The 121,369-nt window shown below is 39.8% G+C and overlaps 10 protein-coding genes across 12 annotated transcripts; 7 read left to right on the top strand and 3 right to left on the bottom strand.

Moving 5' to 3' along the window:
• Positions 1 to 1,960: 1,960 nt before the first annotated feature.
• LOC143854523 (NAC domain-containing protein 54-like) lies at positions 1,961 to 9,614 on the bottom strand. Its single transcript, XM_077364535.1, has 7 exons — positions 9,500 to 9,614; positions 8,470 to 8,765; positions 6,343 to 6,620; positions 5,283 to 5,621; positions 3,685 to 4,125; positions 3,045 to 3,123; positions 1,961 to 2,935 (listed from the first exon to the last, which is right to left on the bottom strand). The coding sequence occupies exons 2-7, from the start codon at positions 8,624 to 8,626 to the stop codon at positions 2,163 to 2,165; spliced, it is 2,067 nt and encodes a 688-aa protein (XP_077220650.1). The 5' UTR covers positions 8,627 to 8,765; positions 9,500 to 9,614; the 3' UTR covers positions 1,961 to 2,162.
• Positions 9,615 to 16,989: 7,375 nt separating this feature from the next.
• Positions 16,990 to 20,910, top strand: EXPA13 (expansin A13). The gene is made up of 2 exons (XM_077365169.1): positions 16,990 to 17,590; positions 20,402 to 20,910. The coding sequence occupies exons 1-2, from the start codon at positions 17,091 to 17,093 to the stop codon at positions 20,703 to 20,705; spliced, it is 804 nt and encodes a 267-aa protein (XP_077221284.1). The 5' UTR covers positions 16,990 to 17,090; the 3' UTR covers positions 20,706 to 20,910.
• Positions 20,911 to 28,321: 7,411 nt separating this feature from the next.
• LOC143853776 (uncharacterized) lies at positions 28,322 to 35,729 on the top strand. Its single transcript, XM_077363506.1, has 4 exons — positions 28,322 to 28,778; positions 28,902 to 29,215; positions 35,496 to 35,540; positions 35,697 to 35,729. The coding sequence occupies exons 1-4, from the start codon at positions 28,322 to 28,324 to the stop codon at positions 35,727 to 35,729; spliced, it is 849 nt and encodes a 282-aa protein (XP_077219621.1).
• Positions 35,730 to 38,019: 2,290 nt separating this feature from the next.
• APG5 (autophagy protein Apg5 family) lies at positions 38,020 to 51,748 on the top strand. The gene is made up of 8 exons (XM_077364437.1): positions 38,020 to 38,213; positions 39,354 to 39,478; positions 40,070 to 40,136; positions 43,641 to 43,730; positions 44,310 to 44,397; positions 47,415 to 47,558; positions 49,789 to 49,920; positions 51,176 to 51,748. The coding sequence occupies exons 1-8, from the start codon at positions 38,103 to 38,105 to the stop codon at positions 51,610 to 51,612; spliced, it is 1,194 nt and encodes a 397-aa protein (XP_077220552.1). The 5' UTR covers positions 38,020 to 38,102; the 3' UTR covers positions 51,613 to 51,748.
• A 505-nt stretch (positions 51,749 to 52,253) lies between these two features.
• LOC143854944 (putative glutathione S-transferase parC) lies at positions 52,254 to 54,620 on the top strand. Its single transcript, XM_077365085.1, has 2 exons — positions 52,254 to 52,783; positions 54,134 to 54,620. Exons 1-2 carry the CDS (start codon positions 52,466 to 52,468, stop codon positions 54,476 to 54,478), a joined length of 663 nt encoding a protein of 220 aa, XP_077221200.1. The 5' UTR covers positions 52,254 to 52,465; the 3' UTR covers positions 54,479 to 54,620.
• A 1,483-nt stretch (positions 54,621 to 56,103) lies between these two features.
• On the top strand, positions 56,104 to 63,456 carry LOC143854990 (RNA-binding (RRM/RBD/RNP motifs) family protein). The gene is made up of 4 exons (XM_077365142.1): positions 56,104 to 56,403; positions 58,402 to 58,470; positions 58,725 to 58,831; positions 63,154 to 63,456. Exons 1-4 carry the CDS (start codon positions 56,151 to 56,153, stop codon positions 63,232 to 63,234), a joined length of 510 nt encoding a protein of 169 aa, XP_077221257.1. The 5' UTR covers positions 56,104 to 56,150; the 3' UTR covers positions 63,235 to 63,456.
• Positions 63,457 to 65,073: 1,617 nt separating this feature from the next.
• LOC143854430 (protein REVEILLE 1-like) lies at positions 65,074 to 68,813 on the bottom strand. 2 transcript variants are annotated; one of them, XM_077364409.1, is made up of 6 exons: positions 67,938 to 68,813; positions 67,257 to 67,391; positions 67,038 to 67,149; positions 66,882 to 66,943; positions 66,303 to 66,710; positions 65,074 to 66,192 (listed from the first exon to the last, which is right to left on the bottom strand). In XM_077364409.1, exons 1-6 carry the CDS (start codon positions 67,947 to 67,949, stop codon positions 65,428 to 65,430), a joined length of 1,494 nt encoding a protein of 497 aa, XP_077220524.1. In that variant the 5' UTR covers positions 67,950 to 68,813; the 3' UTR covers positions 65,074 to 65,427. The 2 variants fall into 2 exon arrangements, with proteins under 2 accessions (XP_077220524.1, XP_077220525.1); XM_077364410.1 differs by lacking the exons at positions 67,257 to 67,391; positions 67,938 to 68,813 and having other exon boundaries at positions 66,863 to 66,943.
• Positions 68,814 to 74,751: 5,938 nt separating this feature from the next.
• SETH2 (UDP-Glycosyltransferase superfamily protein) lies at positions 74,752 to 94,422 on the bottom strand. 2 transcript variants are annotated; one of them, XM_077365093.1, is made up of 10 exons: positions 94,013 to 94,422; positions 92,547 to 92,688; positions 91,734 to 92,306; positions 89,224 to 89,378; positions 85,957 to 86,047; positions 85,654 to 85,770; positions 85,330 to 85,433; positions 84,318 to 84,408; positions 84,088 to 84,202; positions 74,752 to 75,226 (listed from the first exon to the last, which is right to left on the bottom strand). In XM_077365093.1, the coding sequence occupies exons 2-9, from the start codon at positions 92,673 to 92,675 to the stop codon at positions 84,104 to 84,106; spliced, it is 1,359 nt and encodes a 452-aa protein (XP_077221208.1). In that variant the 5' UTR covers positions 92,676 to 92,688; positions 94,013 to 94,422; the 3' UTR covers positions 74,752 to 75,226; positions 84,088 to 84,103. The 2 variants fall into 2 exon arrangements, with proteins under 2 accessions (XP_077221208.1, XP_077221210.1); XM_077365095.1 differs by having other exon boundaries at positions 92,547 to 92,700.
• LOC143853777 (uncharacterized) lies at positions 79,516 to 82,098 on the top strand. The gene is made up of 4 exons (XM_077363508.1): positions 79,516 to 80,497; positions 80,807 to 80,951; positions 81,099 to 81,356; positions 82,005 to 82,098. Exons 1-4 carry the CDS (start codon positions 79,516 to 79,518, stop codon positions 82,096 to 82,098), a joined length of 1,479 nt encoding a protein of 492 aa, XP_077219623.1.
• A 6,983-nt stretch (positions 94,423 to 101,405) lies between the features above and the next one.
• LOC143853711 (UTP--glucose-1-phosphate uridylyltransferase) lies at positions 101,406 to 118,478 on the top strand. Its single transcript, XM_077363432.1, has 21 exons — positions 101,406 to 101,571; positions 102,315 to 102,362; positions 102,536 to 102,627; positions 102,785 to 102,875; positions 105,409 to 105,469; positions 105,559 to 105,636; positions 105,742 to 105,792; positions 105,894 to 105,967; positions 113,361 to 113,433; positions 113,544 to 113,601; positions 113,822 to 113,868; positions 113,943 to 114,008; positions 114,254 to 114,286; positions 114,483 to 114,535; positions 114,613 to 114,688; positions 114,776 to 114,832; positions 114,928 to 115,011; positions 115,102 to 115,200; positions 115,278 to 115,382; positions 118,091 to 118,162; positions 118,262 to 118,478. The coding sequence occupies exons 1-21, from the start codon at positions 101,489 to 101,491 to the stop codon at positions 118,286 to 118,288; spliced, it is 1,428 nt and encodes a 475-aa protein (XP_077219547.1). The 5' UTR covers positions 101,406 to 101,488; the 3' UTR covers positions 118,289 to 118,478.
• The last annotated feature ends 2,891 nt before the right edge of the window (positions 118,479 to 121,369 follow it).

Raw genomic sequence — 121,369 nt, forward strand, 5'->3', positions numbered from 1 at the left:
ATGCACACTTGAGGGAGTTATCTTACCCAACGGTTGAAATGCCAAAGGTCTGTCCTCTGGGTTCTCTGGAGTAAGTCTTCTTCTTCGATTGGGGGGGGGGGGGGGGGGGGGGGGGGGGGGTTGTTTCTCTTATGTAGACTGGAGTTCCGGTATCCTAGGCACGATGTGGCGGTGACGTGGAGTGCGTATATCGCTGGAGATTGCGACGCGCCAATGCATGAGCATACGATCCTGGAAGATGATTGAACATAGGAGATCCGTTGGTGAGACTGGTTGGCGGCTGACTGAAATAGGTCCTTGTACGACGGAGATGGGATTTGGAATAGATACGATTCTGACAGTGTCAGCTTATGATGATGATGGGACATCCAAGAGCTTTTTTGTGGAAGACTGACGTAGCCTACAATCAGCGGAAGCGATTTCTGAAGTTCGAATCAAACCAGATATGTATTTTTTTTTTTTTTTGAAAAGATAGGGATCTTGATCTTACCTCGAGCATGGGGACGCTTTGGACCGGATCAAGCACGGAATCATCGACAATGGCCCTTGCATGTAACAAGGGATGAAAAGATGGAAAAATTAAAAAAAAAAAGCTACAATCAATAGCTTGCAATTCCAATTTCTTTAGAACAACAAAGTAGATACAAGAGATAATTCCTCTTCAAATTTCAAATCATCAAAAGGTGCCTAAACTAAGAAAAACGGGGATTTATATTACAATATGATGACCACTAAAGACATATGAAAATAAGAAAAATACAAACATGACACCACATGACTAATGCTAGTGAAACCAAAATAAAACCTACACTAGGAAGACATGGAGGCTGATGTAAAATGCCCAGGGGATGCTCCTACATCAAAGACGCCAAGGAGCTAGGCAGGCTGTTTGGGAGAGGAGGCCGGGATGATGCCACTCAGAGTCGGGCCCGACAACGTGTACAACTGAGTAGTTTCGCCGCGGGGGTGGCGCCACGTGTAAGCATACGAGGAGTTGTTCGATTTTTACCCCATCACTCCTCGTGGACCCAAAGCCTCTCCTGCTTCTTGTTCTAGCAGTTGTAAATGTCGCATATGAAGATCAAGAGACCTCTCGATCCAGTGACAAATCGAACTCGGAATGATTTTGCGGATACGATTCCTCAATTTGCACACAGCCCCCTCTCATAGTTCAATCGAACGAATGAAGAAGAAAAGGACATAACTGCCAGTTTACAAAAAAAAGTTTTTTATGGGACAGGGATGCGCTGGTCATTTTAAAATTATTTTATTTTACCATTTTTCTAATTTTTAATCGGTATCTTTTCTCTTCCTTTCTTTTTTGCCAAATCATTTTCTCAGGTCTCTTAGGTTTCTGACCCGATGAAAGCAACTGAATAGACCCTTAGGGAAGTGGTGTTGGGTATGGAAAAGTGGAGACTTCATGGTCTGAGAAAGTGATAATTGGTTTAGAGTTTCAATGAAGGGATTGAATTTGAAAAGGGAGGGAAGTAGGAAGATAGAGAAAAAGATTGAGCAAACAAGTTTGACTCACACATGTGCAGGAAAGGGAAAATGACCAAAATACTCTTGGGCACAAAATAACATTTTTGTCTTCATTGCATCTCTCAAAATAAAATAAAATAAAAACTAAACAAAATATGCTTCCAAAAAATACACTTTAAAATTTAACACTCCCCCTTAAAGTGATTTTTTGGAAACAAGTCTAAGCTTACCACTAAGCAGCTCAAATGATCCTTTGGAAAGTGATTTTGTAAAGATATCAGCAATGTTCTATTTGCTCCTCACTTTTGCCACACTGATTATACCATCTGGTACTTTTTCCCGAATGAAATGATGCTCGATTTGCCTAGCATCTAGTACCATCTAGTTGCTTTTCTTGAAACTACCTAGCAAATCTAATATATCTCTAAATGTGTTTAATCCCCTGTTAATTAATAAAAAATAACAAGCATTTAACTTTGGAAGCTCAACACTTCTTAATTTAAATATACTACTATTACAAATTTATAACTTGAGAAGCTTTAACTCTTCTCTATTCAAATATACCACTATTACAAATTTATCAAAACACATATGGTTCACAATGTAAGTCTAATAAATTTCTTTCCTATATTCTAACATAAATGGAATCATAAAACTAATTGCTCCCATCAGGATTTCTAGGGAAAGAAACAATGGTGAACCCCAAAGGCACAAAGAGCCAATGCAGCAGTGAAGAAAGGTAACTTCCTGTTCAGGAACAATTTGGAAATGCTTCTTCTTCTAATATCAGGGAGGCAAGCATCATTCCTCTTATCACCCCATTTAGTTGTCCCCTGTTTCTTCATCTTCTTTACCTCATTTGAGCAACCCTCTTGTCTTCTTCCTATCATGCCTTCACCACTGGAAGAAAGATCACTTGTTATACCACCTTTCTCTGAAGCTTCTCCGAGATAAATGCAAGATGTCAACAGAAGTGAAACTATATTAATAATCCCATTCATTGTCTCATTAACTAGGCAAGATTCTCTCCATGGCTTCATGGGCTTCTTGACTCCCATGATTTTATCTTTAGCAAATGCCTTAAACTTGCCAAAAAAGGAGCCTATATCTCTGACTTTTGCTGCCATCTTCGATTTTCGAACAACAAAATCTTGTGTAAGAAATGGATTCAGATGGACGCTGACCGTCTTCGAGGGCTCAACATGATGAAAGAATGTTTCAGCTACATTACAATTTGATACAAACAATCCATGGTTAACTTCAACCTTCTCGTAAACTTCGAAGGTCGGAGTACTAGGGAAATCATTCATGTCTTCATCTTCTTGGAAGATGGCATGTGGGTCTTCATTGATGAATCCAAGAGAGAAATCATCTGATTGATATTCCAAACAGCTGTGTTTATTGTCAATGCCAAGGAAGTTCTCGAAATTTTTTTGTTCATAGGTTCCTCCTGCAGTCTAACTCTTAGTCAGTGGTAAGATCTAAAGAGATGATTTAGAAAATAAAATAAGGAGGAAAGCATGATCTAGAAGAAGAAGAAAAGAGATGGCTAGACATACCTTCAAAACAGTCTGGTTTCTCCCTTTGAAAATTTGAAATGCTTTCTATTAAAATAGTCTTGTGCTCTTCCAATGTATTCTGTCAACCAATTGGCTCACGTTAGCAAACTCCCCCAGTATAATGAGTATATTTTTGGAGCAAGCAGTTACTGCGCTCGAGCACAGAAACAGGGTGGGGCCACATTTTGGGGTGGGATCCAAAGCATTCATTTGATGGGCCCTTTCATGGGTAAGGTGTCCACCAAAAATCAGCTCCATTGGATCACCTTAGGGTGTCCATTTGTGGGGCCAAAAATGGACAGATTTGTGGACAAACAGTATCTGTCCATTTTTGGCCCCACAAATGGACACCATAAGGTGATCCAATGGAGCTGATTTTTGGTAGGCCCCCCATCCTTGATGGGGCCTTCCAAATGAATGGTTAGGATCACCCCCCCCCCCCCCTCTCCCCCCAAAATGGCCCCACCCCCCGGTTTCTGTGCTCGAGCGCAGCTAAGCCTAGCTTCTCTCGAGCGTAGCAACCATTTTCTCATATTTTTGTCATTACGAATAGAAAATCTGGAATTATTTCCAATTAGTAGTAGTGATGCTAGTAGTAGCAGCAACACTAGTAGAAGAAAATACATGCTTTTTAGCTTACCTTCCCTTGATCTTTGTCTGACATTTTTACCCCTCTTAGGTTCTCTACCGTCTTTTCTTCCTTGAAATCCTCTTCCAAATCACTTATCTGTATAAATCTTGTCTGTTCTCCTAATCCATGTGTCTTGGAGATAGAACTTGAAGAACCCACATTGGTAAGTTGAGTTTCTTCCATTTTGAACTCAGATAGAGGTGCAAATTCATCCAAATGAGGATAATTTCCTGCCCACATGTCCTGATAATTGGACTGGTTTATTAGTTCCTGAGATGCAAAAGCAACTGAAAGAATTTCTTGCAAAATATCTGCTTCTTTCGGATCTTCTCGATGGATCGGTTGTGGAAATTTTGGGTCCATGAGATCGAATTCAGGGAAATCATCCATCTCCAATGGAGGCAACGAAAGTCTTTTCTGCAATCTTCCGCATTCTAATGCTACATCCATCTGTAAAGACATTGAGATTCTGAGAGATTCAGAGAATATGGAATTGCATTTTAGTCTCTCAAAGAAAACAAGATTAATTTGGACATTTTGTGATAGCTAACAGATGAAGTAATCACTCTAATAACGAATAATATATAATGTTTTATAAAATTTTAAGAAACCTACTAAGTTGCATAATGTTACAAACCCAAACCAGTTTGCAATGTGATTGATCTTCTTAGAGGGTCGATCAACCTCTCTACTAACTTTGATGGAAGGGTCAAATCCTAATCTGTGCGCAAAGACACAAGTATCGGGATAAGTTTCTTCATTAATTTGAAAAAGGCTACTTACATGTTATTTATACCAAATGAAAAAACTCACTTGGCAACCATTTGACCACTTCCTCTGAAACTCCTACCCAAGCCAATCTAATTTCTAGATACCATAACCCTTCTATCTCTAAGAGGCCTACCCATACCTAGCAACTAGCCGTAGAGCAAACTCCACATGTAACAAAAATCTAAATTAATTTATTCTGCCCTGAGTGGGACCCATTTGAGCACATAACACATAATTAATAACTAATAATCTCTAATACCATCTAGTTAATAATATTTTTAATATCTTATTATAATATTTGTGTCGTTTTCCTATACTTTATGTAATATGTCAGATAGCATGCATATATATGTATATTGTCTATGAGCTTACAAAGAGAAAACATAGGATACAATTCTAGTAAGCTTTTCTCAAAATTCCTATCTATCTGCACCAATCTATCTGCACCCACTTACCTTGTCTAGTAAATGTTTTTTTTTTTTTTTTTGAAAAGTGACATTTATATTCATACCATGAAATATACATGGGGACCAGTAGTCCCACGATAGATTACATAGTATGATAGACCAGGAGGATGCTCCAGGAACCCGAAAGAGGAAACATACAATATTGTCTAGTGAATGTATTGATAATTGCATGTTTTTTTATTACAGAAAAAATGTCATGCCTTGCATGTTTTAATTGTGAATACATTACATTTGAAGAAAAAACTAATCGAACCAATAGAACATTTAGCTGTAGGAGTTTAGAACGTCAATTGCGCAACTACAATGTTAAAATCATCCATTTGATCAGAGATTGTTCAGTAATAACTATGCAATAACATGAAATGTTACCTTAGATGGGACATACTTAAAGCTTCCAGTGTTTGAAAATGGTGGGTCTGTGGAGCTAAATGCCTCTTCTGCCAAAAACTGCATCCACTTCCCATCTGTTTGAGCATTGATGATGTCCCATGAGGTTCCTTGAACAATACCCGATGAGGATGTCTCTGATGGGAAAGGATAACCACTGCTCTCCAAATCCTCTCCTCTTCCCTCGGAGGAGATTTCGATGGTGGATGAATGATCATTAGGTGCCCATTGAGAATGATCATCAAATGGCGCAGCATATTGTTCTCCGATCTTGGGGCCGGGTTCGCTCTTCTTAAAAACTCGGCATAACGCATAAGCATCCTATAAATAACATTCAATTGGTTAGCATGTGATATTTTGCTTGAAGGTAATTAAAGTGCCTAATTAAAAGGATATTTGGTAAGAATATTACTATTCAATTTGACCCATTTGCATCATCTTATGTGTTGACAATGTTAGTTCAACATTCAATTAAGCTATTCTATTTTCATGTTTACATGTTATATTTTAGCATTTGCCTGTTAACAAGTTCCCCATAACACCCACTTGTAGAGAAGTCTTCCATGGTCTTGTAGCTGTATTGGATTTAAAATCCAGTTATAATATATATAGTAGGTCCTGAAACTACTTACTGATCTATACACCTAGTAACATCAAGATTTTGGGAGACGTTGCTGCATTATATGCCGCAGCATAGCTCCAAAATATCAAGTTTTTCATGCTTTCACTTTGTCATAAATATGGCATCTTTTACCCCTTATTTTGGTTATTGACGTTCTCTATTCCAATCCATTTTAAATATGAACATTGGTTTCAAGCCTTTGAATTTTATTCCGATCCTGTCAATTGGTTTGTTAATAAGATGACTTTAAAGAAAATAAATGCAATGACACTATGCCTCTCAAACTCAAAAGAAACAAAGATGGTAGGGATGAGAATTGTGCAAAATAATAGATACAATAGCAGAAAGGTTGATGGGAAGAAATCCTCAATTGTTGTAATTTAAAGTAAAATGGAATGGTAGAGGGAGATGAGATTGCACCTGCAAGCCTGTGGGAATTTCACATTCTTTTTCATCGAGGCGGTATTCGTGCATGACCCAGCCGGTTCGAGCGCCGTGAGGGGCCCGGCCTCTGTAGTAAACTAGGGTCTTCTTCATGCCCACAGCACGCATTTGGGAGCTCACCTTCCGATCCTTTCCTGTAGCTTTCCAATAGCCGGCCTGAGTTGCACGGTTAGTCCTAGAGCCGTTCGGGTACTTTCGATCTCTGGGGCTGAAGAAATACCACTCAAGATCTTTGCTAGGTAAGAATGATTTCTCTGTTACAGACCCAATTCAGAAAATTCATTACAATGCTGTTTACGATCACATTGATGTTTGTGATGGTGGTGACAATTATAGTAGTGATAATGGAGTAGATAAGCCAAAAAAAAGGGAGAAGAAACTAATTAATGAAAGAGACTCCTAGTAGTCAAGGGTCTAGATTAATTGAGAAACTATATGATTAATTCGGTTACAACAGACACTCTCTTTGCAGACCAGTTTGTAGAAAAAATGTCGCAGAGTCTATAGACAGTGCAGTAAATAAATACCAAAGGTTACATTGATAATAATTTCAGAAAGTTTACTCATACACCATATTTGCAACTTTTGGTAAACATTAAAATAAGTTTTGTGGGTTCTTCTAGCTATTTCTTCAAAGTTCAGACCTACAAGTCTATGATCTTTAGTCTGAGAAATAACTAAAATAAACAAATCTTCAAAGCCTAGATATACTTTAGAATAGTAAAGGACCATGTTTTGTGGAGCTCCCAGGCCTCTTAGATACCATGGAAGTTGCCTTTCCTGACTTTTTTCTTCTTGGTTCTCTCTTTATATTTCCTTATTTCTACCCCACTTAGAAGATATTATAAGATAAAAAAAGGTGCTCGCTCAGTTTTCAAACAAGAGAACAAGTAGAATTCCTTTCAATGAAAACTGCATATTAGGGTACGTGGGTTGCTTTACATAGTTGTCGCTTTTCTTTCCTATTTAAACAAAGGAACTTCAAAGATATCAAGTACTATTTGGGATAAAGAAAAAACAAAAGGAAGATATGTAGGGGAGCTTTTTATCTTCTTGTAACATGTCTAACACTCGAAAACCCATTTAGATTAAAAAAATCAAAATGAACGATGTTAAAACCCTAAAAATGAGACCATCTTATCACCTGTCCTTAATATGATTTGGCTACCTTTTCATTCATAGCGAATTTCTCTTTTTTGTTGAAGTTTAATTATGTCATATTTGCCATTTTTCTGAAGGAGAGAGTATCTCTCTCTCTCTCTCTCTCTCTCTCTCTCTCTCTCTCTCTCTCTCTCTCTCTCTTGAAATGCATGAAATTGTTATTTCTCATTTGGGTCTGATATGTCTGCAATTTTAGTCTCTTTCTAGTCACACGTATTACTTGAATATATACATTGCTAGTTTGCTACCATATAGTACTGGGAATGACTAACCCAAAATGTAAGGGAGCAAGAGCCTCTTTGGGTAGCTCCAAAAATCATAATAGTTAAGTAGTTCTAGCAATGATATTGTTAGAGGCTTTGAAATAGGCCATAATGATTAAATTGAAGTAACATTATTTATAATTGTTAGAATATATCAGATTTGTGAGATTAGATTTGATGAGATTTGGTCATTGGATCATTAGTGTTATAGATTAGGCAACTGAGCTAAATGGGGTAGTTGGATTTGATTAAGATTTCTATCCTTTATCACCTTCTATGATTAAGCTAATCTCATTCTATGATTTCTACAAATCTCATTCAAGATTAGTGGAAATCTTTTAATCTTATCATATAGAAGCCTAATCTATCCTTAATCACCTTTAATGATTTTCCATAATCTAGAACCTAATGATCAAATCTCATCAAATCTAATTAATCTCACAAATCTAACAGCAATAAGGACCAATTTCGGCGGCATCCAAAGCAGCCCTAAATCATCACCATAATTATTGTTATTCATGATGTTGTTAAATTTGAGAAAATGGGATAAATATAGGTAACCTATATGTTAAAATCTTTATTACTACTATGGCTATTCAATTACAGCTCTAAGACAATGAAGAATATGATAATTAGGTTGTTGCAATGAATATAATGAAGAAGAGATATGAATATAAACCTGGTAAATCCCACGGCTCACATTTGTAGAGATCAACTTCAGGGATGATCTCCAACTCAATCTTACGACCGTTGATCTTTCTCTTGAGGTAGTACGCAACAAGTTCTTCATCAGTTGGGTGAAATCGGAAACCAGGAGGCAAAGTTACTGGTGCCATTTCCTGCTGACCTTCTTCTAAATTAATCCTTCAAAGTTAGAAAAACAAAAAAAAGATGACTAGCCTTCGATTCAAAAAACACACGAAGACTGGTCTCAAAGATCACCAACTGTACACTCTCCAATTAATGTACAAAAGCCTGCAACATTACACCATAAAAAAAAACATTTAGAAAATAATGGGAAACAAAACAGCAATAATGCTTATGAATTTTGATAAAATAAATTGCCAATGAGCGAAGAAGAAGAAGAATGCCAAGAAGAAAAAGGTGTATTAGTGCTAACGAGAGCACCAAATGGTGGCAATGGGGTTGTGAATTAGTGTAACAAGAAGAATACCAAGAAGGAAAAAAAGACCCATTAATGCTAATCAGATTCTTGATTAGAAAATGCCAATCCCATAGATAGGAAAACAAGATGAACTCCTAGAGAGAGAGAGAGAGAGAGAGAGAGAGAGAGAGAGAATTTCAAGAATTTAAAAAGAAAACCCATTAATGCTACAATGAGTCCTGATAAAAATGGAAATGAAAGAGAAATTTAGGAAAACAAGAATCCCAATGAGAAAAAGGGACCCATTAGTTTTAATAGGAGATCTTGGTAGAAGAAGGTCCAAATGAGAGAGAGAGAGAGAGAGAGAGAGAGAGAGAGAGAGAGAGAGAGAGAGAGAGAGTTAAGAATGTCAAGAATTGAAAAAAAAAACAACCCATGAATGCTACAATGAGTCCTGATAAAAAAATGGAAATGAAAGAGACATAGAATTAGGAAAACAAGAAGAATTACAAGGAAGAGAAGAAACCCATTAGTGTTTAGAAGAGCAAGGTAGAAGAAGGTGCCAATGAGAGAGAGAGAGAGAGAGAGAGAGAGAGAGATGAACCTTGGTAGAAGAAGGATTTGATTGAAGAATAGGAAAGAGAGGGCTTGATTGGGTGTAATCTCCCGTTTTAAAGAGAGAGCCAAAGACACAAAAAGAGAAGAGAGGCTTCCAACCCTTGCCTTTATCTTTTCAATCTTTTTCAACTTCCTTCTGATTCTTGGTGTCGTTCATATCAAGCTCTGCCCCTTCTTTCCCCCCTCTAATTAACTCCCTCAAATATTCCAAGCCTCTCTTGTTGTCATTTTATTTTGACACGTGGCATCCATCTATTGGTCTCTTTAATCACTACCTATAATCGCCGCGTGGCAAAAAGCTCGGGCCTGCAATTTCGGCGGCTTTCCATTTTCTTACCCAACGCAAAAAACTGTCCCTTTCACACTGGAATTCGTTCTCAAAATATCGCCGATTACTACGCCTTCGTAGTTACGGGAACCTTTGATTCTCAGAGGGTTTTATTAATGTATCATTTGCCCCTTCTCTTAATAATAGCTATTAAATAGGGAGATGTTATCACCACTACTGTATTTTGATGAGGGCACTCCTCACTTTATTAAAAGTACCGTATGGCCCGCACCATAAGACGATCCAAACCGTCCATTAGATGGGCCACAGTTATGCCCCAAAAATCATTTCCATAGGTTGATCCTAACCCTCCGATCTATAGACGGTTAGGAAATACCTATGGAAATGATTTTTGAGGCACAACCTATTTATTTTGTAGCCCATCTAATGGACGGTTTGGATCATCCTATGGTGAGGGCCATCCAATACTTTTAATAAAGTGAGGAGTGCCCTCATCAAAATACAATAGTGGTGCTGATAACATTTCCCATTTAATATCTTATACATGTTAATATCTTATGGTGTCCACACTTGTGAAGGGATTTGCTAGCTTCTATACTAGAAGGCATTTCGCCGATGGTCTTGCATGTGACACCAGCCACACAGGCTCACTTTTCAGCAGATTTTGTCTTCATTCACGAGGTTTTTGCTATCACATGCAACCATACCATCTGCGAAATGCCTTTTGCGACGGACGCTAGCAAATCCTTTACATTTATAAGATATTATGGGGCTGTTTGGATATGTGGATTTTAGAATCCTGAATTTCCTCAAAATCCTGATGGAAAATGAGAGGAGAAGGAGGCCGTATGCCGCTTTCTGATCTCTCGCTGTTCTTTCGGTCGAGCCAGAGAGTAGGAGATCGTCCCATGTTTTAGAAATCTCAGGATTGGGAAGAGAATTCTAAAACCTGGATTTCTCACTTAAAATCCAAGAAACACTTTCGGGACAACATACATTAGCTTGACCATGAACTCTCTTACACTGTTTTCAAACCAAAGCCTGGATTCTAAAATCCGGGTATATGTGCTGGCCCACAAGGGTTCCATTGTAATCCCCATTACATGGTCAAAATCCTTCATAATCTCTCCCAAACAGATCTAGAAACTCGCCGAGGAAATAGGTACAGATGGGGCCTACTTTTGCTACGTGCTATAAAGCTGACACGTGGTAGGACAGGATCACTTGTGCTGGCCCCATATCCTTTTTGGATGTGCAATATTCCCTCTCACTTTTCCTTTTTTGTCAATCCATCTTTAGGTGCTTTTTCTCCTTGCGAGTTTATTCTTCTCAGAAACAAATTAAAATGGTTTATTTATGGCCCTTGGATGAGCATTGCGTGCATCCCTAGGTTATGTATGCCGCGTACAAGTGGGCCCTCCCTTTTTATTTCGTGAATAAAATAAGGATACAGATGTTAATAATACATTTTTCAACTATTTTTTTGGATTTGGGATCAATCCTTGAGTGTCAATATGAAATTCTGGCTAGCTTCATAAAGTGGCAACCAAAGTTCTTTCATATTCCAAATGGTAAAAACAATAAATAATAAAATTCAGGGGACTACCTAGTTTGGTACTCTCTCTCTCTCTCTCTAAAAAAAAAAATGCCGGTTAAAACTCGTTTTAATGGTTTGCCGTTTAAAACTTTTACAGGAAAACGTTTTCAAAACATTTAAAATGCATTTTAAACGTGTTAAACCCGTTTTTTTTTTTTTTTTTTTGCCAACTTTCCACCTTTACCCGGACTATATTTTGTAAATTACAAAATTTTAAGGGAAGTGATATTTACGCCCCTTTTGATCACCGGGGACACCCAGCGTCAGTGTATCAATGGCAAAAGCGGGGCTAATTAATGTACTTTATGTCAGAAAAATCCGGTTGATCGCAAAGTACACTGGAAAATGGGTGTCACTAGTGATAAAAGGGGCGTAAATATCATTTCCCAATTTTAAATGCATTTTTATGTGTTGCATTTTTTTTACTATGTTTTTTCAAACCAAAAACCGCATAAAACTCGAATTTTTCCAGTCCCGTTTTATTGCCTAATCATGTTTTGCTAACTATAAGCGTGATATTACAAAAAATCAGGATGGGACAATTTTGTGTTTAATACAGTATTGGTTCTGAAAAATGTTGTAAAAAACGGTAAAATAAACAAAAACAAGAAACAGTATGTTTAGGGAGATGATTTTTTCGCCCCTTTTAGGATTATGCACTCCCTTTTAACGTGAATTGTGGACAGACTTTAACGATTTTTGACGTGAAATCACACTAAAAGGGGGGGCGCATAATCCGAGGGGGCAAAAAATCATCGCCCTATGTTTACTGCGTTTATTTTATTTTTTTAAATTTTGTAGGCAATGTGTTTAAAATTTTATCACTTACAAAACTAGAGCGATGGTAGAATTGGAGAGTTGGCCAAAAAAACATGTTTAATGTGTTTTAGACATTTTCCTTAAAAGTGTTTAAAAAGAAGTTTTGCTAACTATGGCCCCACCATAAATGGGTGGACTACCGTACCAATCTAATTCGTGAGAGAATTGGTTTCTTTTTTTCTTTGAAATAAATTAGGTCTTGTATTTATATAGTGTAAATGGAAAGGCTTTGCAGGTTATTTTTTATTTAATGAACCAAAGAATCTGGGACCGAAAGGTCCCCGGCCCATTACCTTACTTTTGCATTATGCAAGGTTTGAAAATGACAAAACCAGGTTCAAATTTTGGTATAATTTTGTCACACATGAATCTAAAGCCCCCCCCCCCCCCCCCCCCCCACAAAGGGCAAAAAGAGAAATTAGCTCCAATCCAATTCAAATTTTGGTTGCGGCTTTCCGCGAAATTGCCTAGCAATTCCCTAATTTTTATATATTTTTGATATTGGGTTTTCCCACTTAAGATAATTTGGTATTGAACAGTGAAGCTAAGGCTTTTTAGGTGGGGACTTTTGGTATTTGCAAGACTAATGATATTATCACTTGCAGACTATACAATCTTTTGTAGTCCCCTTTAGAATTTAGAATGTCTCTATCTTCCATCATCATCCTTAAGGACATTCACTCTCAGTTCATATTAGTGTCACTTGGATTAGGGCTCAAGATAGAAGTCTCACTTGCTCTTCCTAACACAACAATTGCCGTATAAATAGTTTGTGGGTCAAGTAAATCGGTAAAATATCATCAATATTGATGGATTTTTTCCAGTTAGTGGGTCGAGTAAATCATCAATATTTGGGACGTACAGCCCTGTCTAGTGTATTTATGACTACTCTTTACACTACAAGGGGCTGTCCGAAGTTAGAAAAAGGGATCTAGACGAGGCTGTCTCAAGTTAGAAAAAGGGGTGAATATATCATTTCCCTTAAAAAAAATATGCATTCATCCAATAAGAACTTTTGATTTTTACAGCGGAGCGAGTGACTACTCTTTTACACTAGAAGGGGCTGTCTCAATTAGAAAAAGGGTGAATATATCATTTCATTTCCCTTGAAAAATATGCACATTCATCGTATATGAACTTTCCCATTTTACAGGGTGGAGAGTGACTGAATCCATTGATCATGACGTAGAGTAGGAAAGTATTAATCTCTTTATGAAGGTAAAGATAGAATGATGGAAGCGTCTAGCGTGCCCTGGTAACAACGAATTGCATCGCTTTAGGACCACTGAAGTAGGGCCAAGCTAGCCACAAGGTGATGTGTCATGTGATAAAAGAGGTTGAGAGTAGATTAAAAGTTGTAATTATATCAATTTTCAAAGTTAAAGTGATCTCAAAGTAAGGCCTAAAGAGAAAAAAAGAGACTCGCAAGCTCTTTTTCCTTCTTTTTCCTTTCTTGGTGAAATTTGTATGAGATCAAAATCCACCCCATTAGATGATTCTAACCCTCTGCTTTATAGTCATTGAATGGAAGGTGAGAAATCAAAGAAATAATAGTTTAAAAAACCTAACCTTTACCGGCAGATCTCTTATCCGGCTATGTAAACCCAAAAGAGGAGCCGAGGGACGCTGCATCATTTGAGCCGCTAACCTTCTCCATCTCTTGACAAAAGTTATGAATGACTCTTTTGAGTCCTGATTGGTTCTCTCAAGATCCTTCCTAGTGATCCCACTTACAATACCCTGTCTTGTATTTAAGTCGTCTGCAAAGGATTCTGCCCGCCGTTCGATAGGAATTACGCTTCAAGGCGGCCCACCACGGCTCATCCGCCGCGGAGGCTTCACCAACGACACAGGCCCTAGGATTACACAGAAACCCTAAGCAATCGATCTCCAAATCAGTTGAAACGTTTCCAGTAACAAGATATGGATGATTGTGGCTTACTGAAAAATTTTCATGAATTTTCATTAAGATTTGATATTAAATTCATGAATTTTTATCAAGTTGGGAGGTAGGTCAAGTTTGTATGAAACCTTGCCTACCTTGCTCACAACTGGAAAACGTCCTTCATACCTTCGTATCAATCCTTTGTGAACTTTCCTGAAGGCCTTGAACTGTTGAGGCGAGCAGTGGTCCTAAGTAGTTTAGTTCAATCAGACCCGCAAGGGATGAAGCGGGCGGTAAACAAACTTAAGCAAGAGTGAAGTAAATACCACATAGAGTTATCCTACCTACAATTCACACATAAATGTGTTCACAAGATTTAAATATATTGTTGGCTCCAAGGTTGTTGTCCACGAAAATCCTGAGTATATGCCAGGCAACAATTGCACTATCTACCACTTTTTCGAAGAATCTTTCGGTTCTAGAACTTCGACGAGGATTGAAATGCACGTTTAGTGCGAGGCCACTTAGGTTTCGGTTCGGATGTATTTATTTTCTTCCGGATGATGAATTCAAATACGGGTAATTGATGCAATTCTTGATTCAGAGATGGTAGTGCAATGATATGCTATCGAATAATACAAGGTCTTGGTTCTACTTCTCCGACACTATCTATATATTTTAAATTTCCTAAGATTTGAGAGAGAGAGAGAGAGAGAGAGAGAGAGTAACACATTGGACAGATTTGTGTAACTTGTATAACATGTTTCTATGTGGACGATTCAAAAAAACATGTTTCTATATGGCTATAGCACTCTCAAAGGGTTGGGTTTTTTTTTTTTTTTTTCTCGTGGGCCACCATCAATCAATATGGGGATGGCCGGTTACACTCCAAACAAATGATACTAACCCTCCATCCATAAAGGGGCTTCTTTGAGGAGTTTTACCAAAACAAATAAATAAATAATTGGATGTTGATTTTATATGGCCTTAATTGAGTAGATGGAATCTTCATCCAAAATAAAGGGCCAAGATCACCAGATCACTATACTTTGTGCTATTTCTATTGTGGGCCAGCATATAAAATAAAAGGCATCAATTGAACAAGAAGAATTGGGCTTAGCTTTCGTCATAAATACAAACATGGACCTGTTGACAATTGCATGGATCTGTGTCTTCCTTTGTTAGTCTGTCACGCCCTGACCCATTGTGTAAATATTGTCCGGTTCTAGTTTTTCTATCCTCTCCGGTTTTGTTTTCCTGCAGCACTACCATGTCAGACCCATCCAGCAAGGACCCTCCCCTTGGGGATGCTGAAAACACGTGTACATAGTAGAAAGAGAAGCACATATATAGCCCTCAAAATTTCTCTCCCTTTCCGACATGAGATCTCCCAATCTTCCCCCCATGGGCCCAGCATCCTCACTGGCACACCGTACAGAGAGAGGCCCGGCTCTAGTACCATTATGTCACGCTCCAACCACAGTGTGTAAATATTGTCCAGTTCTAGGTTTTGTTTTCTGGTACCACAACTGTGTCCTACCAATCCCTCAAGGATCCACCCCTTGGGGATGCTGAAAACGCATCTACATGGTAGAAAGAGAGAGAACCACAAATGAATGTACTTGATGATCAAAAGAGAGAGAACCACAAATGACAATCAGGAGGGCTAATGTACTTGATGTCAGAAAAATCCAGTGGGTTTGATTGCCCCGTACACTGGAGCTAGGTGTACCTGGTGATCAAAAGGGACGTAAATATCACTTCCCTTTTTAGGAGATTTTATTCTTGTACTTCTTTCTTTTTCTTTCTTCTTGCCCTTTTTTCTTTAAAAAAAAAAATTCTATTCTTCTTCTCCTCATGCGATTATTAAGATTTTTTTTTAATTCTCTTTTCCTCCTTTCTATTTGTTCTAAAAAGACTAAAAAGAATGCAAAAATCATAATAAGAAATCATAAGGGTGTTTTGGTATTTTCAATAGGGAGGAGACGAGCATTGGATTTACTCGGAACTTACATGGGAGAATAGTGTGTGTGGTTGTCAACGTCGGAGAATAGGAGGAGACTGACAATATCACAAAGTAGCTTAAGAAATCCCATTCTCCACCTTGGCGGTTTGATCCTCTCTTTGATGAAATGTATGATTGGGTAGCTCAGTTTTCATGGTCCCTTTCTCATGTTCGTCGCTCTACTAACCAAGTGGCCAATCTTGGCGAGAGAGGGAGTCTCAAAGGATGTGCTAGCTTTTTTTTTATTATCTCCCCTCTTAACCCTATTTTTACATTTATGTATTCTCTCTCTCTATGTTCCTTCTTGTATCATGACCACCTCGGTCATTTATCAATATAATTAGCGATCATTTTCAAAAAAAAATGTTGGAAAATAGTGGCAGGGGCTGCTGTCATTACAAATATAATGAAAGAGATAGAGAGAGAGAGAGAGTGAGAAAGAGAACTATTATGAGGAAATTCAAGTAAGAGTCTATCCTTCATTTGGATTTTTGCTTGAATTTCATAAGGAGGGAACAAGAGTGACATGTCAGTAGACATGCAATGATTAAATAGGTGACGTCGATGTCAATGCTCTATTGGAAAGTGAACAAGAACACGTCACCCAAATGCAAAGCAAAATCCCTAGGCTCCTGGCTTTTGTGCAACCAGACACACCCTTAGGTTTTGCCATCCTCGTCACTTGGCAAGTTCATATTTTTATCCTTTTTCTGAAGGAAATCATAAATTAGCCCCATTCACTTCCCTAAAGCCATCCCCTTCCAGTGTATTTATGACTACCATTTACACAAAAGGGAGTGACCCAAGTAAGCAAAGGGGGAAAATATATCATTCCCCTTTTTAAATTACAGAGTCCTGCCATTCAAACGTCCAAAAAGTAAACCCAAACAGGAAAAAAGCAGTGAGTTCTTTAGCAGAACCTTCCCGTATTCCTCTTTACTCTGTTCACACCTCAACATCACCACCCACAACCGGAAAAAAAATGCCCAAAAACAAACCCTCTCCCCCCCTCTCAAAACAAAAAATGGCCTTCTATCAGACCCTTCAATTTCTGCTTCTACTAATAGCAGCAACCCCCTATTTTACCCAATCCGCCCCCGAACTGACCGAATGGAGATCTGCCCGAGCAACCTACTACGCAGCAACAGACCCAATCGATTCAGTAGGTGGGGCCTGTGGGTACGGGGATCTACTAAAGAGCGGATATGGGATGGCAACCGTCGGATTAAGCAGCGCTCTCTTCGATCGGGGACAGATCTGCGGTGCCTGTTTTGAGATACGTTGTGTTGAGGATCTTAAATGGTGTATTCCGGGCACCTCCAAAATTGTTACTGCCACCAACTTCTGCCCGCCTAATTACGGGCTGCCCGCTGATGGGGGTGGCCACTGTAACCCTCCTAATAAGCATTTTGTGATGCCTATTGCTGCTTACGAGAAGATAGCTGTTTGGAAGGCCGGTAATATGCCCGTTCAATACCGCAGGTCAGTTTTCACACCCCCCCCCCCCTGCGTAACTTAGTTTCCTTCTGTTTTATATTGCTAACTTGCGCCGGAAGTGTTGGGTTTAACTTTTATTTATCGCCGACCACAGCTATTGTTTCTATACTTTCCACCCATCTCTTTCAAATTAATAGTTTGAATTCTAGCAAATTTATATCAACACCCTTCGTTTCAGTAATGGCACTCCCCCGTCCTTGGTACTCACACTAATCAGCTTGTAGACGCTGATGCAGAATCCAAGAATCAAGATGCTCTCAATATCAAAGGAGAAGAATGCTTAATAAAGTATAGAGTGCCATTATTAAAAAAGAGGAGTGTGGATATTAGTTTCTTATGTACGCGCTAGTGGTACGATGTCACTCTTCCACTACATAGTGGCCCCACACCAACCTGTATGAATTAGTTCCGTTCGGTTTTACACTGCCAACTTGCGCCGGCACATGGTGCCATTACCGACTTTGTTTTTATACTTCCACCCATCTCTTTTAAATTAAGTTGGGTTACATGTAGGGATTAGGGAATCAATATCTGCTCTCAATTTTGGTAATGGCACTCCAACCCTTTGTACCGTTGGAATCAGCTTTTTCAGGCTGTTATGTTGTCTGACGACAAAGATAAATAATGGTTATCTAAGTATGGAGTGTCATTATCAAACAAGGAAACCTTGTATCTGCTAAGTGATACAACAATGTGGATCCCACACCCACATGCACACATTAGTTCTTTTTTGTTTTACACTGCTAACGTGCGCCGGCATGTGTCTTCTCAGTATCCCTATTAAGTGATTCACTTCGGGCCAAGCTTTCATGAGTTTTTAGACTATGTGAATTAACATCAGAGGCCCATTGATTTTATAATGGCACTCCTTTATTTTATATTTTCCTAATTAGTTGTTGAAGACTGTTATAATTCAAGAAAAAAGTTATCAACGGTATTTAATAAAATGAGGTGTGTCATTACAAAAGAAAGTACACGTCATTGGATGTGTTTTTTATTTAAGAATATTTTCTAGAAAAATCAGATAGGTGGAAAGTACCAAAACAAGTAGGAGGTAAATTGCAACTTTTTTCTTTTTTTCCCACTTTCTCTGTGGATTTGTTCATGTTGCTTGTTGTAACAGGTAAGTAATTTGGGGAGTGAAGTGACTAAAATAACCTTATTTTGGTATCATTCACCCCCTCCTTTATTGTAGTCTTCTCACTGGCTTGTGCGGCTCATTACCAATTATAAAACTAATGAAATTCTAAGACAGACAGAATTGATGTCGGCCATTAATTATAATCAAATAAGGTTTGAACTCACACAGAGGGCATTATGGTCATTTCGTTGGTATTGTCTGATTGGAAAAATAATTGTAGTGTCGGTAATGTACCAAATGACCATAAAATTCCCTTTGTTACTTAGTGTTGAAATCACAAAAGTGTTTGTTACTGTGTTGTTATTGAGGTTAGTTTGGCATAGTTCCCACTTTTTTTTTTACTTAAAACGCGCCAACATTAGGCCGTTTGGATACGCGGATTTTAGAATCGTAAGTTTTTTAGTTTGAAAACAGTGTAAAAGAGGGTTTATGATCTGGTTATTGTATGCTGTGTCCTGGCAGCGTTTCTTGGATTTTAGATAAGAAAACTAGGTTTTAGAAATCTCATGATGGGAGAGGTTTCTAGAACCTGATTTTCTTACTTAAAATCCAAGAAACACTGCCCGGAGAGCATGCGGCACTAGCTTGATCGTATGAACCATCTTTTACACTGTTCTCAAACTAGAAACCTGGATTCAAAAATCCGCGTATCGGAAAGGCCATAAATAAACTGTTTCTCAATTTGGTTTAGAAATGAGAATGGACCAAAATGTCATCAAGCTTTGTTAAAATATGCAAAGCATTGCGTGATTTTTTTCCCCACTTTTGATACCCCCAACTGATTAGATTGCTATTTGCTGAGAAAATCCGCCTGGCAAATCCAATCCGATCGTGCACAAATTAAACGGAAAGGTAAAACAATAAAACAAGACGAACACCAAGATTTACATGGTTCGGCCGGGCGTACTTCCACGGGCAAGAAACACGATCTTCCACTGTGAGAAAACAATATACAAGGATTACAATAGATTTAACCCAAAACCTGCAACCCTTTCCTTGCTTCTTAATGCAAGACCGTATTGTAACTCGAAAGAAAACCCAAGAGAAAACCCCAAGAAGAAAAAAGAACCCAAGCAGAATCTCTCTCTCTCTCTCTCTCCACTCTTGCCGCACACTACAAGAGAATACACACGTTATCTTTTTATAGCCTTAGGTTTTCTAAAAACCTAAAGCTGTTTCTATATTGCCTCCCCATCAAAATTGGGAAGTTGGCTGGAACTAAGGCAACTTTCCAACACTATTTTATTACCAGAATCGGGTTTCATTTTGCATAAATGGTTAGGTTGTATCCCAGCATCGCATGACTCCGACGAGAACTCGATCATGGTTAGGTTCACTAGGGCAAGTCAATGATTGACCTGGCCAATTTTTCATTAACTTGGGCAAAAACCAGACAAGGATGAAGATTCGGCCAAGTTAGAAGGGAGTTGACTCGGGCGAGTCCACGATTGAAGTGGGGAGTTTTTAAACAGCAAGAAAAACCTTGTTTTGATATCTCACCCCCACATCTGGCTTCTCATAATATCAAGCGCCTTATTTGCTTTTTTTTTGGTTAAATGTACTGATTTGCCTAAGCTGAGTTTATTAATTCCATGTGGTAATCCGTCTTTTTAACAGATTTTACCCTTCTAATCATGGTGATTTGGTAACAACAGGATCAAATGTAGAAGGGAAGGCGGCATACGTTTTACAATTGACGGGAGCGGATACTTCTATTCGGTGCTGATCAGCAATGTCGCAGGTGCCGGAGATGTTGCCGCTGTGAAGATTAAAGGTTCAAGAACAGGGTGGCTACCAATGGCTAGAATTTGGGGCCAAAATTGGCACATAAGTGCTGATCTCAAGAATCAACCCCTCTCATTTGAGGTCACTGCTAGTGATGGGATCACACTCACATCTTATAATGTAGCACCCAATGTTTGGAATTTTGGCCAGACCTTTGTAGGCAAGCAATTCTAATCATAAAGATACAAGGAGGGAAAGAAAAAGCACGGAAAATATTTATCCATTTCTTCTTCTTTTTTCCCCCTTTTTTGTGATAGTAGGAGGGGGAGGGGAGGTTGTGGGGGTTGAAAATATCACTATATAGAAGAAAATTTATATGGGTCTTCATGTAAAGTGCATGTTTTTACACTAAGCACGGAAAAGTTACTTATTTTTCACAGCATGTGGAAATAGTGGTTTTGGTGTTGTTAGAGCTGGGAGGTTTGAGTTTGAGGAGATTGACTGACTGCATTTTTCAAGACTATCCCAACCTCTTTCTGCATTAAGAATCTGAAGTGAGCAATCTGTTTTAACTTTTCATTTATTTTAGGGAAATGATAAATGCGCCCCTTTCATCACATGGGACACCCAACTGCAGTGTACGTGGAAATCAAATCCATTGAATACTTCTGACGTGAAGTACATCAATACCTTTGCAGTCATTGATACACTGCCTGTTGCTAGGTGTCTTGAGTGATGAAGTGATGAAAGGGGGGGCGCAAAAGTGGGACCTAGCTTTGATTGATCTGAACTTTACCCTTCAGGGAGGCTTCCTTGGATCACCATGGCTCAAGCTTTGCTCTGATTGGTCCTTACTAATTGTCTGATCAATAACTCGCAAATGAAAATCAACGAAATAAATGAAACATTCAAGAACGAAAAATACATTGATCAAATGATTAGGATCACTCAATCAAAGTACTGAAAACCCCAAATCGACAATTGAACAGTGAACACTGTCTACATATGCGATACATCACACATTATGTCATGGGCATACGTGAACCAAACCTCATTGGGATAATTAATCATAATAGTCAAATTTCATGAAGGCCATATGTTTGGCTGTCATGAAAATTTTCAAATTTCATTCAGGCCAAGTTGTGAGAGAGGACCGTGGAGGGTGGGAGGAGGAGTGACTAAAGAGACTAGTGAGGAGAGGGTAAAAGAAGTCAGAAAAACAAGGAAAAGATCAACTATAATCAACATGCAATTTATTTTTCCCTGCTTTTTAGCCACTTCTTATCCTCTCCTCAGTCATGCAATCTGGAGAAGTTTTGAGGAGTTCCATACCAATAATGAGGCCCAAAAAGAATGATTTGGATCATTGAACAAGTGGTTCTCACCTAGTATTGCAGATCTCTCACCCTCCATTCTAGAAAAAAAATACCCACAGAGAATATGAGAAGCTCATTTCGATGCGGGTGATGCAGTGCATCTCAGTTTCGGACGGTTCTTGAATGCCTTAGTTCTGTACAGTGTACCAAAACAGATTACAGCTATGTGCAAGATGGAAAGTTTCAGTTATTAGAGATCTAATAAAGAGTATTGCCTAGTTAATTATTTTATCGACCTGTTTTTATCTCATCTCTATCAATGATGTATACAGTAATAACAATCCATCTAGTAAAAGATTGTATCAAGAACTAGATGTGAAATTTTACCCAGAGGATATCCCTGGTCTGGCACCTTTCAATAAAAAAAAGGATTTCTCTGGTGTTGCCTAGCCTATATCTTATTTACAGTGCCTACCAGATATTCTCTTGTCGAGTCGCTCTTGTAATCTATTTCTGTATTGCTTTTTTCCCCAATGAATTTTTGTTATCTTCCTTAAAGAAAATGTAAATTTGCATCATTCAAACCTGAGTGTGGAAAATGTAACTTGGCATAATTCAACTTGGGCATGAGTAGTGCTTCTCGTCAACAGTTACACTCCACTAAAAAGTTCCATGTTAATGTGATCATACATAATGCAAACATAGCTTTCCATAATCTCATTTCAAAACTTAGATAACAGAATACTTGAATTCAAACATAGATTAGTCCATTCACAACGTTTTCATGTGAGAAAAGTTCTAATTCTAAGGGAGAAAATATCACAACCCTTTGGAACTAGAGCTGCAGGTAATTGGCAAACCAGAAAATGCTCTTTTCAGAGTTCTTCAATCAAATCCTGAGTATCAAGATACTTCAACATGGGTGCAATTTCCACACCATTTCTATCCCATAACTAGGCAGAATAAGGTAGTGCCAATTGAAAATTGAGAAGATTAAAATTCAGATTTTGTGTACTTCTATTCAGAACATGGATTGGCCTTCTCCACATGAATTCCCAAAAGATACTGCAGCTCAAGGATTGAATGCATCAGTCCCCTGCTCGACCTATCAATTATCCTTTCTGGTTTTAGTCCTTTTCATTCAAGGATTGTTGATTTTGTCTCGGGATAATAGTAACTTAATAAGTGCACTTTTCTTGGCTACACAAACCAACTACTGTGCAGAAATGGTGCCTGAGAAACAACACCTGCAGAATTTAATTCAAATCATAGAATGTCTTGAAGTAGGCCCACAAGGTTATAAGCATAGTTTCAAAACTCCACTGCATCATCATTGACTCCCCTGAGTCGACTCTCTTTTACCTTGCCCATGTTCTTGTTCAAGTCCGCATTTTGCCCCGCATCAACCAAGTACTCGACCGCATCGTGCCGAGTCGACTAGGATTTGCTTTGGCCGTGTTTTGACCCGCATCCGCATTTTAAAACAGTTTATAAGAACCAATGCCTTGTGAACTCCAGAACAATTGTTAGTGAACCATTCTTCTGAGCTTTACTTGCTTTAGACAAGATTTCGTTTCTGAAGTTGCATGTTGATATTCAACTTCAGAATCGGCGATGTTATATGGTGTGTGGTCGTATGGTCCAGTATTTTTCAAGAAGTACCGTACGGCTTACACTATTGCATGATCCAAACCCTCCATTTGATGTGCCACAACCTAGTTTTTGTTTGAAATGGTGCAATCCTAACCAAGGTTTAAAATTTCAGTTTGGTACCGGTTTCGGACCCTGAAATTTCGAAATTTCGGTCAATCCGGGGGGGGGGGGGGGCGCATTTATCATTTCCCTTATAGTAAGATTTTTGTATAAGGTTAAAGTGACCAAGTCCAAATAACTTGGTAAGATTCAAGCACACAAACGTAAATTTACCCTATGCCTAACTTTTGTTGCTCTATCATATTGTTGTTAGTGATTTTCATTTCCCTTATAATAAGATTTTTGTATAAGGTTAAAGTGACCAAGTCCAAATAACTTGGTAAGATTCAAGCACACAAACGTAAATTTACTCTATGCCTAACTTTTGTTGCTCTACCATAATGTTGTTAGTGATTTTCATTCCACTAAAGTGACTAAACTGGTTTGACCTGGTTTTGCTTAACCATCCTCTTGAGAAATGAAGGTTAAGATTATGAATGATTTACAATAATTTGGACCTTTATTGCAAAAGTGGGACCTAGCTTTGATTGATCTGAACTTTACCCTTCAGGGAGGCTTCCTTGGATCACCATAGCTCAACCTTTGCTCTGATTGGTCCTTACTAATTGTCTGATCAATAACTCGCAAATGGGAATCAACGAAATAAATGAAACATTCAAGAACGAAAAATACATTGATCAAATGATTAGTGATGGGGTGTGAAAACACCAGCCTCTTACAGGCTGCCACCTGTCCCAGAGTAGGTGAGATCCAGCCTCTCACAGGCTGCCACCTGTCCCAGAGTAGATGAGATCCAGCCTCTCACAGGCTGCCACCTGTCCCAGAGTAGGTGAGATCCAGCCTCTCACAGGCTGCCACCTGTCCCAGAGTAGGTGAGATCCAGCCTCTCACAGACCACCACCTGTCCTGGACACCTCAACAGATCTTCCCTATAAATAGGGGACTAAAGCTCAGACTAAGGGGTAATGCTAAAAACCCTCTTCTCCCTAAAAACTGACATTTCCCTTCACTCTTGCTCATACTGACTTGAGTGTCGAAGGACCTGTCCGGAGTAAAATCCGGTCTGGTCTTCTGACCTCGTTTGCCTTGTGCAGGACTAAGCACTCACCACAGGAGTCATACTCAACCTCCCTCGTCACTCGCTCTCAGTTCTTACGCCACTGCTGTACCTGTTACCGATTTTAGGTCTAACAGATTGGCGCCATCCGTGGGACTAAGAACTAAAAGTTGTTCTTACATATCTCACTTACAAAAATGGCAGGGCGCAAGAGTGCGCGGTTAGCTTCTGCGCAGACCGACCAAGCCGCGCTACCCCGCAGGACCCGGAGCGGTCGAATCGCCTCGATGGTAGTGGCAGCATCTGCCGACCAAAGCCTTCCTCGCTCGGAGCATCACAATCCCGTGCCCACCTCGGAGCAAGTCCAAGCCCTCTTCCAGCAGATGACGGCCCTTATTGGTCAGTACCAACAACTACTTCAAGCACCCCCTCCACCTCCTCCAGAGGCCCCGCGATCTGCCCAAGGAGTCCACAGGGGAGAGTCATCACGTCATGGGGAGGGCAGAACTCATCACTCCGCTAGACAAGTTCATCGCCCCATAGTGAGGCACGCCCAGACAGAACCTCATCACCGCGAAAGATCGCGGTCTCGCTCCACGCAGAGGCGCCGGCCTCACGAAGATCGTTTGCCACCGGCAAAATCTCGGCCTCGTCATAGGAGTCCGGAAAGTCAGTCCGGTTCTGCGGCAAGCCCATTTGTGGGAAAAATCAGGTCCCCAGACCGCAGAACGGATCCGCTGCTACAGAGAATGGAGGAGATGAACCACCGAATAGAGGAATTGGCGAAGGATCAGAGCCGGCCCGCCTCCAGAGCGTTCTCAAGCAGAACGCCGTTCACTAGTGATGTCCTGAGTGCTCCAGCACCCAGAGGATTTAAAATGCCTGCCGTCCCTCAGTACGACGGCACTACCGATCCCGTGGATCATTTGGAGACATTTAGAACAATGATGCTCCTCCACGGCGCCTCCGACGGCTTCATCTGCAGAGCCTTCCCAACGACGCTCACTGGCGCGGCAAGAGACTGGTACTCCAGGATCAAACCAAACTCCATCAACAATTTCGATGATTTTGGAGAGGATCTGGTCCGCCATTTCATGAGTAGCCGTAGGCCGAAGAAAACGACTGCATCCCTGATGGCCTTGCGACAGGATGATAATGAACCCCTGAAGGTGTTCGTCCGCCGCTTCAACAGGGAGGCACTACAGGTGCCCAATTTAGATCCCTCAGCGGCTATGAACGCACTCCTCACCGGTGCAAGATCTGATGATTTTCGTCGAGCGGTGGCTCGGCAAAATCCGCACTCACTGGCGGATCTCATGGCCGGGGCAGAAGAGTACATAACAGTGGAAGAAACACTGGCAGCTCTTAATTCAAACCGGAGGATAACCTCTGAAGAGAAGAATCTGCCTAAACAGCGTAGGGAGGATAAACCTCCCAGGAAAGAGAAGTCTCCACCCCCTCAGAGAAGAGAAGAGAACTTCACACCTCTCAATACCTCTAGAAAGCACATACTGGCGGCAATCAGTGAGGAGGAGTTTGTGAAGTGGCCGCCTAGAATGATCTCCAAGGGAAACAGAAGAGATCCTTCAAAGTACTGTCGGTTTCACAAGGACCACGGCCATGACACAGAGGATTGCTGGCAGCTCAAGGGAGAAATTGAGCAGCTGATCAGCTGGGGTTATTTGAAAAAATACATCCAGAATGACGGCCGCACCCAAGAGCGCAAAGGAAAGAGTCCCCAGGGCCGTAGCCCTCGAAGATCACAGCAGCCCCCTCCTCAAGATAAGACTTCTCAGGTCACCGACGCGCAGCCTGAGGCACCCCGATCTCAACCAAGGGGGGTTATCAATACAATCATGGGCGGACCAGCCGCTGGGGGCACCTCCTCTGCTGCTCGAAAAGCATATGCACGGCAAGTTAACGCCGTTCACACAACCAGCAAAAAGTCAAGAACGGAGAATGAGATCTCCTTCTCGGACGCAGATCTGGACAGCCTTATTTTGCCCCACGACGATGCATTGGTGTTAACCATGCTCGTTGCTAACTGGGAGGTAAAGAAAATTCTTGTGGACAACGGGAGCTCAGCGGATATTCTATACTACCATGCCTTCGAGAAAATGATGATAGGCGACGACCGTCTAAGGCCGGCGAACTCAGATTTGTTCGGCTTCTCCGGAGAGGTCGTAAAAGTGGTAGGACAGATCGAGCTCCCTGTTCTTGTCGGAGATTCACCATGTCAAGCGTTCGCCATGGTTAACTTCCTGGTAGTGAAGGCCACCTCGGTCTATAATGCTATCTTGGGACGGCCTGGCCAGAATCTGATCCGAGCAGTCGCCTCAGCCTACCACCAAAAAATGAAATTCATAACCCCTAATGGCGTGGGGGAAGTTCGCGGAGATCAGCCTCAATCAAGGGAGTGCTATGCAATGGCACTGAAAGGAAAAAACGCAGTGGAATCACTGCCAATCGAACTGCTTGATGTAAGGGACGAACTCAGGGGTACTCAACCCGCTGAGGACCTGCTCTCCATCCCACTGTGCCCGGAGGACGGTGAGAAAGTCGCTCTGACCGGTTCCTCCCTTAGTAGTAGCATTCAACATCAACTCACCGAGTTTCTCCAGGGCAATGCAGATGTCTTTGCATGGGTTCCTGCCGATATGCCCGGCATCGATCCAGAGATCAGCACTCATAGGCTTGGTGTCGATTCAACCTGCAGACCGGTGAAGCAGAAAAGGAGACACTTTGCTTTTGAAAGGCGACAGGCAATAAAAGAAGAAGTGGAGAGGCTTCTGAAGGCTGACTTCATTCGCGAGATTCGATATCCGGACTGGCTAGCAAACGTAGTCCTAGTCAAGAAGACTAATGGAAAGTGGAGAACCTGCGTCGATTTTACTGATCTGAATAAGGCTTGTCCCAAGGACAGTTATCCGCTCCCGAAGATCGATCAGCTCATCGACGCCACAGCGGGTCATGAACTGTTGAGCTTCATGGACGCCTTCTCCGGATATAACCAGATCAGGATGTACGAATCGGATATACCAAAGACCTCATTCGTCACAGATCAAGGGACTTATTGCTACCGAGTCATGCCCTTCGGCCTCAAAAACGCCGGAGCTACTTACCAAAGGCTGGTGAACAGACTTTTTCAGAACCAGATCGGCCAAAATATGGAAGTGTATGTGGATGATATGCTTGTCAAAAGTCGAAGCGCACAGGACCACGTGTCTGATCTCAGAGAAACATTTCAGGTCCTCAAGAAGCACAACATGAAACTCAACCCCACCAAGTGCACTTTTGGTGTCAGCTCGGGGAAGTTCTTGGGATTCATGGTGAGTCAGCGAGGGATAGAAGCAAATCCTGAGAAGATCAGAGCTGTGATAGAGCTTACCGCCCCAAGAACCATCAGAGAAGTTCAGCGGCTCACGGGAATGATAGCGGCATTGGGCCGCTTCATCTCCAAATCGGCGGAGAGATGCCTGCCCTTTTTCAGCGCGGTTAAGGGGCTCAAGACTGCGCCCTGGACGGAAGAATGCCAGATTGCCTTCGACGAGCTGAAAAGGTATCTGTCCTCCCCGCCATTATTGACAAAGCCGGAGCCAGGTGAGGAGTTATTTCTGTATCTCTCCGTTAGCTCCACGGCACTGGCAGCTGTCCTCGTCCGCGAAGAGCACCGCCAGCAAAAACCAATCTACTATGTCAGCAAGGTTCTTCACGACGCAGAAATAAGGTACCAGCGGGTCGAGAAATTGGCTTACGCGCTGGTAATGGCTGCCAGAAAACTAAGGCCATACTTCCAAGCTCACACTGTAAAGGTCTTGACTGACCAGCCACTTCGACAGGTCCTCCATCGACCAGATATCTCCGGGCGACTTGTAAAATGGGCCGTAGAGCTAAGTGAGTTCGATATTCAATACGCGCCCAGACCAGCTATCAAAGCCCAAGTGCTAGCAGATTTCGTAGCCGAGTGTACCATCCCCCAACAGGTCGTCGACCCCGAAGCGGCACAGCTCCCAGTTACAGAAAAGGCAGCCCCTGAAGAATGTATAGCAGGAGAACCTCAGGAGATCATGCGACAGCCAACCAAACCGGACACCATGACCAACGCACCAGTCTGGGAGGTATACGTCGATGGATCTTCAAATAAAAGTGGCTGTGGAGCCGGCCTCGTCCTTACCGGGCCCGATGAGTTCACTGCGGACTACGCCCTGAGATTCGGATTCCGTGCGTCCAACAATGAGGCAGAATATGAAGCCCTCCTTGCCGGAATGAACCTAGCAATTCAGACCGGCGCACGGACATTAAAAGCATACTGCGACTCGCAGCTGGTAGCAAACCAAATCCAAGGGGTCTATGAAGCTCGAGATGAGCGTATGGTTAAGTATCTCGCCAAGGTTCATCAACTCTCCGGCCGGTTTGCCAGTTTTGAGGTCATCAGAGTACCACGAACAGAAAATACCAAAGCAGATGTACTGTCGAAGCTGGCTGCCTCTGGGTACACCACCCTTGGAAGAATACGTATGGAATTCCTACAAAGATCTAGCATCGAAAGAGAAGCCGCAGAAATAATGCAGGTGGAGAACGAGCCGTGCTGGATGGACGAGATCATTCACTACTTACGGGACGAAAAGCTTCCCGAAGATAAGAAGGAAGCCCGTAAGGTGATACAGAGAGCTGCCCGATTCTCCCTCAGCAGTGACATTTTGTATAAAAGGTCCTACACTCTCCCGTACCTAAAGTGTCTGGGACCAAGCGACGCCGCGTACGCATTGCAAGAGACTCATGAAGGAATCTGTGGAGAACATCTGGGGGGCAAAGCCCTGGCAATAAAGGTACTCCTCAGAGGATTGTATTGGCCCACCATACGACAAGACGCGCTGAATCTGGTTAAAAAGTGCGAGAGGTGCCAGAAATTTTCCCCCACCATCCACCAGCCTGCTGTGGCGATGACCCCAATTATCAGTCCACTTCCTTTTGCAGTATGGGGGATGGATATCTTGGGCCCTTTTCCGCCGGCTTCTGGAAAGCGCATATTCGTGGTAGTGGCGATCGACTACTTCACCAAGTGGGTGGAGGCAGAACCTCTAGCCCAGATCACTGAGCAGAATATACAGAATTTCTTCTGGAAGGCAGTGGTCTGCAGATTTGGGATTCCCCGTGCCTTAATCACAGATAACGGCAAACAGTTCGACTGCCGAAACTTTCGGAAGTTCTGCTCTGACCTAAAGATTGAACAGAGATTCACCTCGGTTGCTCACCCCCAGACCAATGGGCAAACGGAAGTAACTAATAGGATCTTGCTTCAAGGGATAAAGAAGAGGCTGGATGAAAAAGCTGGCCGATGGGCAGATGAGCTCTACCATGTTCTGTGGGCTTACCGCACCACTCCTCGCACGACGACTGGTGAATCACCATTCAACCTCTCTTTTGGAACCGAAGCCGTGATACCTGTTGATATAGGCACCCCATCTCCCAGAGTCATCAGTTTCCATGAGCAACTGAACAGCGACGGACTCCGCGCCAATCTCGACTTACTAGAAGAAATCCGGGAGGAATCTCGAATCCGGGTCGCCGCTTATAAGCAGAAGGTGTCGAATTATCACGACTCCAAAATTCGCCCCAGAGAATTCAGGACAGGGGATCTGGTCCTGAGAAAGGCAGCCGTCTCCCAGCCGACGAAAGTAGGGAAACTTTCCCCAACTTGGGAGGGACCCTATCGAGTGAAGGAAGTTATCCGGCCAGGAAGCTACAAGCTAGAGACACTGGAGGAGCACCTATTACCCCACGCATGGAACTTCAAAAACCTCAGGAAATATTATCAGTAGTCGAATTATCCGGCGTGAAAAGGTGATCTTGTAAATTTGTATATTTGTTGTTATGAATAAATAATCTTCTTGCAAATTCAGTGTCACTTTTATATCTGAAAACCCAGTTCTTAAACTGGGTACGCACTGGAAACCCAGTTCTTAAACTCGGGTACGCACTGGAAACCCAGTTCTTAAACTCGGGTACGCACTGGAAACCCAGTTCACAAAACTTGGGTACTCACTGGAAACCCAGTTCTTAAACTTGGGTACGCACTGGAAACCCAGTTCTTAAACTCGGGTACGCACTAGAAACCCAGTTCACAAAACTTGGGTACTCACTAGAAACCCAGTTCTTAAACTTGGGTACGCACTGGAAACCCAGTTCACAAAACTTGGGTACTCACTGGAAACCCAGTTCTTAAACTTGGGTACGCACTGGAAACCCAGTTCTTAAACTTGGGTACTCACTGGAAACCCAGGTCACAAAACTTGGGTACTCACTGGAAACCCAGTTCTTAAACTTGGGTACTCACTGGAAACTCAGTTCACAAAACTTAGGTACTCACTGGAAACTCAGTTCACAAAACTTGGGTACTCACTGGAAACCCAGTTCACAAAACTTGGGTACTCACTGGAAACCCAGTTCTTAAACTTGGGTACTCACTGGAAACCCAGTTCACAAAACTTGGGTACTCACTAGAAACCTAGTTCACAAACTTGGGTACTTGTTAAAAGACCAGTTCGTCACAATTCGACTATCAACAGCCACATTCACAGGTTATCAAAATTAAAAAGACAAAGTCAAGCAAATCACTCAGTTGAGAAGTATCAGAGACAGACAAATGTGATTTCATTGATCAGAATATGTGGGGCCTCGAGGGCCATTACAAAGTTCACTTTAAATATGCTGGTAAGAGCTGTAGGGTCTCAAGGACCATTACAAAAAGAGGTCAAAACAAAAAAAAAAAAATTTCTAAGCATCTGGAAGAGAGGTGATGTCAGCAGGAGCGTCAGCAGGAGTATCTGGCTCCTCATCAGTAATCTTCGGCCTGGCAGGGAGAGTCATGTTCTGCATCATTAAGTTTGGATTGCAGGCCTGGAGCTCCTGGAGGCAGTCGTAGTATCCAAGACTATAAGCCTCGCTCGACAGGCTGAAAAGTTCAGCCTCCTTTGCCTCTGTGGCCTCTTTCACTGCCTTCTCCTGCCTCTCAGTAGCTCTTCCTCTTTGAGCCTCCATGGCTTCAGCAGCCTTGGCCAGTTTCCTCTTCTCTGCGGCCAGATCCTCTTTCAACAACCTCCTCTCCTCCTCTATTCGCCCGATGCTCGTTTGAAGCTCCTGCACCTCAGCGGCCAACTTTCCGTTCACCTCTTCAGATGCAGTAATGGCTTGGGAGAACTTCTTACTCTTCTCCTTGAGGTCATTATAGTAGAGCAAGATCTGAAGAAAGAAACAGGCATCAGTGTGGTGAAAAGAAGAAATGGGCAGAAAGTTAGCAAATGGATCACCACTTCCTTACCTGGTAAGCTGAGGATAGCACAGCCTCCTCTCCTGTAGCTGGCGGCTCGTAAAGGATCTGTTGCTTGTCCTTCCGCAGCAAACACTTGCTCATGAGCTCTGCTGCTACTCGGCTCTCGCCTAGGGCAGTGTCATCCTTCAGAACGGCCCAATTGGGTCGAAAGACGTGCTCACTAATCCCCGTAGGAGGACGAGCCCCAGAACCGGCTCCGGTAGAAGCACCACCGGACTTAGAAGAGCCACCGCCCTGAGCAAAGGGGCCTATTAGCTTCACCGTAGTCTTGGGCCTCTGGGATGGGGGAGGAGTGCCCTGTGACGGGGCCGGACTCCCCAGTACAGTCGCCTTTCTCTTCTGGCGCTCCTGTTGTGCCTGTGCAGCACCCTCCTGTGCCCGTGGCTGGGCTCCTTGTCTTATCTTCTCGACGGTCGATTGTTTCTTCATTTCTGCCAGACAAGCAAGCAGTCAGAAGCAAGCATATAAAAAATAAACAGATTGCAGACAAGTCTAGCTACATACGTTCTGGAGTCGCGGCACTCACGCCCAGCCTGACCAGAATCGCCTCTTCAGAAAACTCCTTACAACGGATGAGGCCCGATTGCTCGATCTCCTTCCGCATCAAGGCGAATGTTATCCTGTCCTCACCTTCGAGGAGCGGCTTTCGACTCAGTTTTGAGGTATCTGGAGTGTCCCACACTAGAGGGACGGACCAGGGCTCACTGGCCTCCTGATCCACAACATAGAAGAATCTATTCTTCCACGAGTGAATCGACGAAGGAATGCCAGTGATTATCTTCCGTTCAGGGCGCTGGCTAATGTAGATCCAGCCCCCTTCTTTATGCTTCTTCAGGTGTGCACAAGCACGGAACAGTGACAAAGTCACGCTCCTCTCTAACCGACCGTGGACGAGGTATAAAAACCCAACTAATAATCTCCATGAGTTCGGAGCTACCTGGGCCGGGGCTAGTCCGTAGTATCGTAGCACCGCTGAGAAAAAGGGGTGCAACGGAAATCGGAGTCCTGCCCTCAGTGACTCCTCATAAATACAGAGGTCCTGGCTCTCGTTGCAGGCTCTGTCTCCCTCTATAGCTGCCCTCAGTTCAAATCTCGGGGGCACACAGTATTTATCCCTGATATCTCCCAGCATAGACCTGGTGAGGTAGTTCTCCTCGACTAGAGCTCGCAAGTTGTATTTTGGATCGGCATCCATCCGCGCTCTAGCGATCACCGCCCGGCCAGGAAGGAATGTTGTGGACGCTTCAGCAACGTCGCTCTCAACACTCCCTCCTGCTCGCGGGAGACTGCCAGTCAAGGGTGGAGTGGCATTCAGATCTAAGAACACTTCATCCCTATCCCCTCCGTCGTCACTATCTACAAGGTCTATCCTATCAGACGCCCTAGCCACTACAGGCTCCTGAGGCATCCTAAACTCCGAACTACTGCTAGTGGAGGACCCCGTACCGGACTCGGAAGTGGAAGTACTACCAGACATAGTAAAAGGAAGGGCTGAGAGGAATACCGGTGAGTGGAGCTCGTAAAGATCTTGGAACGCGACTGCGAGCTACGGGCTGCGAACTGCGATCTGCGATCTGTGGACTGCGAGCTGCGAACTGAGAAGTGGAAACTCCCAGAGCAAGAAGAGGAAAAAGATGAAAAGTAAAAAGTAAAAAGTGAAGGGGGGTAAACCTCCTTATATAGTTTTTAAGAGGCGGTGGGGCAATAAATGCGATGCACGCATCTCGAGGTCATCCGGATTGCGCCACGTGCCCCCTATTTATGACGGACACATTCTCCCACCATCAATACGATCAAGCACGCGCGTAAACATTCACGTCCCAAGAATGGATCTCCGCACTCCGCACTCCGCACTCCGCACTCCGCATTCAGTCCGGAAAAAACCGTACTGGATATAACGCGTTCTCACAAAACGACAAAAATCAGTCCGGTCCGCACCGAACTGGCCGCAAGACGACAAAACTCAGTCCGGAAAAAACCGTACTGGATATAACGCGTTCTCACAAAACGACAAAACTCAGTCCGGAAAAAACCGTACTGGATATAACGCGTTCTCACAAAACGACAAAAATCAGTCCGGTCCGCACCGAACTGGCCGCAAGACGACAAAACTCAGTCCGGAAAAAACCGTACTGGATATAACGCGTTCTCACAAAACGACAAAAATCAGTCCGGTCCGCACCGAACTGGCCGCAAGACGACAAAAAACAGTCCGGTAAAAACCGAACAGGGGATACGGCGCATTCTGAAAAGCGTCAAGAGCCAGTCCGGTTGAAGCCGTACTCCGAACTGCGGACTGCGATCTCCGTACTGTGACCTCCGGACTGGATACGGCGCATTCTGAAAAGCGTCAAGAGCCAGTCCGGTTGAAGCCGTACTCCGAACTGCGGACTGCGATCTCCGTACTGCGACCTCCGGACTGGATACGGCGCATTCTGAAAAGCGTCAAGAGCCAGTCCGGTTGAAGCCGTACTCCGAACTGCGGACTGCGATCTCCGTACTGCGACCTCCGGACTGCGAACTCCAGGCTTTCCATTTCACCTCCGAACAGCATCCGCCCATCCGGAAAAACAACCGACTACACTTTCCCAAGTCCCTCCATGACTTGGAAAACTGGGGGGCAACTGATGGGGTGTGAAAACACCAGCCTCTTACAGGCTGCCACCTGTCCCAGAGTAGGTGAGATCCAGCCTCTCACAGGCTGCCACCTGTCCCAGAGTAGATGAGATCCAGCCTCTCACAGGCTGCCACCTGTCCCAGAGTAGGTGAGATCCAGCCTCTCACAGGCTACCACCTGTCCCAGAGTAGGTGAGATCCAGCCTCTCACAGACCACCACCTGTCCTGGACACCTGTCCAGGACACCTCAACAGATCTTCCCTATAAATAGGGGACTAAAGCTCAGACTAAGGGGTAATGCTAAAAACCCTCTTCTCCCTAAAAACTGACATTTCCCTTCACTCTTGCTCATACTGACTTGAGTGTCGAAGGACCTGTCCGGAGTAAAATCCGGTCTGGTCTTCTGACCTCGTTTGCCTTGTGCAGGACTAAGCACTCACCACAGGACTCATACTCAACCTCCCTCGTCACTCGCTCTCAGTTCTTACGCCACTGCTGTACCTGTTACCGATTTTAGGTCTAACAATTAGGATCACCCAATCAAAGTACTGAAAACCCCAAATCGACAATTGAACAGTGAACACTGTCTACATATGCGATGCATCACACATTATGTCATGGGCATACGTGAACAAAAACCTCATTGGTGTCAGTCTCCTCCGAAATCCAGAATTTTGGATTTCCGTCGAAATTTAAAACCATGATCCTAACTACTATATATTTAGGGGTGCAACTCAGGTAGGGTCTGGTCGGGTTGATGCCAACCCGACCCGACTCGAGGAACCCTTGTTTTTCCGACCCGAGTTCAACCACACCCAACCCGAGTTTTTAAGCTTACTAAAAGAAATAATAAAAAAATGTAGGGTTTCTCTGGGGTCAGCTTGCCCGAACCCTCAACCCGACCCGACCTGACTTTTTTTCAGGTTGAACTCGACCCTAGATGCACCCCTCCTATGTGAAAACGCCTAACTTTTTCTGTGATTTGCAGGAGGCAGGGAAGTGTCAAATACAGCATCTCATGGCATCTAATAAGGTACGTATGTGTTTCAATATTGTGGCCCATGAAAAATGTTGAAAATGCTTAAACAACATGATCTATCACCGAGCTCTCTCTGAGCCCATGAAATTCTTCTGTTCGTTATATTTCACTATCTAAAAATATAAACAAGATGATGGTGTCTGTGTTCAGGATGCTTTGCCGCCTTTGAGTTTGATCCATTAGTTTTCTATAAGAAGACCAATGAACAGTACAAAGTACTGTTATAGTGCATTTAGTACTCAAGATCATAGGGTATAATTCCTTCGCCATCTGTTCATCTGATTTAATTTTTGGTTTGTTTAGTTGATTTTGCTAATGTTTTTAAGATTCAAGACTCTTCACACCTTTCACCTGTGATTCATTTGATGCTACTCACATATCTGGTCCTCTGGAACATCCCCACCCTATAGAGGTGTAAACGAGCCGAGCCGAACCGAGCTTGGCCAGGCTCGGCTCGGGCTCGAACCAGGCTCGGCTCGGCTCGGTCAGGTTCGGCCAGGCTCGCGAGCCTTATCGAGCTCGACTTATATTAATTTTACACCCCTCATCTTTCCTGGACAGCTCTATCTAGTGTTTTTTTACTACTCTTTTTACACTAGGGGGGTGGTCCAAGTAACAAATGGGGTTCCAAAAAAGAAGTGACATATTTTGCCTCCCCCTTTCACTCCCTAGACAACCCTTTTAGTGTATATATTAATATATAATATATATATATATATATATATATATATATATATATATTTAAATATATTAAATTCTTAACGATCGTTAAGGATTCGAGCCGAGCTCGAGCGAGCTTCCGAGCCCGAGCCAAAATTGACACCCTTACCACCCTATCCTCTCACATTCCCCATTCATCCATCTGGGATGCTGAAGAAAAAAGTGACCCCAACTAATCAAGAGGTTATAGATCTATCAGAGTGCTTCTTTTTGTCGGAATGAAACCAACTATGTTAGAGGGAGAAGATGAGTTTCATGAGAACAAGATTGTTCTTTTGATGCAAAACACACACACAAAGTATACCAAGTTATTATATTATTTATTTTGGGGTCCAGTAAATGAACGGTTTGGATTTTTGAACAATTTTGGCTCAAATGATTTTTTTTAGAACAAATGCATTATATGGGCCTAGGTTTAATTGGGCCAATTCATGTTAAAAGAAAGGGAAAATTACATTTACACCCCCTCTAGTTTCTGACACATCCACTTCTACCCCTATAGTTTAAAACCTGACAAATACACCCCAGTAGTTTCAATTTGTATAAGGTAGGCCTCCTCAGTTGGCGGTTCGTCCACAAATTGAAGGGTTAGGATGATCTGATGGAGCTGATTTTTTGGGCACACCCTATCTATGTCAGGACCCATAAAATGAACGCTTTGGATCATCCAAATAATGTGGGCCCATACCCGAATCCAAACACTACCAACAAATCATCCAAATAATGTGGACCCGCATTGTTTGGATGATCCAAAGCGTTCATTTGATGAGCCCTGACATAGATAGGGTGTGCCCAAAAAATCAGCTCCATCGGATCATCCTAACCCTTCAATCTATGGACGAACCTTCAACTGAGGGGGCTACCTTATACAAATTGAAACTACAGGGGTGTATTTGTCACGTTTTAAACTATAGGGGTGGAAGTGGATGTGTCAGAAACTAGAGGGGGGTGTAAATGTAATTTTCCCTAAAAGAAAAAATGAAAGATAGAGTGTCTAGTGAGATGTGGGATTCACAACTATAGTAAAATAAGGTAAAGGGCTGCTTTGTAGCATTGTATAGGGCCCTTCTGTAAAAAAAATATGGTACTTTTTTTTTTCGTAACTAGGGCCGTTAGGATGTTCCTGTGACACGAGTGTGTCTTCCTACCACACATTGAAAATGATGAACATAAGGAGAGGAAATTTTTATACGAAAAAGTACCTGCCATTAGATCAAATATCAAGGGCAGTACCACCAACACCAATCCACACGCGCATTCACCATATGATTATTTTAGGGAAATGTTATCAGCACTGCTTTATTTTGATGAGGGCACTCCTCACTTTATTAAAAGTACTGTGTGGCCTACACCATAGGATGATCCAAACCGTCCATTAGATGGGCCACAGCCTAAATAGTTTGTGAACCACAAATTATTACCATTGGTTGATCCTAACCCTCCGATCTATATAGGGTTAGGATCAACCCTCTAACATTCAGATCGGAGGGTTAGGATCAACCTATGGAAATGATTTTTGAGGTACAACCTATTTAGGCTGTGGCCCATCTAATGGACTGTTTGGATCATCCTATGGTGCGGGCCATACCGTACTTTTAGTAAACTGAGAGTGCCCTCATCAAAATGTAGTAGTGCTAATAACATTTCCCTTTTTTTTATACTAGGAAATTGTATCGGCACTCCCCAGTTTCGATCATGGCACTCTTCACTCTATTAAACACTTTCTTAATTAACTTGACTACATTGTTAGCTTTTCAAGAGAAAGGCAGAGAGAGTCCTCTCTCGTCTTGCTTGCCGGACCCGGACAACCGTTCGTGGATCGTTCAGAAGCCCGAGATGGATCCGGGTAAGGAAGCCCAAGAGCTAGTGTGGGAAGGAGCGATCCCTCTACAGATCCATCTCCATCAATCCGATGTCACAACTCTCCCTCCTCCACCACCTGCTCTCGTATAATTCTTCTTCCTTTCCCATCTCTCACTTTTTTTTAAAAATTTCTTCCTTCTTTATTTGATTCTGAACCATTTCAATTCTAGTGTGCACTCCATGTATTTGAATACCCTCATTACTTACTTAGGTTTTATGTTTCTATACTTTGGTTTTCATCTCATTGATTCACATCCTTTTATTTTCCCTATATGAAAGGGTTTTTTTTTTTTTTGGGTAAAGATGACAAGAAAATTTTGATTCTATTGTTATGAACCCAGATCGGTTTGAAATGTGATTGATCTTTTTAGAGGGAAGATTAACCTCTTGACCCACTACGAGGGAAGGGTCAGTCCTCCTTTGTGCACAATGACACACTTTCTGGAACAAGTTTCTTCATTGATTTTAAAAAAGAAGCTATTTACATGTTATTTATAGAAAACCCACTTGAACACTTTCTATAAAACTCCTACCCAAGCTTAATTTAGATAACCCTTCATATCCATGCCAAACAACTAGAGAGAAAATTCCATAATATATAGTAAAAACTATAATCTAATTTATTCTACCCTAAGTGGGGCATAATGCTATGTTACCAGGTTTCTTAGTTTGTTTTTCAATAAAGTCTAGTGCTTAGAGCTGTTGTTTGGTACTTTTGCTTGTAATTATATGAGTCTGTTGCTTAGGAGTTGTGGTAGAGTACTGTTTCTAATGGAGTCTTCACGTCTGGTCTGGGTAGTTGTTGTAATGGATCACATTCCTAGTATATAGGGATTGTGGGGTAGAATAATCAGGGAACTAGTAGTTGGTTAGTAAAGGCCTATAAATATCTCATTGTAAAGAGGAGAAAGGGGTGACTTATGAATATTTTGTGCCCAGCACATCCGGAGGTTTAGTTTCCCTCGAAGAAACTACTAATCGTCTCTCTTGTTTATCTCTTCATTATACTCTATCTTGGGCAGATCATTCTTCCCAAAATAGGTAAAAGTAAGAACAAAGCGTTGTCTCTTGTTTTATGCATATTATATATGTTCACAACTCACATGCATTGACATGAGACATCTCCATTCAAGCACTTGGATACACCCTAGAATATGGTATATATGTCTTTTATCGTTAATTTTCTTTTGATGCTTAATTTACACTTTGCATGTGCAATTTCAGATTTTAGGTCCTCGGGTTGGGTACCTCCCTCTGTTAATACCTCTCATAAAGCCTCATTTCCATAGTGCACTTCCTCCTGGAGTGGACACTGTTTGGTTTGACTACAAAGGGTTGCCACTTAAATGGTATGCTATCTTTTGCTCTCTTTATTTGTGATTTTTTTTTTTTTGCTTTTGAAAAGAATGACTGATTGCCGAAATTACTTATGCTTATAGCAGTTGCATAATTGATGTAGGCTTGCTAGCATTGGATTATTTCAGTATAAAAATTTCATAGATTTTGAACAAAATCCACAAGAACAGTAGGATCACTGTTCGTGCAGAAAGAGAAAATAACGACAAAAGAATAAACTTCAAAATCCGAAATTTCGTATTCCAGAAGTTCCTCAAAGTGCATCCTTCCATGTACAAATATGAGAACTCCTCTCAATTCAGACTTGGCACTTTAATTTGGACTCTAATTTCAAGTTAGGTTGTATCATATGCAATGGACTCGTCGTCTTTTTGAAATACAGGTATCCAACTTGTGGTTCATCTGTCTCTTCAATTTCCTTGTCTCTCTTAAATGGGCTTCTTTCACGGGGCTTGCATTTTCGGATCTAATAATGATTTTTGTATCTTTCGCACTTGCTTATTACATGATTTAGACCTTTACTTCAGTACCTAAGAATAAATACCCTTACAACATGACTAAGTGGTCCTTTGCATGATTTGCAGGCATATACCAACAGGAGTTCTCTATGATCTTCTCTGCGTGGAACCAGAAAGGCCTTGGAATTTGACGGTAGGAGGTTTAGCTGGTCGATGTTAATTTAGGAGGTTTAGCTTATCAATGTTAATTTCCTTGTAAACTTCCTTTTTTTGTGGGGTGGTTCTTGACCACCTCGGTCAAGTTTTTTGATCTTTCTAATAAAGGTTCACCATTCAATTTTTTCCTGGTGAACTTTGCATAACCTTTGCAATTTATGCAATTCTTGAAGCAGTATGAAAATTTCTCAGCTATTAGCTACATAGTAGAGCATTTTATTGTCGTGATTTTTAAATTCAAAAGCTATTATATTCTGCCAATTTTTGTCTTGTTTCTATGCATGACTGTTTGAACTAATATGCATCAAAACAAAGTTTTTCGACATCTTATCTTATATATTTATTCATCTGGAAGATATTCACCACTCATGGCATCAACAAATATTTGCTGCTTGCTGGCACATACGTGGTTTGAATTTTTGGTTTCAAAATTTAGGCCGAAATTTTGGAAATTTTTGCCAAAATCTGGGCCGACTCTGAAATTTGTACTTTCGGTGTCGGCCCCGGCCGAAATTTCGGTATTTCGGCTGAAATTTAAAACCATGGGCACATACATTTCCATCTGAGGCTTCTACTAGCATGAAATATCAGTTATAATATTGAGCTAGTGATGGAGGCCTTAAGTTTAAGATCTACCCGTAGGGATGTAACTGAGCACCTGTATTGTAATGCTGTTCTCATGACTCAAACTATACCTTGACTCTATGATACAGCCGAGGAATCCGTGATGCTTAACCTTGACTTACCTGATCACATATATACCCTTTGTGCCACAATCATCATAATCTGTTTTGTTTTATGGATAATATTGATTCCAAAATCACTCATGATCTTGATTCTACAGTGAACTATTGTGCCAGGTTACTATGTTTTCTCTTGGTTTGATGATCGTTATAGAGCGTAAACATTTCAAGAATCTAATTTACTACATGGTCTATATTCGACCTGCATATTTCTAGAATTTACATGATCCTAACACATTTGGTTTATCATTACATAGAATAAATGATGAAAAGATTTAGTGATCATGTTATGCTATATGAAGTTCCCTGGAATTTGGGCATGTTTGGAACCACGAAAAATATTCCTTGAAAAACAATTTTTCAAAGGTTTTCTAAGCCCTTTTTATAGGTAAAAGTTATTTTGAAATCCCTAAAAGGCTCTCTTTGTTGTCAAATTTGATCACAACATGCTCCTTAATCAAATCTTTCTAAACTTGCATCTTCTGTTTCGTAGACTTCCAAGACGATCTATATGAGCCCTGGCTACATATCCTCATCTTTGCTACTTTTTTTTTATAGAGAAGCCTGACTAGAAGCCTATAGGTGTAATCTATGTCAGGAGACTCTTACGTAATCCATGATGTAGTAAGTTGGGTTTTCCATTCTCCCAAATTCGGTGGTCGTCCAGACTCCAGACCCTGCCTATTCACAATTTCTTGAAAAAATGGAATGGGCTCAGCAGGCTGAATATCCAGCCCCAAGCAGACTGGGCTGCTTGTCCTGGTTGGATGTGTAGAGCATTATCTTAGTGTACCCGGGCTCTGGTCATTTACTTTTTGTAGCTTAAATTAAACTGAACTTGGCACTGCCCAATGTACCTATATATCCATCCTGGAACCTTGCCCAGAGCTGTTTGGATTGATTTAGGTTAGGGTGGCCCAGCCCACTGTCACCCCTAGCTGGAGAGAGAGAGAGAGTATTCAATATTTTACTAATTTGGCAACTCAGAATCTGTCCTCTGCAAATTGTATGCAGAACCTCCGTTTAATCTGTATATTATTCAAATGAGATAATAGTAATATTGTCGATCTATTACACATAGCCTTGATGTTTCTTTTTGCCAGAACGATCCCTTAAAAGCAGCTCCCACAATCCTGTATTCGAACCTTGCCTCTCAGCCTCCTCTGAAACTTTCAGCCAATAGGGCTTGATGAGATTCCAGGTTCTGCCACATGTCCACTATCGACATACCTGGGTTTTCTTCTTTTTTTTTTGAATGGCACGCACAATATTTTAAGTTCGATCCATATCCTCTTTGAGCATACAGTTTAGCTATCTATAATATACACTAAGCATGGTTCTTTTTTATTGAATGGCTACTAAGCATGTTTGTTTCCACTGTCATTTGCCTTTTTTCAAGAAATTTTTTTATTGGAAAAAAATTTTCTTCAATAAAAGTGGTTTTGCCACTACGAATTATGGTTTGTTCACAAACTTTCAATTTTTATGTGTTAGCATTCAGTTTCCCTACCAATGTTTCCCTAGGAATTCGATATTGGTGATAACCTTCAGCCATACGTGGGACCTTTCCCCCTACAAAATCGCTTTTGCCAGCTATTCAATTTTCCCTTACAAAAGCACCACCATTAATATTCAAACACAAAACCACCACCATTAATGTTTCTTGTGTCTTTCTCCCAAATACAAAACTGCCACAAGTTGGATTGAAACATCTTTGTTTTTTGGGTTCTTTTTTTGGGCTGGTAATTAACTTCTTCCATGGGATTTGGGTTCGGGGTTCAGAGTGAAACTTGGAAACTTTTGGTAATTTGGGGATAAATATTTTCCATTTTTTTTAACACCATGCATACCATGGGTGGGGCCATCATTTATCACGCATGTTTTGGTTAGGCGAGACCCCTTATTTTACTCCCTTACATAGCATATTACACCATGTTTTGATAGGGTGGATCGCACCAACTCCACCCAAACCGATGCATCTGGTGGGACTCACCATTTTACCTCATGTTTTGATAGGGTGGATCCCATAAACTCCAAGTCAAACCCATGCATCAGATGGGGCTACCATTTTACCTCATGTTTTGATGGGGTGGGTCCCACGATCTCCATCCAAGCCCATGCGTAGGGTGTGGCCCACTTACATCTCATGTTTATGTGGGGTGGAAGCCATTATTTTACACCCATGCATAGAATGGACTAAGAATACTAGTATATAACATACTCATGAGTTAATTCCTAGCAATATATAATTTTTTTTTGAGTGGTTCCTAGCAATATATAATACAATCTAATGATAGCGTTATTGCAGAACCAGGTTCTTTCTTTAGGTATGGTTGTATTTTGAATGTAGTTCCTTTATCACAAATTTTTAGTGCTCAGAGGACGGGTTTCACAAATCTGACTAGTCTCATGAACAAAAGCTTGAAACAAGTTTCAAAAGCCTGCCAAAACTTGCACATTTCAGTTGAGTTTGATTAGTTAATACATTGAGCTTGGTTCTTGATTGTGTGTTGATTCTGGTGTTGAATTGTCCTGACCGTGCCTTCAATTGGTCAACCTCCCACTCCTACATGGATTCACTAATCACTAATTGAGGTGCCTTATTTGGTTTCAAAGACAAGTATATTCTATTAAATATGCTATTTTATTTTATTTTGAAGCAGGACCGATTTTTTTTTTTTTGAATGGTTCCTTTTTTTCCTTTTTAAAAGCCGACTGACAGATTAAGGATTCCACAGGTTCATTTTAGAGGATATCCTGGGGATCTTTTGAGCCCCTGTGATGGTGAAGACAACGTGAAATGGAGCTTCATCAATTCACTAAAAGAGGTGTGAAAATAACTTCTTTTGGATGGTTTTGACTTCTCCAATGATTTGTTTCATCTATATTAATTATTCTTGTTAAACTTCCAATTAGATTTTTGAACATTATTGTAAATTGAATGATGCAATATTTTCCTTCCATCTTTGGAAAATCTACTTAGCATGTTTATTTATCAACTTCTTGTTCTGTTAGGTCTGATTTTGTTCGCAATGATTGCTTTTGATTAACAGTTTAACCATGCTTATCTACGCTCTCCTAGTCATATTCCCGAAAATAATTTATGATATCAAATCATAATTATGTTTAATAATGTTAGTTTCATTGGAGATCTTTTTTAATGAGACTCCTCTTCTTGACTTCTCTCTGATGCTTAATTCTTTCTTTATAATTTCTCTTAAATATTCAGTCAAGTTTTAAACGACTGTAATTGAAATGGATCATGCATATAAGACAGAATCAAACATTTTGTCTTAGGATTTGGCCAGAGAGAAATCAAACCTAAAAACCATTCAAAAAAAAGAAAAAGAAAGAAAGAAATCAAACCTAATTATATTTTTCTTACCTCATTCTAATAATGTTTGTAGGCAGCATATATAATCAACGGGAACTGCAAGAATATCATGAATATGTCACAATCTGATCAATTGGATCTCTGGCAATGTGTGATGAAAGGTATGTCTACTTTATAAGTAAAAACAGGGGAGTTTGAAATATCAAATATTATATTAATGCCTTTACTTGTTACTGTTAAGTGCTTATTTTTTCCAGGTTTCTGATCAGTAAGTTCGCCACAACAGTACTGAAAGACATATTCTGAGAAAACCTATTAAGTAGGCATTTGTCAATTCAAGTCCCTCAGATTGTTTCAAAAAAAAAAAAAAAAAAATTTCATGAGAAAGAGCTTGGTGGTTTCTAGTTTACAATGATTCTAATATTTACAATGATTCTACTGCTTTTTCCCCATCTTTCTTACCATCACCATGATGTAGGTTGGGGAAAAGAAATAGAAGAAGAAGAAGAAGAAAGAAGAAGAAGAAGAAGAAGAAGAAGAAGAGAAGAGATGGAAGTAGAGGAGAAGAATTTAGGGAGAAGTAGAAGAAGAACTCAAGTAGGGGAAAGAAATCTCACTCAATTAATCAATAATTCATCAAAGGTAACAAAAGAGCTGTAGCTTTGCCTATAAATAGGCAATTAACAATCCTAAAAGAATAAAACCTGCTAAATTAAGAATCTCTAAATGCTACGTTTGGTTGCCGGCATTTTTTTGATTCTTGGGACTCTTGTGGAATTTCCGCAGGAAACCCATGTTTGGTTGGTGGGCCCAAAATAATCCCAGGAACCAAAATAACCCTGCATGAAACCCCAGGAAGGAAAAAAAACTCCCAGGACTCAAAAATAAGCTTGTAGAAGAATTTTATTCTTCCCAATAGTTCAAGCAACCAAACAAAGCATTTTTTTTCCACCATAGTCCGGTCAACCAAACATGGGATTTTTATTTTACCGGGATACTTCCAGGGAGTTTTTTTTTCCCACCAATCTCCCAGGAAGTTTTTTGTTCCACAAAAATCCCAAGAACCAAAAAAATTCTGGCAACCAAACGAAGCAAGATTAAAACACCCTAAAGACTAAAATAAGTAAATAACCCTAATAAAAACAAATATGTCCTAAAATATCTCTAATAACAATAAAATAACAAAAAGATCCCTAAGGGGCACAAATATCAATAAAAAAAGATCTCTGTGGGGTTCGAGGCTCCTCGAGGGAGGCCCTGCTGAGAATAAACTCGCAAGGGACATCGATCCCCATCATTTCCCCTTTGCTGAAAAGAACTCTCCTTCAAAGAGTGAAGAGTCTGGTACTGCTCCAAGATATCGGGGTTCAAACGACGGAGCTCCTCCTCTGTAAGCCAAGTAGCGTCGGAATCTGGTCGACAACTCTACTTGACAAGATAGCGTTGAAAACCACCATGGCGTGATGAAACGATCTCATCAGCAAGTATAGCATCAGTCTGGTAGGCAGGAAATGGTGGAACTGGCTCGAAAAATTTCTGCCGTGATTTCTGTCGAAACAATTCTTGGAGGACTTGGTGTTGCCTTGGATCTTTTGACTTTGATACCAAATTTGATGTAGGTTGGGGAAGAGAAATAGAAGAAGAAGAAGAAGAAGAGAAGAGATGGAAGTAGAGGAGAAGAATTTAGGGAGAAGTAGAAGAAGAACTCAAGTAGGGGAACGAAATCTCACTCAATTAATCAATAATTCATCAAAGGTAACAAAAGAGCTGTAGCTTTGCCTATAAATAGGCAATTAACAATCCTAAAAGAAAGAAACCTGCTAAATTAAGAATCCCTAAAAGATTAAAACACCCTAAAGACTAAAATAACCCTAATAAAAGCAAATATGCCCTAAAATATCCCTAATAACAATAAAATATAAAAAAGAACCCTAAGAGGCACAAATATCAATAAAAAAAGATCTCTACGGGACTCCTCGAGGGCGGCCCCGCTAAGAATAAACTCGCAAAGGACGTCGATCCCGATCACACCAGTATTAGATAAATTAATTAGGATTAGTTTTCTCGTGGAATTACATGACTAATTTTCATATGAAGCTGGTTTGAACTTTTGAAATTGTTTTCAAACTTGGAAATTGGAACAACATGGTTTATTTAATATTTGATGTATATATTTACATATGTAGGCAACAAATCAACACATTATAATTGTTTAAGATTTTGAATATATAACATTAAGTTATCTTGGCTATGAAGACATGAGAATTATTTGAGGTCATTAGACTTGGGGTTTAGTGAAATATAATGTGAGTTTGACATCAAGAAAAATATGAATTTTGGATAGTAGTTGGTAGTTAGTAGTTGGAGCTACTCAAGGTTTTTTTTTTTTGAGAGAGAGAGAGGGGGGAGCGACTCAAATAGTTGAGCCTGCAAGGAGTAGTGTTTCAAAACTTGAGTCAGATGAGAACTCAACCAAGGTAGAATTGAGTCGACTCAGGCATGTCAATGATTGGCACGCTCAATATTTCATTAACTTGGGCAGTCAAAGCAGTTTAGAATGACTAGGTAGGGCAAAGCTCAGGTTCAGGCAAAAATTTGGCCAGTCTTAAAGGGAGTAAACTCAGAAGAGTTGATGAATGACTCTAGGATTTTTAAACAGTTGTGGGGACAATAGGAACAGAGCATATAATAACACAAATGTAATACATTTTGTCATGCATTTATGATTTTTATGGGTATCATGGATATGTATATGTTTCTCTCAATGACCGAAAAATAAAAACTTATCAGAAACATTCTTTGGGGCCAAATATTCAAATAAAAGAAACATTTTTTGGGGCCTAGTAGTGTCACCGGCACTTCTTCCTAGCCCCATCCTTATTCCTAAGACCCATCAGTTGTAGTAATGTCTTTAGCATCATTCTTTATTATATTTTTTATCATATTTTTTATATTTTCTTATTTCCAAAACCGGCTCTTCTTCCTAGCCCCATTCTTATTCCTAAGACCCATCAGTTGTAGTAATGTCTTTAGCATCATTCTTATTTTTTCTTTATCATAATTTTTATATTTTCTTATCTCCAAAAAGTATGTTTAACTCATTAACCTATGTTGCTTATTGAATGTGCATTTCACCTTAGTATAGGATTAAACATGCCCTAACATAGATTTGTGTCAGGTAACATGGAAGGGTATCTCCGGATTTCATCTAAGCTTAAACTTGGAATAATTGGAGAAGAGTTCAAAACGAGAATGACTTCAGGCTCAGCACATTCACCACAGAGCATTGGTGAAACTGATATTCCTGGACCAAGCCGAACAGGTATTTTCATGCCAAAGAGTAAATATCTCTCTCTCTCTCTCTCTCTCTCTCTCTCTCTCTCTCTCTCTCTCTCTCTCTCTCTCTCTCTCTCTCTCTCTCTCCACAAAATCTATGTACCCATCTTTATCCGTCAACAAATGGCTACAGAGAGAGGGAGGATGCTCTCAAAAATAACTTCTACCTTATTTATATAATGATGAAAAAAGCATAATTCAGATATTGTTTTTCATCATTTTAAGACGAGTGCAAATAATTTACCACTGTCACCGAGTTTAACAACAATATTGCCTTTCAGGTATCTTTTCTTCAGTTATTCTCTTTCCAATCCACTTCTTCTTTTTGGGAAAAAATATGGTGCAAAGTTATGTCGAAGGGAAAATTTCACAAACAGAGTCGGATTTTCTTTTCTTTCAATGGAGTTGTTGGATTTTTTTCCTACATGGCAGATTTCAAACAGGAGAAAGGGATTTTTTTTTCTAAGATGATTTCTTCATTATTTTCAATTATTATTTTTCTAGGAACCCAGGCCAGCACCTTACATTTTATAGATGAATGAAAAAAATACATGAGGGGAACATAGCACCTTACCTCAAACCCAACAAACAGAAAAAAAAACCCTACAATAATTCGAATGCTAGGAATACCTAGAAAATCACACCTCATAGCACCCCTAGCCAATCTTGGGAGGTCTCTCCATTGATAGAATGTGCCATTACCTTTATTGTCACAAGCAAAATTCGCAAGGGAGTCGGCTACCTGGTTAGCCTCTCTATATTGATGAGATATCCTTGGCTTAATATCCAGAAAAACATCTTGAAGTTCCTGCCAGTAATATGTAATAGACCATGGTGGATCCTTCTTGGTATTAATCACATCTATTAGCACTTTACTATCTGATTCAAGCCAAACTTTAGAAACTCACAGAGCCTTGCAAGTTGCAATACCTAAGTCCGTCAAGCATACTTCTCGCCTCCGCTTGTAGGCTAGTGCCGAAATCATAATAACGTGAAAAGGCAAAGATCATCTTACCCATATCATTTCTAATAACTCCTCCACCACTAGAATTTCCGGAATTCCCTTTAGATGCACCATCAATATTTAGCTTTACCTCTCCTTGCCTAGCTTTAACCCACACCACTTTCAACATCTTGGGAAAATTTACCTTTTAGGAATAATCCCTACAGCACTTAACGCCCAACATTCCCAATGAGAACACTCTAGGGACGGGGTGAAGGATTTAGATAACATCTTACACCATATCAATATTTCGCCCATGATTACATTAATAGGCCTGGGAATTCCCTCCATACGTCGTTTACATTGCTTCCTCCAAATCTCCCAAGTTATTAGGGATGGGATGACTTTTAACGTAAAACCATAATCCAAGTTTCTTTTCCTCTTTGATATTTCAAACCATTGTAGAATCCTGGCACATATAGACTGGTTGTGTATAATTGGAACCTGTAGAATGTTGGCAAAATGAACCCATAGAAAATTTGCCAAATCGCTCTCAACAAAAACATGATCCAGCTCTTCTTCCTTAGGTACAGCGCAACATGTGCACATAGGTGGGGTTGAATATGTCCTTGAGCCTGCTATCCACAGGAACAGCTGTCACAAAAACTTGCCAGGAGAAAGGGATATCTCCTCCTCTATCATGTTTTTTCCCTTTGAACATGGTTTCAAATATGGTATAATGCCGTGTTAAGTAAAGCTGAAAAGAACCTAGGTGTTTATTGTTATCTCTCGTAAAATTGTATATAACCAATTTGGCCTTCCGTAATCAACATGGTAAAGATATTCCTTTAGCTTTTTTGAGCATTAACAATAAAATTTTACAAAGGGGTTGGGCTTGTAGCTCAATGGTTGAGGCTTTGTTTCTCAACCCTAAGGTCGCAAGTTCAATCCCAGCTTACCTACGAAAAATAATAATAATATTTTACAAAGCAAATGGAAGCATCCCGTTAAGGCTGCCTTGTAATTTTTTTGGGGGGAGTCAAAAAAGAGAGAAGAAGAAGAAGAAGAAGAAGAAGAAGAAGAGAAGCTGCTGGCTATTTTGAATGAGTGTTCCTAATCTATCAAATGAAAAATCCACCATCAATTTTTTCGATTTAGTTTCCATGCCTTCTACTTGCTGATAATGTAAAAATCTTAAGAAGATAGAGGAGAGCAAAATTTTAGGTGTTTTTGTATGATCCTTATTTTTTCTTATTATTGAAGCTCTGGTCAGGCAGAATTCCTGTTCGGCTGTATATACGGACCATTGAAGGGGAAGTTGACAACTTAGAAGATATAGCTTCAGTTGATAGTTGGGACAAAATATCGTACATAAACCAACCAGTTGAGATTCACAGGGAAGAAGGTACGCAACTGAACACCTCTTAACAATGGCATATCATTTTTTTTCAGAAAACTGCTCCATTTACTTGGCAACACGAAAATTTTCTCTGAACATTGATACAATTTCTCTATGATTTTTGGTTTCTAATGTCCGGTTTTTATGTGTTTAAAATCATCCATTAATATATTTCTGTTCATTAAGATTTAAATGACTGCAACTGTAATCTCATGGATAAAAGGAAACAAGGATGGGGTGTGCAGAGTTGGGCAGTACATTAATGAGATAAGAGATAAAATGACAGGTGTGGTTGAGGCTTGTAGGCATATTCCTAGAAGTGCAAACACCATTCAAAAAAAAAAAAAAATCCTAGAAGTGCAAACGAAGTAGCGGATAAGTTGGCAAAGAAGGGAGCGGGCAGAGGTTTTGTATGTTGAGCAGATTTTGCCCAACAATATAATTATGTAATTTTCTGTGTTTTTCAGCAATAAAGTTATGCTTTAAAAAAAACATTTAAATGGCTGCAGTTATATCATAAATGTTGGGTTTCCTGGTTTTGTATGTCTGACCATAGTAAGCAAAATGTGATACGGCCAAAAAAAATGAGACGGGAAAAATTCAAGTTTAATACGGTATTGTGTCAAAAAAATGTTGTGGAAAATGCTCTAATAAACGAAAACCCAAAAATTGCGTCTAATATGTTTAAAATTGTCATCATAGCGAGGGGTAAAATTGGAAAGTTGGCCAAAAATAGAGTATATATATATATATATATATATATATATATATATATTTTATTTTATTTTATTTTTTTTTTTTTTTGCTTGAAAAGTTTTAAACGAAGTATAAAACGGCAAACGTTTAAAATGAATTTTTACTAACTATGTGTCTGATAGCGACAAAAAAGGGAAAAAGGAGAGAAAACTATGTGTCTGACACCGCACACTGTTCTTCGAGTTATCTCAAGAGCACATGTTGATTTGCTTTTGTTTTGTCTTTGTCGAAGCATTACTATTTAGGCTATCTCTTGGTAATTCTGATATCTAAAATAATCTGATGCAGTCTGGTTGTTATCCAGCTTGAATTCTGTTATTGTTGGTGTCCCATTCATTGCTGATGGTTGATCTGCATTTTCCAACACATTTCAATTATCATGACTCTGTTTTATATGTACAGCCTACGCGTATCTTCAACTGCTTATTTTTCCATTGCTTTTTTTATTTTTGCCGAGAATAATCTCACTTTTGATTTCTTGGTTTATGTGTGCTTCACGCTCCAGGTAAAATCTTCACTTTAGCTGATGCATTGAAGATCCTATTGCCCGAGTTCTTCATGGATGAGCCCCCAATTGATGAGAAAATATCAAGACTGGAGCTGGAGGACGTGCCCAATGTCAGTGGAGATGATCCCATTCCAGGGGATCCAGAAAGTCCAACTTGTACAAAGAATGAAGGGACAGATGAAGCATCAGATAAACAACATCCTGAGTCTTATCCAGAAAGTATAAGTTGTATAAAGAATGAAGGGACAGAAAAAGCATCAGATAAACAAAGTCCAGAATCGTGCTTGACAAAGAAGGCCGAAATTATGTTAGTTCGTATTCAAGGAATTGAAGCTACGCTGGATGTTCCCTTCTCTTGGGTCTTTAACTACTTGATGCACACTGAATTCTATCTTCATATCTGTGTATTTATCGGTCTTAATGGGTCAAGCTAAAGCGAGATGACGAAGATTCCTCTTTGATCTCTATAGTTTGTAGGTTTTTCCACACAGTTCTTTGTTCCTGACATCATTTGTTGTACAATTGTAAAAAAACAGTTGCTCTGTGATAGTCAAAGGTTCAGTTTGTGCACTCTGATTTTAGTTCATCCATCTGCACTCAATATTTTTCAGGTCCACCTACACAATTTTATTTTAGAATTTCATCTGTAAAATTACAGCAAGCCCATTTGAATATTTTTTATTTTGAATGGGCCCCATTTGAAATCGATAAACAACATTTGTTTCTTCTTTTTCCCAGAATTCTCTCAAGCGAAACCCATCATGAATCCGAGAATAATGATCTGATGTAATTGGCACTCAGTTCTCAGTATAAGCAATTGCTATAGTCCATCTGATCTTGATCGGACGGTTGTCACATGTGGGGTGTGTCACCACCTAAAACCGATAGGCGTGGCCCACCAACCTAGCCTTTTTGCACTGGATCAACACTCAGCTTCTAATCTCAGAGGCTTGCTTGTCTTTCCTACTTGGCAGTTACCCACCCCATTGCGCTATGCTACCAAGAAAATGCTGCTGGAATATCCTTAGGCATTATATCCATTCAGCTAAATCCAAGAACAAAAAACTATCCATCCAAATTCCTTGTGGGGTCTGAAGTGAAAAGAACAAAGCTTTCGGAGGAGTCGAGGAGAGCTTGGTGGCTCACACAACATTGAAAATTTCACCCCACATAGACCACTCTACTGAAAAAAACAAAGCCCAACTCTCCTATATAACTGCCGTATTTCTGTTTATTCTCTATACACAACACCAAGGAAGAGAACAGAAGAGAGGAGATATAGAAAGAATGTCAACTGATGAGGTTATAATCTTGGATTCTTGGGCGAGCCCATTTTCGGCGAGAGCGAAGATCGCATTGGCAGAGAAAGGAATTGATTTTGAGTCAAAAGAGGAGGATCTGTTCAACAACAAGAGTGAGTTGCTGCTTAAGACTAATCCAGTTTACAAGAAGGTCCCTGTTCTGATACACAACGGCAAGGCGGTCTGTGAGTCTCTTGTCATACTCAGTTACATTGAAGAAACCTGGCCTTCCCCGCCCTTGCTCCCCTCATCCCCGTATGAGCGATCACAACATCGGTTCTGGGCGGATTTCATCGACAAGAAGGTAAATGAAATCCAAAAGAACATTTTCATAAGGTTGTTTTACTATCCTTAATCTGTAATAATTTTCAAATTAGTCATTAAATCTGTGAAATTGTTAGGGACCTAAGTGGGGGCTTACCTAGTTATGGGACTAGGTCGGACCCAATCTGGTGTGTGGGACATGTTTTAAGGGTATAGTCCAACGCATTCCATTAGCTCTGGGTCTTTTAGCATATTGGTTAGGTACCTAAGATAGATGGTCAAAAGGTTTTAATTTTTTGAAATCTTTTCGAAAAGTCTCTGAGTACTAGACTGAACCCTTTTTTTTTGTGTTGAAAAAAAACCCACCGAGGCGTTGGCTCTTCGGCATAAAGTCACGGGTTTGCTCCCTGTTGACGACTGTTCAAATCCCACCCCCGACTTACCTAATACACGTGGTGAGTGGGTCGTTGCGTGTATCCGTAGGGACTAGTCCTACTCCCGAAGGGGGTTGGGACATCCTACGTCATCAAAAAAAACCCTGAAATCACTTCTAAAAAAATTTTATTTTTTATTTTTTTTTGCTTAAGAGGAAATTGTCATAGCATTTCTCATATAAAAAACAATTTAAGTTTAATGGGGATACGAAAATAAAACAAGTTGGCAAGAAAAAGTCATGCTTCTAGAGTTGGTCGAAGGGCATTTTTGTCATGTATGTTAAGATAAGCCGCATTTAAGGAATTATTATAAAAAAATTTCTCTTTTTCCCTTGTATTCTTTTCTTAGTGGATCTTCTCGATTCCTTTTAATATATTATCATTTCAAAAAAAAATTAAGGAATTATTATAAAAAAATTTAAACTAATTTTTTTGGCCAAACCAAGATTCATTTTTACTAATAGGTATATATTTTACAAGATTTTATATAATGACTTTTTTTTAAAGTACAGTCCCACTTCTTAGGATGATCCAAACAGTTCATTTGGTGGGCCACAACATAAATAGGTTCTATCATGTAGATCATCTCCTTGGGTTGATCGTAACCCTCCGATCTGTATATACTTTCTGAATAATACTAAACTTCACATCCACAGATCATATAAAACCTCATATTTTACATAAGGTACTGATATTGGCACTACCATGTTTTGATAATTGCACAAACTCAGCTTGTCTTTTCCTTTTAAATTGCTTCAAAGGGTTTTTTGGGAACTGTAATAACCTTTGAATGCTTATTTAAATAATAAAAGACAAGCTCAGTTTGTGCAATTATCAAAACATGAGAGAGCCAATATCAGTAGCCTCTACAAATTAAGGATTTATAAGCAAACCCCTTTTCATAATTTCACATACATGTCATTTGTATCTGCTGGTGCCACGTTTTTTTTATGCAGTTATTTGATGCTGGAAGCAAGATATGGAAGAGCAAAGGAGAGGCACAAGAGGTTGCTAAGAAGGAGTTTATTGAAATTGTGAAGACGTTAGAGGGAGCTCTAGGAGAGAAGGATTTCTTTGGTGGTGAGAGCTTTGGGTTTGTAGACATTGTGGCAATCCCTTTCACTTCTTGGTTCTATGCCTATGAACAATGTGGGAGCTTCAAGATGGAGGAAGAGTGTCCTTTATTTGTAGCTTGGATGAAGAGATGCTTGGAAAGGGAGACTGTTTCCAAGACACTTCCTGACCCAGCCAAGGTCTCGGAGTTTGTGTGCATGATGAAGAAGATGTTTGGGATAGAGTAGTGTTAGTAAATCACCAAAAACAAAATAAATGGTTTTTGTGGCTTGTTAGGGTTGGAGATGTTGGCATTAATAGCAAGCAAATATGTTTATGTTCTGCAGCGTTGGCTTTTGTACCTACGGGCTTGGGACATCTTGTCCCTGCCTGTATTTTATTTCATCAATAAAGTAATCTTTATCAAAAAAAAGTGAAGGTAGCACCTTTGACCACACTCTTAAATGAATGACTAGCACTCCTTTCTTTCCAGATGACTCAAATAGAGGCCAACATCACAAGCTTCCAAAGGATTATACATTTCCTTGGCCATGGTGCAATGAACCAAAATTCAAGGAAAACGGTGGGGAAGACCATGAAATCCCAAAATTTTTAACACGAATAACCATGTGATTCACAGACTCCTCTGCCTCCATGTAGAGGGAACAATGATTGATGATAAACATTTGGCGATGACGACGGTGATCGACCGTCTGGATCTTATCTTGGAATGTTGTATAACCAAAGGAGTAGACTCTAGAGGAGCTGGAACCCTCCAACCAAGATGATCAATTTTTTAGATCTTGTCACTGTTTGATCAAGATGACTGTAATGAGGTGTATGCAGCTGTATCTTGATCCATCCTTTCTGAAAATTTCAAACAAATTGTTACCCACTTCACATCAGCATTGAATCTTGATCGGATGGTCTAAGATGCAGACATGTTGAACTTTGCAATGAGAGAATCTTACCACCATCCGATCAAAGATCGATTGGTGGAGGAACTTCGGCCCACTTGATCCCCACCACCTTATGAAAAGTCAAAGCAAGTGTTACCCACTGATTATGTATGGATGGTGTTATAAGATTCACCTAAAGTGGACTTTTTCTATCATCACATAATCCTAATTGTATGTGCTTCCTTCTACAGAAAAACTAAACGACCTATTTATCCTTGACACTTTACATATTCCCTCACATTCATTTCTCATTTTTTCCATAGGTAAGCTGGGGCTAGGCAAGACCCCTACCAGTGTATTAATATAAAAAAAAGAGATGATACAATCAAGAGCACAAAGCACCACCCCTATCTATATCTATAGAGACCATAACTAAAAGAAAGGGAGGAACAAAGGATCTCAGGCGATCCAAATTCCTCAAACTAGCCCTGTAGACAATAACCAGGAGAAGCCGAGAAAGAAAAAAGGAAAATGATATCAGCGCTCCAATGATATTGGAGCTCAAGTTTCTCGTCGATCTTTTAGTATATAAATGGCCTGTGACTGTGAGAGCTTTTTGGGAACTATAATAACCTTATCACAACCTTTAAATACTAAAAGACAACCAGACCTGAGAAACCCTTTTTCCCAACCCGACCCTATTTACAGCCCGATTGGGTTCAACCCGACCCGAGGAACCCATTTTTTCCAACCCAAACCCAACCTGACCCGACCCGAGTTTTTCAGCTTATAAAATAAAAAATTCATAAAAAATGTCGGGTTTTACTCGGGTCGGGTTGCCCCGACCCGACTTCTTTTCCACTCCTCTTAATACTCAGTGCAAGGTCACATTCAATTCTCACTAATTATAAAACCAGGGGTAGTTTCGTCATATTTTAGATTTTCACTTGTCCCCTTCTTTTTCTGTTAATACCCCTTCCATATTATCCAAACACCCCTCTGGATTTTTTATCAGAGAGAGATGGGATCAGCTGTTCTTCCAGTTGTTGTGTCTGTTTCTCAATCTCTAACAGTGAGAAAAAATGAAAGCTCTTGCAATTTCCCCATTCTCTTCAAATCCCTCTCTTCTTCTTCTTCTTCTTCTTCATCTTCCCCATCTTTGAAATATCCTTCTCTCTCTTTCTCTACAACTCGAACTCGCTCCCTTGTGGTAGCATGCCTTCCTCCTTCTCCAAAGAGTAGTACAACAATCTCCACCAAACTCTATGTCAGTGGTAAGATTATATTTTATCCAACCTGCCCTCTTTGTATTATTTATATCGGCATACCGATTTGTTGGAGTTCTTTGTTTATTTTGAAGAAAAACTGCAGTGTTTATCCATAATCTCAGTTGGGGTTTTTCTTTTTTCTCTTTGCCCTCGTTTCCTATCATGTTCTGTTACTGATTTTTGTTTGTTTTTCTTTCCATTGTTGTTTGTGAGTATGCTTAAATGGGTATGCCAATCTCTTGTTGTAGTTTAGGTTTGCATTTCAATTGGGTTTATTTTCTATGTTTGTACATGAACCCAATCATGTGCTTAGATGTATTGATATGAAATGTTTTTTTTTTTTTTCAATTGGGTTTATTACTGCATATAATTTAATCAGACGTTCCTATTAGTAATTCAACTCGGTAAGGCCCTGTTTGTTTTGGATTTTGAGCACTGATGGCGAGTCCAAAAACTGATTATTAGACTCAAAATTAAGGCCCTGTTCATTTTAGATTGCGATAATCGGTTGTGAGCCTCAAAAACTGATTATTGGACTCAAAATTAAACGTAATTTTTACTCCAATAATAGGGTTTGGGGCTCACAATTGGTTGTCACAATCTAAATTTAAGATTGTGACAACCGATTTTGAGTCCAATAATTGGCTTTGGACCCACAATCGGTTTGGGACTACAAACAGTTCTCAAAATCCAAAACAAACAGTGCTTAAAAAACCGGTTTCAGCAACACTGTTTAGCAAATGGTTTAGGCAGAACTCGGTAAGGCCCTGCCGAGTTTATCAACCAGAACTCGGTAAGGCCCTGCCCTGACTTTAAATTTTCCGGCGAGACTGCAAGAACTTGTCGAGGTCCTTGCTCTCCACCATGGATTGTCTATGTTTATCAACCAGATGGATGGGAGCTTGGAAGTGGGAAGAGACTCTTCCAATTCTGTGTTGTGGGTCAAAGGAAGTAATGTTGGCATGTGGAGACTCGCCAATCTATTGGATGGGATAGATGATATTCTTAGACATTTTGTCTGTTCTTTTTCAGTTTTTCTCTCATTCTTAGAAATGCCAATGATTTGGTTGGTCGTCTTGCCAAATTGGGTGCTTCTAGAGCTTACTTGTATATGGGACTGTCTCTTCCCCCCGAAGTGCTCTTGTAATCTTCTCTTATTTAATTAGTGGTATCTTCTTCAAAAAAAAAATTGTGAATCCTAGACTGCTTTCTCACTTTTCAACATATCGTCTGCCAACTCACAATCTGTGTATCGACAAGTACAAATGTGTTAGCAAACCATGGTGTTTTAGAACACAAATTTGCATTGCAGGGTTGTTTCTGTTACCCTCAGTACATGCAATTTTTTTAAAGGTAACAATTTTATTGATAATCTATAATCATATTACATCAAGGGAACAATATGTCCCACTGTTGTAACAGCAATTACAGTATCCCTGGAATACATATTCTTCCCGGCTCACGATTGGCCTGGTGCTGGATTTCTCCTAGGCAGGATGGACAGGTAGCACTAAGCTCTTGGCCCTTCAATTGTGCCCCCCCCCCCCCCCCCTCTCAAAAAAAAATAAAAATCGCCTGGAATATGACCATCTCTTCTCTTTCTGCTCCGTCTTTTGCTGGTTCATCGGCCTCGTCATTAGCAGACCGACGTTTATTCTGAAATTTTGGGAAAATTGATGTAACTAGATCCTTAATTTCTGTAACGACATCCACTAGTGCCCATGGACCTACTGACTTGTTGGTAGCCCACGATATTGCGTTTGACGAATCACCTTCAATGATTAGATGACCAATTCCATGATTTCCAAACCACATCAGTAGATGCAATTTTTGCTTTTCAAACAACTGAGTTGTCATGACCATACATCTGAGTTGAGTGGAATTAGCTGACTCTCGATTGGGTTTGATCTGGGTCTATATATACATTGGGCTTGAGATAAATTGACATTTTATCCTTACTTCCTAACTGAAATTTGTAAGTGATATGTGCACCATTGTTTGCAGGGCTTTCTTTTCGTACCACTGATGAAAGCTTGAGAAATGCCTTCCAAAACTTTGGTCAACTTGTTGAAGGTGAAAATAGTATTGATCATGTTGATTTCTTTATATCTCTGTCACCTTTCACTACATAGTGCTTGAAGTTTGCTGAAATTGCTTCAAACATAATTCATCCCCAGAATATTATAATTGCGCATTCTCAGGAGAATTCATATGTATCGTAAACGGTTTTCTCATGAAATATGTTAATGGACTAGTAAAACATAGAACAAAAATCTGCTGCTTAGACTGATGGAATGATGAGCTGTTATCTTATGCTTATTTTACAGTCAACCTTGTGATGGATAGAATAGCGAATAGACCAAGAGGCTTTGCTTTTCTTCGTTATGCGACAGAGGAGGAGTCTAAAAAAGCCATAGAAGGGATGCATGGAAAGGTATGCCTGCCGGACTGATATGGAGATAATTTCTTTCTGGGATGTTTCAACCTTTGTAAATTCTCTCTTTGTTATGAAATTGGTTTTTTTTTTCAAAAAAGAATGATGTGTAGATAATGCATAGTCAGGATGTGTGAAAAATACCAGCAAGAGCTCCTATTTGGGGAGCAAGAAACACATGATAGATTAACAACTTGGCCATTTTACTATTATTATTTTGATCCAGAAAAAAAGTTGAGCATTATCAAACAGGAATTAAGGATAGTAATTTGGAATCCATCCCCATAAACATAAATGCATATGTTCATACCTAGTCGTGTACACACAAAGTATAAGTATGCACACCATATATACATATAGATGTGGCATTTTTTTCTTTGAATGGCAACATATTTTATTTCAAAAAAAGCAGACCTTGATGGTCAATACAAGAAAAAGAAGACCTAGAGAGGGGGTGACACAAACAAGAGAAAAGGAAAACATAAGAAGGAATTAGGGAGGGAGTCATTTCAAAAAAAAAGGAATTAGGGAGGGAGGGAATCGAACAAATCCATATCTTCCTTAGAAACCCCTTCTCTAGCAAGTCTACCAGCCACCCTATTGGCACATCTCCGGATGTGCTGAAAGACGATAGAGGAGGATCCCACCTAATCAAGCATTTCATCAAAGAATTGGGCAAATCTCCAAGGGGGCTTATGGGATCCCCTAAGCCAGCAAATAACGTTTAGGGAGTCCCCTTCCACCACCACCTTATCCAGGAAATCTTTGTCTAATAATAACTTTAGACCTTGGTGGACCGTGTAGCTTCAGACGCATCTGCAACCCCAATGGATCCCGCAAAAGCCCAAATCATTCCTCAATATGCCTCCAATACCCACAAGGCCAGGATTCCCCAAGTTAGATCCATCAAGATTAAGCTTCAAGAACCCTGGTTCAGGCGGCAACCAAACTTGTACCATCTTAGCCTTATATTCCACACTAAGACAGACCTCCTTCCAACCATTCCAAAGATCAAATGCAGAAATAAAACTGAAACATGAGAGCGTCTTTGCCCAGGAAATTACCAATGCCACAACTTTGAAATAAAGGAAAAGGGGACTCTTTGTGACACCTTTAAATACTCTAGCGTTCCTTTCTTTCCACAGAACCCAAATAGTAGCTAAGAATGACATGTTCGATAAGATTCTCCCTTTCTTCTTCCACGGGACCGATGACTAACCAAGAAGGAGATCAATAAGCTGTGCATCGATGGAATATGTGCGTATGTTAATATGTGTGTATGTATACTAAGAACAACAGATTCCATAGATGTGACATATGTATGTATGTATGTATGTATGTATGTATGTTAATAAATGGAATATGTGTGCGTGTGCACATGTAAGTTTGTATCAATCTGTGCATCTATTGTCAGCTGCAACCTTTTCCATAGTCCTCTTTTAACCTTCTGAAATGGTCAATGTCTCCTGATTTTCACCTATTGTTCTTACCCAAAATCTGCAAAAATGTGCCTTTGATCCTGTCAAGTTCGTACATAGCGCATGTATGGATTAAGTATAGCAATACTGAAAACAGGGCCGGTTTACAGGTTTTGTATTCAGAACAGCGCAGTAGTTTCCTTTTTCTGGATAAAAAATGATAATATCGTTAAAGTATAAAAGATTAAATAACGCCATCTCCAACAGTTTAAGCTTTTGGAGTAATTGGTGGTTTCACATGGTATCAGAGCCAAGGTCCTCGGTTCAAACCTCGCAGATATTAAAAAATCAACATGTAATGGCCAACCCAAAATCACCATGTGCCACGTGTAGGTCAACCCTAAAAAGAGGGCCCACACATGAGGGGGAGTGTTAAAGTATAAAATATTAAATAACGTCATCTCCAACGGCGTAAGCTTTTGGAGTAATTGGTGGTTTCACAAATATTAATAAAATATTCAAAAAATGCCTTATGCCAATTTTCACCTATTTTCCCTTTTTCCTGACTTCTCTAGTATCCTACATTGGTATAGGACCTTTCTGAATATTGTAATATCAGCAATCTTCAAGATTTCTTTCCATTGCTTTTTTACCAGATGCTCTCCTACTAAGGGAGGGCTTCCTTGCAGTTGTAGGATCAAATGTATATTTCATGTTTTTAGTTTTTCTTTATTTTAAATATGTTAGACTGGGAGCTACAGTCATTTTCATTTTGAGTTTTCAGATATCAGAAATACAATTAAAGTACTTCTAAGCAATAAAGATCTAGGTGAAAATAATTGCATACCTTGCCCAAGCTCTTTGATTGAAGATCCTATGTATTTGTAGTCTCAGATGTGTTAAACAGTTCTGGTGACACCAACCAATGTCCAGCCTAATTTGCCTTACTAATCAATGGAGAAGTGCCAAAAAAGCCACAAAATCTAGGTCTGTCACTATTAAATCCAGTTAAGCTCTGGTTTTGACTTTTGTTAAATATATCATGTTTTGACAGACCTGTATGTATTAGCAAACCTTAGGGGTGAGAGTTTGTGTTGTTATGAGAGAATAGGAAATGGATTTCTTTTAAGAGAAATTGGTCTTAGGAGTAACTTAAAACGAAGTGAGATTGATAATTTGGCACACCTATTAGGGGTTCTTGACAAGATAGATTTACATATCAATTCAAGAACCCGATAAGAAGATTTGGATACTAAACACTCAAGGTGTGTTCTCCGTTCACTCTTTCTTCCAAAGTATCTTGGATGAAGATAGTGGTAATTCACCTCTCACGAATGTGTGGCGAAGGGTGGTAGCTTTCGCTTGGATAGCAGCAGCAAGGAAAATTAACATGTGTAAAAAACTTAAAAGGAAGGGTTTCTGGGCACACGTGTAAAATACTTAAAAGGAACGGGCTTTGAGTAGAAAGTAGATGTGTATTTTGCTTGAAGGCCGAGGAAACCATAGATGTTATGATGATTCATTGTCTCTTTTCGTTAAGTTGCGGTTTTCACTCATGGGAGCTTTTGGCATGAGGTGGGTGTTCCCAGGCTCAATCGAAAAAATCGTTCCTTGATTGGGGAGGGGTACCATTCTGTAGTGCCAGAAATCATTTGCCGTCCTCTTCCATATGTTATGGCTTGGCACATTTGGAGGGAAAACCGGAAAGGAATAATTGAATTTTTTCAAGATCACCACTGACCCATGGAAAGGGTAATAATGGAACTTAAAATTGACATGATGCAATGAGATTGGATTACCAAGTTGTTTCCCCCAGTCCCGATCAGTAAAATATTAAGGAATTAGAAAACCATCATTTGGAAAAGAGGCACTCAAAACGTTCCACAACTATGTTGGGAGCCACCACTTCATAAATGGATAAAACTAAACTTTGATGGGAGTTCAAGAGGAAAATCAGCACTAGCCAAAGTAGGAGCTGTTTCGTGATTATCATGCCATCGTTCTTGAGGTTTTCTCCGGCCCCGTTGGAGAACATGACTCAAATGAATCAGGGGTGTGCAGGCTCCACTTTGCGGATTTCGTATATTCACATCATCAATGAGTGGGAAATTAGGATAGAAGGTGATTCCTCAAATGTGTAGATATCTCCATCTTTCCGGCACCTTTGCATGAGCACAAAGGAATTCAATAGGACCTTGGAGATTAGCGGGCATCATTAGGGAGATTATCGGCTTGTGAGTTTGGATATCTCCATCTTTTTGGCAAAAGCCAAGATCCACAAATGAGATGGTTGACACCTTAGCAGAGGAAGGAGTGGAAAGAGGTACTAATTATAGGAGATGGATTTCCTCTTTAGATTGTAGGGCCCTTTAAGTGGCCTCTATTTTGTTGCATTGAGACCACTTGTCCTTCTTGTATTGCTGGTTCCTCATAACAAAATTACTCTTGCCACTCTAGAATAAAGGAAGTTACAGGTGACTACAGAACCTAATTTTACAAGTAATTAGAAGTTAAAACTGTCATGGAATCATATTTTATAATTGTGAGAAGTGGTGAATGACATTGTTGCTATTCTCTCGTTCAATGTTCTAACCTATCTGGGTCATGGAACTGGTTCGAGATGCATAACTGGTCTGATCTCACGATTGAGATATTTCACTCCCAGCGCAAAATGAAATGTTGGAATGTAATCTTCTGAGCACAAATCCATACTTTGTTTTTTGATGCTCCAGACCTTTATACTTACACGTCCTTTAAGTTCTTCGCAGCTTTGAACTCTTCTTGCTGCCAAATTCAAACCACTTCTAAAGTGCACATTTGTATTCTTGCGTGCACAATGCATTAATATTTTATACCCAAATTTGCTTGCCGGGGACTGATGACTTCCCTTGTTTTATTGCTCAGTTTTTGGATGGGCGGGTCATCTTTGTGGAAGTTGCAAAACCGAGGTTAGAGCTGCGCCAGCAAAACCCGAGACAGTACTAAACAGCAGGAGTGAGGAGAGTTTGTGAGTCTTGCATGTATTACATTGGATCAAGTTGGCTACCATAGAAGCATCAAGATCGAGTTAAGCATTGTTACTGGGAGTCTAATTATTGAACTGTAGTAGTTATTCCTATTCATTCTACAAGAATTATTACTAGAGTGGATGGTAATTTCTTTTGGTATCTAATTAGCCATTTGATTTTTATCAATGCCATTGATTTTTATCTGTTAAAGTATGAAATGTTACTGTGATATCTATAGTTATGAAATACATGTATCCAGAGAAACTTGTAAACTTTGTTGAACCAAGGACATTAGGTTTTGGTATCCTTTTTGAATCAGAGCTGTTATCTGATAACTGAACACAAAATATTGGTTTTTGTTTTGGATTCAATATAGATGTGCTATGCCAAAAAATGACCTACATCGGGTCTCCTCACCCCCGGCAGTACGCATTCGCCCCCCTTTTAACATGATTTGACATCAAAAAGCGTTAAAAGTTGCCCTCTGTTCACGTTATAACGGGGCGAATGCGTACGGCAGACGGGGTGAAAATGGCATCTCCCTTTTTTTTATTGCAGGACTAATTTTGGTTCTTTCACAGCTTTAATATAGTTGCATACATTTATGAAGGCAATTGCATTTGGCAGATAGATTGAAACAGAATATCTACCATTTGAACCGATAATGCCTTCCCCCCACCCCACATGATCTAATATAATTTTATATCCGCACTCCCTTGTTATGATAATACCCACCTCACCTTACTGAGGACTTCTGTTCATCTTGTAAATCACTTTGGATCTCTAAGGCCAATAAATCACACAACTTCACAATTCTAATGACCTGTTCGTTTCAGATTGTGACAACCGCCAATATTTGGTTGGGGCCCTCACCATCTGTTGTCTCAATCTGAAACGAACAGGGCCTAGTAAATAGTAATCCAATCTTGATTCGTTATGGTCCTGTCCGTTTGAGATAAGACAACCGATTGTGAGCCCCCAATCAAAATTAATCACAATCCCAATCCGATTATTGGACTCAAAATTACGTTAATTTTGTTGAGTCTGATAATCGGTCGGTTGAGGGCTCCACATCTCAAACGAACAGGGCCTAAATGCTAACAGTAGATGCATGTAGTTTTTTACCATCGACATTCAGCAATAACGTATGCTTATCACCTGCCTGATTTTCGGGCCAATACAGATCCAACATTAAGTTTTTTCTTTTTCCAGGTTTTTCAGCCACTTCTCACCCTCTTCTAACTTGTGGCCTCTAAATTTTCTCCCTTTCCCACCACTTGATAAGCTGATATCCATGGAAAAAACTCTCACTACTGTCAAACATGGAGAGAGAGAGAGAGAGAGAGAGAGGGGGGGGGGGAGAAACTTGATTACATGTGTGCCAGACCACCCAAAATGGATGGGATGCCTATAGACAAGGAACTGTACTACAAAATGAATAACACGGCACATGCCCCTAATTCAGGGGTTAATTCTCTAGTGAATGAACTGTTTTTGGTGTTTGTATATTTATTTTTGGGGATTTGCTAGCGTCCATCGCATAAGGCATTTTGCAGATGTTGCATGTGAGAGCAGCCACACAGGCTCACAGACGCAGAAGGCATTACGCGGATGGGCTGCTGCATGTGAGAGCAGCCACACAGGCTCACTTTCAGCACATTTTGTCCTCATTCATGAGGAGGCTGCTCTCGCATGCCACAGCCGCGAAATGCCTTCTGCTGCGATGGACGCTGGCAAATCCCTTATGGATTTAACTGTGAACCAGGATTAATCAAGTAAAAGAACAAGAAAAGAAAAGAAGTAGAAGTCATGAGAGTAAGACAAAAGCTACAAGGAATTTCTTTTAAAACGAAGATACACGAATGCATTTCGCAAAAAATTTAAGTATTCCAACATACATAAGACTACAAGATTTCAAGGGTGAAAAGAAAGAAAAGAGGACTATTACCTTACGGCGGAAGATACAGGGGAAATGAAGGTTAAGAAGGATATATACCTTTGAAGGTAGAGAGATAGAACACTTGATTTACAAACTGAAGACATGGTACTTCAATCCCTCAGCTGAAACCTACACACAGTTGAGTTTCTCTACCAAAACTAGCCTTTAACTGTCAAAACCTTTCTGCAGACAAGGCAAAAAGAACAGTTAAGGGAAAGGGAGTGAGTTTTACTATAAACACAACCGGATCCTTTGTGCCTCTCTCTCTTCGCTGCCAATTTGTGACTGCTGGACATCTCTTTCCGCTACACATCTTTTGTAGGGCACAAAACCCTTTGCAGAATTCTTGGAACATGCTTGTCGACAAGAGAAGGCTGAATTCTCACTTGCTTTCAAGCAAAAAAACACTATTGGTTCCTTTGTTTTATCAGAAGCTTCAACAAAATAACTGTTCTTCTCCCCTACTCCCACCTCACTGATAGAGTCTGTGTCAGAATCAGTCCCAGAACCTTCCTCTTGTACCTCTTTATCATCAGAGGCTCCCATATGAATATCAGGAGGTGTCTCTCTTGAATTCATGTTGTTTGATGGGACGAGGGGAAATGGTAAAGTTCCATACAAAGACAACCAAGGCAAAGGAGTGGTAGATTCTGCTGAATTTGATCCTTCTTGCTGGAATGATGGACAGTAGAATAATGGCAGAACCCGAGAAGACCATAGATTCCAAGCACTTTTGCATGGATCCAGAGAAAAATCTCTCTGCTTTAAGTCTCTTGGTGATGATGTTTGTTCAGGTTTCTGCACATCCATGTCTAAGTTTTCTTGGTGGCTTTCTATGTCAATAACAGGTCTATGAGATTTTGGAATATTTCCGGCAACAGGTCTGTGAGAATCTGTGACTAGGACAGTTCTTCCAAAGAGCTTAAGACTGGTTGTGGGTGCTACTGAAGAACCTTCTGTGGTAGATACATTATCTTTATAATCAGTCTCGAAGTTCTGGAAACATACATATAAACTGAATTAAACTGAGAAATGAAACCTAATCAGGAAGAATAGTTTCAATTGATCAGTAAAATGAAGGATTTTATTATCTAATGTGGCAGTACCATGGGAGATTTGTCTGGCAAACTTGTACCAGCAGCTACTAGGACTGGTGATGGGAACCTGTTCTCTTCTTCAGTTGATGAACTGGGTGACGGGTACCTGTTCTCTTGTTCTGCAAGTATCAAACATATTGAGTTCAATCCAGCAGTGGATGGATTCAAACAGGTTGACCCCATTGTATCCAATCCAATTGCAGATAAAACAGATGTTGGTGATCTATTCTCTGGTTCAGAGACTGATGGAATTGGTGATGTAGACCTTTCCAGTTGCTCATGAGCTGAGATTGGTTTCCCAAATGAATGGACCAATTTACGAGGATATGGATGAATGGGCTTTCTTTTTGGACGGGGAGGAGGAATTTCGATGGACTTCACAAAGTCTGAATTGCAACCTCCTGATTCCCGAACAACCTACACCACAGAGATGGCAAAGTAGTGAGAAAGAAGTACAAACAAGGTCGTAAAACCGCATAGATCTTTTGCGGATAATCCTCATGGACCTTTGACTTACTTTGAATATCAAGTAAGATCACCATGGATTCATAATGGGAGAAAATAGGTACCGGAAGAAGAACAATGAACCTTAGAGAAGAATTTCTGGGCATGGCTTCGAATTTGAACAGCGGTCTTGGTGCCTATGTGTTCTGAATAAACACGGGAGTTATTTCAATAGAGATAAAGAAAAAGGCCATAGCAAGGCATCAATTATAGAGAAGATCAAAGTTTCAAGTTAGCTACCTTCTATTCGACGCCAGGCACGACCATACAGTTTTAGAGCTTCTAAGAACTTCTTATGCTCTTCCTCCGTCCATCTTTCTCGTTGTTTTGTAATTGTGTAGGGTTTTCTAGCCTATTCACACCGAAGAAATGGATAAATAAAAAATTAATGGAAAGAAAATAAAAGGGTTCAGTCGAATAACAACTCAAACCAGTCTTAAGCGATTGAAAGAATGAAACCTTAGGTGTGTGTTCATCTCCTGAGGAATACAGTTCCTTCGGTGAAAACCCATTTGGCGGTGGTTTGTTGGCATCCAAACATACTCGATTGTTGGGAATAAGAACAGTATTCGTACCCGTGCCTCCAATTTTTTCCTATATTCAAACCAGCCCCTTAACTTTATAAGAGAACAGAATCAGTCAAAAATCTACACAAGGCAATTAGCATAACAAAATCCTACTTACTACTTTTTTTTCTGAAAGATAATCCTACTTACTACTTTGACTCCCAACTCTTCTACTTACTGTTAATATCTGATGCAACACACAAATAAGTGAGCAGAAGCAAAAAATAATAAATATAACTAAATGGTTTACATTAAAAATAATCTTGTTCACGTTCATTCAATTTTAACACTAACACTACCAGTTTCTAACTTCACAAAGTCGCATACAAAGAACCACCATGAACAACATCTCATCCATGTTGATCTGATTTCGAAGTTACAGCGTGACACCTAAGTCTTACAACTAAACACAATTCACAGCTTAACATTGATATGAACAGGATATGTAAATCAGACATGGGAAAGAAATACTGAATTTTCAACTCTTAACATTTTCTACTATCAACAGGCATTAAAACAACTAAAAGAAGAGAAAGAACAACTAAAAGAAGAGTAGAGGCAATTCAAGGCGTACCTGAACAGCCATCACCACCGAAACCTTTAATAAATTCTCCTGTTAGCTCCAGATAACCAGAACCTTCTGCTTCTTAGTCTCCTACCTCTCTATATATATGTCTTCTTGTAAAATTCAACAGAGCAAGGATACGCATAAATAGCAATTCCCTCTCGTTAGAAAGATAATTAGATCTCAACTTACAAATCGTACTACTTCAGAACGATTCTCTCCATATAATCTTCTATCAATAACATGAATTCCTTCCTTAAGCAAGTATTTTGGAGACAAAAAAACCCTAAAGATCTATGAACAAGCGAATTCATGTCCTTCTACTCATCGAACAGCGATCTAACGAACTGAAAACTAATATTAAAGATCGAAAGTCTGTATCAACGAATTCCTCCCTTCATTTAACCTTCTTCAGCTAAAAATGGGAAAAGAAACCCTAGGAATGATAGATCTGAACACCGACAAAAACAAAAACGCCTTTTTAGGTGCTTAAACTCTGAAAAAAACTCGAATTCAACAGAATTTTCGCTTTTGTTACAAGATCTAAATCCCTAATCTCTTCTGATAACAGTAAAGCAGAGACAAAACCGTTCATTTGATTATTTTCCACCGCAAAAAAAAAGAAAAAGAAATGATCGAACAAACACAATTCAGAGTCCTAATGATACTGAAAGACAAGATCCAAACAAATCCGTTGAGAATCCATTCAAAACAGATAAAAAAAAAGATCGCTGAATCAAAACCAGACGGAACTTCCTCTGCGTCGGAAAATGTCGCCGGAAAACGGAATCTAGGATTCTGATTCGTTATCTCCGATGAGAGAAACTCAAAAAGGAAAACGACAAACCCCTAGGATTTTCGCCGGAAAATTCAGACGAGAAGGAAAATGAAGAGAAAAGAGGAGACTAGAAACAGAGTCTTATAAATATTTGGCTTTTGAGGCAAGATGAAGGCAATCTCGCCACGTCAGCATTGTTTTCCGCTCTTTTCCCTAGAAAATTCGAGAAATCCATCGCATCTTGTGGCTGACGATTACCGAGCACACAACACGTGGCGCGTTCTTGTCTTATCCCCCGATTTTTAATTTCGGCTTCTTATTTTGTGGGGGTTGAGAGCGAAGAACGGATAATAAGATTTTAAAAACTTAAAAAATAGGGAAATGATATCACCACTACCTTATTTTGATAATCGCACTCCTCACATTATTAATAAAAATTACGCACCATTGGATGATCCAAACCGTCCATTAGATAGTAGGACACAGCCTAAATAGGTTGTGCCTAAAAATCATTTCCATAGGTTGATCCTAACCCCCCGATCTAGAGGATTAGGACCAACCTTCTAATAGTCAGTCCTCTATAGATCGGAGGGTTAGGCTCAACCTATGGAAATGATTTTTGGGCTGTGTCAGATCTAATGGACGGTTTGGATCATCCTATGGTGCAGCGGCCTAAATAGGCTGTGCCCAAAAATTATTTCCATAGGTTGATCCTAACCCCCCGATCTATAGAGGATTAGGACCAACTCTCTAATAGTCAGTCCTCTATAGATCGGAGGGTTAGGATCAACATATGGAAATGATTTTTGGGCTGTGTCACATCTAATGGACGGTTTGGATCATCCTATGGTGCGGGCCATACCGTACTTTTTAATAATGTGAGGAGTGTGATCATCAAAATAGGGGAGTGGTGATATCATTTTATAATATTTTCTGCTCTATTATATTATTTTTCTAGTGGGTGGAAAATATCTGGAGCCTCTAGCGAGGGGCTTTATGCACTTTTGGCCACGTCAGCAGCACTAGACACCCAACTGCCACGTGTATGTGGCTTTATTTGATAGTTTGATTGGATGGGGGGTGGAAATTTCTAAAAAGAAGGGGGTTAGATAGATAGTGGATATGGATGCTTATTCACCAAGTGTAGGAGGGTTTGCATTAAAAAACAAGAAAAAATGTAGGCCACAAATTTCAGGTGCTTTTAGGGCGGATTTAATGGAGTTTTCAGTTACGTGCCAGCTGTCTTTGGAATGCACTAGTTTTTAGATTATTTTTTCTTTTTCTTTTTGGCTGTTGAAACTTGAAAGGCATTGTGTATTAAGTGTCTGTGTTGGTCTTATAAATAGCGCTTTTTTATATGTTCGCCCCCGTTTCTTCCTCGAGCCACCACTTTGGAGTCTAAAGAGAGAAGTCATAAATACACTAGAGGGGGTGGCCCGGGGAAGAAAGGGAGACGAGTATTTTACAATGTGGTCTCGCCCATATGGCACCGTGGATACCACCTTTGACTGATCTGAACCGTCCATCTGATAAGTCTTGTTTCCAACCTCTTCTGGACGAAAAAGTTGAATAATGTTGGCCCCTTTCTTCCTCGGGCCACCCTATTGTAGTGTAAAAAGAGAAGTTATAATTCATAAATACACTAGTGGGGTGGCCCGGGGAAGAAAAGAGGGCAAGTATATCACTTCACAAAATATTATATGGAATATTCTGTGGCACTATACAAACAAGAACCAATCCCAATGAAAAGGCAGAAAAAATGGGATTGGTAAGTAATACCACTCCTAGACCCCCTAGTATAAGACCTGATCCCAAAAATACTAAAAGAATATCATGTATTGGCCCAGGTAAAATGAAACTTCCATGGAAGAGAAGCAAATGAAACGCTTTCATAAAAATTCTCGTAGAATCGAGAATGAAGTTTTCATTCTGTACATGCCAGATCATGAATTAGTAACTGCAATTGGTCCTAGTTACTCTTCGGGACGGAGTGGAAGAAGGGAGGAGATTCTCGAACGAGGAAAAGGATCCAATTACTTCGAAAGAATTGAACGAGGAGCCGTATGAGGTGAAAATCCAATCATAGATTTTATGCCAGTCATACCTGTGCTCTTTTTTCTCTTAGCCCTTGTTTGGCAAGCTGCTGTAAGTTTTCGATGAGATCTTTAATATTGTCCTACTGCTACTTCCTCTCGAACCATACTAATATTATTGATCAGATCATTGAATCATTTATTTCTCTTGATTGTGGAAAATGGGCCGGGCCGGGCAGGGAGAAATTTGAGAGGGTGGGCGTGAGTGGTGTTTGGATATAGGGGAAAGAAAATCATGAAAAATACCATTTTCTATGAAAAAATATTCCATGGAAAACAAAATTATATTCCAAGGTCTAGAAGTTTTCATGTGAAAGAACGATTTTTTTATTTTTATTTTAATCCATAAAATGAGTTTACCAACATTCTGGCCATATTTGGCCACCATGAAAATACCTTCCATGGAATATTTGTGGGGCCGGTGGTGAGCTCGTGATAGATGGGCAGGACATGGAGAGATTCGAGAGACTGGGTCGGGTTGGGTCCAACCCAGCCCGACCCGACCCTAGGAACCCTTTTTCTCCAACCCAACCCCAACCGGGCCCAATTTCCAACCCTATGAGGTTTGACCCGACCTGAGATTTTAAGCTTACGAAAAACAAATTTCATACAAAATGGCGGGTCTCACATGGTTAGGGTTGCCCAAACCCGACCCAACTATTTTTCAGGTTGGGTTGAACCCAACCCGAGTTGCACCCCTAGATTTGAGACGCTGGGTGTGAGGAGAACATGAAAAGGTCAAGTCAAGAAAACAAAAAACCTATGCTAAATAGGTAATCTTTTTCATTAGTTTTTTTTGGGGAATTTTTTATGCTCTCCTTTGCTCTGTATGGTTGCCAGGTTTTTTTTGGTCCCGGGAGTTATGTGGGAGAAAAAAATACTCTGGGAGATAGGTGGGAAAAAAAAAGTCCTGGAAGTATCCTGGTAAAATAAAAATCCCATGTTTGGTTATGTGGGAGAAAAAAATACCCTGGGAGATATGGTGGGGAAAAAAAAAAACCTTTGTTTGGTTGCTTGAACTGTTGGGTAGAAAAAAATTCTTATAAAGGTTTTTTTTTGTTCCTGAGTTTATTTTTGTTCCTGGGGTTATCTTGGGATGGGATGAAAAGGCAATCATTACAAAAGTGGGATTAAAAAATTCACCCCACAAGTAATCAAGAGTGGGATTAAAATAAACCTAGTGCTAAAAGGCAACCAAACATGGGATGGGACCAAAATTTAACTTACTCTCCCACAAAACTCCCAGGAACAAAAAAAACCCGGCAACCAAACAGAGCAAGGGGTGTCAATGGATCCACTTCGGGCCGGATCCACCTATGTCACAGTCACAATCCATTCAGATTCCTTATCGGTCGGGTCGGAGTCGGATTGTTCTTCGGATCCTACTTTCCACGTCATGATCACGATCTATTTTAATTCGGACCGTCCATCGGAGTGTCGTATTATGTCCCACTAGGCTAAGTAAGCAATTAATTTTTTAAAAAAGAGAGAGAATGGCAGTCCACTGTTAGTTTGTCTCTATGCATTCTCTTCAACTAAATTAAAAATTTATCTATGTTTAACCTATGTGTATAATAATGCTTGTAAACAATAAAACTAATCAAAATTACATACACAAATATAATATATAACTATTATCAAAGAATATGATTCATAAAGAAGAAAACCCCTCTCTTTTCCTTCTTGAAAGTATGAAATGAAATGACTGAAAAGTGCGAAATCGCATTCCCATCCGATTCATTAAGTGATAAGAGAGCTTTTGACCAAAATACCCTTCATAGAACGGTTAGCATTAACAAAATTTGGAGGGTTTTTCTGTAAACCATTTCGGATCGTGACTATCCAATGGACATATGTGGCGTACCCATACACAATCCAAAAATTTTCGGATCCCAGATTTGATGATCCGAAATATGCCCATGTTCATTAATGTTCGGATTCGGACGATCCCGTTCATTAACTATTCATATGTTTAGATCCCGTTCATTAACGTTCGGATTCAGACGATCCATTGGACCGTCTGGATCCATTGACACCCCTACTCTCCTTATGCCAACTCAATTCTCTTCCTCTCCCTCCTCTGCCCCTCTTAGACAATTGGGCAAACAAATATTCCATGAAATAATTTTTCATAGTTGCCAAACATAGCCTCTGGATATTTTATTTTCCACAGAAAAATTCTGAAATAATTTCCCGGTTTCGGTCCTTACCGAAACTGAAATTTATACCGAAACCAAAATTTCGGCCAAAAACCAGTAATAAAAAAAAGTAATATTTTATTAATTTCAAATTATAGGCCGAAATTTCCAAAATTGCTAAAATTTTGGGAAATCTGGTAATCGGTGAAATTTGGATTTCAGCCAAATTTCGGTTTCAGACCCAACCGAAACCGAAATTTAAAACCATGGCCCCATGGCATGTACTCACGAGTCACTTGGGACCATACATCATTTTGCATGTGACCGTTGTTATTTCCAGATTAAATTTTCAAACGAATGGCTAGCAATATTAGTGACACAACGCTACCAAAGTCTATCCTGGCCGGCAAAAGGTGGTCCGATGGCTAAGCAATTGCCTTTTTAAATTGTAGTGATTCACAAAACTAAAAAGTTTTAGGATTGGCTTTCATAATAATAGAGATTTTTATATGGTTTGTGCGGGCGAAGTCTAGTATTTTTCAAAAGATACAGTGGGGCCCACTTCATAGGTTGATCCAAAAAGTACAGCGGGCCCATTTCATAGGATGATCCAAACCGTTCATTTGTGGGGCCACAGCATACCACACAGATCAACTCCATAGGATGATCCTAACCTTCTGATCCATACAGGTTCTTATAATGTGCAGCTCATATAGAGATCGGGGGGTTAGGATCATCCTATGGAGATAACTTATGAGGTACAGACTATTTACAATGTGGCCCAACAAATAAGCGATGCGGATCATCCTATGAAGTGGGTCCCAATGCATATTTTGAAAAATATTGGACTCTACTCCCATGCATCATATAAAATCTAGTTAAACCTAAAATCTGGAACCAAGTTACTGCATCCTTAGCAATCAGCTAGTAGGATTTGCACGTCTTCCATTTTGTTCCATTCATTTGCTAGCTTGTCTGCATCCTGATTGGCCACCAAGAGTCACCTATGCTGAAACTTAGGCACTCAAAGTCCATTATCTCATCAATAATGTTCGATAGATAGCTTCCACGGTGATTTGTTGGTTGCTCATGCAAAGAATTTGACAACTTACCCTCATCAACAGTCCATGACCATGAGATTTTCTCGGTGTTTCAAAGCTCAAATTCGAATCAAAATGTGGTCAAAGCAAATTCTAGTCGACTTGGCACGAAACAATTAATTGTTCGGGAGAGTCAAAAGGAGTTTTGATTGATTTTGTAGCGCAAAAAACTGACTCTCACAAAAACTAGGGGTGCAACTCGGGTCGGGTTGTATCGAGTTGAGGCCAACCCTAACCCAACCTGAGGTAGCATTCCCTCAACCCTAACCTAACCCACCTCTGAATCTCTCAACCCTAATCCAACCCATGTAACCCAAAATCGGGTCGGGTTGGGTTCGGGTTCACCTAAGGCAATGCAATAACTTAAAGAAAATGGAGATAAAGTTAGAGGATGGAGGTCCGGCTCGGGTTGCCAAGGCCTCAAATCTAACCCAACCCAAAATTAAATAGGCTTGGCTTTTACCATCCCTAACCCAACCCGCGGAAATGCCAACACAACTCGAGCCAAAATCAGGTTGAAACCGTCGGGTTCAGGTTGAGCCCGACCCAAGTTGCATCCCAAGGAAAAAAGAGTCGACCGGGGTAGTTCACAATGACGCGGGAAAGTATTGAAACTATGGATTTGCTCACATGGTTTCTGAGATTCAAATGGGCAGGAGCCTCCTGTAAGTAAGAATAAAGAATGGACGGTTTTTCCACTTAAAATGTGTAAAATGTGTAAAGGAGATTTCAAACTTCCTTTTTTATTTTGATATAAAAGGTGACTACTGAACAATACAAAAAGATACAGTGATGTCCTCTGAAGCGGGTGACAAGGTGTCACCCACCCGCATTACAGTTAGGGTACTATCCCTTCCTATTTCCTTATACAATATCCCACGCACTGAGATATGTAGTTATGACTTATGAGTCTTGTGACTTCCAGCTCCAACTTTTTCACCCCCTCTTTAGCCCATGATATAATGTTGGAAGAGTCTCCTTCCACAGTTCCACTATCAAAGGACAGGATATATTTGCCATAAACCACTTTACGCGCCATAAAAGCGCTTTAGACTCTGCTTTGTTTGAGTTGCAAATGCGAATGGGACCCAAAAAAAACACATCGACGTCGTCCCATCTGAATCACGGATCGGCAATCCTATCCCAGCAGGTCCGGGTTTCCCTCTTGCACTACCATTAGGAGATTTCAAACTATAAAAAAAAATTAAAAAAAAATCAATCCTTAAATATCATGCTCACATATACATTGTTATTTCACCTTAAAAAGGAATTTGAAATAAAAATCACAATTGTTTGTGGGATTGGATGAGACATTCAGTACATATTGGGTTCCATGTAAACCCACAAACAAGGAACAAAACCAGGTTATTTGTTTACTAGAATTTCCTTACTTGCACTATCGTCTTATCAGTTACTTCAAACAAAATCCAAAATTAGAAACTGTGATGAGATTTACCCACATGAACAACATAACCCAATTCAGAACCAAATGTTGCCCCCTCTTTGGCCGGGACTCGCTCTAAGTCATACTCTCCCCTTAGAAAAGAGCTTGTCCTTAAGCTCTGTTCCTTCTTGCAAGAAGAGGTATAAATACAGCTCAATGGGCTGGTAGGGATGATGTCCCTCTACTACTCGGCCAAAGAGAATGGTGATGCCAATGCCGGGGTCAAACACGAAACTCTCCTATGCAAGGCCCTTCACTCGGGGTCCATCGGTTGTATCACTGCTATCCCATCGCCGCTGTAGTTCTCACCACCATTTTCGTCTTCATGGTAGTCTATCACTGCTCCCATAGTCAATATCATAGAAGTCTTCTGCTACGTATCTCTTCTCAACAATCAATGATTTCTGCCATGTAAATACGTCTTGATCGGATTAATGACAAAGATTAATCGGTAGAAGTGGCATTGCAAAGATCAGGAGCCATAGCAGATCAGGAGCCATGAAATCACTTCAAAGAACCCATCTTCTTCTTCTTCTTCTTATTTTCCTATCTAGTCTTTCTTTAAGAACATCTGCTGCAATACTTTTGGGCTTCTAGAATCGGTTGAGATGGGTTTTGGGGGTTTTTGAAGGGTTTTGAAGGATATCTTTATTTCTTGCCCTGTTTGGAGTTTGGGAACTGGTGCTTTCTCCCTCTGCTTCTACTTTTCTGTAAGTGGGTATTTATGTTGGTGATCTGTTCTTCATTTCTGGCATCTGGGTTGTTAGAGAAAACAGGTAAGGGGAGGAAGAAGGTATAATCAGATCTAGGGTTTCGATTCTCGATCTCTTTTTCTACCCAATTTTTCTTCTTCTTCGTGGTTTAGGATCGTTGTTGCAGTGATCTGGAGAAGGGTTCGATTGTGAAAAGTTTTTAGGGTTTCTGGCCAACGTGGTTCGAATTGGATTTAAGGGTTTATTTGGCCATGGATCCTCGGTGGAAAAGGGGAGCGATCTAGCAAAAACAAAGAATCCTTGAGTTTGGGGGATCTTGTGATAAGTTTTTAGGGTTTCTGAGCAATGGGGTTCCAATTTGATTTAGGGTTTATTTCTCTATGGATACTGGGCAGAGGTTGGGGGATCTGATTCTTGCAAATGGCCAGCGAAGAGGTTTCAGAAGCAGAGGTCTCTTCGTGGTAGTCGTCGGCCTCATCGGACTCCTCATCTGTATCCTCTACCTCTTCTTCTTCAGCTCTTTCAGATTCGGTGTCTTCCTCCATCTCGGTCTCCGCGTGGGTTTCCGATCCAGAATCCGGTGGATTCTCACGGCTCGGTGGTCGGCACATTTTGCAGAGTGGTGGAGGATTCCGTGACAATTATGATCTCCGTCGGGGTGAGAGGTGTTGGGGGAGATCGCCCTAGATGGGCCAGTGGGGCGAATTTGATCCCTCTTGGGGTCCGGCGGATCAACCCCGAAGTAGGCCTTTTGGGCGATTCTGTAGGAGGTTGGAAGAAGTTTGGCTCTGAGCCGGCAGTTGGGCAGAGAAATTGGCCTCACCGATCTGAAGAGGAGGAGTGGCTACCCGTCCGAAGCAAGAAGGGAAGACGAATGGAGAGTGCCTTCCACAAAAGAAAGAATAGAGAACTGGGAGATTGGAGATGTTGCAGATGTGCTTTCAGGAATTTTCGAAGGAGGGTTAGATGTTGGAAGTGTCATAAAGTCTGGTCCAGTTCGGACTTCAATTTTCCAGGGCACCAAGAACAGACAGCAGATCCGGTGGAGAGGAGGCGGCTTGTTCCTAAACCAACAGCGCCTCAAGCAGAGAATGTTAGAATGGAACCGTTGCTTCCTGCAACTTCGGAAGGTGTAGCTTTCAACCTTGAAGTAGTCCCCCTTAAGTCTATTAGTAATGCAGACTTGGGCTTATGGGGGAAGATGAAGGAAGGGTGGGATGGTGATCTGGATGCGCTGGAAGACTGGCTCTCTCGCAATAGCAGTCATGGGACTGAAGCTGTGGTGTATAAAATTGCTCCTTTAGAAATCCAAATTTCCATCCCAGCGGGCGCTAATCAATCTCACTTAATCAGAGATTGGTGCTCTCCATCCCATTCTCCTCTGGAAGATCTACAGAAGTGGGATACAAAATTTCCTAAGGCGGGGAAGCCTTCCTGGTAGAAAATAGAAGGAGTTCCGCCTGAAGCATAGTGCGCCGATAATTTTCGGCGTATAGGGCGGAAAATAGGCCAGGTGGTGGAGGTAGATTTGTCGTGTTATGCGGGTTTCGGATATGAAGCGGGTAGGATGCTGATCATGTCTGAAGGACGCCCCGGAAGTGAACTATCTCTCCAAAGCTCTATCGATGGCACAATTCGTTGGATTCTAGCCTCCCGGGAAAGAGTTGACGACGACCCGAACTCTGCAAATATCTCCTCTCCTTCTCCGGCTGGGCAGAAGGTTTCCGAAGAAGAGTTGGGTCTTCCTTTAAATACTACTACTGAAGGGGTAAGTGAAGCTGAAGTAGGTCACCATCCCATAACTGCAATCCAGGATGTCTTCAATGCCATCAATGAAGCCTCAGCATTGCTGTCTGTGCCGGAGATAAATGCCGGGGTCGTCGGGTTGGTGGAGTCGGAGATTCCTTCACATTCAGCCTATTGCGCGCAGAAAGCGGCGCCGGTTAGCAGCATCTCACCTGGCGAAAATTTTGAATTTCAAAAAGGGGGTCCCCCACATGCATACAGGTGGTCCAGTGTAGCTGGTCCTATTCAAGACTCATCAGCAACAGCTTCTCCTTACTCTAAGGTCAACAGCTTTGAAGACATTATCTCAGCCTTATCCCCTCCGTACCACAGCGACTCTCCTCGAATAGATGTAATCTACGTGCCAGATTCGGGTTCAATGGAATTTTCTGAAAGAGAAGTTGCTTCAGAGGATCTTTGGGCTTCTCCACTGGTGAGCCCTGGGAACCAGGAGGAGAGCCTCCTCCACGACTCAAGCACAATGAGCGTTACTCGCACGTATTCTGAGACTGAGGAGGAGCTCGGTGACAACCGGGAGTGGGGGTATAGTTTGCAACGTCACAAGAGTAGGTGTATCCTTATCTCTCGTGATGACCGTTTCTTCATTCAGTGCTGGGTGGGGCAAAGGAAGGTGATCATTGATTATAGTGGTTTGGGAGGTATGAAGCATTTATTCTCTGGTGAAGTTAGGGAGTGGTCCTTTCGCTCGCTCGTCAGGGTATCGCTTGGAAGTTTCTCCCATCTTTGTCCACTGAGATGGTGTAGCAAGGCGGATTTTCAGCTCCTGCCTTGTGCCTCAGAACTCTCTTATGTCCCTCCACGGAATGACTCGGACTTGGTTTCTCCCCAACAGGTGCTTGAATTGATGGTGGATCATACCATGCACCTTAGTTCTCATCTGGGTCTAATATTTCCGGGTCCCGTTGAGGAATATAGGTCTAGCATAAAGGCGGCAGAACTACGGGAGGTCGCTGGAGTGTCATCTCCAGCCTCCATATCCGAAGTAAACCTGAAACGCACGGAGCGTGAATTGGTGAGACTTCAATCGGATATCAATTATGATTCTGGCTCGCATAGCAAAGGTCTCACATCCCAGAAAAAAGGAAGAAAGTCTCGTATCAGGGCGGGGAGGAATTCATCGGAATACAGTTGTTAATGAAGATTTTATCCTGGAATATAAACGGCTTGGGCTCTCGGGAGAAAAGAATTCAAATCAAAGCATTAGTTAAACATCGGCGCCCTGAGGTTGTTTGTCTTCAGGAAACAAAGATGGAGCAAATCCGTAACATAGATATGAGAAGCATGGGGTTCAATACTGACTGGAATTTTGCTTTCTTAGCATCCAAAGGAGCTTCGGGGGGCATCTTGATGGCTTGGGATTCAGTCTTGTGGGCCAGCACGGATGTTTAGCGTGGAGTTTTCTCTCTCTCCGTTGCTTTCCGAAAATGCAATGATAATTCAGTCTGGTTCTTCTCAGGCGTCTATGGTCCTTTGTCATCCTCTGAGAAGTGTCTTTTTTGGGAAGAATTAAATCAGATGCGACGCCTATGCTCCGCTCCTTGGTGTATCGGGGGGGATTTCAATGAAGTTCTAGGATCAAGGGATCGCCTTGGGGGCCAGCGAGTCACTGCGGGCATGAGATCTTTCGCTGATTTCATCGCAATCAACGAGCTCGCAGATTTACCTTTGGGTGGCTCCTCTTTCACCTGGGCCAGAGGTTCGAACCGGAGTCGGCTTGACCGATTTCTTCTCTCGGGTGACTGGTTGGCAATTCTTTCTGAAGTCTATCAGCAGGCTTTACCCCATTCAGTTTCCGACCATTGCCCTCTCCTTTTGTCTCCTAAAATGGAGTTCTGGGGCCCGCCCCCCTTCAGATTTGAATTAGCTTGGCTGGAAAATCCCCAAATGGAGGCTCTCTTAGTCCGATGGTGGTCTGAAAGCGTCTTCGAAGGTCCTGGGGACGTAGTTATAGGCAAAAAATTACGCTTCATTAAGGGGAAATTAAAAGAGTGGGATAAGGAGCAGAAAGAAGTGGACCAAGGCAGGAAGAGGATTCTTGAGGACAGATTGATGGAGATAAATACATTGGCAGATAGTGGTTTGGCCTCGGCAGAGGATTATGAGCAACAAGGAAGATTAATTCAAGAGCATAAAGAGTTGTTGATGCTTAAAGAAATCTCTTGGCGCCAAAGATCTCGAGTCAAGTGGTTGTTGGAGGGAGATAAAAACACAGCCTTCTTCCATGCCATGGCTAGTGCTCGCAGAAGAAGGAACAGAATTGAATCCTTAGAAGTGGAGGGGGAGATTGTATCTGACAGGGAGCGGATTATTGAAGAAATTATTGCATTCTACAGATCTTTATACTCAGCTGATGGGATGTTACGCCCAATTCCTCAAGACATTTGTTTTGCTAGCTTAAGCCTGGAAGCCTCAGCCGGATTGGAAATCCCTTTCTCTGAGGTGGAAATCCGATCAGCACTGTTTTCTCTGGCAAAAGATAAAGCCCCTGGACCCGATGGTTTTTGTTTGGCTTTCTTTCAAACTTGCTGGGAAACAGTCAAATCGGACATTCTTCGATTCTTCATAGAATTTTTTGAGGGAGCCATCCTTGACAAAGGGACAGGTGCAACTTTTCTCGTCCTCATTCCAAAAATTGAAGGAGCAACAAAAAGCTCGGATTTTCGCCCGATTAGCTTGGTGGGCAGCCTTTACAAAGTCCTCGCAAAGGTTCTGGCGGATCGCATCAAAGTGGTTCTTCCTTCAATTATATCGGTCTGTCAAAGTGCCTTTATAAGCAACCGGCAAATTCTTGATTGTTCTTTAACAGCCAATGAAGCCATTGACTATTATCGGAGGAAGGGGGAAGGCGGCATCCTAGGCAAGCTTGACATGGAGAAGGCATATGACCGAGTGGATTGGGCAGCATTAGATTTTCTCATGGGTCGTATGGGCTTTGGGGGTCGGTGGAGAGGGTGGATCCGGAACTGCTTATCGTCCGCCTGGTTCTCTGTCCTCATCAACGGATCAGCAAAAGGATTCTTCAAATCTTCTAGAGGATTGCGGCAGGGAGATCCTCTCTCTCCTTTTCTTTTCCTGATTGTGGCCGAATCACTGTGCAGACTGCTGAAAAAAGGAAGTGAGTTGGGGCTATATCAGGGGTTCCTTATTGGCGAGAGTAAGGTGGAAGTATCGCTTCTTCAGTTTGCGGATGACACTCTACTGTTCTGTTCTCCGGTCATATCCCAGATTCTCAACCTTAAAGCTATGCTTCATTGTTATGAGATGGTTTCGGGTCAAAGATCTAATTTCGCAAAATCTCGGTTGTTCGCGATCAACGTTTCTGAGAGCGATGCATCCTTTTTCGCCGGAATTATGGGGTGTGGTTTAGATGTCTTTCCAGCAACCTATCTGGGTCTTCCTCTTGGTGTGGGTCGACCGAAACACAACCTATGGGCTCCTATTATTCAAAGGATTGAGCGACGTTTGGCCACCTGGAAGCGCCGGTTGGTTTCCAAAGGAGGTAGATTAGTGCTTATAAAGGCCGTTCTATCCAATATGCCAATATATTTTCTATCTCTTTTTCAATGTCCCGCCTCGGTTGCTAAACGCATCGAACAAATTCAGAGACGCTTCCTGTGGGGCGGATCAGGGTCTCCCTGATTAAATGGAGTATGGTCTGCTTGCCTACTAAAAATGGAGGTTTGGGTATCAGGAGGGTTCAGAGTTTTAACCAGGCCCTTATGGGCAAGTGGCTGTGGAGATTTGGCGAAGAACAATCCTCTTTGTGGGTCTGGGTCATTGGAAGTAAGTATGGTTCAGATCATGGGCATTGGGACTCTGTTGATAATTTTAAACTCAAAGGTCTAACGGTTTGGAGGGACATCTTGAAGTTGAAGTCGTTATTTGCTCCTGGCGTCCGATTCAAAGTATATAAGGGGGATCGGATTCGGTTCTGGCAGGATCCTTGGTGTTCGGATGATCCTCTTCAAGTGATGTTTCCTGATTTATTCATCGTTTCATCTCAGAAAGAGGCCTGGGTATCGGAATGTTTTGCAAGGGAACAAGGGAAGGTGGCTTGGTCTCCTACGTTTCGCAGAGACTTCTTTGTTAGGGAGTTAAGCTCTTACAGCGCCCTCCTCTCCTTATTGGACTCTTGCTTCATCAAGTCTTCGGGCGTAGATCGTCGGATTTGGATTTGGAATCCTTCGGGGATATTTTCAGTCAAATCTTTTTATAACCATCTGATCCCTTCTTTAGTGGAGCATGTGTCCTCCTCGGTTTGGAGACAATCTTGCCCTCCGAGAGTTGCTTTCTTTGGGTGGTCGGTTAGCCGAGGCCGCATTCAAACTATGGATTTTTTGAGGAAGCGAGGAATGTGGTTGGTAGATCACTGTCCTCTATGTTTATCCACTGGGGAATCCATTGACCACCTTTTCATACACTGTAAGGTTGCTCGCCATATTTGGGGTCTTATTTTTTCTCGTTTTGGAATCAGTTGGGTCCCCTCCAACTCTATGGCTGAATTCATTCAGAGTTGGGCCTGGACTCCTTGGAAAAGGAAAGGCAGAACGCTGTGGAAGATGTGTCTCCTGGCCTTATGGTGGTTCTTGTGGAAAGAGAGGAATGCTCGTATCTTTGAAGGGAAGGCTAGATCTCCCTATTGCATTTATATTCAGTTGATAGCTGCGGTCATATCCTGGGCTCGAAGCCTTCCTCTGTTTCGTTTTGTTTCAGCTTTCGACCTCTGGGAAGGATGGTCAATCATATGCTTGGAATCGGCTACCAAAGTGAAAATCCTCCCCTCCTGGATTCCTCCTCCTCCGGGGTCCCTGAAGCTTAACTTTGACGGATCGTCTATCGGCAATCCAGGAGTGGCAGGAGTAGGGGGGTTTATGTAGAAACCACAAAGGGGAAGTCCTCTGGGCCTACTCGGGGCCTATCGGAGTGGCAGACTCAAACGAGGCAGAGGTCCGAGCCGTTCATAGAGGGCTTCTTTCGATGCCAAGTCTGGAGTGCAACAAAATTATCGTCGAAGGGGATTCCTTAAATGTTATTCGCTGGCTTTCGGGCGCCGCTTCTCCCCCCTGGCGATTTTTGCCTTTCTTAGAGGAAATAGAGGACAGAGCTAAGGGCTCCTCAATACTTTTTCGCCATGTCAGGAGATCAGCCAATGCGGAAGCAGACACCCTTGCCAAGAAAGGAGTCTTTCGGGCCGCGTTTGAGTGCTTTGACTATCTACCTCCTTGAATTATTGTACTGCTATCTTTGTATTATCTTTGTTCCTTCAGGACCACCTCGATTCTGTTTTTACATATATATATATATATATATATATATATATATATATATATATATTCTATTGCCCTTTTCAAAAAAAAAGAACCAAATGTTTAATTAGTAAAACTAATTCTAAGAGAAAAAAATTAAAAATTAAAACAAATTTGAAAAGAAAGATTAATGTAATTTCAACCAACCAAAATTGAAAAAAAAAAAAAAAAAAAAAATCAAAACTAAGACACGGTTAATTAGATACCATTTTTTTGTGCCGAGAAACAACATATCGTCCATTTAACAGTTTCATTGTATTTCTTGCCATTGTTTCAAGGCTTTTCAGTTCCTCTTTTTCTTTTTCTTTTTTTCGTTTTTGTATTCATACGAGTAATGATTGATTCAAGCCAACCCTGTTATAATTCTACAATCTAGTTCAAATTTCAGAACATTAGAATAAACTATTAGACCCATTTGGAGCTCCCCAAGCTACTGTCTGTCACACTTACTAGAAAAAATAAAGCAATAACAAAATCTTAAAATAGCGAAGTTTTGTATCAAGTAAGAAGAGAGGTCAAGTTATATTATTTGTGGAAGTTAAAATGCATTTTCAAAGTTTTTCCATCTGAATGCACCAGCAGATGATTTTTTTTTAAAAAAATGAAATTCGGAAGGTATACAGTGCATGAATGATTTCACAAGCAACTGCATAAAGACATGAGGAGGATTAGACTTAACCCAAAGAACAAAAAGCATATTCCTCCTTGGTGAAAAAAATTTTGGGTCTTCATGGAAATGCATATGACCAAAGTTAGGTGACTATACCAATCAAGGGAACTCAACAATTTCTAGAGAATCAACTTTGACCTTGACCCTCGCTAAAATCATGATGCATCTCTTCATGTTGCTTCTGAGAAAGACGAAAATCAGGTACCTCCTCTATATCTTCTGAAGGCTAATAGAAAATTCAAGCAGAACAGGTATAATTAGCAAATATTTTAGAACAGTTATACTTGGTCTAAATTTGTCTTGCCTATGCAGTCCTTGAAAAAGAAAAACAAGCAAATTACCTGCCACATTTGTAAAAGACGCCATAACAAGAAATCCACAACCATGACCAAGCAAAAAAGCTTGCCTGCCCATGCGCCACATTTGAGGTACCTACAAAATATAATTTCACTATGAAGTTGTAAACCAGTTTATGGTACTGCGTGAACTTGCGGATATTTCTGGCAGGGTTTTTAAGTTGGTTAAATGTTGAATCAATGAAAAAAAAATTCAGGACTGGAAAAAAAACCAGACCATCTTGATAGACTTTAGCATTTCAACTAGTAAAACGTACAAGGAAGCTAGTTAAGACCAAAATGTTTACTAGCCACCTTAGTTTTTAATTTCGTTCAGGTGTGCATTTCATTTTGGTCACTGGAATGGAATGTGCTGGTGTTTTGTTCCGGGAAAGATGCTGCTATCGATGGATTTGTTTTAATAGTTTAAAAAATAAGCTTCGGGGTAGGGTTTTAGGGAAAAAATGGGTTTTGTAAAAGTGTAGAAATGAAGGGTTTTAATGTGTTTTTAACCCTCTATTTTTTGAGGAGGGAAAGACATCAGTTGCCCTTCGAACGAACAAGAAACCAGTCACTAGACAGTGGTAAAAAAAAAAGGAAACCCAATAAAATGCTGTAAAATGACGAATCTGGAATCTTTCCCATTTTTTCGATCCATTCTGTCCAAAGCAGGCAATTTCGCTATGTTTCACCAAGATTGGAAGAAATTGGACCAGATTTTTGGGCAGAAAGTTTCATTTGGTGATTTGTTCAGTTTTCAAAATAGAATGGAATATTTTCTCCATTCCAGATGGAACGAATGGAACGAAATGGAATTCATAACTTAGCTAGCCACCTACTCAGTTAGAAATTTTAGAACAACAAACAGCTCAATACTAAGAGGTAGAAAACAACATCATTCTATATACTATAAAACTAAATGATAAAATAAAGTTGAACCACTGAATTGAGATTCTAGAAAGCTAACTGTAGAAGGCATCCAGATCTTTATTTCAAACAGAAATTTACAATAGTATACCGTGAAAGGCGCTCTAGAAGATCTTCGTCGGGGCATCTCAATGCACGTTCATATACAATCTCCGTTCTTTTGGCCACATCGTGCCAACTGTATAGATTTTTCATCTGACGGAAAATGGTAGAAAAATAAATAAATATTATTGAAAAAAAGAACAATTTTGATGCCAACATTAAGAAATCGGCAATCCCAGGTACAACTGTATAAGCTACATAGCCATAAACTTTCTTCCTACGGAGAATGTTGTTGAATAATGGAAAGCTTATATAATGATGGACCAATTGAAAAAATAAACATCTATAGCCATGCACTTTCTAGGAAACTTACACGAAGGTGCATCGAATGTGGGTCGATCTTTGGAATCATGTCTATCGCTTTCTTGATTGCACATACCATATCATTAGGCACAGGCTCTGCAAGTACAATCATTCCATCTGGTAGAACCTGATGCCACCAAAAAAAGGCAATGAAATGGTTAACCAAATTGATGTGTTACTTACGAAATGTCTTAGATTTACCATTCTTTATAAACAATTATTGCCTATGAATGATTTGTGGGTAAGATAAATAGAAAGTGATAAAAAATAATCAAATTTAAAAAATGCAGACAAAATTTCATAAAGAGCATGCCTCGGGTACACCTCCTACTCGTGTACTGACAGTTAGCAATCCACAACTAGCAGCCTCCAATATGGCTATGCAAAATGCTTCTGTAAGAGAACTGCAAAGACAGATGAGTTGATCAAACTCTGTCACCTAACATGAAAATGCATACATACACAAACATAAATATGATGGATAGTTACATGCATGATTAATATGGGTAGCACACCCATACCAGATGCTGCAAAGAAACAAGTAACGAACCCTATGCCCACATTTTATCATCATTTTTATAGTCAAGATTAATATTTGCATCCTAACCAAGAAATATAAGAGGCTCCTTGTCCCCAAATATGCAGATTATAGCGCAAAACAAGCAGTATATATTCCTTATTCTTAACAGATAAGTGCATTATGACATGTGATTATGAAAATAACTACTAAACAAATTCCAGTTAACATGTGAAAGGGAAATTCTCTGAATCCAAAAACAATAATGTCTAAGTGCCATATTTTAGCAAAGAATCATATTTACAAAATGTTTTCGTGAAAGAAAAAAACACAGGGGCAAATGTGTTGAAAGCAAATCTGAATGATCAAACTAAGTAATAATGGAATTAATTTCACAAAGAATTGCAGTGCTAGGCAATTGTGTCAACAGTCAGCACAATATATTTGTTATGAGACAAGGGTAAATCGAAACTCAACTTTGATGGTTCGAGTTTAGGTAACCAAGGCCCAGATGGAGTTAGAGGGATTCTTAGGAATGAGAATGGACAAACTAAGTAGGCATTTTATGACCCAATTGGTATCAAGGACTCTAACGAGGAGGAGGTGATGGATATTTTACAAGGTATAAGGAGGTCTAGAGGTCTAGAATTCTAGATCGCTTGATAGTGTAAGGAGATTCCTTGAATGCGATAAGATGGATGGACCATAGCAATCTGCATCCATATAGATTTACAAATGCCATTGAAGAAATTCATTATCGAGTGAGAGGCCACCAGATAATTTTTCAATATCAGGCCTCTTTAGTAGTCCTCAGATTACTAAATCATGAAATTTCTCCCAGTCTCCACTCTACAAGTGGCCATATGGCACATTTCTGGTGATTGGAACTGTCCAAAAGATGGGGACCCTCCATGAATATACCATAGTAATAAAAATCTCAATGGTCGAACTATCTTAGCCATCTGACCAGTGGCCTCAAAGCAGACAGTTAAAAGTAAACATCATAAAAAATGTCCATTGATCAGATGGTTAGGATCATCCAAATTGGCGCAAAATTTGGACATCAGACCATTCATGGGGGTGTGGTAGGTTGGTTCAGGCCAGATGGGGCTTGGGGCCTCCACCTTACCATTAGGTTGAGGGTGTGTTCTTTTAGGTTTTAGTAGTATATTTCACTCCCAATTTTAGTGAAACCGGAGAATAAACTAAACTTATCCTACACACAAACAAGGGTTTGGTGGGGATTGAAATGGAGTCGCCACCTAGGATAGGGCCTAGGACCCACAATGACTTCATTTAGGCATGGTCCAAAACCTATATCTAGGTAAGGGCGTGGTTACACGGGTGGAGGGTTTAGGCACCACCCTTGCCCGGGATTACCTGGTCTGTTGGTTCAAATTGGCTGGCTTAACAAATTTTGGAAACCTACAGATTTTGCTCTCTGTTACCTTTAGGGTATTTAATCGAAGCATACGATTAACGTGGTTAATCGTAGGATACGATTATTATAATCGTAGGGTTGTCTGCAACTTAAGTTTCAGAAAACCGAGACGAACAGAAAGTCTTAAGAGAACCAAAGCCGCGAGTGGCAATCTCCTATGGTAAAGAGATCTCAATAGCAAGGACAAGCTTGAATCCCCATGGGGAAGGGCTTGTTTGCGAATGTGCCCTTCAACAGGGTTATTTGAGAGAGGGTTTGGAAAAAAAACTAGGTTATGTAACCCATGGAATTGGGTAAATGACCCGATTAGAGGAGAAAACCAAAAGAAAAGGGCCCGTCTCTCCCTTCCCTCACCCTAATGAGCATTGAAGCTTCAAGCTCCATCCCCATGCCCTATGATGGGGCAGGAGATAGAGAGGGCAAGGAAGGAGAGAGAAGATTGGACACAATTACACTACCTTTACACTAATCCTATATGTACTGGGACGATTTTTGCCATGGGATTTGGGGCTTAATGATCCCCAAATCCCATAGCTACCCAACTACAACACCAAAATGAACAAAAAATAAATGAGTAATCCGTACGTAGGGATTGGGAAATCCCTCGATCTTTCCTCCAGCAAAGGTGGGTGTCACTCCAACTCCTTAGAATTTCCATGAGACTCTGGCAAGGCTCTGGCGTCTCAAAACTTGCTAGAAGCTCCAAAAGAACTAAGGGTCAGAGATGACCCACACAAGTGTCTTGGGGAACCCCTAGAAGCCTCTCCCCAAATGCATTAGTTAGTTGTTCTTTTATAAGTGCGAAAACGAAGAGAATCCGCACAACTTTCTATGTGGAACTAAAGCTTTTCGCGCTGTTACAATTAGGTCAGGTGCCATAATCGTAGGATACGATTAAAAGAGGGAATATAATAGAGTACGATATGATTGGTGGGAGGATCCCGATTAAAGAAACTTAGGTTCACAAGGTTTGTTGGGGGATCACTTGTTCTCCGCACCGTAAAAGTGGAAAGTAACCAATTCATTCAAGAAGACGAAACCTTGGGGATCATCATTGGAGTCATCATCGCAGCAACCTATCATTAGTCCGGTCTTTGCAAAATGGGGTATCTGCAAGGGGAAGGGATTATCAGATGACCAATTACAATAGCCATGAATGAGGGTGGACGACCTAATTTGCAGTCCGAAGATTTTTTTTGAAATGGAAGCAGTCCGAAGATTACCTTCAGTTTTCTCTATATTAGTAAATTTATTGATACAGACTGATGTTGTACTTTTTTAAGTTACAACATAAATCTTAATACTAAATATAAATTTCACTAATAATATATTATTCAAGACACTTCAGTATGACTGGTTCCAAGCAGCTTCCATGTCCGCCACATCATGCCTGTGTCCAGTACCCACACACATGTACATATCCAAATCATATAGTTATAATGTGAAAACTATAAATTATGTAAAGAAAGATAACAAATCATGTAGCCAATGAACCAGATCACAGAAAAACTTTATTTATATCATTTGGGCTTGTGCAGGAACCCCCAATGTCAATTTAAACAATACACCAGCACAGTATTATTTAGAAGACAATGATAAAAGAGATTGGTCCATCAAAGTACCTGTTCAAAAATATGTGACCAGAAATCAGGACAGATCGCACTTGAGCATGTGGAACAGCCCCCAACATTTCAACCCTATCTTGTAGGGAGTGTTTCTCCCTCATCTCTTCCAGCCGCACTCGTTTAGGCCCATCTCCTCCCACAATGAAACGCACCTTCAGGCAGAAGTTTCCTTTAAGTATGAAATAATTGCATTTAAAACAGTCAGAATTACATGCTAAAAGTATGTGTGTTTTCTGTACTCTCAATCAACAAAGTTATCATAGTACACCACTTTTCCCGAGCACATCCCTTCCAAGGCAAATGTTATTTTCATGAGAGAAAAAATAATGAACCACACCACAAATAGAGATCATGAAACAAGATACACCACTTGATCCATTACACAATAAGAAGAGAAAAGATGCATGCAAGGATTAAAAGATTTTAGATGGTAAATGATAAAATGAATTGTTAAAATTAGCTCACTTAAGTTCTGGTTGCCCATCATTAAGGGAATTTCAGTCTTTTTTATCAAATCAAGTGTATATAAGATAATGGAACGCTGCAATCCGAAGTTAATGAAACAGATATACATCTATATATATATATATATATATATTGATGGTTTGAAATGAAGGAGAGGGGAAAGCAGATTTACTAGCGTGAGCAAGAGAGATTAAGGGTTTGAAAAGAGAAAAAGGGGCCTCAACACCCTTTTCCAAGCTTTCGACTTAGATTTTCATGTCATGACCAAACATATAGATTCTATCATTTCATTCGAGAGAAAGTAGAAAGTGGTGAGGTTCTCCAATGGTTTATATTGAGTCATGACCAAGTTGCAGATATTTTACGAAGGGTTTCACACTCTCACTACAAAACATCATATGCATCTAGTTGACAAGCTTATCATCTTCAGGAGATCATGTCAGCTTGAGGGGGAGTGCCAAAAAATAGCTTTATGTACACCTCATGTAAGTTATGTGGCTGCCCTTCATTAAGGGTATTTCAAAATTTCAATCTTCAGTTCAAATGTATATAAGATAATTAAGGGTGTCAATTTTGGCTCGGGCTCGGAAGCTCCTCGAGCTCGGCTCGGTAAAAGCTCGGCTCGAATCCTTAACGAGCCGATCCGAGCCGGCTGGCCAGGCTCGTTAAGCTTAACGAGCCGAGCCCAAGCTAGGCCAGGCTCGTTAAGACTCGTTAAGGATTTTATATATATATATATATATATATATAGGGCAGTGCAGTATTAACAAATGGGAAAAGTGTCAAATTTGACAGGCGAGAGGGAGAGAGGTGAGATGCCAGCTTTAAGACAGGACAACATACTAGCTGTCATATAGCTAGCTTTATCACTCTAACTATTTCTCCAGCTGTGTCTGCCTGTCTACATTTATACCCTTATTTTTACTGAGGACAGCCTCCTCTACTGTATTTCTTACTACTCTTTTATAATACATGGGGCTGTCTCATGTAATAAAGGGGCGAATATAACATATCATATCTATACATTCTAAATTTCATTTCTAAAATTTTGGGTTTTGCATATGCTGATCCAACGGCTAAGATTTCAAATACCTTTTAACCATTATTGCAATTGTTTTTTAAACAAATAAAGGTATAACTTTTTGGTCTTAGGTCATCGTCTTCTTCTTACCTTGAGAAACGAAAAGCAACCCTTTACCGGTAGAACATAAACCAAGTAGCAACAGCATAAATGAGAAATTAGCACCAATCTTTCAGATAATCAAAAACCTATGAGCAAAAATGGTTTGACGAGAAACAAAGGTTGTCGAGCTTTTGCACAGATTGAATAAGAATCAACATTGACCCAAATTTATAGGTATGATTTTTTTACAGAGATATTTTTTTCTTTTGAATAACAAGCAGTATATGGAAAGATTAAAGGTCCGAGGAGTCATGGATGAACAAAAATGATTGCCAAAGTCGATCACATCCAGTAAAAGGATGGATTCTTGTTTGACTCGGTATGAACTCGGCCGAGATGGCGCGGACTCGCCCGAGTCTGTAACTCCATGACGCGGTCACCACCATTCAGCGTTGACTCAGCTGAGTTCCGAGCCGAGTCAACGAGTTTTTAAGCACTGACTATTATGAATATATCATTGCCCTTAATATAATCCGAGCTCGGTAAGGCTCGCGAGCCTGGCCGAGCCGAACCGAGCTCCAGCTTGGTTCGAGCCCGAGCCGAGTTATTGAGCTTAACGAGCCGAGCTGGGCCAAGCTCAGCTCAGCTCGTTTACACCCCTAAAGATAATGTAAAGCTCTCTCTCTCTCTCTCTCTCTCTCTCTCTCTCTCTCTCTCTCTCTCTCTCTCTCTCTCTCTCTCTCTATACTACTATATGTGATACATATGTGATTGAACAAGATTTTATTTGAATCACTATAAGTATAATCCATGAATTATGTTTAAAGTTTAACTATATCATGCATTTGACTTACGATAGCGCCAAAAAGAAAAATGGAAAGAAAATAAAATAAGCGCTCCTAAGGTTAAAATAACTCACATTTGCGTACAAACGGCATACTTCAGGAATGACTTCAACTAGTAGATCTGCACCCTTCCGATAAACCAATCTACTTATCACAACTATAACAATTTCATCATAGCTGAGTCGCTTTGGAGCGGGAGTGAACATAGCAGTATCCACAGCATTCGGTATTACAAACACCTTTTCTGGAGGTAAACCTGACCGCAATACTGTGTTTTCCTTGCTTGTATGAGAAACACATATAGCCTGACTCACATCCGCCAAAGTAAATTGTAGCACCTTATTCATGTGGATACTCCCAACATCGGCGAAACCATAGAGCGAGTGATCAGTAAATACAACTTTGTATCCCATAGTCCGTGCATGCATTAATGCTTCGTGACAGAGAGTTGAGAAAGCTTGATGTCCGTGCACCAATGTTATTCGCTCTCGAATGAGAATTGTCCTTAAAATTGGAAGTGTCCCATAAAAGGTGGGCAATGTATTCTGCAAAAGAAATGGCCTCCAAGGTATATAATATACTTTCAAACCACCGGTCATATACCGTACCCCAGAACGGTTTCCATACGCATGTGTAATAACCACAACCTGAGCCATCCATACAACCAAAACCCAACATAAATCAACAAAACCAAGATTAGATACATAAAATTCCAATAATATAAGAGGATCATATATATATTTCAGTGTCCTTCCTCTACCCAAACTTTTGAGGTAGAAACAGAAATGCAATCTGCATTTCTAATTTTAGATAGTCTACAGTAAAATGCAACATAAAGAATCAGTAACTGTACATATATAGTTCTATAAATATATAATTTCTCTTACCTTGTGACCGAGCTTAAGCAAGCATTGAGATAGATAATATATGTGATTCTCCACACCACCAAAGTTGGGGTAGAAAAAATCAGACACCATCAAAATATGTTGTCGTTTTGGTTCTTCCATTGCATTCATAGACAACAAGACCCTGCCACAAACACTAATCTGACTTAAGATGCATAATTGGAACCCATCAATGACACAACAGGGTGAAAGCAAGAGTGAAAGAAAAAAGAGAAACAATTTATACATCATCTTTTTCTTGAAGCAAGCAGGGCCAATACAATCTTCTCAAATTCCATACCAAAATAAAAAACGGTTAAGACAGAGTATTTGATGCATATGGAACAGGAGGGGGTGGTCCTATGGCCTAGCACCTACCATACACATGGGCATGCTTTAATCAATCTGAAGTTCTGAACTGTTCACATGGTGATCCTACCTTCAGTGGTATATGACCCAAAATTGATCTGATTGTATGGTCTCAATTGTTTGTCAAGAGGAGGCAAATGGGCATACAACAAATCGCAGCCAACGGCCAAAAGACCATCAATTAGATTATCCTAAGGATCATTTATTCATACAATTTTTGGGTCATGTTGAATCCAAGCTGGGACCTAACAAGGGGATGTTTCACATTGACCCAAGGTAAGCCCCACAGGTATTCTAGGAACTAGGATCCACTAGATCATTCATACTTAGAATAACATATGAATTTCTCTTTTGGGTTTTGTTTGACTTAGGGGAAAAAGGTAGATCATGCGTACATGGGACAAAATTGGGGAAGAAAGTATTAACTGCAAAAATGCACATGAAATTCAAATTTCTATGACTGCATTTGAGGTATACCTCTTAAAGAGTCTACTAATTCTGCATATGGTTGAAGGGGGAAAAAAGGAATTGATAGGAAAGGTTCATATTTCCTAAACAAAAAATAATAATAATAATAATAATAATAAAGGAAGCTAGCATTTCACCCTTTGGTTTGTCACTTTCACTCCCCCTCTTCATTCTAAACTCTATCAGTGGCTGTATCCTAATGAGAAGTACAAACAAATGAAAGTGCATTACAATAAAAAGAAATGGTGGAAGTAGGAATGGAAATACCAGCTCACATACATAAAATAAAATTATGTGTTCAAAATGAAATACATTAAAGGGAAATGGTACCCATACTCCCATTGTTTGATAATGGCACTGTTCCCTCTATTTTACACTTCTCTAAGTAGTTGTTATAGACTTTTACAGTTCAGAAAATCTATTAACAACCAATTAGAAAAGTGCTTAATAAAATGAGGATACCATTATCAAAATTGGGAGTACGTGTATCATTTCCTATGAATAAATTCTCTATATGTTACATGAATCAAAAAACAAAACCCATTTCTAACAGTGAAAAAAAACAAAATGCTAATGCCCTAAAAGAAATAAACATCAAAGAGAAACTAGTTGCAGTAGAATCCAAAATTTACCTTGTTCACTTCGAATCTGTAAAACTCCAACTATCCTTCTCAGATATCAATCAAAAACATCAAAAAAATATTGTCACGAGCAGGTACCCATTTAAGGTAAGTAAACGAATTGAGAGGATTACGGCTAAAATCCACCCTTTAACAGTTTCTGTGAGAATGATTCACTGCTTGAAAATAAATTCACCCCCTTTTCTTTGCCTTTGAAACTAAACGAATAACGTCAAAGGGGGGGGATTTTATCCGTCAGAGGGGGAAAATAACATTCCTAAGATAGGTTTTTGTGTTCTAAGAAACTTCTCAGGAGATGAAAAGAGTCAAAAAGTAAAAACGCAGGATGAGAGGGAAGGTTTCAAGAGGGGGGTTTCTGATTTCTACGGATCAAAAGAGGAGAAATGAAATGGAAAATTAGTTCCGTACCTCCTTATTTTGATAATCCCACTCCTGATTTATTAAATATAGTCAACTTTCCAACGTGGCCCCTTTCAATTTCATGACAAAAATCAGGCCCATTAGCCAGCCCATTGGCTAATGGGCCGACTTTTGTTTCGGGCTATTGACGAAAGTTGTCATTTTTTTGAAGGGCAGGGATTTATTCGCACCCCCTGTAAGATAATTCGCATCCAATTTACGTTAAAGTCTTCCCAAACTTCACGGTACAAGGGATGCGTATTATCTTGCGCGAGGTGCGAATTTACCACTCCCTTTGTTAATTTTATAAAGCAAGAATGATCCAATAGAAATAATCTACATCCATCCTACAAGCACTTGACTATTCCTCGAGCCAATCTAGACCGTCTACTTAGTGGGCCCGATCTTAGATTAGATATTCCCCAAAATTGTTCTAATTAAATCATCTTTACCTTCAAATCGACACATAACACATGAACAATTACATTAAAAAACTAGTTGCAGGCGGGCGAGGGAAAAAAAAGGAAAAAGAATTAAACAGTATTTCATATATACTTTTATGAATGTTCATGTCTATGAATTCATGATTATGTGGATAGAACTCATAGAAGCAACAAAATAAGTGCATAGGGCATGTAAGGATTTAATGGGCCTGCTGATTTAAGAAATTTAAGAAGGCTGTGTACAATCAAGTAGCTCTTGTTTATGTGCTCACCGGCTGATAACAAACATTTAATAAGTTTGAATCCTTCACTTTTAGGACTTATTTCTTTTGGATTTTTAGAATTGATTGAGTCCTAAACTGATTATTGGGTTAAAACTAATTGTAATTTTCAGTCTTAAAATCAGTTTTGCACTCCAAAAATCAATTCTCAATATAGCAAACATGGTAGATAAATCCAAAAAAAAAGAAAAAATGAATGAGGATACCATATTCTGATACGAGGAACATGAAATAGAGCTGAGATTGGGTAAAAGAAGTAAAATCAGAGATTCAGAAGAAAACCCACCTTGAGATGTCATTCTACTTCTAGGTTTGTTAAGAATTGAGTCAATAACATATCCTAAAATAGGAGTAAAATTGCAATAGGAAACGACAACCCGTGCGATGAACAGGGCCGATGACCAAAAATAACATTTTAGAAATTTTTAAAATGGGCAACAGACCAAAATCTTTATAATAATTTTTGAAGATTTTGTTGAAGAATTTTTGGCAAAAATAATCGGAGAGTTACTACTTTATATTTTTTCCTAACTCTTTGCCAAAAATATTGGTGATTGGAAGGAAATCTACAATGGGAAAACAGCTTAGCAAAAAATAATGGGAGTGTTTGTGATTGGAAGGGAAATCTACAATTGGAAACGGTTCTGTGTATAGACCCTTAATTTTATTGTGCGATTGGGGACTGTGTATAGACCCTTAATTTTGTTGTGTATACACAATAAAGTCCTGTGCGATGCACGGGGAGAAGAAAAATTAGTATTCTAAAAAACTATATATAACCCTCTCTCTATCTACGGAATTGCAATTTATTTATTTTAATTTCGTGTGTATCTATTCATAGAAGTCCAATAGGCATTACTCTCCATAAATATAGCGTGTATCTAATCTATACACGCAACTTCTATGTATCGTCTCTCTTAAGAGAGACAAAATATACGTGCCAGTTCTGTGTATAGACCCTTAATTTTAGGCGATATTTCCATTCCTTGATTTTAGCCCTTTTTCTCAAATCCAAAATAAGAAGCGTATTTTACTATTTTAGGAGATTTAATCTGTGGAGAGATATTATTTTAATTAATCCTTGATTTTTGGCAATTTTTCCATTCCTTTATTTTAGGCGTTTTAAATTCCGGGTGCCACATCCCCTTAACAGGTTTTTAAATTTCGTTATTAAGGTTACGTGTGATAGAGGAATACGTGTCAATTTTTAGAAATTCCGCATAGAGCTATATGCAAAAGTTGCATGATATATGATCAAGCTATGAAATATTTCAAAAAAATTTGTTAAGGGATCACATTCCAAGTTAGACGGATTTGTTGATTTTTTCTTTATATATGGGTTAGAATTATTTTCAAAAATTTTATTCTTGAAACGACTTTTCAAAATCACTTTGTTTACACGAAAATAAATTTAGTTTTATAACTAATATTTAGTTCAACATCGGATTAGGCCTAGAAGTAGACTGAGACTATATCTCTAGCTAATGATTCTACAATCACAACCACAGTGCCTATAAAATGTTACCTAATAGACCTTATGTCAATATCATTTATGACATTAAAATAATATACCAATACATAACCATGATAATGCAAGCCATAAAATAAATTCTCAACTTATAAATAAAATATCCAGGAAAGTGACCTTGAGAGCATTCAACAGTAACATCCACAGCCTAATTAATTTAAATCCCAATTTTTGTGTAAAAAGTGCGGGCGCACACACGGATATAGGCTACTGATATTTGGCACTACTAAAAAAAATTTCCTAGAGAAAGAACAAAAGATAATTGATATCATTCAAGAAAAAACTTACCTTGTTCATTGATTACTTATATTGCTTGTTGAAAGTATCAATTGTTCATCTATTACTGATATTGTTCGTTGAAAATACAGAGAACTTTCACTGCTTTAAATCGGAATCAGGCTGGAAAAAAAACATGCACTCAACTGTACACATGCATCCGATCTTCATCATAATCCCTCAATTAGAAATGATGGCGGTATCTATTCCCTTGAACTTTATCACAGCTCGATCGTAATCCCTGCATTAAAACATAAATAATCAAAAAAAAAAACCTACAACATTTAAAATTTTTAAAAGAAAATACCAAGACAAAACTTGGGTTTCATCTGAGTGTCGAGTCCCCTTATCAAACATATCACCCATATAATCAGACACCCATTAAAAAGGGAAAAAACTGTAATGAAATCAATAGAATTAAATAAAGCACAATCTTTCTTACTCAAATACACTTGCATCTCTATGGATAACAGATTATTGAAATGAAAATGGTAAAAGTGAAAAATATATGAGGTACTGCAACCCAAATAAGGCCCATGTAATGCTGATTTTTAGAATTTTCCACAAATATCCATTGCATGTAGTAGCCCTCTCTATGGATAACACGTCAAGAAAAGAAACTGAATCCATAGATCAGAATAGCAGTGTTATATCATAGAAAGAATATGTTGCTACCAAGTGCTCTGCATTCGATAGATGCACAACAATCATCCTCAAGATTCATGCTACCAAGTGCAGTAAGGCAATCCAGAAAGACCCATCCTCTTCAAGATTGATAAGTAATTTCATCTGTCAGGCATTCCATGGAACATTTGGCGGGCATGATCTACAAACTGAAATATTTTACATAAACAAAAATTTGTGTATTATGAGTTTCACATAAACATTTTGCGGGCGGGCATGATCCCTAATTCGGGAAAAAATACATACCGCCGGAGAGAGAAGAAGCGCACGTGTCCATCTGCATGTCTCCGTTCTGGTGTTTGAGCCTCAGTCAGAAAAAAAACACCCAGAACGAAACGAAAGTGGTTTCCTTCCTCTTCCAAATCCTCGTTCCTTTTTTGGGGATGGGGATTTGGAGGCGATAAATCTGGGAATACTAAATAGTTTCCAAATCTGTTCGTTTTCCATGGGTTTGGAATTGGAAAATTCCAGCACTAAATGGAAGGGTTATCTGCTACTATATAGCTAGAGAAAAGAGGAATTTCGTTTCTTTTTCTTAGATTTATACATCAGTATTACTCTTTTACCTTAACCCCTTTGCTGATATCTAACATCTATCTCTATGAGAAATTATTTGAGGTAAAATCGTAATCTACATATGAAAAGTACAAACCCGGGTACCAAAAGGAATTTCGTTTCTTTTTCTTAGATTTACACATCCGCATTACTCTTTTACCATTAACCCCTTTGCTGATATCTAACATCTATCTCTATGAGAATTTATTTGAGGGTAAAATCGTAATCTACATATGAAAAGTACCAACCCAGGGTACCTGTCTATGACAATTACGAAACAAAACTACCAAGAAGAGGTAAAGACATATGACAATGACAAAATAACTACTTTATATTACTCATGAAGGACACTTGCAAACTATTGACGGATTTCGGACACCTGAAGAGGAACAACAATTATGGAAACCTCTATCGATTGAATGGCTAGGATCAACCTATGGAAATGATTTTACGGGCACAACCGATTGATGTCGTGTTCCATCACATGGACGGTTTGGATCAACCTATAACCCGCTATAGAACGGAGGGTTCGGATCAACCTATGAAAATTATTTTTGGGGCACAACCTATGTAGGCAGTGACCCATCTAATGGATGGTTTTGATCATCCTATGGTACAGGCCATACCGTACATTTTAATAAAGTGAGGAGTGTGATCATCAAAATACGGTGAGTAGTGCCATTATAAATATGGTAGTGAGGACATTAGCACTATATATAATTTGAAACCATCGTTGTTACTTGGATGTTCCCACGCAGGTCGGGTTCAACCCGAATTTGGGTTGGGTTTGGTTAAGCTTTTTTCGCACATCGGGTTGGGTTGGGAAAAATCAACCCGAATTGAAAATCAGATCGGGTCGGGTTGGGAAAAATCAACCCGATCCGACCCGAAACCCGAATTTGGGTTCCATCTGAAGAAGTTCTGTATATGTGTTTTTCTTTTTTAACATTGAAATAGTCTCCACAGTCCACAATGGACGGTTTGGATAATCCTATAGTGCGGGCCATACCGTACTTTAATAAAGTGAGGAGTGTGATCATCAAAATATATTAGTGAGGATAACATTTCCCTTTGTTAATTGTTAGTCCCTGTTTGGCTTGGATTTTGAGAATCGATTGTGAGTTAAAAACTTATTATTGGTGACATACTATTGGTTCTCAAAATCTAAAACAACCCGGCTTGAGTTGAGGTGGTCAACAATTGGTACCATATCAAATCGGGTCAACACGACCCAACCCAACCCGAATTGGAAATCAGTTTGGGTCGGGTTGAGGAAATTGCAAATCGGGTTGGGTCGGGTTGAACCCAGTCGGGTTGAAAATCGGGAACTACTTTTACTATGTGCGGGTCAAATTACGGAAAGTTTGATATTAGGAATGCAGGACACCTGTAAAAATATTGACGAATTATGAGCACCTTAAGATGAACAATAATTATGGACAATAATTATGAACAATAATAGATGGGAGGGCTAGGATCAGCATATGGAAATTATTTTATGGGCACAACCTATATATGTTGTGTTCCATCACATGAACGGTTAGATCAACCTATGATGTGGTGTGTACAATTCTTTGTCAGTTGCACGGGGTTTTTTGCTAGTATGTGATATGGGAAATTTAATAGAAAATTTATTTAAAACGTGAAGAGGAAACCAATGCACTATATTTGTGAAAATAAATTAGGGAAGAATAAACGCAATAGATAAGCTATGGAAATTAATTAGGGATGCGTAGAAAATGTTTTACAATTCGGAATGCTAATTCGGTATTTAATTTTGGGAAGTTGTGGGTGTGACACATGGCACAACCTCAGCTTCCCACATTCAGCATTACTTATACTAGTAAAAAACCCGTGCAATGCACGGGCCGACAAAGAACTATACGGACCACGTCATAGGTTGATCCAAACCGTCCATGTGATGGAACACAACATAAATAGGTTGTGCCCCAAAAATCATTTCCATAGGCTGATCCTAGCCCTCCAATCTATATTCCTCTTAAATCAGATGGTTAAGATCACCCTATAGATTTTTTATTAAAAAACCATAAAGGATGGGGGGTAAGATTGAAATTATAGGTTTTAATGGGTGCCTTTGTTAAAAGCATAAAGGAGGGGGTAGGATTGAAATTATATGATTTAATGGGTGCCTTTGTTAAAAGCATAAAGGAGGGGGTAGGATTGAAATTATATGAGTTGAATGGGTGCATTTGTTCAAAAAAGTCAAAAAATGTGACGTGTAATTCTCATATAATTTTCAAAAAAATGGAAAAAACTCTCTTCTTTTTATCCCAGCTTATTATAGTACTAGTAAAAAATCGATGCACGGGCTCACAAAGAGCTGTACGGACCCCATCATAGGTTGATCCAAACTGTCCATGTGATGGAACACTACATAAATAGGTTGTGCCCCAAAAATCATTTCCATAGGTTGATCCTAGCCCTCCAATCTATAGAGGTTTTCATAATTCCTTTTAAATCGGATGGTTAAGATCACCCTATAGATTTTTTATTAAAAAACCATAAAGGAGGGGCGTAAAATTGAAATTATGTGGTTTAATGGGGTGCCTTTGTTAAAAGCATAAAGGAGGGGGTAAGATTGAAAATATGTGAGTTGAATGGGTGCATTTGTTAAAAAAAGTCAAAAAAAGTGATATGTAATTCTTATAGAATTTTCAAAAAAATCAAAAAATTCTCTTCTTTTCCATCCAGCTTATAAGCTGGATGGATTTAGTAGATTGTAATAGATATATAGATATAGATAGATAGATAGATATATAGATAGGCATTGATCCAAATTCCTTAGCCAAATATCCATTGATAGAAAAATAATCATCCAATTATCTCAAGTAGGCCCCACAAACTGGATGGTCCAGATATCTAATCCCAACATCCACGTGACAACAAACCACGACGCACTATATGAACACACGCCTGTGCCAGGGTTCTCCCAAACAGCCCTCCCAACATTGCCACGTGTAATTCATTTCCAACGGTACACGAAACAACGTTCCGCATTCCCTTTGTCCCCCTTGCCAGTGGGCCCCATCCCAATCTCAAAACGTAAGGCCTCCCCTCACCGCTTTCCACGTCACCTCTTCTGCCACGTGGCGTAGCGTACCAGTGGCGCCACCTTCTTTCCCGATCTGAATCTTCGCCAGGATATTCCGTTAATTCTAGCGGAAATCGTCGACCTCCGTTTCCTATATCGAAACCCTTTCATATCTCAGTCCCCTTGAATTCTAACCTTTCAAATTCCTTTCTTTATTTCCTATTCTCGAACCTTCGATCTCTGTCTCTAATGGCGACTGTTACTGCGACTCCTCTCGATACTGAAAAGATCTCGAAGCTCCGTTCTGCTGTCTCCGGCCTGAATCAGATAAGGTACGAAGAAACATTTTGTTGCTGCATATTCCTTTGTCTTTTACATTTCTTCCTCTCTCTCTCTCTCTTGTTCTAATGAGGATCCTTGATTGAATAGATGTGATGGCATACAATTAGGAACAACTCTAATAGTGATTTTTACAGATTTTTCTAATTGTTAGGTTTCCTAGTAAGATTTATTAGGAAACCTGATTCTTTTGTTAGCTCAGAGCTTAGATCTTTTGAACTTCATTATTATGTTCGTTTTGAACTTAAAAGATCTGTGATACATTTCTAATAGTGAGTTGTACAGATTGTTCTAAATTGTTATGTTTCATAATAAGATTTATTAGGAATCCTGATACTTCTGTTAGGTCAGAGCTTAGATCGTTTGAACTTCATTTTGAATTTGAAAGATCTGTGATCTGAGCTTGCTTTCTGATCTTTCTGCGGTGAAAATGAGAATCGTGGATGAATTTTTCTGCTGTAGATTGCTTCCTCTTTTACTTTTCTTCTCTCTTTTGTTCGGAAGCTTCTGTTAGCTCAGAGCTTAGATCTTTTGAACTTCATTATCGTGTTAGGTTTTTTTTTTTTTTTTTTGAATTTAAAAGTTGTGTGATCTGAGCTGGCTTTCTGATCTTTTGTTTACGAGCCTTTGTTAGGACAGAGCTTAGATCTTTTTGAAATTCATTATCATGTTCGTTTTTTCTTGTTTTGAACTTATAAGATCTGTGATCTGAGCCTTTTTCCTGATCTTTCTGCAGCGAAAATGAGAAATCTGGTTTCGTAAATCTCGTATCTCGCTATCTCAGGTGGAAACACAATCCTATCAAGTTTTCTTAATGCTTTATCCATGAAATTGTAATTACTTTTGATGATATTCTGTTGATTTGTGCTTTTCTTCACTTTTCTATTTTGTTTCTGAAAATTGAGATTATTTTTCTTTCTTTCTTTTTTCTGCTTGCCTCGGTTGAATTAATTGAAGTGGAGAAGCTCAACAGATCGAATGGAGTAAGATTAAGACTCCGACGGACGAAGTTGTTGTTCCTTATGAAAGCTTAGCGCCTCCTCCCGAGGGTAACTGCATAATTTGATTTTCTTACATGTTTTTATTTAATTGGAAACTGTTAATTGTGTAAAATTAAGTTTGTTCCTGTGAATTGTTTATATACAGTTGAAGTTGATCCCATATTATTATTGTAAAAGTGTTACTAATTTTATTCAGTGAATGCAGATCTTTCTGAAACTAAGAAACTTCTGGACAAGCTTGTTGTGTTAAAGCTCAATGGAGGTTTGGGGACTACGATGGGTTGTACTGGCCCCAAGTAAGCTTTTATCTAATTTTGTTAACAATTACCTTCTTTTTACGGAGAACATGACCTTGGATAGGATAGAATGCAAGAAAATGATCCTCGTAGAAGAACCCAACTAGAGCCGGGATTAGAGCCGGGTAGATTCCTTTCACCTTCTTCATGAAGTTTTTCTAAAGGATTCATTTTAGCAGACCCCAACTAGTTTGGGACAAAGTCTTTGTTGAATTGAGTTGAGTTGAGTTACCTTCTTTTTACGGCATTTGAAATAATACGATTTCGAGTCGTACCAGGTGATTAACCAAAATATGTGGGGCACATGTTTTGCAAGCAGAACCCAACCAATATGTGGGTCTTACCATCGATGTCCCCTATTGGGCCATGTATCCATGGTGGGCCCATCTATTGGTGGTGTCCTACAAGCACGTGTGCGACACAATCCCCCCACCCACACACATGATATAATGAAGACTCTGAACCCATATCAAGCTCCTCTCTCCTGCCATCAATAATCTATTTGAGCTCCTCTGTCTGTGTAAGCATAACAGATACATGTTTGCTCTTGCTGGAACTTCTTACTGTAGATCATGAATGGTAAGAAGACACCACTTCTTATAAAAACTTGAAACAGGGTCTGCATGAAGTCACGCACCTCTCCTTATTAGAAAAGAACTTGATAGCCTTAATATTATGAAAGAACTTGATAGCCTTAAATATTATGATCCACGCATGCATTTGAGGGCCTCTTTGCATGAATAATATTGCTCTTGAGCTGCACTATAGTGCCAAAGATATCTTGTGATGAACATTAGGTTAGCGGTATTAATGATTACGTTAGTACTTAAAAAGTTGCCTGCTATGCCAATTCAGGGATAGATTGTTGCATATTTTGTTAAAAGAGGTTAGTAAGTCACTATTTTAGATACATGGCAAAGCTTTACATGTCTAGTTTTTCTTGAAATGTGTATTAATGATTAATTTAGCATATTAATGATTACGTTAGTACTTATGGAACAAATCTGTAGAAATCTAAATTCCAAATGCTTTACATGTCTTGTTTTTCTTGACATGTGCAAAGCTTCAGGAAAATGTGGCCTTTCTTGTCGCCACGTAAATAAATAGGCTTAGGTCAGTCTTGAGTTGCAGGCTTCTTTTACTTAGTTTTTCTTTCAAATATTTTCATTTTCCTTATACGTTTATTTGTTATTTAGAGAAAAAAAATGAGCCTTTAGTAGCAAAAGGCTTGTATGAATTGATCCTTTGTAAACACGCCCAACATTTGCTCTAAATTAATATATAATGTAAGAGAAAGGTCCATTCATACTAAGTGATTCCTCCACCAAAGTTTACTTTATTCGCCCAAAAACTAAAAAAAAAATGTACCAGGGGGAGTGTTCATGTCATGCATTGTATTTCTAAGTTCTAACTTGACATGAACTCACCAAAATAAAGCTTCTGGCTTATTAACTTGGAAGGTATTTGATGTGGCAAAATGGTTTAATTTGTTGCACCAAAAGATCACAGCTGTCATGTAAGCAGTTAAAATCTCTCTCTTGGGGGTTGTTTCTTCTGTTTCAAAAAGGTAGGGGCTGTTTCTTGTACTCCACTTATTTAGGTGGAAGCTGAGTTTGGCCTGAATGAAGAGAGACATTAGGTTAGTTAGATATGGTTGGGAGTCTAGATATAAGAAATCTTCCTTTGTCATGACACAATCAGTGGATTTCTTAAAGGCCTGTGAATGTAATCAATGCACACTTCCCTATGACTATGCTTTAGACGCCTATCCGACTCAATTGATTGCAAATTGTACATGTTCCTTTAAGTGTTTTACACACTTGTTGTATGTTCCTTTGATGAGTGGGAGGATCTTCAGTTGGGGTCAGCGAAGCTGAACTTCCATGGTAATTCAAGCCCCCTCCCCTCTATATAACTAAGTAGTGCCTATCATTCAAAAAAAAAAAAAAAAAAAAAAACTAATTAGTGCTTTGAGGCTTGACATTGACAAGCTTGGTACGTTGTTCTCATATGAAATGGGAGGCGTTTTTGCTTTAAGAACTGTAGTAAGACTAAGATCCTTGCTTTATGAATTGGATCTAGCTTAATGCCAAATTCGTAGTTGATTTTTTTAGATTGGACTCTCTGAACTTCATTAGATAGCACTGTTTAAAAATGCGGTTGCGGGTCAAAATGCGGCCAAGAAAAATCCTTGTTGACTTTGTGCGGCCGAGGCCAAGAATGCGGTTGACACAGCTGAGTACATGGTTGATGCGGCCATAACCCAAGAGAGTCAAAGGAGTTTTTATTGACTCTGTAGGGCAAAACATGGAACACGGTGGCAAAATGCGGAATGTGGCCAGGGGAAAAGGGAGCCCACGATGACACCGGGGAGTTTTAAAACTTTGTTAGATAGTGTTCATCTTTTGGTAGTAGCTTAAGTCTTGATAACTATAACTTGATAAATATGCTTTTTCATTTTCTTCTCATACGTTATCACCTAGGCTTGATTCTTAACTCATGTCTTCTGCCTAATCTTCTTGTCCCATTGCAGGTCTGTCATTGAAGTTCGTAATGGGTTGACATTTCTTGACTTAATTGTTATCCAAATTGAGGTCAGCTTATGAAAATAAGTAATTGTTTGTTGTTTCCTAACTTCCATCTTTGTTCGTACATGATATGCCATTGTCATTGTTATGTATAGTCTCTCAATACCAAGTATGGATGCAAAGTTCCACTGCTTCTGATGAACTCATTCAATACACATGATGATACATCGAAGGTGAACACTCTTCACTGTTTTTTTTGTTGAACCTTTGGCATTGGTTGGACTATATTGGATAGAGTTTTTAGGAGCAAACTGACCCATTGAACATTTCTTATGAAGATTGTGGAGAAATACTCTAATTCAAACATTGAGATTCATACTTTCAATCAGGTATGGAAATCTATGCACAATATCCTGCTTAAATATCTACTTAGAGGTCATTTGAAAATCATACTTTCTAACCTATCCGTTAAATTAATGTGATTCTCTAGAGTCAATATCCTCGTTTGGTTGTTGATGATTTAATGCCATTTCCTTGCAAAGGCCAGACGGGCAAGGATGGATGGTATGTTATTCTCAATATTTACTCCTGAATCCATATACATTAGCTTCTTATGCGTACTTATGTTGCATGCTGTTGTTAAGGGAGAGCTTACTGTGGTACCTATGAGGGATATTTTTTGCTATGCATACAAACTTCTTGTTTTGAATTTGGAATTTAGCATGGGTTTGTTTTGCATCCTATACAATCAGTCAATGTCGAGGAATCACATATGCCTTGATTTGTCGACAATTTTCAGATTTGTGCTGAAAGGCAAACTAGTTATTACTTATTAATCATGCTCATCATAGTTTTCTTGTAATTGCTACAAAAAACTGATGTATCTAATGTCCGTCTCAGGCTCTCGGCCCTATAACTTTATAACTTTTGGTTTCACAAAAAGTTGACTGACGAGTGACGAATAATTTTTTATCTTTTATTATAAAAATGCCCACGCTACTAATTTAGATTTTGTGGAATTAATTTTCCAAAATAAAAAAAGCCTATCAAAATGTCCACGCTACTAATTTAGATTTTGTGGAATTAATTTTCCTAAATAAAAGCCTAATTAATATAACTCATTGTTCAGCTAGACATGCAGTTTTAGAACTTCCCCTATAGAGTTCAGCTTTTCTGTTGGTATGCTGTGCTGGGGGTAAGATCATCTGAATAAGACATCTTCAGCATCAGGATTCTTGTTCTCACACATGTATCTGCTGTGACAAGTGGTATGCAGGTTATCAAACGTATCCTATTCCAATGATCTTTACCAATGGGTCATGCGTTTATTTTTTGCCCTTTTTGGGGTGTCATGGATTATGCCTGGCTTTGACTATTTCCTTTATGGAGTTTTGGTCATTTTTCCCCTTCCCAGTTTTGTGTCATAAACTCCACCGGTTTACCCTATGGTGATATTCTTGGTAGTGATAGGATCTTCATGGACTTGAGGCATCGTTGTTTGTGGTTAGAAATTTAATGACCTCTTGTGGTCCACTAGTTTGCACAGATTTCATAGTGTTAAGGTGGACAATCTAAGCGAAAAGTGGAAGATGGTAGTAATTCCGGTAAGGAGAATGTTGTGGATATAAAGCCAGTATTTTTCAATGGGAATAATGTAAGGAACTGTGCGCAATTTGTGGATGAGGACTTATTGTCACTGCTACAAAAAACGGATGTGTCTAATGTTCGTCTCAGGCTCTCGGCCCTATAGCTTTATAAGTTTTGGTTTTATAAAAAGTTGATTGATGAGTGGCTAATAATTTTATATCTTTTATTATCAAAATGTTCATACTACTAATTTAGATTTTGTGCAATTAATTTTCCAAAACAAAAGGCTCATATAACACATTGTTCAGCTAAGCATGCAGTTTTATAACCCCCCCCATAGAGTTCAGCTTTTCTGTTGGAATGATTTGCTGGGTAAGATCTTGTGAATAAGTCATCTTCAACATCTGGATGATTCTTCCCACATGTATCTGCTGCGTAAGTGGTATACAGCTTCTCGAACGTATCACCTTGGCCTATTTGGGGTGTCGTGGATTATGCCCAGCTTTGACTATTTCCTTTATGGAGTTTTGGTCTTTTGGTTCCTTCCTGGTAATGTGCCAATGTGCCATAAACACCACCGAGTTTACCCTCCGGTAGTATTCTTGGTCATGATAGAATCTTCATGCACTCAAGGCATCATTGTTTGTGGTTCGAAATTTTATGCCCTCTTGGGGTCTATTAGTCTACACAGATTCCATGGTGATAAGGTGAACGATTTGAGTAGAAAGTGGGTTTGCTCCCCATAGACGCGAATTCGAGTCCCCTCAGAGTTACCCGATGCAAGTGGTTTACGCCTTTACGGGTGATTGCGTGCATCCATAGGGATTAGTCCCACCTTAAAATGGGGTGGGGATACCCTATGTCATCCAAAAAAAAATATGAGTAGAAAGTGGAAGATGGTAGTTCTACCTCGGCCAACATCGTGAATCCTAAGAAATGAGTTTCTCCCAAGAGTCCTTGAGTTGAATTTTGATGGAGGCTCTGTCACCTTATCTTTTCCTCGAGCTTTCCTGCATTATTTCCAATGAAGACTTCTAGGTTCCAGCTATAGGGCTGCAAACAACACAAGGCAATCGCCAATCTCCATGGCCATGTAAACTGAATGAAGTTCAAGGGGAACTGCATCTACCACCAATGATTTCAAGTTTTCAAGTATTTGTCAAGGTCAGCAACTGTAATCAATGGTTGGAAACAATCTCATGATTAGTAATGCTTCCAAGCAATGTCCTTGCAACTGAATATGAAGGTCCATTCTAGGAGTTACAGTTTGTACTTATGGAGGTTTCATTTTAGAGATGCCACTGCCATGAGAATTGAGATACATTGGACCGTAACATTGAGTGATTTTCTTTCCATATTAGATCTATTGTGAGAGCACTCCCTTGGCCAGCCATTTATTGGTTTTCCTGGTTTGTCTAAAATTTCTTCCTTTTTAACCTACCCCCTTTCTATTTGGAAAATATCAGAAATATGCTAAAAAGAAAATATGCAGTCTCCATGTTTTTAAATTTCCATTGAAACCAACACGAAACAACCAAAATATCTTTCCATTTCCATCCCTACCGAAATGATACCGAAACTGAAACGCAATAATGACACCAAAATCGTAAGTGCACAAGTGATATACTATATTGTTTTTTTTTTTTTTTGAATGGTGATATACTATATTGTTACCTGTTATATAATTATATTTATATGAATTGCATGTGAAGTGTCGTCTATGTACTATGTATACATATTTATATGAATTACATGTGAAATGTGATATATACTGAATTATCAGATATGCGCGACAACGGATGGTCACTAGGTGTTCGATATTATTAACCATTATGAATGGATATCTTGCTTATGTGATGGTTTTTAAGTGTGTATTTGTGTTTATTCTAGTATTTCCTGAAGTTTCATCTTAAAATTCTATCATTTGCATATATTTCTATACGTTTCCGTGATTTTACAAGATGTCCACCAAAGTTTGCAACAAAAACAAAACGTTTTTGTTTCCCTGGCGACCAAAACCGAAATTTTAACCTTTCTCACACTGCACAAGTGATTTTCAGTTTTGGACTATGTAACATTCTTGAGTGACTTTTAACAGTACTTGTTTGTAACCCTTGAGAGCCATCCTTTATTGTGAATGGGAACTATCTTACCTGGAATGCGGCTTGCTCTGGTATGTGGTACGGGAATATGTCCGTGGTATGCAACTTCTGGTGCACAGTATAATAGGGTAGCATCCTTCAGGTCATTCCTTCATTCTGTGGTTTGCTGGAGGAGCACCATTTGTAGTACTGAATAGATGTAAAGTTATATGCCTATACTAATGTTGGAACTTATATATGAAATACAATTTGACTACATTAGCCAAGTGGTGTGCTTTAATTTGCTTACGCAATATAGAAATACAGTTACTCTAATTGGGCTGTTTATAATCAGCATAAGAATTTGTAAGTTAAATTAATCTCTGACTCATGCTCACCCCAAATGATGGACGTGAGTTTATTAAAAACTGTGGAGGAGTGGGAAAATGGGGTTGAAGTGAATCCAGATTCCCACGTTGTACCATAACCAAACAGTGGATGAGTGAGGAATCTGGAAGTGAGTTTCATTCCAGGATTTTTATTCCCATACCAAAGAGCCCATAAGATTTTGGGTACTTTTAATTATTTTTTTTACTCAATTCTTATTTTTTTTTAAGGTTTTCCAGTTGTGTTTGGAAATGATTTCCTAGATTATTTGCCACCTCTCTCTCCCTCTCATGTTTCACAACCCATAAACCACCAAAAGTTTTGGCTGCGACACAACGTAAGTGGGGCCATTACTCAACTATTTTGCTGGGCATGAACATCCAACACTTTGACTCCTATATTTAGGATCTGGATGGAAACCACCTACAAAGGGGATCGTTCCACCAGATCATCTCCTCTTTTTGTGGCTCATATTATTGGGTGATCTATACCATTCATTTGTTAGACTCCCATGTAGATAGGTTGTGAAAAAAAAAAAAAAAAATCGTTTGCACTACCTCATATGAATTAAATGAATACAGACAAAATATGTTGAAAGTGAGCCTATGTGGATGCACTAATCATGCCCGCAAAATGCCTTCTGCAATGGTCCTAGCAAATATCACCAAAATCTGTTGAAAAGCCAAGCCGCGAAATGGCTTCCCACGGAATTGCCTGTCAAATCCCTACTTTCTAAAGATATCTTTTCTTTTTTCCAACAACTTTGGATATTTTTAGATGAAAAAAGGTCCCTTTGAACACCGTCGTAGGGAATATATTACTTCGATCACAGTCGAAGGGGATTTGATTTACTTCGATCTCGTCGAAGTCGAGTTTCTCAGAGCGAAACTTGAAAATACTCCTGCAGGTGCTAATCCAAGCAACCAAAAGTTCTCAAAAGAACTCAAAAGCCAAAGGCAAATTTCATTCAATAATCAAAAGTTCCATTACATGTCTCATCCACCTCCTTCTATAGATTAGGAGGAATTCTAAAAATGGAATCTCATACAAGCAAAAGAAATATCTAAAATTGTCACCTTCATATTAAAGGCAACCTAAATATGAAAAGTAAACTCAATCCTAAATGACCTTATTTAGCTATGCATGGAATTGACAAATTCCTTATTTGGTCGTGCATGGAAATAGAAATAAATCTATCCTAATTGGCATGAAAGAAAATGGAAATAAATCTAGCCTAGATGATATGCAAGAAAATAGGAACAAATCAGCCCGTAGGATTTGGGTTGCATCAGTCTCCCCGGGTTGGAGAAAATCTGTCATCGGATTTGAATCTTTCAAACAACACATGCTTTCGGTGGTCTTCGCCTCCATCATTCTTCCGTGGTTTAAAAATACTCGTCCTCTAGTTTTGAAGTAACGGAGAAAGATTATCAATTGAAATTGACACAGACTAAGCCATACTTATAATTTCCAAAATGAAAAGATAATGTCTGTTGATCTTGAACATGCTTGAATTTATAAATTTTTAAGGTAGCCGCCACTGTATGATCTAATAAAAATGGATCGACATAAACTACTGAAGAATTCAACATAATATTCCCGTATTGGCCCATCACTTCAATCTCCAAGCCGTCATATCCAATTTCCTCAATTTCCACATTCATGTTTTCATTGGGCGCATCAACTAGCTTTTCAAGTGAATCATTGATCACTTAATCACCATCAAGAATCAACGATTCATCTGAACTCTTAGGAAAAATTAAATACCCGTCTTCCGAATATTCATCATAGATTGGTGGAGAGTCCCAATTTATGATTTCTTCTTCTAGGTAATAATAAAACGATTTTGATTGTGGTGTTACCTCCCAATCTTGGAATTTAGAAACCCTCCTTTGAAGTGACCGAAGATAGTCTGTAGCCATCGCGAATCCACGCAAATCTCGCCACCAATTTTCCTCTTCAACCCAAGGAAGGAATTTGCTCTGATACCAACTGATACAAAGTTTGTATGGATGTTATGACATAACAATCCTTGTATTGGTCTTATATAAGCACCTAAATTGTGATGTCAGAAATTTGACAAAGTAGTAAAGAGCTTTGAGTTTTCTGACCAGTTACTCGGATAAATGCCTTTACTATCTTTTTGTGTCGAATAAGGTCATGATTATTTGCTTGTATGTAGATGTTGATAGATGTTGATTCTTGTTTCCAATCTCTCTCTGTGATGAGTAATGTGAAACTAAACTTGGGTAAAGAATTCGACATGAAAAGACCTGGGTGTTATTAACATCATTCTTGGTATGAAAGTAAGTTTTTGAAAGGCAAGGAATCACCCTTGCCCGAGCCCCTTATATGAAAAACTACTTTCCATGTGGGGATGCAGTGAGTGCAAACTGATTGAGACACCTTATGATTATACCAAGAAGCTGTTCTCTAAGGAAGAGACAATGTGTAATTTAATTAGATTATTCTAAACTGATTGGTAGTTTCATGTTTGTTATGTGTTGCACTAGGCCAGACTTAGCCTTTGCAGTTGGTATGCTGAGTCTTTAGACTAGCAATCCTGGCCATGAGCATTGGATGCCCTTATGAGGCTGATAAGATACATTTCGAGAATGCAGTCCAAAAATTTGGACGCTCTTCGTGGCGCAGCAGTGGATGCAAGATTGATAAAATAAATGAAAAAATGTCCCTTCGAACACCGTCGTAGGGAATATATTACTTCGATCACAGTCGAAGGGGATGTGATTTACTTCGATCCCGTCGAAGTCGAGTTTCTCAGAGCGAAACTAGAAAATACTCCTGCAGGTGCTAATCCAAGCAACCAAAAGTTCTCAAAAGAACTCAAAAGCCAAAGGCAAATTTCATTCTATAATCAAAAGTCCCATTGCATGTCTCATCCACCTCCTTCTATAGATTAGGAGGAATTCTAAAAATGGAATCTCATACAAGCAAAAGAAACATCTAAAATTGCCACCTTCATATTAAATGCAACCTAAATATAAAAAGTAAACTCAATCCTAAATGACATTATTTAGCTATGCATGGAATGGACAAATTCCTTATTTTTGGTCGTGCATGGAAATAGAAATAAATCTATCCTAATTGGCATGAAAGAAAATGGAAATAAATATAGCCTAAATGATATGCAAGAAAATAGAAACAAATCAGCCCGTAGGATTTGGGTTGCATCAAGGTGTGTATTATTAATTCATCCCTTGGATATTGTATGCTGCTGTTCCTTTAGGTCTTATAATGTTCATTCTTTTAACGGCTTGGTAATTTCTTTTTATAATGTGCCTTATGGTTGTAATGAGCATTTACCCAAAATGTTCTGAACAGTTAGTGTCTACTACGATACCAGTGCCACCGTTTTCGGCATTCATCTGTCATTCTCTTAATGATACGACAGTTTTATTTGACCATCTATATTACATTAGATTTATTTCTCTGGGAGGAAGTAATCAAACAGGAAAACCCGGTACCTCTCAGTAAGGATGGTTGAATAATGGATGGGGGGGCTATATAGAGCAGGGGTCAGTGGCAATTGTTCTTGGTTATTAACTTGGTCGTTATCGATCGGGAGCAATGAACTGCACATTCCAGCGTGTGCTTAGAGAGGCTAAGGAAGTCGCTGATTCATTGGCCAAAAGATGGGGTCAATTGTGAAGAATTAGTTGAGGAGCTATCTCTGCCCCACTTGTAATTTTTTCTGCTTCTGTTTGGGATTGTGTGCCATGTTGTATTTCTGCTGCTGCTTTTTGAATAAATTTAATTACTGTTTTTCCCAAAATGGTGCATACGATTTTATTATCTAATTATTGAACAGATTTGAGACTGGACAATACCAAATGCAGTTTTCTGTTATTACCTTCTTCTCATCCCAGTCTACAACTGTGAAGGTATCCTCCTGGACATGGTGATGTCTTCCCATCCTTGAAGAACAGTGGAAAGCTTGATGCATTACTATCACAGGTTTGCATGGGTTACACATTTTTTTTGGCACATTTTCCAATGTTTACATGCCTACACCCAAATTTCAACTTACATTGTCCCCTCTTTGTTTTTATTGTTCTTTCTTTCAGGGAAAAGAATATGTTTTTGTAGCCAACTCAGACAACTTGGGTGCTATTGTTGACTTGAGTATCCTTGTTATGGTCTTCTTGAATGAATAATATTTTACTCTACCAGTCTAAGATGTTTTATGTTCATCTTTATTATTCACAGTTTTTTATGATATATAATCATGTAAAAAGCAACATCTTTTTTACCATTCAAAAAAAAAAAAAAATCAACATCTTTTGCGAAAAAAAATAATTAAGAATCAACATGTGTATGTGTTCTCCTTGACTATATGCAATAGAAATTCTTAATCATTTGATCCGACACAAGAATGAATACTGTATGGAGGTATCCGACATTCCCATTATTCAATTTATGGTTTCAGCCTCAACCCTGCTCTAACACTTCCATACTTTGTGCAGGTTACCCCGAAGACTTTGGCAGATGTAAAAGGTGGCACACTTATTTCATATGAAGGAAAGGTTCAGGTACGTTTTGAATAGAGAAAAATACCTAGCATAGTTCTATCTGAAGTTTTTGTTAGGAAATCTCCTGTGTAGGTTAACTGGTTTGTCTTTTTGTCATATTGGTCCATTTATAATCTTGTATAAGAGATCAGAGATGCACTTTTATGTGCTAATTGGCTACTATCTTTGTCTGAATTATTTTTCTGTGCCTGATATGTTCAATGCTGAACCTTATCTGACATTCTTCATCCAATTATGAAATGCAGCTCCTGGAAATTGCGCAGGTTCCTGATGCACATGTAAGCTATGATGCGACAAGACAATTTTCTTATTATTTTCCTTTTGCCTTTCTGTTTTTCCTATAAAGCATTCTGTTTGGATAATCCACACTGCTTTCTAGTTACTTTGTTACATGTTCATAGAAAGCAAACTTTCTTGAAATTTTAAAAGGGGCCATAAAAGACTAATACATGGTGTTCGATGTGCCTCATCCAGGTCAATGAATTCAAGTCAATCGAAAAATTCAAGATTTTCAACACCAATAACTTGTACGTGAATTCACACCTGTGCATCTGCTTATTCAAACAGTTGAACGTACAATGATGGATATTATCTTCTTTTACAGGTGGGTGAATTTGAAGGCCATTAAACGGCTTGTGGAGGCTGATGCCCTTAAAATGGAGATCATTCCAAACCCTAAGGTAGCTACGTTTCTCTCCTGCTGATAAATTTTCCTGGATTGTCAGATATCAGCGCTCAAGGGTCTGATGAAGATACTTTGTTTCCAGGAAGTTGATGGTGTGAAAGTTCTTCAGCTAGAAACAGCAGCCGGTGCAGCAATAAAGGTATTCATTAAATGGATTATTTCACCCTTAAGATTATATATCTGTTGCTTGTTGCACTTCCTTACCTCAGTTTAGTGCTTCTTCCTCTGTACCAGTTCTTCGATCATGCTATTGGCATTAATGTTCCCCGGTCTCGGTTCCTTCCAGTAAAGGCAACATCCGATTTGCTCCTTGTCCAGGTTAACTGAAAGTTCTTAGTGAGATTGATCTTCGAAATTTGGATAATTGACTGCTAATGGGTCTTGCTAACAAATTTGTTTGTTCTGTAGTCGGATCTTTATACTTTGACTGATGGCTTTGTAGTCCAAAACAAAGCTCGAGCTAATCCAGCAAACCCGTCTATTGAATTGGGGCCTGAATTTAAAAAGGTATGCTTATTCAGATCAATGGATCCTTCGGCTTTCTCTCAAGTTTACCACTGGATTTTGCCTTCTCTCTTTTATAGGTTGGCAACTTCCTAAGTCGCTTCAAGTCCATTCCTAGTATCATTGAGCTTGACAGCTTGAAGGTGTCTGGTGATGTATGGTTTGGTTCCGGCATAACACTCAAGGTATTTGCCTTCAATGTTATAATACTTGTTCTCTTGGGGGTTAATTTTTACACCTTGAAACCATTATAGGGTAATTGAATTTTTTTTCTTATGTATCATAGCATCTGTGTTGCTGATATCTCCCCTTCTATATTTATACATAATCATCTTTGATGGCATTAATTCAATAATGTCTTATTCTGACTACGATTCCCATGCGATGTACTGCTCTGCTACATGTAGCTAGTAGTTGGTGCTTGCATTGTGTATGGAAATATATATTCAGATAAGGGGGGTTGAGCCTCTAGCTCAATTGGTAAAGGCTGTGGTTTTCAATCCCATACCTTCCCAGCTTACCGATAAAAAAATATACATATTCTGATAAAAAAGAACATTGTTGTAATACGAGAGGTCTCTAATCTCCCAAAAAAACATGATCAAACCGATGTGCAGCCAATGGCAAGATGAGATGCAAGAAATACAAACACAGAAATCAAGAAATATAAGTTACATGGTTCAGTAGTGTGCCTCTATCGATGGGAGAAAAGAGTTTCACTATTTCTATATTGTCGTCACAAACTCTCTTTTCCACCTTTTCTCTCAGCTAAGAAACGCCAAAACTCAAACTCTATATCTTATAACCCTAAAACCAAATATATATATATATATATATATATATATATATATATATATATATATGAGGAAAGTGAAGCTACACCGCCGGCTTAAAATACAATAGGCCCACATTGTTTTGGTGTTCCAAAGAATTCATTTGATTGGCCCTCACATAGATAGGGTGTCCACCAAAAATCAGCTCCATAGGATCATCCCAACCCTACGATTTGTGGAGGCAAAAATGAACGTGTAAAAACCTTCACAAATTTGTCCATTTTTGCCTCCACAGTTTGAAGGGTTAGGATGATCCTATGGAGCTGATTTTTGGTGGACACCCTATCTATGTGAGGGCCAATCAAATGAATGGTTTTGATTACCAAAACAATGTGGGCCCATTGTATTTTAAGCCGGCGGTGCAGCTAAGTTAGCTACACCGGCAGTGTAGCTTCACTTTCCTCTCTCTCTCTCTCTCTCTCTCTCTCTCTATATATATATATATATATATATAAGAAAATGGTTTGTGAGTAGCTTATCTGAGCAGGAGCTCACAAACACATGTGGCCCCACATTTTTTTTTTTTTGGGGCGGGGGGTGGTCCAAGCATTCATTTGGAGGGGTGTGTACGAAAAATCAGCCCTATAGGATCATCCTAACACAGTGTGTCCATGTTTCTGCCCATTTTCCCTCCACAAATGACAGGGCTAGGATGATCCTATAGGGCTGATTTTTTGTACACACCCTATCCATGGAAGGGCCTTCCAAATGAATCCTTTGCCCCCCCCCCCCCCAAAAAAAAAAAATAAAATAAAATGTGGGGCCACATGTGTTTGTGAGCTCCTGCTCAGATAAGCTGCTCACAAACCATTTTCTTATATATATATATATATATATATATATATATATATATATATATATATATATACATATGAGAGAACATTTCCTACACTTGCGTAGGTAAGTTACCTACACACTAGCTTAAAATACAGTGGGGGCCCACATTGTTTGGGTGATCCAAACAATTCATTTGAATGATCCTCCCATAGATAGGGTGTCCACAAAAAATCAGATCCATAGGATCATCCTAACCATTCAAACTATGGAGGCAAAAAATGGACTAATTTGTGAAGGTTTATACACGTCCATTTTATCTCCACAAATCGTAGGGTTGGGATGATCCTATGGATCTGATTTTTTGTGGACACCCTATCTATGTGAGGACCATTCAAATGAATTGTTTGGATCACCCAAACAATGTGGGCCCCCACTGTATTTTAAGCTAGTGTGTAGGTAACTTACCTACACAAGTGTGTAGGAAATGTTCTCTCTCTCTCTCTCTCTCTCTATATATATATATATATATATATATATATATATATATATATATTTGGTTTTAGGGTTATAAGATACCAAAAATCAGCCCTATAGTCTCATCCTAACCCTGCCATCAGTTGAGGGAAAAAATGGGCAGAAACATGGACACACAGTGTCTGTCAATTTTCCACTCCACCTTTGATTGCGTTAGGATGATCCTATAGGGCTGATTTTTGGTACACACCCTATCCATGGAAGGGCCTTCCAAATGAATGCTTTGGATCCCCCAAAAAATGTCGGGGCCACATGTGTTTTTGAGCTATAGCTTAGGAACACTTTCCTCTCTCTCTCTCTCTCTCTATATATATATATATATATATATATATATATATATATATATCAAGAATTCCCAAAATGCTCCTAAAGAAATGATCCGAGAAAAAAAAATCCTTCAGATGATGAATGACTGGCAGAATACAAGACAAAATGCACAACAATCATGGTAAAGCTATGTAAAATGTATATAAATATCATGAAAAAAGCAGGGGAAAATATAATTCAAGATTCTGCCTTTTTTTTCTCTTGAGAGCGAGTTCTTGTCTCTACTTGCATTACTAATTCTATTAGAATTTCAGGAATTGAATTTCATACAAATTAGCTTTTCAATCAAATTCCATAAACTGTTAAAACTAGCGCCAGTTGCTTTTCATTACACATCTATGTGTGCCTTAGCCACATTTACCGTCTCAATTAATTCTTCAGCTCTTCTTTTAACCTGAACTCCATGTGATATCTTCTTTCAGGGGAATGTGAGTATCACAGCCAAACCTGGTGAGAAACTGGAAATTCCTGATGGAGTTGTACTGGCAAACAAGGTACCATTGTTTTCTTCTCTCTCTTTTCTCTCTTCCTTACTGCAGTTTTACTATGGAAGACTTCCATATTTATTTATACATAACGATTGTTGTGACCAGGAGATCAAGAGCCCTGAGGACATTTGAGGAAAGCTTCCTCTGTCTAATTTTTTTCCCCTTTGCCTTTGTTGGTTTTTTGTTGTAACCATCTGATGCATGGATGAGTAAGAGCTATTTTGAGTTATATCTTTAAGGTTTTGAGTTCTATCTTTAAGCACTACAGAAACTACAATTTGTGCTAATAATTTATAGAATAATATATTTGAGCTTTACGCCATTCTGAAATATCAACCTTCCAATTTCTTCCTTGAAGGGTTATTGTGACTTTAGTCAACTTTCATTGTTTTGCCAAAAGAGATTAGTGGTGGCCGACGAAGACAAAGGAAGGTATGGCGGAGACTGAAAACTTATCTATGGTGCATTTCTTGTAGCAGTGAAGAAATAGAAGTTACTATAGAAGTACTGAATCTTAAAACTGAAAGAGAAGAATGTATATTGTTAGAAGCCACCAAAGAGGGAGAAAGAAAGAGGAAGAAGAGAAAGAGTGAGTTGGTGAGTCTCCCCCTCACTTATGTATTTATATATAACGAGAGATATACAAGAGACCAATATGCCCATAGGCATATATACATACATTAACAGTCCCCCTCAAGCTGGAATGTATATGTCAAACATTCATAGCTTGCTACAATTATCACTCAATTTGGCTTTGTTCAATGGCTTGGTAAACATATCCGCTAATTGGTCCACCGATCTAGTGAACACTGTGCATATTTCTCCTTTTTTAATCCGATGCCGGATGAAGTGGCAATCAACCTCGATATGTCTAGTTCTCTCATGAAAGACTGGATTTGTAGCAATGTGAATCGCTGCCTTGTTGTCACAATATAACTGAGAAGGAGATGATAGGGAGAAGCCGATCTCTGACAAGAGAGAGCGTAACCAAATGAGCTCTCCACTTCTTTGTGCCAAAGCTCTATACTCCGCCTCTGCACTAGATTTGGAGATAACACCATGTTTCTCATGACACAAGGTTACCTCTCACAAATGTGCAGTATCCTATGGTAGGTCTCCTATCAGCTGGAGATCATACCCAATCTGCATCTGTGTACCCTTCTATCTTCTGATGTCCATGTTTCTTGAATAGCAACCCTCTACTTAGAGCACTTTTCAAATACCAAAGAATCTGAAGAACTGCTGCCCAGTGTGAAGTACGACGTGAACTAATATGTTGGCTGACAACACCAACAGCAAAGGAGATATCTGGGCGTGTGACTGTAAGGTAGATAAGTTTACCAACCAGCCTCCTGTATCTGCCTGGGTCTTCTAACAAGTCTCCCTCTTCAGGTAGTAACTTCACATTTGAGTCCATGGGAATTGAGGCAGGTTTTAGTCCAAGATAACCTGTCTCCTCAAGCAAGTCTAAGACATATTTCCTTTGTGAGAGAGATCCCCTATGTCGAATATGCAACTTCAATGCCCAAGTAGTATCTAAGACGACCCAAATCTTTGGTAGAGAACTCATTTTGCAAGGTCTTCAATTTATGGATCTTAGCTGTATCACTGCCAGTGATGATGATGTCATCGACATAGACTTTCAAGAGTACACACCCAACTATAGACTGACAGCTGAAAACAGAATGATCAACTGCACACTGCTTCATACCAAAGCGCATAATGGCATCACTGAACCTTCCAAACCATGCTCTAGGAGACTGCTTGAGGCCGTAATGCATTTCTTTAATCGACACACAGAGGATGGCATCTCCCCCTGAGCCACATACCCAGGAGGTTGCTCCATGTAAATTTTCTCTGAGCTCACCATGGAGAAAAGCATTTTTGACATCCAACTGATGTAGAGGCCAACCCTGATTGACAGCAAGAGAAAGTAGAACACGCACTGAAGGAATCTTCGCAACGGGAGAAAATGTCTCACCGTAGTCCACCCCAAACGTCTGTTTGAGTGTACCCTTTGGCAACCAAGCACGCCTTAAGGCGTTCAACAGAGCCATCAAGCAAATACTTCACCGTATAGACCAAACGACACCCAACAGGACGTGCACCAAGGAGCAGAGGAACTAAATCCCAAGTCTGATTGGCTTGAAGGGCATCCATCTCAAGGTCCATAGCAGCGTGCCACCCTGGGTGATCAAGTGCGGCAACTCTGGCAAAGAAACAAAAGATAGAGAGGACATAAAACTGCCGAAAGCAGACATGAGAGCATCATATGAAACAATAGACGAAATAGGATGAGCAGTACTATGAGAATGAATGCGGGAGGCAATAGGAGAGTCAATAGATACTTCAGATGTGGAATGGGGGAGCTCATGATGGGCTGCCAGAGATGGATGAGCTGCAGAAGTATGGCGGTGCTGATAGGTCTTCTTGTCCATCAACTACGCCTTTCGGCTTGATCTTAGGCCCTGACTCACCCTCCGTGGACGAACCTTGCGGAGGAACCCTTAGGTTTTCGGGGCATTGGATTCTCACCAATGTTTGCGTTACTCAAGCCGACATTCTCGCTTCCGCTTCGTCTCTGATGACTGGAGCTGGAGATCGAGCAGGTACCTGTAAGGGAAGAGAGGTCTCTGGAACAGGAACCACAGAAGGGGAAGGTAAGAGAGATGATGGAGATGGACAGACTACCGGGTCAGGAAGAACAGGAACCGGTAGAGGAAAATCTGAAGAATGAGAGAGAGGGGTTGTATCTGGAGAGCTCAGAAAGAAGGGCTCAGTCTCGAAGAAGGTAATATCTGCCAAGACATAGGATCGACATAACCGAGGGCTATAACAGCGATAACCCTTCTGGATGCGTGAGTAGCCGAGAAAAAGGCATCGTTCAGATTTAGGATCTAAATTTATCCAAACCATGCCCAAGGTTGTGGACAAAGCAAACACATCTGAATACCCGAGGAGTAAGAGGAAATGACTCATGATGAGGACGTAAAATTGAGAAAGGTGATGAGCTGCCTAGAACCGAGGAAGGAAGCCGATTCGCCAGATAGTTAGCAGTGAGAACTGCATCACCCTAATAAGACTTGGGAACTCGCATCTGGAAGAGAAGAGTGCGAGCCCCATCCAATAATGATCGCATTTTCCCTTCAGCAACACCATTCTGTTGAGGTGTGAGCGCAGGAAGATTGATGTAGGATACCACGAGTGGAAAGA

The sequence above is a fragment of the Tasmannia lanceolata genome, unplaced genomic scaffold (assembly GCF_043159265.1).
Source record: "Tasmannia lanceolata isolate RefF3 unplaced genomic scaffold, GAP_Taslan_0.1 ptg000020l, whole genome shotgun sequence".
Classification (NCBI taxonomy): Eukaryota; Viridiplantae; Streptophyta; class Magnoliopsida; order Canellales; family Winteraceae; genus Tasmannia; species Tasmannia lanceolata.

Bases quoted from the DNA above. Each gene is read 5' to 3' on its own strand.
- LOC143854430 (XM_077364409.1), bottom strand. The intron at 67,150-67,256 runs GTTTCATTCTTT...CGGTGTGAATAG, and splicing joins GAGATGAACACACACCTAAG to GCTAGAAAACCCTACACAAT. The intron at 66,944-67,037 runs GTAGCTAACTTG...GTGTTTATTCAG, and splicing joins TGCCTGGCGTCGAATAGAAG to AACACATAGGCACCAAGACC.
- EXPA13 (XM_077365169.1), top strand. From the start codon at position 17,091: ATGCCCAAAAACAAACCCTCTCCCCCCCTCTCAAAACAAAAAATGGCC. The intron at 17,591-20,401 runs GTCAGTTTTCAC...TGGTAACAACAG, and splicing joins ATGCCCGTTCAATACCGCAG to GATCAAATGTAGAAGGGAAG.
- SETH2 (XM_077365093.1), bottom strand. From the start codon at position 92,675: ATGAATGCAATGGAAGAACCAAAACGACAACATATTTTGATGGTGTCT. The intron at 85,434-85,653 runs GTAAGTTTCCTA...ATTTTCCGTCAG, and splicing joins CACATTCGATGCACCTTCGT to ATGAAAAATCTATACAGTTG. The intron at 84,203-84,317 runs GTAATTTGCTTG...ATTTTCTATTAG, and splicing joins GTCTTTTACAAATGTGGCAG to CCTTCAGAAGATATAGAGGA.
- LOC143854990 (XM_077365142.1), top strand. From the start codon at position 56,151: ATGGGATCAGCTGTTCTTCCAGTTGTTGTGTCTGTTTCTCAATCTCTA. The intron at 56,404-58,401 runs GTAAGATTATAT...CATTGTTTGCAG, and splicing joins CACCAAACTCTATGTCAGTG to GGCTTTCTTTTCGTACCACT. The intron at 58,832-63,153 runs GTATGCCTGCCG...TTTATTGCTCAG, and splicing joins TAGAAGGGATGCATGGAAAG to TTTTTGGATGGGCGGGTCAT.
- LOC143854944 (XM_077365085.1), top strand. From the start codon at position 52,466: ATGTCAACTGATGAGGTTATAATCTTGGATTCTTGGGCGAGCCCATTT. The intron at 52,784-54,133 runs GTAAATGAAATC...TTTTTTATGCAG, and splicing joins CGGATTTCATCGACAAGAAG to TTATTTGATGCTGGAAGCAA.
- LOC143854523 (XM_077364535.1), bottom strand. From the start codon at position 8,626: ATGGCACCAGTAACTTTGCCTCCTGGTTTCCGATTTCACCCAACTGAT. The intron at 6,621-8,469 runs GTTTATATTCAT...GGTCTGTAACAG, and splicing joins TGAGCCGTGGGATTTACCAG to AGAAATCATTCTTACCTAGC. The intron at 3,124-3,684 runs GTAAGCTAAAAA...ATTGGTTGACAG, and splicing joins CAGACAAAGATCAAGGGAAG to AATACATTGGAAGAGCACAA.
- LOC143853777 (XM_077363508.1), top strand. From the start codon at position 79,516: ATGCGACGCCTATGCTCCGCTCCTTGGTGTATCGGGGGGGATTTCAAT. The intron at 80,952-81,098 runs GTGGATCCGGAA...ATCACTGTGCAG, and splicing joins TTTGGGGGTCGGTGGAGAGG to ACTGCTGAAAAAAGGAAGTG. The intron at 81,357-82,004 runs GTGTGGTTTAGA...GTTTCATCTCAG, and splicing joins TTTTTCGCCGGAATTATGGG to AAAGAGGCCTGGGTATCGGA.
- LOC143853776 (XM_077363506.1), top strand. From the start codon at position 28,322: ATGGCTGCCAGAAAACTAAGGCCATACTTCCAAGCTCACACTGTAAAG. The intron at 28,779-28,901 runs GTGCGTCCAACA...ACCAAATCCAAG, and splicing joins CGCCCTGAGATTCGGATTCC to GGGTCTATGAAGCTCGAGAT. The intron at 29,216-35,495 runs GTGATACAGAGA...TGTGATTTGCAG, and splicing joins ATAAGAAGGAAGCCCGTAAG to GAGGCAGGGAAGTGTCAAAT.
- LOC143853711 (XM_077363432.1), top strand. From the start codon at position 101,489: ATGGCGACTGTTACTGCGACTCCTCTCGATACTGAAAAGATCTCGAAG. The intron at 114,287-114,482 runs GTAAGCTATGAT...TGCCTCATCCAG, and splicing joins CGCAGGTTCCTGATGCACAT to GTCAATGAATTCAAGTCAAT. The intron at 118,163-118,261 runs GTACCATTGTTT...TGTTGTGACCAG, and splicing joins GAGTTGTACTGGCAAACAAG to GAGATCAAGAGCCCTGAGGA.
- APG5 (XM_077364437.1), top strand. From the start codon at position 38,103: ATGGATCCGGGTAAGGAAGCCCAAGAGCTAGTGTGGGAAGGAGCGATC. The intron at 40,137-43,640 runs GTAGGAGGTTTA...AGGATTCCACAG, and splicing joins AAAGGCCTTGGAATTTGACG to GTTCATTTTAGAGGATATCC. The intron at 47,559-49,788 runs GTATTTTCATGC...AGCTCTGGTCAG, and splicing joins TCCTGGACCAAGCCGAACAG to GCAGAATTCCTGTTCGGCTG.